This window comes from Parambassis ranga, chromosome 2 (genome assembly GCF_900634625.1).
Source record: "Parambassis ranga chromosome 2, fParRan2.1, whole genome shotgun sequence".
In the NCBI taxonomy this organism is placed as follows: Eukaryota; Metazoa; Chordata; class Actinopteri; family Ambassidae; genus Parambassis; species Parambassis ranga.
In genome coordinates this window covers 31,684,013-31,795,288 of record NC_041023.1, presented here as the reverse complement: position 1 = coordinate 31,795,288, position 111,276 = coordinate 31,684,013, and the positions used below count along the sequence as shown (strand labels likewise).

General features: G+C 40.7%; 10 protein-coding genes across 17 annotated transcripts; 3 read left to right on the top strand and 7 right to left on the bottom strand.

The window, feature by feature from the left end:
- Positions 1-2,782: 2,782 nt before the first annotated feature.
- On the bottom strand, positions 2,783-19,844 carry usp15 (ubiquitin specific peptidase 15). 3 transcript variants are annotated; one of them, XM_028396391.1, is made up of 22 exons: positions 19,732-19,844; positions 18,908-19,035; positions 18,489-18,619; positions 16,483-16,609; positions 16,163-16,308; positions 14,921-14,982; positions 14,239-14,328; positions 10,622-10,769; positions 10,203-10,376; positions 9,840-9,998; positions 9,535-9,759; positions 9,368-9,451; positions 8,670-8,764; positions 8,310-8,498; positions 8,080-8,195; positions 7,717-7,998; positions 7,545-7,615; positions 7,126-7,241; positions 6,900-7,049; positions 6,413-6,516; positions 5,931-6,019; positions 2,783-5,328 (listed from the first exon to the last, which is right to left on the bottom strand). In XM_028396391.1, the coding sequence occupies exons 1-22, from the start codon at positions 19,818-19,820 to the stop codon at positions 4,969-4,971; spliced, it is 3,135 nt and encodes a 1,044-aa protein (XP_028252192.1). In that variant the 5' UTR covers positions 19,821-19,844; the 3' UTR covers positions 2,783-4,968. The 3 variants fall into 3 exon arrangements, with proteins under 3 accessions (XP_028252192.1, XP_028252200.1, XP_028252207.1); XM_028396399.1 differs by lacking the exon at positions 14,239-14,328; XM_028396406.1 differs by lacking the exons at positions 18,489-18,619; positions 18,908-19,035; positions 19,732-19,844 and adding an exon at positions 17,706-17,768.
- An 806-nt stretch (positions 19,845-20,650) lies between these two features.
- On the top strand, positions 20,651-24,191 carry depdc4 (DEP domain containing 4). The gene is made up of 8 exons (XM_028399434.1): positions 20,651-20,747; positions 21,459-21,882; positions 22,020-22,171; positions 22,258-22,453; positions 22,531-22,772; positions 22,857-23,125; positions 23,290-23,368; positions 23,583-24,191. Exons 1-8 carry the CDS (start codon positions 20,669-20,671, stop codon positions 23,780-23,782), a joined length of 1,641 nt encoding a protein of 546 aa, XP_028255235.1. The 5' UTR covers positions 20,651-20,668; the 3' UTR covers positions 23,783-24,191.
- A 694-nt stretch (positions 24,192-24,885) lies between these two features.
- On the top strand, positions 24,886-33,924 carry scyl2 (SCY1 like pseudokinase 2). Its single transcript, XM_028397219.1, has 18 exons — positions 24,886-25,010; positions 26,325-26,521; positions 26,606-26,763; positions 27,056-27,200; positions 27,312-27,461; positions 27,585-27,806; positions 28,079-28,195; positions 28,298-28,423; positions 28,576-28,752; positions 29,118-29,240; positions 29,659-29,772; positions 29,897-30,029; positions 30,123-30,241; positions 30,319-30,419; positions 30,551-30,620; positions 30,927-31,004; positions 31,083-31,205; positions 31,296-33,924. Exons 2-18 carry the CDS (start codon positions 26,345-26,347, stop codon positions 31,929-31,931), a joined length of 2,769 nt encoding a protein of 922 aa, XP_028253020.1. The 5' UTR covers positions 24,886-25,010; positions 26,325-26,344; the 3' UTR covers positions 31,932-33,924.
- Positions 33,925-34,028: 104 nt separating this feature from the next.
- On the bottom strand, positions 34,029-37,088 carry LOC114428641 (uncharacterized). Of its 3 annotated transcripts, none has more exons than XM_028397233.1 (12): positions 37,047-37,088; positions 36,580-36,784; positions 36,365-36,484; positions 36,143-36,260; positions 35,889-35,963; positions 35,716-35,794; positions 35,501-35,612; positions 35,253-35,358; positions 35,103-35,181; positions 34,963-35,023; positions 34,716-34,830; positions 34,029-34,631 (listed from the first exon to the last, which is right to left on the bottom strand). In XM_028397233.1, exons 6-12 carry the CDS (start codon positions 35,790-35,792, stop codon positions 34,519-34,521), a joined length of 663 nt encoding a protein of 220 aa, XP_028253034.1. In that variant the 5' UTR covers positions 35,793-35,794; positions 35,889-35,963; positions 36,143-36,260; positions 36,365-36,484; positions 36,580-36,784; positions 37,047-37,088; the 3' UTR covers positions 34,029-34,518. The 3 variants fall into 3 exon arrangements, with proteins under 3 accessions (XP_028253034.1, XP_028253051.1, XP_028253042.1); XM_028397250.1 differs by having other exon boundaries at positions 36,143-36,256; XM_028397241.1 differs by having other exon boundaries at positions 36,651-36,784.
- Positions 37,089-39,040: 1,952 nt separating this feature from the next.
- On the bottom strand, positions 39,041-43,117 carry LOC114432737 (zinc finger CCCH-type antiviral protein 1). Of its 3 annotated transcripts, none has more exons than XM_028400929.1 (10): positions 43,037-43,115; positions 42,330-42,397; positions 41,987-42,185; positions 41,152-41,296; positions 40,943-41,075; positions 40,730-40,850; positions 40,578-40,656; positions 40,284-40,377; positions 40,070-40,181; positions 39,041-39,774 (listed from the first exon to the last, which is right to left on the bottom strand). In XM_028400929.1, exons 1-10 carry the CDS (start codon positions 43,050-43,052, stop codon positions 39,713-39,715), a joined length of 1,029 nt encoding a protein of 342 aa, XP_028256730.1. In that variant the 5' UTR covers positions 43,053-43,115; the 3' UTR covers positions 39,041-39,712. The 3 variants fall into 3 exon arrangements, with proteins under 3 accessions (XP_028256730.1, XP_028256731.1, XP_028256733.1); XM_028400930.1 differs by having other exon boundaries at positions 40,284-40,374; XM_028400932.1 differs by having other exon boundaries at positions 41,152-41,264; positions 41,987-42,397; positions 43,037-43,117.
- Positions 43,118-43,488: 371 nt separating this feature from the next.
- LOC114431811 (microtubule-associated protein 1A) lies at positions 43,489-45,930 on the top strand. The gene is made up of 4 exons (XM_028399450.1): positions 43,489-43,656; positions 44,248-44,341; positions 44,570-44,657; positions 44,743-45,930. Exons 1-4 carry the CDS (start codon positions 43,584-43,586, stop codon positions 45,469-45,471), a joined length of 984 nt encoding a protein of 327 aa, XP_028255251.1. The 5' UTR covers positions 43,489-43,583; the 3' UTR covers positions 45,472-45,930.
- Positions 45,931-46,512: 582 nt separating this feature from the next.
- Positions 46,513-57,023, bottom strand: LOC114444502 (glycine-rich protein 1-like). The gene is made up of 9 exons (XM_028419119.1): positions 56,835-57,023; positions 51,718-51,883; positions 50,877-51,386; positions 50,409-50,618; positions 49,846-49,935; positions 49,452-49,625; positions 49,104-49,306; positions 47,198-47,293; positions 46,513-46,683 (listed from the first exon to the last, which is right to left on the bottom strand). The coding sequence occupies exons 1-9, from the start codon at positions 57,021-57,023 to the stop codon at positions 46,513-46,515; spliced, it is 1,809 nt and encodes a 602-aa protein (XP_028274920.1).
- Positions 57,024-61,322: 4,299 nt separating this feature from the next.
- On the bottom strand, positions 61,323-66,121 carry kera (keratocan). The gene is made up of 3 exons (XM_028399628.1): positions 65,953-66,121; positions 61,637-62,511; positions 61,323-61,552 (listed from the first exon to the last, which is right to left on the bottom strand). Exons 1-3 carry the CDS (start codon positions 66,117-66,119, stop codon positions 61,383-61,385), a joined length of 1,212 nt encoding a protein of 403 aa, XP_028255429.1. The 5' UTR covers positions 66,120-66,121; the 3' UTR covers positions 61,323-61,382.
- Positions 66,122-69,496: 3,375 nt separating this feature from the next.
- Positions 69,497-72,890, bottom strand: lum (lumican). The gene is made up of 3 exons (XM_028397040.1): positions 72,770-72,890; positions 71,170-72,048; positions 69,497-70,434 (listed from the first exon to the last, which is right to left on the bottom strand). Exons 2-3 carry the CDS (start codon positions 72,041-72,043, stop codon positions 70,280-70,282), a joined length of 1,029 nt encoding a protein of 342 aa, XP_028252841.1. The 5' UTR covers positions 72,044-72,048; positions 72,770-72,890; the 3' UTR covers positions 69,497-70,279.
- Positions 72,891-80,180: 7,290 nt separating this feature from the next.
- dcn (decorin) lies at positions 80,181-96,323 on the bottom strand. Of its 2 annotated transcripts, XM_028399300.1 has the most exons (8): positions 96,003-96,323; positions 88,490-88,705; positions 85,086-85,198; positions 84,069-84,282; positions 83,551-83,664; positions 83,155-83,248; positions 82,497-82,635; positions 81,403-81,603 (listed from the first exon to the last, which is right to left on the bottom strand). In XM_028399300.1, the coding sequence occupies exons 2-8, from the start codon at positions 88,683-88,685 to the stop codon at positions 81,403-81,405; spliced, it is 1,071 nt and encodes a 356-aa protein (XP_028255101.1). In that variant the 5' UTR covers positions 88,686-88,705; positions 96,003-96,323. The 2 variants fall into 2 exon arrangements, with proteins under 2 accessions (XP_028255102.1, XP_028255101.1); XM_028399301.1 differs by lacking the exon at positions 96,003-96,323 and having other exon boundaries at positions 80,181-81,603; positions 88,490-88,685.
- Positions 96,324-111,276: the final 14,953 nt, after the last annotated feature.

The window sequence follows — 111,276 nt, the reverse complement described above, 5'->3', positions numbered from 1 at the left end:
GGTCATTGAAGTGAATCATTCAGTTCTTGATGATGATGATGATGAGGAAATCCTTCATTATTATCCCCAAAGTGATTTCCTGTCCACATTAATCACAAGAAAGGAAACACGGACAGAAACAGATGAACGCTCTTATTTTAAACAGCGCCATCTAAGGGACGGTGTAAACATTACTGAGCCTAGAGAAAACGTGAACAAAAAACTCAACATTACCAAGATGACTAACAATATGGCCATTTGTACTGAAGAAATGTGCCCACCTGTTCCCCCCTGTAGTGAGTGAACGTTGTGTCTTTCCACATTTCTTGTGTAAAATACATGTTACTGCCACCTGCTGGTATGGAGGTCTTTATCTCTACTGCAGGTCATAAATACAGTAAATAACATTAGTCGTGATAATACCCGGCTCTGCTTACTTATCTTGTACTCAGGTAAGTAAAATATATATCTAGTTTGTTAATTAAATAGAATTAACTAGAGTGTTAATTCACTCTAGTAATTTTCACACAGTCCCTAAATCTATCACGACTCCACAAGTGAATACAGTACAATCAATAACATTTACAGTTTAGTTCTTGGTCTAATTTTCAATGTAAGGGTAAGCTTGTGAATTGTGCAGGTGGAAATCTTATTTCAGCCTCTTAAAAACCACATCCTGACTCAGATTTAGGCTTGCACAGAAGAAATCCACATGATAAATGCAAATAAATTCATTTTATTTAGGTGAATTCTATTATGAGTTCCGGCTTTTCATGCTGTCCAAAAGTTCTTTCTATCAGTGAGCACCTGATTTGCGGATCTTTATGGCACTGGTGCTGTTTACAAACACTGAGGTCCTGCCCTTCGTCATGTCGGTCCTGATCCCGTTCCTCCGCTGCAAGTCAACCAGCGCCGGCAAGGCAGTAGATTGCGCAGTCATCTCCACAAGGGGGTAATATGACAACCCGACCAACAGCACAAACTACTACCTCAACCAGCGCTTGGTCCCGGTGCTACTTTCGGTGCCGCTCCAGTCAAATTCTCCCTTATCTCTGTGCCTCCGTGCGCTTTTACGCACGGTAGGGGAGGAAATGGCTTGCGCCCAAATCGAAGCCGCAATAATAGCGAGACAAAAACCCCACCCAAAGCACGGAAAGGAGGGGGGAGAATAAAAAAACACCTCCTGTACCTTTGCCATGCTTCCTGCACCCGCCGCTCTCCTCAGATGACCTAAAGGGAAAACGGCATATGGCAGGTATGGACGGCGCGGCGTGGCTCTCTGTGGAGAGGGCGGGACGCGTGCTTTACCAGAGCACACAAAATACCCCATTTTTGAAAATATTGTTTTTAAATAATAACAAAAAATTAATAAGTTAAACGACTAAAAGAAATCATCATTAGGTACTAATATATAGGCTACATAAAAATTCTCTTTTACGCAGAAATCAACATTACAAACCTACATTATTTATCATTTCTACTGCAATATAAACAATATATGTCTTAATGTACAAGAAAATGAATATTGTAGCCTTACGGTACACACGATTTAAAGCACACTACATACAGGTGTATTTCCATACATATGTAACCAGGGTTCTGTTGGATCTGAGAGAAAAAACAAAAAAATCCCACACCAGGCTCTTCAAGCTTGCAGCCCATCCGCAGCAAGCAGTCTGTTTTATAATCTATTGTTGTCTGCTTCTGTCTCCGCGTCGCGAAAGAAAGTTGTCCTGGTATCAAATCCGCTCGATTCAAAAGCACAGAAATGCGTAAAAACCCATCAGGACGTGACAGGATGCGTGCGTGCGTGTGTGAGTGAGTATCTTCGCCTTTCTTCTCTTCTGCAGACGCCGTGTGTCAGGCAGTGTGGATGGAAAATGAGTGGATGTGGCTGAGCTGCGTGGATAAAATTCGCGGGGAACGCCAGGACGGGTGTAGGCACGGACAGAGACTGGGAAAAAATGCAGATGTCCTGCTCCGGTTGATTTTCCAGACACCGGTATGAGAGTGAGACGCTGTGAGAGAGCGCCCTCTGCTGGGGACAGACAGGTTGTAAATGAGGACATTTCTATGCTTAAAGTTAAAATACGTAAAAAGTCCGTTTCAAAATTCAAAATCTACTTTAAGAAATCTTAAATAAAATAAGCTCAAATACTTATATTTCAGTAGACATGCTTAAAATGAAATTAAAAGAAATCCTAAAAATCTAAAATAAACATAATAACTTATCTCATGTATAACGTAATATTTGTAGGTATATTTAGTGATGTCGCACATATTAAGTAATTACATAAAATACATTTTGAATTTTAAATGGTGGTTTCCGTTTTTTCTATGCGAGTGGTGCGCTCTCTACACACAGCTGCTGCTCCTCCTCCTCCCTCTTATTGGCCAGGGGGACAAGGAGGACCCTGCTCAAGGGGGGGGGGGGGCTCCCAGCTGTGAGCGGTCTGAGAACCCTTAAGAACCCGGAGAGAACACCGTGTTCCTCCTCCCTCCTCGTGGATCATGCTGGAATACATAGAGTGGGGAGGGGGATTAAAATGGAGGGCATGCTGCAATCCTCATTGAAATTCCTGAGACAAACGTGTGTCTGCGCATGCCCCACATGACATTCAATTTGAACAGCTGGGTTATAAGATCTGCTGTTTTTATACAAACGTGTGTTTTGGTTATGAGAGAGTCGCATTCATTTCTTGGAGACTTCCTCTAAAATGGAGTCGGAGCCACAGGAAGCTTTACACAACTTTATTGAAGATTGTGTATAAATACACATGCACATTTCAAATGTAAACCCAAGTGAACTCAAGTGCAGCCAAACCTGTAAACCCCCAATACGTCATCATGCAAGGATGTCTGGATTCATTTTACAAAAAAAGTCCCAAAACAACAGAATCCTCCTTTTTCTTTAAAAATATTCCCTCCCTGACAAGAACACAGGCAAGACCTCTGCAAACTAGTGTGTACGTGTCACGGGCCACGTTAACCCCCCCCCCCCCACCACCACCCCACCCCACCCCCAGACGCCTTAGGTCTTGCCATGGTTTTAAATATATTGTCTGTTTATTATTAAATGCTTACATATAAATAAATAAACTTTTATCAAATGTGCACTCACAGAGTGAACTCTTATGTACAGTATTGTATAACCCTATAGTAGCAGTCACATCTCACGCAGTCAGGATGGGGGTGAGTCGCCCAAAAAGCAAGGCAGCGCCAAGGTGAGGGGGGAGGGGGGGCGCCAAGCCCACTGAAGTCAAAGCACAGAGATGCTCATGAAGGCATGGTACGCATCTAATATTCTGAGGCAACAACAGGTACGCTGATGCTGTTTACAATGGAAAGAGCAGGTAGAAAAAGAAGCATAACACTCCACCATGGAGAATAGAGTTTCATCATGAGTTAGCATCCATGGAGGAACTTCCTGCCACAAAATATTTTTCACTGTATCATGATCCCAAAAGCTGAAAGGCCTTTTAGGCAGACTCACCCCACAGTTTTCAGTTTTGTCTCTCCCTCCTCTCCCCTCCCTTCACCCTTCTCAAAGCTCAGGACCACAGAGAAGCTTTTTCTCCCCCCTCTGGGAGAAAAAAAAAAAAAAAACAAGGGACGCATTCAGCCCATGAACTCATACAGCCAGTATCATAGAACCATCACATTCAACCACACCAAGTAAGGAAAAACAGAATCGATCACATACATGGGGTCGTTTCGGTTAGCATACATTCCGGCCCTCTTGTGGGTGAGATGATGTGGCTGTGAGATAACGAGCAAATAATATGAACAATCGTACACGTGTGTTTGAGATAAGGGGCTGAGCAAAAAAAAAAAAAAAAAACAGTGACAGTGATGTGCAAAGAAAAGGCGGCTGGGCTTGAGATTAAGAGTTAAGGCAGAGGTGACTCAAACAAGAGACGATGCATCTGATGTCAGCGAAATCACCCATGTTCCTAATCTCACTGCAGCGCCTCCAATATGAAGAAAAAGAAGGAGCCCACATACAGCTTTAAACACACCACCTATAAGCGGAAGATATGCCATGTCAGATCTCAGAGTCTGTCAGCTAATCTTTAAACAGAATATATTGAGTTAAGACAGAGTGCTTCTGCGTTTCTAAAAACATTTTTTTGCATCTTAAATATGACTACAATCTGATTATTCTGCAAGGTTAACTGGCTACCATGTTAATCCTGCTTCACTTTAAGAAATATAAATTAGAGGAGAGGACAGCAAAAGCAGGACCTTAAAACATTAAAGCACACTGATAATCTGTCTAAACATTGCATGATCGCAGCAGCAGCAGCAGCACAAAGCTAGGACAGTTTGGCTGTTTGACACAGTATAAAACCACACAGCTACAGGCATCACTTCTCTTCACTATGTTTAGATTGTAGACGCATCTCAGCACTGGCTTACTAAAGGCAGCACACCCTCTGAGAGACAAAAGTCATCAAACAACTGCAGTATGTCTGGCATTAAAACATAAAAAAAAAGTAAATGTGGATGGTTGGTGATTGTGCAAGTTCAAAATGTTTCAGCGCATCATGAAAACTTAATATGGTTCAGTGTTCTTAAAATATTTACAAAATTTAAAGGATACTAAAATGATATGCATTGCTCTCAAAAATATATATGTATTTAAAAAAAAAAAAAAAAAAAAAAAAAAAAAAAAGGGAGATTCAGAGCCTCAAAAATCCATCCCAGTTACTCCTTTTAGAGAGCTAACTAAACAAATGGACGTGGCGACACACTCAAACACTTTACACACACACAGTGATCCAACCACAGAAGAGGGCCCTGATTTCTTAGAGTTGCGTACCCCGGCAGCTCCCTGACCTAACAACCCAGCAGTGGCTCCGCCTGTCGAGCGGCTGAGTCCGAGCCGCTGTGTGGGGCTGCTGGCACTGGCTGCCATGCTGTGTGTCCATATGGCTTTGGATGGAAAGATCCCGTTCTCTCTCCATTTAATCTTGTCCCCGTTTTACCTCAGTTGGTTTTCATGGCGACATCTCGATTGGGTGCCTGTTCCTCCTCCTCTTCTTCCTCCTCTTCCTCCTCCTCCTCCTCCTCCTCCTGCTGCTGCTGCTCCTCGTTGTCGTTCTTCCTGCACCGGTTTTCGTTCAGGTCCTCCTCGTCGCTCTGAGCGGTGGCGCCGGCGGCGGATGAGGCCCCCTGTGCCGACGAAGAGGTCTTTCTCTCCAGCCCCTCTTCGCCCTCGTTCTCCTCCTCTACCTCCTCCTCGTCCTCCTCTTCATCCTCTTCCTCTTCCTCGCGGTCGAGAGCAAAGTAGCCCGTGCCTTTCACTGTGTCTTGGCGCTGATAGAACAATACGTAGCCTGCTTTGGACTAAAGACACAGAAACAGGAAAATTACACAACAGCACTCAACGGTTTCCATGCAGAGCTCCATTTTTAATTTGCAACACATTTTCTGTTCTGGGAAGGTGAAACTTTTAGTAGGCAGTCGGTTCAATGACCACTTGACCATAACATTTATTTAAATAAAAATATTTTGGATAGGAAGCCCTACAGAGTAAGTTAAAGCCAAGTGTACCATCACTATTCATGCTGAATCAGACAATCAATTTAGCGAGAAGTTAAGTATCTCAAATAGAATCATGTGGACATGAGTTGTAAAAAGCCTTCACAGACTTTCTCTACGCTCTCCACTGTCGCACACTCTAATGAGGTTTCATCTCTTTGGCTTCAGTCAACACTGACAAAGATCTGAGTACTTCATCAGAGCTTTTGGGGGGATGTCTCTGCACAGTTGGACGTCTTTGATAAAATCAGATTGTATGGCTGATTCCAATTAGTCACAACATTAGATGTACATTAACTCTGATCAAATCAACCAGGCAATTTAATTTGTGTCCAGCAAAACTACCCTTTGATGAACAAACAGTCGGATTGCTGCCTGTGGCTTTTCAGAAAAATGAGGACACTCACCACTATCTGATCTTCATTGGCAGGAGAAACACTGCTGTCATCAAAGTTGTACCACTTCCCATCATCTTTGTTCTTAGCATAAGCAGTGTCTGGAGATTCAAAGATATTACAATAATAAACACTTTTATTAATTAATTAATTAAAAGACATACTATCAACTCTCTTAATTAATACTCTGCTTTTACACTCCACAATTCTTACATTTTAGAGTCCTATATTTACAATCCATTGATTGCAGGCTAAGAATGCCGGCCCAGATCCTGGATCCAGTTTGTTTCTTGTTCTGGGCCGTGTAGTTATATTAGTTTACAGATTCATGCTTGTCTTGGTGTACTATAGATGTTAGGGGAAGATGTTTTATTCATGTTCCCTTTGAAACACAGCTAATCCAAATTAAATTCGAAACTCGACACTTAGGTGCTATATAACGTATGCAAGTAATCATATAAAAAAAAATGAATGTCAATGTTTCTGAGTCTTACAGTGGCCTCCTCCCATCCCGCCATAGTGATTGGACACAGCAATGAGGTCGTAGCGACAGGGCCCAGCGTTAGGGTTGATCAGGAACTCAGACATGTCCAGATCTCTGAAAGGAAAAAAAACCCAAATGTGCACATATGCGTGAGAGAGATGAGAGCACGGAGCTAGTGAGAGAATACTGCAACAATACAAAATGTTAATCTTGTACAGTAACCAATCAGCTAATACAGAAACAACTACAATATACAAATGTTAGCATCGTTTAATTTTAGCAACAATGAAAACACTAAATATGATCAGAAGTAGTGACCGTTACCGCTTTGATATAGAAAAGTCACTTTATCACACTTACTCACTTTATTGTGAGTCCACATTTCCCATAACAGATGATGTATTGTGGAAAACAAACAATGGATTCACAGCTGAAGGCCCTTTGTTCTGCTGCTATGATGAATAGCTTCTTCTCTGTATGTATGTGTGTGTGTGTACCTGAGTGGGAAGTCAACCAGTGAGTCCAGTTTATCTCTCATGTAGCGACTGTAGGAAAAGCGTTTAAGATGGACCACCAGCACCGGTGGCAGAGACCACAGGTCCAGCTTTTTTGTGGCCTGCTGGTGCTGCTTACAGTTCGGACAGTACCTGAAAGACATGCGTGTTCATGTTAAGAACCAGGTGTGGCCACAAATACACCAAAACATGATTCGTGGTTTCTCACCAAGGGTCCTCTGCTCCCAGTTTCTCCTTTGTGGTGAACAGTTCGATGCAGTCCTTTAGCTTGAAGAAAGCCTTCTTCTGAGGCTTATATTCCATGCTCTCATGCTTGTCAAAGTCCTGCGTGCACACAGTTAGATCAAATTATTCTCATAACATTGCTATGTTTACACATTAAATCATGGTCTATTTTGGCAGCAACCAGGAACATGCTATAAGAGAAAATTTTGCAGAAACAACTTCAGTTCATTCGTTGCATTTTGTAAAAAAAAAAAAAAAAAAAGACTGCAGAGTCTGCTGCAGACATGACCTTTAGGTTACAAAATAACTAAGCTTGTCTACTGGGCTCCCTGCTGCTCCTATCTGGGTTACATTGCAAGACTGTTATCTCCTACATTCACAATATCTTAACATTAATTTTACCTCAACAACAGTGTCATCAAAGTACTTCTTCTTGATCTCTGGTTCCCAGTCCAAGGAGAGGTAAGAGCGGTCTGTGAAAAGGTGAGCAGAATCTAAATACACCAATCAGCTGAAATGTTATCTACGATAAATTTAAAACAAAATCTAAATCTGGAACACTCCCACGTCATACCACTGAGTCGGAGGTGTCCCTCGTCAAATCGTATCTGCCTGGTGTCCTCCTTGATGAGGGAGAAGTCCGTTTTTCCCATGTTATTGAACTGGAATGTAAAAAGTCTCTTCCTGCTGTGCCCGGGTGTCTGCTGGCCTTTGGTGGAGTTCTGTGGACCGACCACACCGTTCTCCAGTTCATTGTCTCCCCCCACAGAGTCCTCCGACTGGCTGTTGTCGTTCTCGGAGGGTAGTTCCTGATCCTGGCTGGACTCGTCGTCCTGCTCGTCAGTCTCCATCTCACCTGAAGGAAAAAAATATACTTCTAAAGAAGACATTTTAAAGAGGCTAAGACTTTACACCAAAAAAGCGTTGGTGCACTCACTTGGCGATCCCTCCTCCAGTAGTCCATTAGTGGCGTTACCATTAACAGTGTGTTGTTTGGACGGCGTCTCTTCACAGTCCTCCTCATCTTCTTCTACAGAAGACCGCACAAATCGGCTGCAAATACAAAAAAAAAAAAAGCAATTAGCTCCCGCAGATGGAATAAGGATAGTTTTTAACACTAAATGATGCTTCCCACAATCATGATTTGACATAAATAGCTGAAAGTACCAGAGGCGCAGCAGCAGCATGTTGTAGAGTTTGTCTTCACTGAGAGTTCTGGGGACAGCAATGAGGAAGGGCTGCCCAAAGAGTGGCGTGCTGGTGTGGTTATAGCCTGACTGTTTGTACTTTTCCCGCAAGTGCACCGGAATAACTACGTGGTCTGTGTCCTCTACTCGGTTCACTGCCACCTCAAAGCTGCAAAGAGAAGTGCGGTGAGAGGTTTAAAGTCAAATGGTGTGTAGCTGTGCAGCAGTCAGTGTTCTTGACAAATACAGTGAACGCATCATTTCTGAAATCCATTCCTGAATATGATTGCAATATGGTTGTCATGAGTGGTAATCTGAATCAGCTAAGCTCAACACTTACACATAGATATCATCTCTCTCCATGATGCTGCTTAGGTTTTCGTTGGTGGCAAAGATCCGGTGGAAACGGTGGTTGTAGATGTCAGTTACAATCATCTGAAGGAAGAGACAGAGACACAGTCAGCAGACAGAAATACAAGAACTCTCTTGGTGATAGTTCCTTAAAAGGTAGGGTAGGAGATTTCATTCTGATGCACTTTTGTTAAATTAGTGTAACTTCTCTTTACAATCCGATAGCAACCAATTAGTTCGGCAAGTTTCACAATAAAACGAAGAATATTAATCATCTGTGGAAGCTATAAAACGCTATAAACATCAGCCAATTCTCCGGGTGGACCCTGCGTGGAGTATTGGCTGGCTGTCACTCTCTTCCTGCTCTGCGCGCACCAGAGAGGTACGTGCATGATGGCCGAAGTCACAGACCGCAGCTTGTCTTCAGGTAATGCGCGTCCATGTGATTGGGCGTGTGTTTACTTTTAAAATCTGGCTGACTCTCACTGAGTTTTCAAAATCTCCTACCCTACCTTTAAAACACCAGTTTAGTAATAAAGCATGGTAATCTCAAGACAGTATAACTGTTGTATTTCTGATATAAACATATGCAACACGTTCCTCTTGTGGCTGCTGTAGTTAGAGATGTCAGCATTTTAGTGTAATGGCTAATAACAGGCAAAGGAGGGCTGACTGCGACGTTTATACCTTCTCAGCAGGGACCCCAGACAGGCTGGAGAGTGAAGTACACAGGTCAGAGATGTAGCCCACCTTTGGCACAGTCAGCTTGTACTGAAAAAGAAAGTAATAAGGATTATTATCTGCTCTCCTCACAAGAATTCATTTTGTCATTATCCTATGCTGCTTAATGTTACCTGTGTGGGTTTGGCCAGAGGGTCTAGTCTGACGAGATAAACTTCCAGTGTCCGTTCCTTTTTCATAGGGAGTGGAAGGGTCAAGTAGCAGAAAGGATCAAAGGTCACAGAGACCTTAGAGCACACAGGACACACCAAAGTAGACTTGAAAAGTCCGTGAAAGATGTCCACAATGATGGAGTCATTCCTCTTTATGTGGTTCTCCCACGCCTCCTCTGCCACAACCTGAGATGGAACAAAATAGAAGATCACAATGGGCCGTATAAAAAGTGAACAATTCAAAATAGCACCTTTGCTGGTCTCACCTTATCAGGCCTTCCATTAGCGTCCTTCAGCTGGATGTAGGGCTTCTTCCTGATGCGGTTCAAGTCTTCATGAAGGCCATCAAGGAGGAAGGCTAGAAGCTCATGAGAGTCCTGCTGTTGGTAGCCTGAGAACTGGGGGGCAAAGCGGCCCACCTGGGTCTGGACAATGGAAATATGCACATATATTGAAAAAAACAGCGCATGCAAAAGAGAGAACTGTACATTATAAATAAATGGTGAATGAAACATGGTGGTTCCTTGTTATGCGGATTGTTGTTCCTTGTTATGCAGATTGCTTGCCAAAGATAACTTCTAAAAATATATAATCTGACTATAAAGTGAACATTTTTTCCAGGTAGTTACCTTGAAAGGCCTTGGGGTGACATAGCTGTATTTGCCTGACCACAGCTGCTTAATAAGCTCAGCATAGGCTCTTGCAATCTCCCCCTTCATGCCCAGTGGGTTGTCCTCATTCAGCTCGTCTGTGTACTTGTCTTTGAGGAAGTACTCCGTCAGGGGAGGGATATTGCTTAAACACTAGGTTGCAAAAGAAAGAACAAAAATCAGCCAGATTTGGACTTACCGACCTCCATGTAATCTCCATCCCCCTTTTTTAAATACTTCTGATAATATGTAAATAGATTGATGATCAATAAAAAACGCTGCAGTCTATACAGATGCTGCGGTAGTGCCTTTAGACCAGGAACAAACATTTAAATACTTAGAACTTTTTTCCCATACTTCCGTCGACTATGTATGCCTCCAGCTCTCATGCATGTTACCTGCACAGCAGAGTTCATGAAGCAGGTGTTGCCCAGGTTGGAAAGCCCACAGAGCCCTGAGCGCTCACTCTGCCTGCTCTGGTCTGAGTAGTCATAGCTGTTGCTGTAGGGGTGGTAGGACGGCAGACTATAGCTCGAATTCTTCACACTGTGAACATATAGATATGCAAAGAGGGAGGTTATATAAAGTTGGTTAGCAGTATGTCAAGCTGTTACAAGCAAACAAAATCCACGATTCATGTACATCTGATGTATTATTGATGCTTCTACATTAACTAACCTATGTTAGTTACATTTACACGTTCTATTCCACTTTGACGCTACAGTCCAAACCTATGAAGCCCCCCCTCACACACACACACACACACACAAACACATCACAAAGATACTTTCTAGAGAATTATTAAAATCTTTAAAATAGGCTTCCACATCTGCAGCATTCAGCAGACCTCTGAGTGGCAGGTAAAGAATTATCTGTTGTTTCTGGCTCCCACTGGTCAAGAGAAACTGCTGTGATGGCTGTGGAGGCAGTGGCCTCGCAGGTCAGCGCACGGTGGTCCACCCTCCTGCTGTCCAGCTCCACCGCCTCAGGCCTCAGGCACCACCAGCAACACAGGAGCATGACATCTCAGCTCCGCCCCGGCCCACGCCGGCCCACATGTCCACACAAAACCAAACAACCTGCAGCCTAGATGGGGTTTCTGGTCCAGTCAGGGGCATGCACGAATCAGGTTTATAGAGGCCTGGGAAGGAAAGCCCAGCTTCAGTCTCCACTGTTGAGTCCTCAGTTTAACCCAAAGCAGCCCCAATAGCAGTGTGAATACAGTCCAGAAGAAGTTTAGGCCTAAATTTGACTTTCAAGTCCAGCGAAGGCCAACAAAGAGTCCATGGAATTCATAAAAGCACAACAGCACACACACTTGTCCTTCCTAGAGCTCCCCTCTCCTCTTCTGTCCCCTTCGTCTTTTTCGGGCTCGACTGCCTGTCATCTTGTTGTCCTTTGCCTTAGATCCCTTCCCCCTGTCCTGTCCTGTACTGTCCTGTACTGTCCTCTGCTCCTCCCTCTGGCCTGCCTGCTGCTCTCTGCAGCTCTACAGCTACCCGCAGATATTTATAGCAGCAGCAGCAGCAAGGATGCTCAAGACTTCTGCTACCGAAAGCTAGAGGTGCACAGAGAGAGAAAGAGGGAGGGAGAGGCAGAGAGAATAGGGGGGAGGGGCGGACAGTATGGGTGGGGGGGCTGACAGAAGAGAAATGAGATGGGGATGGAGGGAGCAGCTGATCCACTGCATCCAGCTGAGGCTGCAGTATTCGCAGGCCCGACTTGCTCTTCTCTCTACTCTTCTCTAACACATATATACACATATATTAACACATTCATGCTGACACATCATTTATCCTTCTTTTCTTGTACAGGCCGTGTGTTCCCCCTCAATTCGACACACTAACACACAAATTCATGCTCTGATTTTGCCCCTCTTGCTCTTAAGACGCACCCTATGACACTTTCAGGACACCCAAGTAAAACTTTACTCTCCCTTTCATCCTTTTTAATATGCTTATGGCTGTCTGCATGAGAGCTTTAAAAAGAAGGCTCTCAATAAATAAACTAAAACCCAGAGAAAGGCTAGGTTTTATCACCAGGGCCAGTATGTGTGAGAGAGGCAGGTGATGAGGAGTGGGAGCAGATGAAATGTATTCTGAAGGTCACATAGACTGCAGAACGTGTGCATCCCAATGAGCTCTGGGAAGAGAGAAGTCAAGCGACCAGGAGACACAAAGAGAGAGAGGAAGAGACCCACCTGCCAGAATCAGGGGATGAAACTTCGTATAATACTTTAGAAAGCATCACTGCTAAGGCTAAACAGACAAGGCCAAAACCACAAAATCTAAAAGACAAGTGTTATGTAATGTGGGAACACTTCATATAAAAAAAAGAGAGGGCCTCATGCATAATTCAGAGCAAACGACAGCACTGGCACTACAGGGAATCAGGAGCTGCTGGGAGTGAAGATCCAATTTCCCCAAGTCACCCATTCTGTGCATTCCACTAAACACAATGCAGAATAGAATGTGACTGCTATGACAAAAATATAGTGCAGAGCTGTTAGAAGACCATACTAAATACTGAGTTTAATGTAGAGCAAACTAGAATGTGAGTGTAAGATTGACACACACTGTCTCTATCTACAATGCAGGCACACGTACACACTCCAGCATGCAGTAAATCACACACATGAGGTGGAAGGAGGGAACAGAAAAGTCCACTGGACAGCAAAAGGTAGAAAGCTCCACCCACAGTGGATCAGTGCCCTGTAACAAATGGCTGACAGAGCCTCTAGGGTCCCAATTAGCAAAAAAAACATTTAGACTACAGTCAAATATTCAGAAGGTAGAAAACAAAAACAACTTGGGCTGTGGTTAAGCTTCAAGAAAATTGAATATATTTGATGAAATGTTCAGATATTCACTCGTGTAATCTCCGTATTCTGATTAATCTGGTAGAGCTACGGGATGAAGCATATACTGTCAGTTTATTAACCTGAAAATATATACATGTTATTTGGAAAGGTGTTGAATTTAAAACAAGCTACTGCAAAATGTATGTGCCAAGTCTCAATACTCAATGCTGAGGACCTGGATAAGAGGACATTTTTTAAACTTTTGTTTAGAATTAATCACAAAATTTTAATGAAACACCACAATGGGCACAATATTTCTTTATGTGTAAAGGCCACTTTAGCAGAAGCTGTCCTTCATTACAATTTTTGCTTCTCATACGGTTTTTTTCCTGAAGCCCATTGAGTGAACATCCACAATTTTTCAGCAGCCATCATCAGGGTTCTGCAGCTTTTCTACCAACCATGACTCATTCTGGATGCTGTCAATGAAGGAAATGTACTTTCCATGGATCACACTGAAAAATATAGTATAATAATCTACCCCACTAACTGTATATTCATTGCATATTACTTTGGTGTCACAACAAAGAAGTGCAAAACGTTCTTTAACATGTAGCCCATAATATACCATGCTGATTTTCTATATATTGTGATGTATTCAGGATGTAATTTATTTCTACTTATCGGTAAAGGTGAAAGTAAGCTAGTAAAGTAAGTAAATAATCCCATCAGGCCTAATCATGCAGCCCTACACCGCCAGAGTGATCAATACCCGATTTAAAATTAGATGAAAACTATTAGCGAACATAATTAAACGCTGACTAAGACACCCAAGGGCTCCTGTGGGCCATTTTTAGAGAGCACTGCTGTCGTTGAAAGAAATTTCAAGACATCAATCCCAGATAAGCCCCTACCCTTCCCTAGTGTCAGCTCGTTACAGCTGAAACTGCATCATCAGGAGGTTGCTTTTACACCCAAATCACAGCCAGAGATAGAACTGCACAAAACAAACATGAATAAATTTTGCATCGGGATGCTTAGTTGAGCGCAAAAAAAAAGTTTAGAATCTACATTTCCACCTCCCACTAAGCCAATTCACCACAACTTTAAGCCAGGTTAACATGAAGGTGTACTGAGCTATACCACAGGCTCCATCTCTGGCTGTTGCCATCCCAGCCCACCCCTCCAGCTATTCAACCCGCAACTATGCCTTACTTCCTGCTGTTGAAGCTGCTGTTATGATTGTTTGTGAGAGATGAAGGCGAGATCTTTGGCAAAGCAGAGAGATTGGAAGCACCAGATGACCTTCAAAAGATAAAGAATAGATCATGAGTTAGAGTAGAAAATAAGGAGCTGTTCCAGAAAGGTGTGGAGCGTCTATCAGATTTATTTAAGAACTTGAAGCAGGGCAACTCGACTTGTTTTTTTCAAAATCTAGTTGCCCTGCCTCAAGCTCTTGAATGAAAAATGACCTGGATGACTGACAATCTTTATCAACATATGTCCATCAAATCAAACTGGATGAAGCTAAAATAAATAAAGTGGTATGCCAGCAACAGAAGGTTGAGCAAAAGAGGTTGACAGGGCAAACTCATAAAAAAAGAAATTTTCTGAAGATGGTGCGGTGTTGTAGTGACATGGCAGGAAACTTTAAAATGATTACATGTTTAATTTTCCATGAGGAACAAAAGCCAGAGCAGCTCCAAATGATAGGCTTTATTCTATTACTTCTACTCCAAGTGACTGAATATAATTCAAAAATATATACCTATGTGTAAGCTTCTGGTAAATCAACAGCAGTGTTTGGAAACTGTATTCCATATTACTAAAGTATAACCTTAGAGTCCTTAGAGTCAACAAACAAAAAGGTAAGTCAGGCGATGTGGCATTCACTCACTTGGGTGCCGTGGAGCCTCGAGGCCATGTGCCATCTTCGTTCTTCTGCTCTATTACGAGAACCTGTGGAAGACAGCACAAAGAAAAATGGCTCCATATGCTTCTGCTACTTAAAAGACACCAAAGTGCTTCAGGTCCCACGCTACTTTGTTCACTGAATGTGAAGTCGTCTTTATTGATCTGCAAATAAGCTGTATATACTTACATTTATCAAATGTTTTGGATGATTTCTAAGATATGATTTCAGAAACAAAAAAACAAATGATGAATCAAATTTACCAAAGCACTACACAACATGTAATTTCCTCTATAGAGTAAAGCTGTCACTGACTGTAGGCTGTAGGCACCTCTAATGCAGAAAGACAGAGAGCTGGCAGCTATCCAGTGTTTCACTTAGTGAGGATTTGCCTGATGCTTACCTATCCGCTGAACAGCTGTTGCTGAATAAGACAACCCCGTGATCTGAAGCCTGCTGGCTCATTATGGCCAGTTGTCTCAATAACTTTGTGTAGAGTTGACTGTTGAGTGGATGCTAGGACATATGTCCACATTTAAAGTAGCTTATATGGAAGCAGTTGAGCCTCCTGTGCTGCTACACCATAACTCCAGCTTCACTTGAAAGTCTTTTAAGTCATTCATATCATATTATTATACTTTTACCTTTACTGTAGTTTTCTTGCACTAAACTTGTTGCTGAGGTTTATTATTCTCTCATTTGAGAGATATATAGAAAAATGATAAAGAGAAAAAGAAAATACAATAGATATCTTAAAATGTCCAGATGCCTTGCTTCAACCTTCTGAATGAAAATGACCTGGACAACTGAGAATCTTCAGAAGAGATTTCACTCAGCTCAGGAATGAGTGTCCACACAGCAAGCCCCATTTGGACATGCTGTCAGTTCAATCAGTTTCAACAATATGTTGTCCAAAGGATAAGGAACATTCTCTGCTCTAACACCTTATTAATCAAGCAAAGAGTCTAAGCAACTAATACACGTTGGGCTTCTATTTGATTATTTGGCTATGGATGCACCCGTAAACCTTTAGTTTACTTTCCAGGCTCCTGTGCTTGCTTGTGAGTGCAAAACTGTGGTCCAGCCCCTTTAGATTTTGTTGTGACTAATGTTGTGTTAATATTGTAAGGACAGCGATTGAGTGAGGCCAAGGATGTGTAGTATTTATTGTGAAGACATTTGGACAAGCAGCTGTAGGGCACAGATAAAATTACCAAAAGGTCCTACCTGTCCTTGATAGAGGCCAGCATCTTGGATGGTGCTGTCAGGTTTATTGAGAGGCTCAAAGGTGTTGCTCATGTATCTGTTCCACAGCCTGGTCTCTTTCTCATCAGCAATGCTGAACAGCTTTCGCATTTCCTTCTCAATCATGTCTGCAGGGATATTATTATAAAAACCATCAGTGGGAGTTAATACATGGATCTCTTGAAATAAAATGTACTTTAAAAGACTAAGAAACAAGTAGTGGCAAAAAAAAGATATTTCATTGTGTCATGTATGCTGTGATGTGGCTCCTGACGAAGAGGAAGGGAATCCAGAGGGCCCACCTATTGTGTCAGCTTTACTGAAGCGTCTTGTGATCACATTGTCCATGTTGCTGTCTTCACAGAGCTTCAGCTCTGTCAGGTACACCTCCACCTTGCAGTGCTTCACGAACATACCCTGTTCCACCACCTGCAAAACATATGATTAAATATTTACATTACCTGCAGCAACTTGATGGCACTAAAAAGAGCAACAGACATAATACATGAGTAAACCTGTGGTTAAATTAAATGCAAAAGTTGGCTGCTCGAAACCTGAAAACTGAACAGAACAATAGGCACCAAAATCAGGGTGGGGTCAAACCAAAAGGCAAATCTGTGATCCCATTCTGTCTTATTTGTATTGCAGATAACACTGTATTGCTCTGTTAGTCATGCTGCTAAAAATGGCTCGTCAGCTTTGACAGCAAGTCAACTAAAACAGCTTATCTACAGCCAAGCTCAGCAGCACCAGAAAGACAACTCTTACAGTATATGAGTCTTATCTAGCCGATTTAACAATGAAACAAACAGGTAAGGTGGGGTTGTACTTGTTACTGTTTTAGTAGACAACATAGTAGAGTGAGCTGCTCTAGTTGCCACTCAACTGGTGTTCTGATAGGAGCAGAGTCAGACTGAAGTGCCTAAATTAGCAGCACCTCGTGGAAACAGCTGAGGGGTCCCGGCCTATTTATTTCACCGCTCAGCCCCTCCGACACACGCACTGACACACACACACAGTACCAACTTCACAAATGTTCCTGAGAACTGCAATAGTCATACACACACATGGCTTAGATTCTCCCCTCACCCCCTCCCCAAACCCCCAATTTCCTAGTGGGCCAATCCTACCCCTCAGCACAACACCCATGTGTTTGTACACTCAAAGAAAAAGTCCATCACCAAACTGTAACAGAATTTCTCAAATCAGAGCTGAGCCAAAACCCATTTACCCCACCCTCCCTCCTCCCTGACTGGTTATGCCTCTTGCACTCCTCTGAAAAGCTTTCACGCTGCTTCTCTCAGTGTGACCTCAGCTGGCATTCCTCCACTTCAAAAAGCAAGGACGCAGGAGCACTCCACCAGTGTTGACAATTAAACCAGAAAAGGACAGCGGAAGGAACCACAGCACGAAACCTGGGACAACAATCCTCCCAAATCCTTTTTATCGCTTGGGTTCCACCCACACCCCATGATGACAAAAAGTAATGAAGAGTTTTGAAAAAGAGGAAAAACTAATAATGAACCTCCTGCATGTTGTGTCTCGCAGATCGCTCCATGTAGCTTTTCAGTCATCCAGAACGTTGGACCTGAAAATAGAAACCCTACGGCCACCCGATACGTCCCATGACATACATGGCAAAAGGGGAGGGTCAATGAAAGGGGGCGAAAGAACGGGAGAGAATGGCAGAGAAGGAGGGGGGGAAGAGGAATCTTATCCAGCAGCCATAATGCCATGACTAGTGAGATTTGAAGTGCAGAGGTTCTGTTAAGTTGTAGCTGCCATCACCATGTATTCCACTGACAACTCTAACCATTTATATAGCCATTCATTTTTCCCCCTCACTCTAGTATTTAATTCCAAAAATGCAGTTCATGACTTAATGAATGAAAACACAATGGAAATGAATGAAATGCACCATCTTAGGTACTTCCTGTTGATGCAAAAGGAAACTACAACATGCCAGCAAATAAATCACCCAATTAATAGGTACGGTAGTAGTATAACTTTTCACAAGGCTAAGAAACACAGACCTACATATTTCGACACATGACTATTTATTAAACCACTCTTTTGCAATCACTTTGAACAATAAAGCTAATGGAAACATGAGTCATTATACAGAACTATTATGATAGCCTGTTTATTATAGTGTAGGTTTGGTGGCTGTCATTTCTTCCTCCTAGCTGAACACAGCATGCCACAAACATTAAGCTGCATCATGGTATTGAACCTTACAGGTTCAATTAATAATGCAGTGCACCATGCATGTGCCATCATATTCTTATACCAATGACCGAACCCCTACCTTGCGAGCAATTGGCTCCTGACCCTCTGTCAGTCCATACCAGCTGACAAGCTTATTCCAGCCTTCTGTGGGGACCAAGATGTAGTCAAGCTCATCAATGAGGTGTTCCTTGATGGCGAGCACATCCCCATCTAGCAGAAGGGAGGAAAAGAATTAGAAAAAAGCAGGTAGGGTAGGGTAGCACATTCAGTGAGTCTCACACGACACAACACATACAAAGAAAAAGGTATGCTGGAGAGCTTTCTATAAACCCCTCTCCCCCAAAAGGGCTCCTCTTTACAGTGAGTAGACAATGTTGTTTTGTGTCATTTTCCCTGATCTCTTTGTTTTGTCTTCCAGAAGGACAACACTATATTACTACAGTGCTTATAATACACATTTATGATTGTTTATGATCAATGGTGCATTACTTGTCTTACCTCTGAGAAGACCAGAATTATCAACTGGTCCTGGGTAGACATTCTGGTCACCCATTTGGTATTTGTCCCAACTATCATAGCCCACATATTTCTTCCACTGTTTAAACCAGTGACTGTCCACTAGGTACCTGCAGAGAGAGTAACCAGGATGATACCAGGTGTAATAAAGCAATGTGTTACACAGTTAGTCAGCCTTGATTGCTCAACAGTTATGTACAGTTTTCTGGAAACAGCTTTCAGGGCTACCTTGCCGTCAGTACCCTAAACAAATCTGACTTATGGAAGCACACGTTATACTAACATACTGACATTGGTAACTGTAGCTTTCTTGAATCCGAGTTGAGTTCAGGTTGCTGCATGCCTAGCCAGCTGGCTCTGTGATTTTGACAGGTGGTTCTTTCCCGACTCCGCCCTGCTGAAGTCGACGGATAAACCCACCGACTGGCAAAAACCTCTTGGAGCGTCGGTATTCTAGCCAATTAGCTCTTAGCCTGCTAACTAGCTAAGTCATACAAACGACATGTAGCTGCGTCAAGCAGATATTAATCTTTAAGCGGTGACCATAGCCACTTCAGTACAGCATTATAATGACATGCGTGGTCTGTCGTTCTTGAATGAAGTGAAACATTTAGCGTTAGCTTATCCGCCGCTAGCCTGCCAAGCTGACACACATGAAGCCGACAGGCTCCCGTTAGCTAGCTCTGGGCTCACTGTCAACACGGCCCGTCCGCTCGGCTTTCCTATCCTTCATGGCGTTGACAGCCTTGGCAGAGCAAGCCGACAAACACGCAGTACCCTTAAAAAGATTTCAGCTTAAGTCTTACCAGGTGTCTCCCTTTCTTAACTGTGTTTTCAACAGTGCCGCGACCTCTCCTCTCTGAGTATCCAGATCAGCCGCTCCTCCTTCCGCCATCTTTCTTCAGACATCACCCACTGCATGCTGGGAAAGTGTGGGGCGTCAACAAGGCACGTAGAGAGCGACTGCAATGAATTAGCCAATCAGCAGCTTACCAGCAGTACGGGGAAAAGCATGACACCCAGTGGTAAAATTCTAGAAAATTGTCCAAAAAGTGCTCTATCATTGTGGCTGCACCGTATACTGGTGTATGTTCAATAATATTATGTGGACAAAATGTACACAAAAAAAGCAAAAAGTATATCTATACGTAATGAACTATTGAGTTATATTCAATCATTTAGTATCCAGTTGCTTAAAATACCACTACTGCTACACTATTATTAGTACTACTACAACAAAGATATGTTAAGTTAAACTTTGTATTTTAAGTGTCAGTACACAACCTATAATATAGTTGCTGATAATATTTCTGAGGGTTTTTCTGATTTCTGAGAATAAGAGAACAAAATCTTTCAGATAAGTTGCAAAAACATAGGTGGCCGTTACTTCTCAGTATTCCGTTTAGTCTGTTAAAACAAAAGAAAAATTAACTAGGTCACTGTAAATAAATATCACGAATAAACATCCAGATGGAGGCAGATGGAAACTCTGCAGCATACTTTACTGCAGGAAATAAATGTAGCCTCTAATGTACTTTGCTGTATTTTTTGTTTCTTTAAAACACTGCAGTAGCATTATTATTGTTATTATTATATTATTTGTAATAGTCGTTCTGATCATCTTTTTTGTAAAAATAAATAAATACGTGAGAGACGCAGTGCGCGTCTCGGTCAGCTGAGGGCAGCAGTGAGGCGTTACGACTGCAAGAAGTAGTAGAAGAAGAGAACGTCATCAGAGGGTTTATGATGGCGGTCGATTTGACTCCTCGATTTAGAAGGTTGAACAGCCAAACGAGAAGTTTTCGTGAAAATATACAGCATGGTAAGATCCTAGTAGTAATTTTAATTGTACTTATATCGAATAGACGTTATACCCTATAAAAAACAGAGCTATGTTTTACCAATGCTAGCTTACACGTATTGACAATTATGAATACCTTAACCACCACCCCCTTGTTGTTAGCTTAAAAAATAAAAACAAGAAATGTATAGACCAAAGTTTAAATTACGTGGACATTTGGAGAGTTTGTTTTTTATTATTTCGAGGTATGGATTTATGTAATAACAGTCCCTAAGTTAAGTACAGCGTTAAACGATAGTTATAAGTTACACACGGTATGTTTATGTACTAAAAAACGTACGTTCCCGAAATATGCACCTGTAATAAAAAAAACAGACTACAGTAGACGTAAAAAACTGTAGTTAAGGTCCAACATGTTATCTATGAAATAGTTGTAAATTATTTAACTGAGAAGCACAAGATACTCATTGTTCTTTCTAGTTATTAACAAACACTTGATACTCAAAATATATATTATGCTTGAGCAAATGAAATGCCAATTAAATGATCAAGTATTGTTATTACTGACTTTTACCATTACAAACTGTTAGGAAACGTATTTTCTTCCTCATAGTATTTGCATGATCCATGATGAACATTTTTAAGATGAATGTCCAGGTGATTTTACTTCTGGGATTCAGTCCAGTCCAGATTCAGTGTTTTGATTAATCTAACCCTTTTATCTTTAAATAGGTTTCTCGGGTCCCTTTGGTGCGACCCAGCTGTGGCACAACATCATTCAAGCGCTACATACTCAGGTAGAGGTTCGTCGATGCAGGAGGCACCTTCGTTTCCATGCTGAATGCTTCACAGGCTTAGACGCAGTGGACACAGTCCTCAGTTATTTGATGCAGAATGTGGTGTTTTGCACAAGTGAAGTGTCTCGTCTCAAAGCTGCTCGGCTCTGCCAGGCTCTGATGGAGGCCAAGGTGTTTGAACCAGTGGGCACAAAACTTTTTCGTCGAGACAAGGAAATGACCTTTGAGGACAGCAGCTGCAGCCTTTACCGTTTTCTGGAATACAAAGTGTTGTCCAGTTTTGGCATGAGGGAGAGCAGTAGTGACACAGAAAACACACCAACAACAGAACAGAAGCTGAAGAGGAAGAAGAGTTCAAGGTTGGTTTTAAGATTAAGAAACCTTTATTAGTCCCACAATGGGGAAATTGCAATTGCAATTGCAATTTACAATGATCATTTAGAGATTTAATTTAATGTGTTTATTAATCCCCAAATTCTTCTTTTTGTTTTTGGAGATTAAATGAACCGAGGACAATATCCAATCCTCTTGCTGTTGGACCATTAGATCGGAGGGTCGAAAGACTGCTAAGAACCATCAACCTGCAACCATCCTTGTCTCCGTCTCTAAAAACACTTTCAACAACATCTGCCTTTCTGTCCAGAGCTGGTGAAGAACTTATCTATCTGTATTTACCTATATGATGGATGCCCAAATGTCCATAACAGATTATTTTCTATACCCTTGTTCCCTAGTGGTAGATGAGGTTTGGAAGCAGCAGACCCTGTTGCAGCTGCTGCAGATGGTCGAGTTACCGATGCTGGATTGCATCTTGACCACTCCTGAAAGAGTTCGCCCCCAGGTCTGCAGACTTCCGTTGGCTAACCAGGACCTGGTCATCTCTAACACATGCCTGGAAAGAGAGATGCCTGACACACTGAACCTACCACAGTCAGTGCTCTAAATTTGAAGCTGAAATTGGTGTGTCAATATTTAATTCTACACAGAGTAAAGATGTTTCTTTTCAGGTTGGATGGGTGGCTGTCGGCAGCTGCAGACTGCCTGGAACTCCTTCCTGACCAACTGATAGTGGTTGCAGGCGAACAGCTCAGCCAGCAAGATAGTGAGTCCTCTTTAGAGGACGAGCAAATGGCAAGCCAAAAGAGGCTGCTCTTTGACACAATTGCCAAGTACTACAGTGGACAGGAAAAAGCTCCACTTCTTTGTGGACGTTACCTGGATATACATGTTGCAATTCTGAATTTGCTGGGTGAGGAAAAAAACTTTTCTCTCATACTCGTGTTAGTCGCATCACATAGTCTCCTTCTCATATAGACATTTTGTGCATTTCCAGATGAAGCCAAGGTGCAGGATGCCATTAGAGCGTCCCAGTTGTGTTTGCGGCTGCTGGAGACAAGTATGAGAGATGAACTGCGGAGACTGTTGACGTTCATGGCCACGGCAGCTCACTCAGACAGCTGCCGTCTGCAGAAACAGACTGACAACAGGGCTTTGGTCTGTCGCACTTTTCAGAAAGCACTTGTTCAAAATCAAGACCTGACTCGATCACAGAGTGAAACCCTTGTGCTCTTCCTCATGGACAATCACACCGAGCTCTTCAAGGTACTTTGCTGTCCTCACAGAATTTTTGTTATTTGTATTTTCAAATTTCTTTAAAATCATTCTGACCCTTTCAGAGGGATATTGCAGAGAGTTATTGTACATTGTAGACCTATAGGCATTTTCTTTTTTCACATTTTCTTTTTCTCTGTTCCTGAATTGATCAGACTCCTGCAGCACTTGTTGAAGCTGTGAGGAAAACACTGGGGATGATGCAGCAGGGCAAAGACCCAGACTGCATTGCCAGTAAGTTATATACAGTTTCAATTAATCATTAACCCTCCAAACATCACACAGTGCAGTGCACTATCACATAAAATAATAACTCAGAAGGTAAAACTTTGTGTCCTTTGAACTTTGTGTGTATCAAGTAAATACACTCAGAAACAACCATTTTCCAGCTCAACACTGCATCACTGCTGTAATTTAAAAGAGCCCTCTCTCCTCCTCTGTGTTGCAGCGTTCACCTTTTGCCAGCAGGTGACGTCACAGGAGTACGAAGACCAGCGTGAAGCTACAACGCTGGAGAGCCTCAAACAGCTTCTTCATGACATTTCCTCCAGTAAAACAATGCCTGTCAAAGAGAAGAGAAGGCTGCTCAAAGAGTTTGAAAAACATCACCCTGTGGTCTTTCTCCAGCATTTTTCCAGCACTTTCTGACCACCAACTGGTACTGGTTAACAGCATAATCTATGATGCATCTTGTAGTCCACTATCTGTAGTACGTAAAAAGAGAAATTGTGTTCTTGTTGATGGTCGCTAATTGAAATTTAAAAGAAATTCTGTGAGTTTAGGTTTTTGGTAAAATTGTGATAGCTTTATAGCTTTTAGTGCCACAACCATAGATGCCTTTTTAAACTGATTAACACTGTAATTTGATGAAACAGTTGTCATCAACTCAGATGTAACAGCTTTTGCACTAGTTTAAAAACTGTAATTTTGCTCTGGATGACTCCCTAATATGGGCAGTATGGCAGCTTCATCAGTTGGTGGGACACTAAAATAACCCTAATTTCATCTTTTTAATTCTATTGACTTCATGTTTTGTAGATCAGTAATGTTCAAACAACACCCTAATTCTTATAGCATTACATTACTATAACATAAAACATTATAAAAAAGGGATTTTTCAAATTTACATATTGTAGTTTTTTAAAATGTTTTAACAAGAAAGGAAGAGTACAAGTGTGTTTGGTGAACTATAACTCAGGTTAATATGTTAGTTTATGTTTTTGCATGTTAAATGCATTTAGTACCAGTAACTTTCTTTAATTTCTAACTTTATTTTTTGTTATACTTGAAAAGTAGATGATTCTTTTTAAGGAATTAGGTGTAATTTAGGTGATATTTTAAACTTCTAATTTAATCTTTGGTTGATTTTTCTGAAGCCATGTTCATTCAAATGCAGTAGAATCAAATTTTTGTCAGCATCTTTTGTTTTTTGCAAGTACTGAAATCATGTTAGAATGCACTTTATGATGCTGAAACAAGCTTTATGTTCTGTTGAATTAACTCATTCTCTAATAAAGGTTTTTTCCTTTATGCATGTGTTAATTACATCATTATATAATGGATGAGTTTCAGATGACGTTTGTTAGTGTGACATTAATAAAATACTTTATTATAGTATACTATTATTATTATTATTATTATGTGTTTTACTGTGAATGGGTGAGAGGTTGTGAAACAGGAAAAAAGGAGTAACCAAATGACGTTGATGCACCTGACTCGGACCCGGAAGTAGGGTGCTTCGCTCGCTAGCCTGCTAAGCTAGCTTATTTCGTATGCCACTGGAAGACATGGGGGCTGTGTGCCACAGCCATTACTGACAGCGGTATTGCTGAGAGTCCACTAATAATACAATACTGTGAGCCATTTTCATATCAAGGTAAGCAGCTGGAGTGTTTTCGAATATAGACTTTTGATTTAAAAACCATCGGTCTTTGACAGAAACGTCACTGTCTACTTGCGCATTGTTGGCTAGTTAGCTTCGTTAGACTATCGTGGTCTTAAAGGAGTAACTCCCTTTCACAGTAGCAAAAACATCGCAACAATGATGTCAGCTACAGGGGGAGATGGATTAAAATAGGGTTTGGAAATATGGATAAATGCCAACAGCATTGTCACTGCTGTGCTAGAATTGCTTTGTGCGTACAAGGCTAAACTTGGCTAACATCAAGGTATTTCACGATTAGACCCGACGACAAATACAACGTATCATGTTTCCACCCAGCGACAATAGGTGGGCTGACTTTATGGCATTAATAACTTGTACATCATATTAAAGTTAATAACCTGTTATTAATTAGCGGTCCGGACTATAACCGCTTGTGTGCTAACGACTGTGCTAGGCTAAATAGGGTCTGTGCAGGTGGTTTTCTTGAGCCGAATGTCTAAAGTCTTGAATTAAGTGTTTGTCTTTCTACTATTTGATAAATGTTTTTATATGTTATAAAACTGTCATTGGCCTTACAGTTTAGCATATAAAACCTGTTGCCTGTGAATCACGGGTGTTACATTTGAAATGATTAATAATCATTAATGTTACGTTTGTGTTCGCCTGCTCTGATAAATGTTGCTTTAGTTACAGATTATTAAGTAAATTATGATTAATGGTCTGGTAAACCATGTCATGATGTTGAGTGTTTTTGGCCAGAACATCTTCAAAAAAGGCTTATGTTTTTGAAATAGAATATCCTGTTTTTTTTATTTCTTTATGTAGGATTGTGCAAAGAATGAATTATTAAAAGGCTACAGTATGCATAGCAATGTGTAAGAGCAAGATTTGCCATTAGCTTATTCAGCTCAGACATCAAACGACTAGAAAAGCTCTTTCAAAACAGTAAAAAACCTTAAGGAACTGTTCACATAGAAATAATCTTTCTGTATTAACATTAGCCTAGTTCTTTTATATGCCTAACTTGCTTTCAAGTGCTTTGAAAGAGACTCTTAATGTGGTGTGGCTGAGTCTGCTCTGAGTCATTGCATGTTTCTGGTGACAGCTCAGGCTCCTGGACGTTGGTGGGCACTTTGATGTGTAAATTTTCCAGCAGGTGCATTTGAGTGCATGTCTAATGAATTGTTAAAGGCTTTTGCCTTGCTGGAACCCTACATCTGTCTCTGTTTCTGCATCTGACTGACTGTGGGTCACATCTGCAAATTCTCTGGACTGCTGCCCTCACCACCATTGTCTTTCCTTCAGGTGCCAGGTTGAGCCTGAATATGGAGTCCATGCTGAACAAACTAAAAAGCACCGTCACTAAGGTGACTGCAGATGTCACCAGTGCTGTTATGGGTAACCCAGTGACGCGAGAGTTCGAGGTTGGACGACACATTGCGAGCGGAGGTCCTGGCTTGTGCTGGAGGATCTATAATGGCACCAAAAAGTCTACCAAACAGGTGTGTTAATATCCTCCTTCTGACTGCCTTTGGCTCAGGATTAAGCTGAATTCAGCCCCTTTACATCTCTCTTTGACTCTCCAGGAAGTGGCAGTGTTTGTGTTTGATAAGAAGGTGGTTGACAAATATCAGAAATTTGACAAGGACCAAATCGTTGATTCCCTGAAAAGAGGGGTGCAACAGCTGACCAGACTGCGTCACCCGCGCCTCCTGACTGTGCAGCATCCTTTGGAAGAGTCCCGGTGATTAACACACAACAATCCTCACATGCATTTGCACAAGTATATATATGTCAGGGACAAATTGCATGAGTCATAGCTTTAAGAGGGTTTTGACATTTTAGGGTAAAAGATTGCGTAACAAATCTTTGTATGCATGTCTGCACAGCAAAAGCTTGTCATGATCGGAAAAAGGAGAAATTAAGGTTGAGGCTGTGTTGTGTTTTCTTGACACTCACTCTCTTCATGTTTAAGATTAAATGTAGACCTTTTATTCAATTAGTACTAATTCCATTTGTCCATTGTTTTCCTTCAGAGACTGCTTGGCATTCTGTACAGAGCCAGTGTTTGCCAGTCTGTCCAATGTGCTGGGCCAGTGGGATAACCTTCCCAGCCCTGTGCCCAATGACATCAAAGAGTACAAACTGTACGATGTGGAGACCAAATATGGATTGCTACAGGTCTGTGTGCAGACAGAGGCTTGTTGTATAGCTTCAACAAATATATTGATCCTTAAAGCATATATTTTATTGTTTAATGGTTTGACATTTCCTCAATTTCCATCTCTCCAGATTTCGGAGGGATTGTCCTTTCTCCACAGTGGGGTGAAAATGGTCCATGGCAACCTGTGTCCAGAGAACATCATCCTCAACAAGAGTGGATCATGGAAGATTATGGGTTTTGACTTTAGCATCTCTTCTAACAACCCCTCAGATGCTGAGGTATTTACAGAGCTTTTATTCCCTCAGTTTAGCTTCAAGGTGTGGCTTCAAATCTTAAGAGGCTCCACTAAGAATTTATTTTTACTCTATGTTAAAAATCCTATGCTCTTTCTTTTCATTTAGCCCAAGTACACATGTAAAGAGTGGGAGCCCAACCTCCCTCCGCTTTGTCTCCCTAACCCGGAGTACCTGGCCCCTGAGTACATACTGTCCGTCAGCTGTGACTCTGCCTCTGACATGTACTCTCTGGGCGTGGTCGTGCATGCCGTCTTCAATGATGGCAAGCCTGTTTTCCAAGTCAACAAGCATGACATTTTTAAGAGTTTCAGCAGGCAGTTGGACCAGGTGAGTGGAGGTGTGCTATACAAAGGAAACAGTGAGTCAGTGGATTGTCATTCCTTCACATTAGTACTAGACTGTGATTTGATAAACTCCAAAATCAGCTGTTCCAATAATTTCTTAATATGAAGAGCGTAGATCAGTTATAGTTAAAGAATAGAATAGAATATACTTTATTAATCCCTTTGGATTCAGGGAAATTTGAAAAGTATATATATATAAAGTATATATTCTCCTTCTGTGGTTTATTCCTTTCTTTTATTTCTGTTCTGTCATAGCTGAGCAGCATGAGTCCAGCAGTACTGAACAAGATCCCTGAGGAAGTGCGGGAGCACGTCAAAATGCTGCTCAGTGTCACGCCGGCTGTCCGGCCTGATGCCGATCAAATGACTAAGGTTTGCATTTACTTTCATATTATGGGTGATGTTAATGTCTGGCTCACATTCCAACAAATTGTTATGTGCTGTGTGTTCTTTCTTTTCTTTTGTGGCACCCAGATCCCGTTTTTTGATGATGTTGGTGCAGTGACCCTGCAGTACTTTGATTCGCTCTTCCAGAGGGACAATCTACAGAAGTCCCAATTCTACAAAGGCCTCCCCAAAGTGCTGCCTAAACTACCAAAGGTAAAGCTTGGTTAGGACGAAGGGTGAGCTAATAGTCAAAGAAATCGCATGTGTCTGGTTTCCAGATTTGTTGGTACTTGTGCCTGCCAGAGTCTAATTTGTCCCACTCTAATTTTCATAATGAACCCAGGTTCTTTTGTCTTTCTTTACAGAGAGTGGTAGTGTATCGCATCTTACCGGCATTGACCTCAGAGTTTGTCAACCCAGACATGGTTCCCTTTGTGCTCCCTAATGTGCTGCTAATCGCAGAGGAGTGCACCAAGGACGAATATGTACGCCTCATCTTGCCGGACCTCACGCCGGTTTTCAAGCAGCAAGAGCCTGTCCAGGTAGATAAACAAGAAGAGACTGAACTATTGTAATCTATGCATGTTTTGCTGTGCTAGGCTGAGATAATGTGGTGTGTATGAGTTTTGACTCAGAGACTGGACAGTTAAACATGAAATCCTTAAAGAGCATGCTGTCACTTTATCAAAACTCTTGTCTGTATTCTTCTTTTCATGCTTCTTCAGGCTAGTAATATGGTGAGTGGTCTCTCCGTTCAGCTAGTTTATATGTTGTGTTGTTAGTAGGACTAAAAGCTTTACTAAAGTCACTCAAATCACAGTCTCCACTCATAACCACCATATTCATAAGTTGAAGAAAAGCTAGTGGTATCTGTCCTCTTTTGTAACTGGTTTTCTGTGGTGCACAGATCCTGCTGATATTCCTGCAAAAGATGGACCTGCTGCTGACCAAAACACCAGATGAGGACATCAAGAACTGCGTGCTGCCCATGGTCTACAGAGCTCTGGAGGCCCCCTCAGTACAGATTCAGGTATGGAGGGATAAAACTGGGCTGCACATGCAGATGTAAACCTTGGTAACCAGATTAGACACTACCAGCAGCCACTGTCTGTGGATGCTCTCAATAATCCAGGGCATAGTCATTTGTTTTTTGTTTTTTTTTTTGTTTTTTGAAGAAAATAATCCTGGAGTCCAGCTGCCTCAATTTAAACTCTTGGGGAAAAAAATAACTGTTCAATGACTTGTAAAAACTACCCAGATATTTTTAGGCCTCTTTGATATCATGTTGACATCATGTCATTATTTTCATTGGTTTATATTTTTAGCCATTCTCAGAAATCTTGGAACATTGTTAGTTCTCCTACTAGTGTTATCTTTTAAGCACAGTAAGATAGAATGCCGTCATAAAAATTGTCACATTTCATGACATCTTATCTGTGGTTGAGCAGGAGCTGTGCCTGAACATCATTCCAACGTTCGCCAACCTGATTGATTACCCGTCCATGAAGAATTCTCTCATCCCCCGAATCAAATCTGCCTGTCTACAAACCTCTTCACTCGCTGTGAGTCCTCTTATTTTCTGATCTCAGCTGGTGACTTTCAGGCTGCGTTCTTATTTTAGTAGTGTGAATTTGTTTCTCAAAATGTTACCTGCATTGTACTCTAATTTGCTGTGTCACTTTGTAGGTGCGAGTGAACTCACTGGTGTGTCTGGGGAAGATTTTGGAGTATATGGACAAGTGGTTCGTCATTGATGAAATCCTGCCCTTCCTGCAACAGATCCCCTCCAGAGAGCCAGCAGTACTCATGGGCATTTTAGGTAAACAAACCAGCCTCTCTATCCACTCCTCTAATTGGCACAGTGGACATCTGGATTTACTTAAGGCTTGGTCTATTTGACTTCTTACATCAGGGATCTATAAGTGTACGTTCAGCCACAAGAAGCTGGGCATCCCCAAAGAGCACCTCGCCACCAAGAGTTTGCCCCACCTCGTCTCTCTAAGTATAGATAATAACCTCAATCTGAACCAGGTACAGCCAACGGTTTTTTTATTTACAGCTTTTGCTCTTGGAGTATTTTGTGTAACATGTCTAATTTAATTTTGCAGTTTAACTCTTTCATGATGGTGATCCGGGATATGCTGAACCGCATGGAGAATGAACACAAGACCAAGCTGGAGCAGCTGCACGTCATGCAAGAACAGCAGAGGTGTCTGTGTATATAATTCAACCTGACATATTCTATTCATCTGATTTATTAATCAAATACTCACAAATATGAATCTTTTGTACAAATTTACCAAGATGTCTTTGCTAATTCTGGTCTTGTGATTTTAACAGGAGTTTAAACATCTCAAATCCAGGGAGCCAATCAGAGGAGATCAAGAGCCCAGCTAGTTCCAGCAATCAGGTGAGAGGTTGTTTCCACTAATATCTGAGCTATAAAAGCTCATACAAAGGCTTTGATGGGGTTAAATGTGTTTTTTTCTGAGCAGGAGACAATAGACTTTGGTTTTAGAGCAGGCTACATCTTGCATGCATGTTCCTACTGTGCTAGGGCAGGTTCCACTTAAAGAACACACCACAGAGCAAAACAAGAAGGGCGAAGCAAAGTAAGAAATGGCAGATTAAGAGTAATTTTTGTAAACAGGTCCTGCAGTGGAAAAACACTTCATGTAAGCACTCTCGCTGCAATAAATTCTTTTTGTGTTTTCAGATTGATGATATCTTTGGCAACGCAGGGGTTAATGGGAAAGAGAATGGGTCGGCAGCAACAACCTCACAACCTAATAGAGTATGCACATGCCACATCTATTGTCGTTTGCTTATTCAGACTTTAGTCCAGTTTGTTCATAGTATCTCGTCATTTTAGGTGTCTCTGACTTTAGAGGAGAAGCAACGACTAGCAAAGGAGCAGGAACAAGCAGCTAAACTGAGGAACCAGCAGCCATTAGCACCCCAGACGGTCAAACCAGCCGCCACCTCCAACACACAGGTACAGCCTGGAAACATCTCTGTACACCAGCTGAAATACATGACAATTATCAAATTTAATGTGATGATCAACCTGCTTTTTGTGTTTCAGACTAAGGATCTGACCAGCAGCCTTCTCAACAACATGACATCTCTAAACAGCATGTCCCTGGCTAACACATCGCGACCAGCCGCAGCACAGGGCACCACCATGTCTGCCTTCCCCTCCTCTACTCCCATGGTCGGATCCATGGGTGCCCCAATTTCTAACGGCTTTAACCAGCCCATGGGCTTCCAAGCAGGAGGCATGGGAATGGGCATGCATCCTACAGGTCCCGGCCTCTATGGAGGAATGGCCACCACCACCAGCACCCCAAACTTTGGAACACTCACGCAGAATCAAGGATCAACTCCACAGGCAAATAAAGCTCCTAACATGTCAGCCTTGGACAATCTTTTCACTCCCAGCAAGCCTAAAGTCACCCTCAACCAAATGGGTCCTATTCCGGCACCTGGAAACAACACCCCTTGGCTCAGTCAGTTTGGTTCAGCCCAGAACACACAGACTCAAATGCAGGGTGTGGCAGTCAGTATGGGAGGGGTGCCCAGCGGGTTTGGAATGCAAGCAAATCCATTTTTCAGTCCACAGAACTTTCCTCAACCTGCTGCTGCTGCTCCCACCATGAACCCGAGTGGGATTAAACATAGCACATCTGTCAACAATGATTTGAAAGACTTGTTTGGCTGAACTGGAAAAGAGACCCCAAGTGAGTATATTCTTTTATTAACTATGGACAGAAGGAGCCTTGGATTCTCACATAAGAAGATGGAATATGAAGATTGAATGCCTCTCAAGGGCCTGTTTGTATTTTTAATCTGACCTAGTTTAAATTATGACGTCTGCTCATATTCTGCTGGCAAATTAACCTGCATCTGAATTCCATTTCTACTTGACCAGAGGGACAGAAGGTTGGGGTGGGAACCACATCTTCTTCTTCTTCTTTTAATGCTGTGGTCTTCTTCTAATGCTGGGGGTTTCCTACTGTTTTGTACTCAGCAGTCTTGGGGACTTAAAATGTCAGAGTGGGTTGTGATGAATTCCATCTCAGGAAGGTTTTGTGTCCATATCATGAATGAATGAGTCGATGGAGTGTATTTCACTTCCACAACAAGTCACAATAATTCCAAAAATTTGACTTCTATGCTTCATATCAGCTCTGTTTTGGGCTTCCGTACCTTTTGACACATTTTTTCCTTGACTATTTTAGGACTTGCTGCATGTCTAAAAGAGATAAAAGGGTTGGCTTAGTAGCTTGAAGTGTAGCTCCAACAAGCCTGCAGCCACTGATCTGTATCCAGGAGGAGGCTCCTCTGTGAAAAAGCCCCAGCGGTTTAAATGGGGGCAAACCAAATAGCCCTTTCTGTGGTCTCCATGGCAACTGTTTCTCTGCAGCAACCTCCATTTTGCAAATTGGAGTTATGATATAGTATTCATTTTTCTCGTTTTTTATCATCTGGCACAGCTTTTATGAATTCTTCATTTAATATCCAAGGCAAGTGTGTTAAAGAGACAGTTCATCCAAAAAATTGAATTTTTAAGTTTTCCTCTGGTTTGTAGTACTATTTATCCATCTGGAAGAGAGCTTAGCTTTTGTAAGTGGGTCATAATTCCTAGATAGAGGCATCACTTTGCATTCAAAGGCAGAAATGTCCTGTCAGTGTCACTATAACTCTGAAGCTCACACCAAAATAATCTCAATAGAAATTATTTTATTTTTATTTTTGGGGTGCACTGTGAAGATTCTACCTGTTAATCTCCCTTGCTAACAAAAAACGTTTCTGGACATGCAGTATGACAGACTTGTTAACAAGATGCTTATTCTAAACAAAGACACGAACATAATGCACTGCTTTCGCTTTTGTGCCTTACAATGGGTACATTTGTAAAACTAGATGCCACTCATCTGTTAGTGGACTATTCGTATTTTCACTCCGTCTGCTTTGCATGCTTTTGAACTGACCACTGACTGGCATCTTTTCTCACTATGATTCCTCTTAATTCCTGTGACCAAATTAATTTCACACTCGAGATGTTTGGGAATCCTGCAGTAGTGGATCAGTTTATACGGTGAAGACGATCATTCTATATTTTGATCTCAGCACTTTTCAGCAGTCAGAAGACCTGTGCTGGCAACATATTACTATGAAGTGTAAATATATAGCTATTTAAAAGTGGATCGCTCTGTGAGGCATTTTGAAGTTCTTGTGATAATGGTTAAGAGGCCTTAGATGAGTCGTGTGCAATAATCCTTATTGGTAGTTAAGGGTGCATTCTGAATGGCTCAAACCGCTCTTGATGTGTCCTTAATGGAAACTTTTCTGACCTACAGTAACACAGGTCTGTTAAGATTTTCTAAACATGTATGTGTACTCGTTTCAGATCTCACCTTTTTCTCACCATTTTATGGTTTTAGATGCACCTTGATCACACTGTGTCTCTGCTGATGATGATTGTTGTTACCGTGCAGAATTGTCTTTTACTGCATTTCAGTTTTGTATAAAAAAACTCACCATTACAAAGTGAGTTTTCTCTCTGACCACATGGAAGTGTTACTAGCTCCTTCTTCCATTTTTTTTTTTTTTTTTTTACATACAACTAGAATTGTGTCTGCGATTGGATGTGGTCCTTCAAGTGTGTGTGTGTATGTGTATTGCATATCCTGGCAGTACCCCAAAGCAGAAAACTTAAAGCTTATTCTTCTATGAAATCATTTGTATACTACTACTGCTGTCACTCTATATGTGTAGTGTGGGCTTTGTTTTATGTGTCAAGGTGCTGGTCTCTGAGGTGGTTCAATGAAAATCTGTACATATAAAGGAAAGTACACAATCCTATATTATCAATGTGTGGATTTTTTTTTGCCACGTTATACATGTTAATACAATAACAGCTATAAATTAGAAAGGTTTACATGGCAATAATGACAAATGTGTACAGGCAGTATTACATGGAAGGAAGAGATATTTCCCCTAATAGGTAAACATATAAAAAGTGAGGATTTAGACACATTCCATAAAGCTGAAAGTAATGGAGGGCTCTATGAAACACATCATACATATTGGTAAACATATCTGTACTTTTAAGGATAAGGAATTGTGTTGGATTAGATAAGGTAGCATCAAAAGAATTAAACAGTATTAACCCAAAGATCTATAAACGAATGAGGTAACAAAATAGTGACTGCGCCTGTGACCTAATGATTTAAATGTGGATCTGGATCTCCGTGGAGAGACTTAGCCAATCACATTTCTGAGGCAGTGTATCGGTCAATAATCTAATAACAGAGGAGGCAGTGCTGAATCAACATAGGCGGCAGGCAGTGGCGTTTACTGGTCTTTTCATTGGTTAGGTTGATGGTGTTGGTGGAGAGGTTCCTCTGAGTCATTGCTTCAAAAGACAAAAGGACATCAGTCTGGACTATATGTGCAGAACAGGGGTTTAACATCGTAGATGTCCATGTTTGCAGCTCACCTGAGAAGTTAAGCTCATAGCTGAAGTTCTTGGTGGTAAACACCATGGTACCTGATGGGTTCTGTTGGTACTGGAGATCAATGTCCTGACTTGAAATGTTGCTCTGATTGTGTTCCTGCATAAAACAAAAACAAAACACTATAGCTATTGCCAATGTAAAGTTAAGACTGAATATAAGTAGGTTACTGATGTGGAGAGATTTCTACAGCACCATTTACATATGATTGTTAGAAAATCTGTCTCTTACGTTGGTATAATCCTTCCATATTCCATCCATATCTTTGAACTGCCATTGTGGTGAAGCTGAACTGAAAACAATATCAGATATGTAGACTTAGCATGGTGTTGAAGTGAAATAGCACAGTCAAAAAGACAATATCTACTCACCTGCTGCTATGTTGAACTCCAGCGTTAACAGTCCACCTGACGGGCTTTTTTGTCCCAATGTTATTGATTTGACTTTTTCCTGTGGTAAACGAAACATATGTTAAAACCACTGAAGCATTCTTTGAATGTTTTTGCGATTGTGTGCTTTACGTGAGAAATCCACTTTGTTAGAGTATCTCTTGACGGTGAAGTGTAGCTGACCCTGTGGGTTCTGCTGGTACAGTCTTTCAATAGCAGCACTGTCAAGGGAGCATATCTGGAAGCAAGTACACATACATCACCCATAAAGATGAATGTACTGGTCTCCCTGCACCTCACCAACATCATTAAGGTGTTTGACCACTAGATGCCACTGCTGGAGTTAAACACAATACTTTTGCTTGAACTGGATGACCTACTTGTGCTTGGTATTCTGCCCGGCCTCTGTTATCTCCCTTGATCTCCCTCTTGCAGCCTGGACCAGCTGCAGGTTGGGATGAAGAAGCCAGCAGGGGCAGAGAGGAGGGAAGGCTGCAAACACATGAATCAACTTTCATACATTGTCTGAAAATCTGGTCAAATACTTTTACAGTGAAACAAATTCTGATCTATTCCATGAACTGACGAGCCGCACCCTGCAGTGTTGGAAGTAAACTTTGGACACCTGCGTACATTCCTCTGTGAGCCTGTGAGGAGGTTTGTTTGGGTCATGTCTACAACAGCAGAATATACAACCAACAGTTAACTGCATAAAAAATCATTGTATTGAAATGAACACACAAGTAAATAAATATAAATATCACATACTAGAGAAGTCAAGTGAGTATGAGATTTTTTTTAACTTCAACTTCTGCTGGTTGATCAGGACGCTGTACTGGAGCCCTGAAATAGAAAAGGTGCTTTTAAAAACAGCTGTCTAATGACCACAAAAACTAGTGGAAGATTTACACTTAGAGGATGGAGGAGTTTATAAGAGATGGAAAAACACCTTCCAGGGTTTATGCTAAAAGACAGAAACTGGTTGTTTGCTTGTTGCTATGATGATTTTCATGTTTCCTCACCTGTGATCCATATTCACACCACAGCTCTGAAGTACCAGCCTATGTCCTCTGTCTGACCTGGAGGCAGACCCCCGTGGCTGCATTAGGAGTCTGTAGACATAACTCTATGAACACCTGTCTGTAGAAACACATAAAGGAGTCATCAGGCAAAACATTAGTTACATATGTAATAACATTAATGCTTGTTAATACTGAGCCCAGATAGAATCGAGCCACACTGACCCACGCTTTGTGTGCAGGGTGATTCCTTTGGCTCCAGGCTGGCAGTGGGCCTCAATCACTTGGTCGTTTTCAATTGGCAGCCACCGACATACAACAGCCACTCATAATGCTTCACAACTCCTGTGTCAAACATAATGGGTGATATTATTATTATTTTCCCCTGAGATAAGGCAAATAACTTTATACAATAGATACAGTTGACCCAACAGACTTACCATTTCCTCAGGATAATTCACTGAAACTTAAACACAAAAGTCTGATTTTAATGAGAACGTTTCCCTTTTACTTGTGCTCTGGCGGTTGAGTTGGCCTTTAACTTAGAGAGTTGAAGGGCAACTTACAAGGACACTTTCACTTTCTATTCGGGCCTACAGCACAGTCGGGTGGGGACGTACCAAATGTCAGCTGCAGAGTTTCAGTCTGAAATAAATATAAGTTGCTGTTGTAAAAAGATAACTGGAAGGTATTTTCCCTGTGGGTGACAATAGATAGATCTAAATTAATACATTCAGGGCAAGGCATGACATAAAAATTAGAAATAAAATATATATAGTACACTCCCCCTAGTGCAGGAATAGTCATCCTATTTTTTTTTTTTTGTCAGATTTTGTCTCTTTAACATTCATTTTGTCATGTTTGTCCTGTAATGTATGATGTGTGCTGGATGTTGTTGCTGCCTTACTCTCTCCTTCATCCTCTCTGTCCTGTCTCCCTCTTCTTCTCCTCCTCTACCCGGCCGACCGTCAACAGGAAGGTTCTCCTTATGAGCCGGATCCTGCTCAAGGTTTCTTCCTGTTAAAGGGTCTCTGTGAAGCGCTTTGAGACCATTCTGATTGTAAAATGAAGTATATAAATATTTTTTAACATTATTGTTACAATGTTGAATTATAAAGACAAAGATGATTTAACCCTCATGCACTGTTCGGGACATTTTTGTCCTCTGAGAGACATTTTTCTGTTTATTTTGGCCATAACTTTGTCAATATGTGAGCAGATTGAATCATTTTTGCTCAACAAGCTTAATTTTACATAAATTTTGTTAATATGATTTTAAAATTTTTCATAGGTCAACATTGCACTGGGCAAATTTTACCCCCTTATGTGTTGTTCGGGACAAAAACGTCCCCTAACTTTAACGGTTTTGAAAATATATCAGATAAATATTTTTTGGATTTTTTTTTGCCTTTTAATTAACTTCAGTTCTAATCAACAGTAGTGAAAAAATAATTTCCCCCCAGGATTTTAAAATCCTGGGGGAAAATGATTTTTTCACTACTGTTGATTAGAACTGAAGTTAATTAAAAGGTCTATGCAAAAAAATTTCCAAAAAATATTTATCTGATATATTTTTAAAACCGTTAAAGTTAGGGGATGTTTTTGTCCCGAACAACACATTAGGGAGAAAAAATGAAAATCTAGTGCTGTGCAAAAACTAATAATGCAATAAAGTCAATTTTTTTTTACTGATGTTTGACATGACCAAGACTGTAATAAAGGTTAAAAAAATCCAGTCCACATTCACCTTTTCATTTAAAAATGAGCCATTTTGTGTTTTTTTCCAATTTTCAGCACCACCCCTTATAAAATTGGTGATTAAAGGGTTAACCCTTTAGATCATTGTGGTCTCAACTTTACTTCACTGCTCAAATTGAGCCAGATCATCTCCCATAATTCATCTGTTTGACTTCTTCAGTGGTGGGTTGACTTAGGAGGCAAATGGTGCAAAGAACGAAGCTACAGCCCCCAACCCGTCCTGGGGTGCATTTGATGACTGTGCACAATTCTATTATTAAATGCCTTTCAGGTTGCTTAAATATTATGAGGCATCAACAACAAAATTTTGTGTTGACAAAATGTAATTGTCATCTTGGTAGAAGTTCTGAGAACTTCTACCACGATGACAATTACATTATTTGTTGCATTCCTACGTTCTTTGTTTTTGTTTACTCTATGAAAACTGTGGTTGTGTGTACTCACAGACAACAAGATCAGTGTGCAAATGGCTCTCTTCCTCTCTAACATACACAGTTATGTGCTAAAATACTCCCTATTATTCCATATACAAGCCAGAAACTACACTACATGAGCACAGGCCTGCATGTATTAATATGGTCATTAAGTTGTTAACTGTAAAAATCACACATTTTACCTCCTACCAACAGGGTAAACCACCAACAATCAAGAATGCATGATTATGTAGTGCCATGGCTGTGCAGTCAAAAAAAATGTGGTTATAATGTAAGTCTATGGGACAAAATGGGAGAAAAAATGAAAATCCAGTGCTGTGCAAAAACTAATAATGCAATAAAGTCAATTTTTTTACTGATGTTTGACATGACCAAGACTGTAATAAAGGTTAAAAAAATCCAGTCCACATTCACCTTTTCTATTAAAAATGAGCCATTTTGTGTGTTTTTTCCAATTTTCAGCACCACCCCTTATAAAATTGGTGATTAAAGGTTTAAAATCCTGGGGGAAAATTACTTTTTCACTACTGTTGATTAGAACTGAAGTTAATTAAAAGGTCTATGCAAAGAAAATTCAAAAAAATATTTATCTGATATATTTTTAAAACCATTAAAGTTAGGGGACGTTTTTGTCCCGAACAACACATAAGGGTAGTGTTTGCGAACAGTCCATGAGGGTTAAGATACTTATCTAAGTGCTCTTACTGCCACTGAATAACAAAGAAAATACTGTGGACAAACAGTACATGCATATTTTGTATTTTTTTTTAAATTTTATTTCCAGAATACTGACGTTAAATAGATTACCATGTAAAATAAACATATGTAGAGCACCTTGATCACCTGTGTGTAGATATATAACAACATAAACATAATACCTAATACTGTATTAACCCGTTTAAAATGTTAGGAGCTCTTTATCAGATTTAACCCCAAATTACAATTGCTATGCCTCCACCAACCAGTAAACATAAAAACATTCACTTTACCTGAAGGCTTACAGAGGTATCGTGAGATCATCTGCCTGAAATCCATTAGCTTACTGACATAAGGCACATCTGACACATAAAGGCATGGACACTCTCTCCCTGGTACAGCAGTGTAAACTAACAGCAAGTGAAAATATCACAGGATAAGACATTAAAACAAAAGGCAGTACTGAGTATATGATTGTCATCAGCATTTAGCATATATAATTCATATCCTTTAGGAAGTAAACACAATTGTAAACCCTGTAATGAGGCCAATGAAGAGTAGAGAGAGAACAACAATAAAAAGGATGCATCAGACACATGTAATTATTATTCCATAGTAGCTTAGAATGATACTATAGGACAAGTCTTCTGTCTTCTTTGTTAATCCATTACATAATCTGTAATCTTCACACCATTTTACGCCTGACGTTGCGCTGTCCCTGGTTGTGGAGGTTGATCTGCATCATGGCTACAAAGAAGCAGAAGTTTTGCGTTACATTGTTTAATACTCATATGCTCATATGATCATTGTGATTTCATCTGGATTACTGATCAGATGATCAAAATGCTGTTGAGCATGTGTGAAATCTAGGAGATAGCAGCATGTCAGTAGATATTTTTTGCTAAAACACACCAGGAAATATCATTATTTGCTTGTTAGCTCTGCATAAGATTAGCACACACCCACCAGCAACTGCCTGAGTGTTCTCAGAAAACGTGTAATAAAGCAATACAGGTTTTCTCAGCATAGTATTTAAAGCAACCTTGAAAGTCCAGCTTGTACATGTTTGTCCCCACTGTGAAGTCCATGTCCCCGCTGGGTGTTTGCATGTAGCTCCTCTCAATGTCGTCACTGGAGACAGAGCAACCGCCAGGCTGCAGAGACAAGTCCATTCAAAGTGTTATGGCTTCATTGTAATAATAAAAAAAGACAGAACTCAAGTCTCAGAGATTCACTCGATGACATCTTGTACGTACCCCACGTTTGTATTCGTGCCATTTTCCCTTATCCCCTTCATATTGCCATTGTGGTCTTTGGTTTAAGCTAAGATTCTGCACAGCCAGCAGGCTACTGAAACAACAACAACACATTTTTAGAGGGAAAATTTTGGACACACAGCAAATATCCAGTCATTCTAGTCTCAAGCTAAGCTATGAGCTAACTGGCCTCTGGCAGCCATATTGTTTTTATCTTGTAAAGATGCAAGATCTAAAAGTGATGATAAAAATAATATTATTTTTATTTTAGCATTGAACAAAAGCCGAACTCACAAAGCCCCTTGATGCTTTTGATAGTACGTTGGTCGACGTGTGACTTTCCTCTCCTTCCTCTGACCCACCTGTTGCATTTCTAACAGAGGACAACAGAGGGGGTTAAAGCAGCAGCTGCAGATGCACTGTGTGGCTGTGTGAGTATACTTCACCTTTAAAATGGATCTCATAGAAATTAGAGCCGATTTGGAAAGTCATAGAGCCTGTTGGGTTGCTCTGGTACATCCTCTCAATTTCATAACTTTGCACAGGAGCAGGGTTGCCCTTGGAATCCTGTCCCAAACAGTTACAATGATTTAAGTATTGACAAAGAATGCTGAGATCATTAAATCAATAAAACAGACAAAGATGCAATTGCAACCTACCTTGACTCCGTACTTGACCCATTTACGGCTTAATGAGCAGTACCAGTTCCACACGGTGTTACCATCGTCTAAACGTCTCACTCTCATGTTCTTTTCATACACTCTCATCCTGTTGAAATCAATGCTTACTCCCCTGATGAAGAGATGGAGAGATCAATCAGGTCTGTAATCTTTCTGGAAAGATCTCTATAAATATTTTTAGCATTTACCCATATTTTGTGTTGTAGAGTTTGATGCTCTTGTTGTTGGGCAGTGTATACTGAGCCTCAAGGATGTGATCATTATCAATGTCCTTCCAGCCTTTTCCATCATTAAGTTGCCACTGGTAGTGTCGACCATCAGTAAGCTTTGGGACTTATATATATATATATATATATATATATATATATATATATATATATATATATATATATATATTAAAGACAGATTATAATGTTGTCTATATGTAATGTAATGTAATGTATATGTACTAAATAATTGCTGATGCTATAACGTTGCTCTTTCCTCAAGAGACAAAAGACAGAGTGATAACACAGTGATAATTCACATCTCCTGACATTTATCAGCATTTTACTGCTCATATCAACATACATGATGAAGATAATGCAGTTTTGTTGATGACGTAACAAGCTTCACTTTGCAGTCAGGATGGCCGAGCGGTCTAAGGAGGCGTGGGTTCAAATCCCACTTCTGACAGCTATTTTAAGAATCCCCCTCTCCAGGATAAATAAAGGCTTCTAATAGATTGTGACGTTTCATAAGCCGTCATGTACATAGCTAAGTGTTAGAATAATGACAGCTAGCCGGCTAACTGCTCTTGGCTAGTAGAAAACAATCATTAGTTTAATACACTTTTCATTTATTTTTAGCTAAAGTAGACAACATAATACAAAAGTTTGTAATAAGGTAAGTTGTTAACTATTAAAGCAATTTACAAATGTGAAGCTAGATAATTTATGAGCCAATGCAATCTCTACATTTAAAAAGTAATTAATAGCCTACATGTCATTTTTGTTAAAGAGGAATGTACATTTTCCTTCTTACCACCAGGTTTCCACCTGTTCCCATGTTTGCCATCTGCACCAGGGTTCAAACTTCCATTGATATTGTGGTTTAGCTTACAGTTGATCCCGTAGCGACAGTTACTTTGCAGGGCGTACTTGCACACATGCCAGTATTCACATTTGCCTCCTCGTTTACAACCAGCTTTGTTATAATATCTGCAGGGTTCCTTCTTAGGGACCTGGAAATATACACGTAACCATTAAAGGTGTTTGCTGCATCAGTTAATAAAAAGAATAATAATAAAAAAAGATCCCTCTGTGTGTGAAGATGTGCACAGTGTGAGCGTGGGTGGGTTCACATGGGATTACACCAGGAAACAAACCTGGGCAGCATCTTGTGTGTCTGAATATTTGTCACTGTCTGAATCTTCACTGACATCAGACACATGTGCTGAAAAGAAAAAAACACACACATATTAAATTAGTGTACACATACATGACATTATCATCATTGTCACAATGTCCAGCCACTCAGCTTCCTCGATAACATTTCCTTGTCACCTTAAACCTTTGGCGAACAGGTATTAACAGTCTGCAATAAATGATTAACTTTTCAATACAATCCTATATGGTTTGTCTGAAACACACATTAAAAGACAGCCCCCTGCTGGCTGATATCTATATTCGCTGTATACAGTCATATATAGTTATACAGATAAAAAAAATATAATAACAGAGCGACATAAGCCAGCTTGCACATTATTGTGTAAATGAAAAACGAAAGGAGTGCTTTGCTTTTGTTTTTCTAAAGTGCAGATTATAATATGAGTATGTAATTATTACAAAGGAACTCCACAGAAAACGAAAGTAAAGTAAAGTAAAACTTTGGCGTTTTTTTCACTTTGCAGGAACCCGTGGCAGAGATTGGCTAAAGTAATTTTCCCTTTGTTTTTTTAAGTTTAATTAATACTATAACCCCGAAATGTATTATTAGAAAGTTATTAAAACTAAATAAAGTAATAAAACATGAGTAATATAGGAAATATTAATATAAATAAATGAATAAAAAACTATAATAAGGTCTACTTACACTTTGCAGTCGCCATTACGCAGTTTGCAATGCACTTTCGTTTCTATAATACTCCTCCTGATATTCAGACTAATCCGTCCCATTTTCGTTCCAGGGTGTTCCCATTGGATGAGATAAAGTGAGATAAAGAGCCCTGCCCTTATGTCCATTTACAATATGACGGTAAACGACCAGCAAGAATTTTATTGATCATATTAATGATTATATCATATCATATATAATCTTTGTACAATATTGTATAATATTGTACAGTATGTCACTGTACTGTACATACAGTGTTGTTTATTTATAATATACACAGTATAGTTATATGTATATATATTTTTTAAAATATATAATACTTTAATACTTACTAATACTACCGATTATTAGTACCGATTTAATAAAGCAATAATAAAAACAAAGTTTAGTAGTACTCTGGCCTCCTGCTCGGCAGGTGGCGATGAAGCGCTCTCTATTATTGAAGAGGCGAAAAAGAATATAGGGTCCCTCTAAAGGAGAGAAGAATCAACCAGTCAGTCATCTAAAGAAGTGGGAAACAGAAAAAATGCAGCTTGAAGACCACGCATACATCAACAGCACTTCTGATAAAATGATCCCCCCGGGATACACATACAAACGTGAGTACAGAGCGAACGGCACACTTATGCTAACGACAGTTAGCATAGGCGCCTAGCAAGTGAGCTCTGTTAGCCTAGCCCTAGCCGCCTAGCAAGCTGAGTACGCAGCCTTAATTTAGCTTTAAAAGCTGGTTAACTGACAATTTCAGTCAGCTTGTGGTAATAGAGTTAGTATTCGTTAAGGGTTGTACGCTTTAGATGTCACAGACACGCAGCGTAATAAGCAGCATTTAAACAACCAATGTGCAACAGGCAAGTCACGTAACTCGGCAGCCCCCTAAGTAACGCCCCTTCGTACCAAAAACAGACCCGAAGTAAACGAGCAAAGAGAAATTTTAATACCTGTGTACACTTGCTATTCATATCTGACAGTAATCGCTGCAAATGCTTAGTGATTCTGACATGAGAATACGTTTAAAAAGTATTTTCCACCCTACAGGGTTTACTTCAACAAGGCTTCACGACAATGACACTCATTTACGACCAGTGTCGTGACGCCACCTGCCTCACTGGCTCCTCTAACCTAATGTCAGTGAAAACTGCATTTTCAGAAGTTGTCATTCAGTATTTTTGTTTCTCTCTCTTTTTTAGCGAGTAACAAAGAAATTGTGGAGTTGGTGAAGCTGAGGATTTCAAATAATCACCTCTTCTCTGGAAAGAGACATAGTTCCATTCGGTCATGGAGGTATGTAGATGTAAATTTAGACGTTGTTAATTTTATATAGTTCCTTGTAGTTGGTAATATGTTTCTGTGATTTCTGATCAGAAGACAAGAAAAATGTTTATTGTACCTGTGTTAATACCACTATAATAAGATAAGATAAAACTTTAATAATCCTGAAGGAAATTCTATAGTTTTGATATCTGCATTTTTGTCTTTAAAATTTTTTACACTTAATGGTGTGTTTTTCAGAGCCATCCTTAAACATATGGGCTTGCATCATAAAATGACCCACAGTCAAGTTTCTAAAAAATGGGAAAACATGAAGAAGAGATACAAGGTATGCTTGTTTCACTTAATACATAATAGTGTTATGTTTGACAAAGCATTTCCATCACTCTTTGTCCTCTGTCTTCTCTCTTCAGGAACTCAAGAATCTTTCAGGAGGGGCACAGATGTTTCCAAGTACATGGCCTTTTTTCTCCCTTATGGATGACGCCTTGGCGGGTCGGCTGGAAGGCAGTGCCCCCATCCTCCAGGCCTTCTCCGGTGCTAAAGACGATCCCGATTTCCTGCCCACCTTCAAGTCCAAAAAGAGGAAGGGATCCACGGTGACCCCACCTGCTGTGGTTGCAGTAGCTGATGGGCCTGAGATTGAGGTCTTACTAAGTGGAGATGAAACCAGGGAGGCGGAGGAGGAGGAAGAAGCGGAAGAGGGAAGTGAGAAGATAGACTGCATTGTGCAAGAGGTGGAGAATGAGAGGTGCTTGACGGACAGTGAACAGTTCCTAGAAAGGGAGAAAGAGGTGATTGAAAGGGAGCGGTTGGTTCTGCAGAGAGAACGAGCAGTGCTTGATAGGGAGATTGCAGTTCTGGACCGAGACAGAGCCTTGCTGGAAAGAGAAAGGGCAATGATGGAGAGAGAAAAAACGGTAATGGAGAGGGAGAGGGCGATGGTGGAGAAGGACAGAGATTCTGTGTGCAGGGAACGCCTGGCTCTGGAGCGAGAGAAAGCAAAATTGGAGAAACTTTTTACAGCTAAAGAAAGAACTAAGGAGGTCACAGAAAATGGCAACATGGCAGATGTCTCAGATGCCATGGACAAGAAAGAGCGTTTCCTGGACTTATTTGAAAAACTTATTGAACATTTTTAGGAATCTTTGCACCTTTAATATTATAGAACTTTAAATCCTTCACCCATGAAGAGATTTCTCTGCTGAACCTTTTTTTTTAAGGCCGTCTTCACCTTAAATGCATATTTATGAAAAAAAAATCCACAATAAGCTCCGCCTGTAAATGATCAATGAAAACGTTGAGCCACTCCTAGTTTGGAGAGGTCTTCAAAAATGACTTTATTCACTTGTGGTTATTCCATACAGAGCACACAATAGCAAGCTGTTAGCATTATTCTTAACCCCATCCACAGTTAAAATCAATAACCCCTCCCTCCCAAACAATAGACTTTTATTTGATTGACTCTAGACATTCTTTGTTGAAGGCTATTGTGCACGGTTAAAACATCACTTTTTGAATTGTAATATACCAAATATTGCAGTTCATGTAAAAAAAAGAAATCTTTCAGAATATATATTTTTATATTACATTACACACTTTACAACCAATGATTGTGTTTAAATGCGTCTTTTATTGCATTAGATACTCAGTTTTCCTTTTTAGTAAGTTCCAACTTCAATAACTTTATGCTAGTATACATTTCCAAAAAGTGTTAGATTTGTCATTAATATTATTATTTTTACAAAACATATTTAAACAATATATTACTGGCTGTGTCGTGAAAAGACTCCTAACAGAAACATACATGTCATTTAAGGGGTTTTAATAAACTCATTTCTCACCTATTGTTTCCTTTTAATCAAGTTGCAGAATAGTTTGGCTTCTGAAAAAGTTCTTGTGTGTGTAATTGTTTGTTTGTGTGTGTGTGTGTATTTTGTTTTTGGCTTAACAATCTGAACAACAGTAGAACATTGGATATGTGCTTCATCATCAAAATCTCACTCATAATGTATATATTTTTCCACACAGAGTTTTAGTGATGGGTCAGCAGCATGTATGACGGTTTATTGATGTAATATTGGAACTGAAGCAATGTTTGAGTAGTGGATGCATTGTTTGTGTATGTGTCAATATGTACAAATATGTATTGCGCAAGAGTGTAGGTGTGCATGTGTGTGTGGTTAAATGAGATCCCCGATGGGTATGCGGGGCAGGCAGACGTAAGCCTGCGGGGTCCTGCTGAGGTTGATGGGGTTGCCGTCCAGGCGGATGTCCTCCAGTGCGTTCCTGATGTAGTTGAAATCTTTCAGGTTGCAAAAGGTGTCCTCGTGCATCATTTGAATATTGTTACGCTGCAACAGATGACGGAGAAGGATGGTGGATGAGATGATGGAAATCAAGACAGAGAACTTTGTGATGAAAGTAATTCAAGGTGTACCATTAGTTTTAGCCCTTATATTTTAGTTACAGTAGTTTATGACTTTTTACGTGTGTTCAATAATAATACATCAAACGTATATAGCCATTCCATTCACACCCCATTCACACAGTGGTAAACTACAGATGTAGCCAAAGCTCCCCAGGGGGAGAGTGACACCAGTGAGTGCACTAGGAGCTGGGGTTGAACCACCAACCTTCTGGTTATTGGACAAACCCTGCTCTACCACTGAGCCACTGCTGTTCTCCAACACTTAAAAATTTACAGGAGACAAAAACAGTTTGCTTAATTTTATTTTAAGGTTTGTTTTTAAAGCAGCAAAGAGAAACGTGTATATATATATATATATATATATATACACATATAAGTATATATATAGGTATCAACACGTAAATGTTGTCATGTGGTGAGTGAAGAGACCGCAGTACCTGTAGGTGTAGAGATCGCAGGCTGTCTGGTAGAGGCACTGGGATGTAGTCAATGTGGTTGTCTGTTAGGTACAGGTACAGCAGGGCAGTCATATCCTGTCAGAGAAGATACAAAACATTATCTTACCATAAAGACACTCTCTCACCTTTTCCAAGATGTGACGGGGTTCTCCCAAATACTCAGGTGCAGTCCTAGGGCTGATGGTGATTTTCTAATTTATTACAATAAATTCCAATAATAATAATAATAATGATAAACATAAATCCCGTGGACAGAAAGTGATACCAACATTTACAAGAAGTTCAGTCACAGTGCTACCTTCACTGGATCAAATTAAATCAGAAAATAAATACTTTGCATTCTCTCACAACAGTTACCCACTAACTAACTAAGAATCCTTGCCGAGGATATATTCAACGGCTCATAATAACACAACCCACATATTTCACACATAATGTCATTTTTAGGACCAGTTTGCCTAGAAATTTATAAATATAATATTTTTTCCTGGTGGAGGAAGCCGTCACCTGTGTGACGTAACTTCCATCCTCCAGGTAGACGCTATTTAATCGCCTTCTATTGGCTGTGGCTTCCATTTGAAAGTGAGACCAAGCGTCATGACGGTAAGTTTTATGAATGCACAGGATGAGTGATTGTGTATGTAAGTGGGTGACGTGAGTGTGTCACGTGATTGAGTGACGCATGAATGGAAGTGGACTGAGAGAGCGTTACCGATGTGTTGCAATTAATAGCTTGCTTAGCGGCTCATTGGTGATGGCTAAATGTGTGTGTGTGTGTGTACATTGCTCTGTCTTTTCCTGAGAGTTTTGTGCCTGTTTTTGTCTCATTGTGGAGCTGGGTTTAAAGTGTACTGGATTCTGATGTGTAATGAAAATCCTGAGTTTCTCAGAAACTCCTGATATATATGGGATGACAATGTTTTTCCGGCGTGACTGGTCCTGTTCTGGTTGGGCTGTCTGCTGTTCTTTCTTTTTGCCAGCTTTCACCAGGGCCCAGTTTGGGTAGCCACATGTTCTGGGAGCTGTGTTTATTTGTTTTTCCTTCTGTCTTTGTGGGTATTGTTCCTGCCTGGTGTTGTAGGGTCCTGATGACACCCAGCTTATGGTCCAGTGGGTGGTGTGAATAGATACTGGTCTATATGAGTTGGTTTCCTGTAAACAAGAATAATTCAATGCTTAAACTTCTAGCTGGTTCAGTATATACAAGGCAGTCAAAAAATGCCAGACTGTTGTCTCTGACATTCTCCTGGGTGAATTGGATGTTTTTGTCCCCTACATTTATGTGTTTGGTGAAGCACTCCACTTCACTTGTTCTGATCTTCACCCATGTGTCATCCACATATGAACCCGTCCGGTGGAGCTGTTCCTGAGAAGGAAGCTAGGGCTCTAGCCTCCACTAATTCCATGTAAAGGTTGACCACAATTGGGGATACAGCTGACTCCATGGCACAGCCATGTTTTTGTCTGTAGAATTTGCCTTTATATTTGAAGTAGGTAGTGGTTAGGCAGGTGTCCAGCAGATCACATATGTGGATCACCTTCTAGTTAATGCATTCGTCCTTTCACAACACTGTGACCTAACTTCAGACTAACTGTGAATAGTCCTCGTAGTGCTAGTAACCCTGCAGGACACTAACCACTAAATTAGTGTTGTTTGGACCCAAGCATGTAGCCTGAAACCTGGCAAGACAAAATTATTGTGTCATCCTATTATCACCAAAGGAGCAATTACCAACCAAGTCTATTTTTTAATTGCTTTGAGCCAGGCATTTAGCCATCGCAGTTTGGTGCAAGTCTCTCAGATCACTGTTGCAGCTGATTTGCATGAGCTTACTATATAAGGCTCTACTTCAGTTGTAATTGTAAGTAACAGAGGTGTGCCTACCTTGAATGCCTCTTTATGAATACCCTTTGTGCCAATGTTGTTGTGGCTGGCATCAATCAGGCTCATGGTCTCTGGCAGTGCTGGCAGCTGTGAGATGTGGTTTTCTCGGATCACCAGCTCCTCCAACTGCGGTAAACCCAAAAAGGCTTTTTCGTCAATAGATGTTAACTCGTTGGCAGTCAAGTCGATCCTCTTCAGCTTGTCTAGAAGGATGAGAGAGAAAACACACACACATTCAAATAATGTGTACTGGCAGCCCATTTCCAACACCATATTAACAGACATTCACCCTTTTGACTTGTTTCTGATGTAACGTTCATACTTTTTTAATTCAAATGGGAAACATACTCATGGAGGCAAAGTCAGACTTGTTGATCTTGGTAATTTTGTTGTAGCGGGCGTAGAAGTGAGTGGTGTCTTTTGGGAGAGGTGGTACACTATTCAGCTTCAAGTCATCACAGTAGACCGAACCACCAAGGCACGTGCACAGCAAGCATGTGGGCATACCTGAAGTGTATAGATGAGAAAGAGATTAATAAGAGTTGGAAAAGTTCTACGATAATTCTCACACCACTCACAGACAGTGGTTTCAGTCCAAAGGGGCAAAGCCAACCCAAGTCAGGGTCCAGGATATTGTAAATTCCCTATGAAGTGAGATTTTACATCAGGCTCTGTGCTGTTCTTTACTGACCTGGTCTTACAACCACAGGCTCAATGGGCTCCTCTGGCTCATCGGGCTCATCGGGCTCTGGCAATCCAGAGCTCACTGACCCTTCTACAGCACCTGTACTCTCCTGGGTGCTCTCTGTTGTAGTCGGAAGCAGCCCCTCCTCTTGTTAGAGACAAGATTAGGTGTTAGAGAAACAGGTTAGATCAACATGGACATGGGACAGGAAGTCTGGCAATCAGTAGCCCACTGTTTGCCGCAGTAAGTTACATGGTGTATTTTAGCAGTGTTAATCAAGTGCTGATGGCATTTAACCAGTAAACTGATGTTAAATGAAAATGACATGAGATGGAACTTTCTTAGCAGGTACAAACAACATGATGGTTAGTGAAGACACACAAAATGGCTTGCTTATAGACTGTACTTTACAGGGTTTTTTGTTTAAGTTTTTCCCCCTTTTCTTGTCACTCTGTCATCAGAAGTGGTTGAACTTTTGGCCAATACATCTGTAACTATGTAGCAATGCTTCTTCCTTTGGTCATGTAATTAAATGTATAGAAAATCTCAGTCAAGAAATTGGATTCTTCTTAGCATGTGGCATATGGACCAAGATCACTTACAGAAGTCCAAATACTGACCTTTTTCAGTGTCAGGGACCAGAGTTACCCCTGGAAACTCAATGTCTCCAGAGCCAGAGACATCAGAAGCCCCAGATTCTCCAGAGACCTCTAATTTTCCAGAGGCCTCAATATCCCCTGAGGCCCCAGAGATTCCTGAAGCTCCCGAGAGCTCCCCAGAAGCACCAGATGCCTCTTGGGGGATTTCGGGAATGAGAGGCAGCTCCTCCTCTTGTTAGAGCCAAGGGTCAGGGTTAGGAGACATGAGGTTAGGAAGTGAAGGGTTAGAGGCAATCAATCAACCCATTAATAAATCAATCATACTAACATTTTAGATGAGACAAGATATTAGAAAGAAATGATTAGAAGTAAAATGAATACAATCAACATTTAACTACAATTAAAAAGTAAGCAGTTAAATGGACAATTAGGATAATTAACATAAATCACAAAGATCGGCAGTTCAACAGCTCTAATAAAGGTACTAACCTCCAGATATTAACGTTATCCCTGAGACCCCGGACTCTTCCCCAGAAACCCCAGAGATTCCAGAAGCCCCTGAGATCAAAAGATCCCCAGAGAACCCAGAACCAGATAGGTCCCCAGACTCTCCAGAGCCCAGGGGAAGTTCAATGGAAATCCCAGAGCCCCCAGAGACAAAGTCCCCTGAGGCTCCAGAAAAAGCAGACCCCGAGGTATCTCCGGATCCTGAAAGGTCCCCAGATATCAATATATCCCCAGAGACTAAGAACTCCCCAGATCCATCAGAGCTCAGAATCTCCTCTGAGGCTCCTGAGATCAGGACAATGTCACCAGAGCCTCCAGAAGCACTGGAGACCACTATGTCACCTGAGCCCCCAGACCCAGAAGCCCCAGAAGCTCCTGAGGCCCCAGAAGCTCCTGAGGCCCCTGATGCTCCTGAGACCCCAGGCCCTCCGGAGCCTCCAAAATCACCGGAGACATGAAGAATATCAATGGGCGTCAGACGCAGCTCCACCTCTTGTTAAAGACAAGATTAGGTATTAGTAAACAGACAGATGACACTGACATGGATCATGGATCATAAATCAGATTCACAATGAGGATTAGGTTAAAAAGTAGATGACAAATGACACATTTAACCATTTACTGATAGTTAAATGGATGGCATGCACATAAAAAAGATGATTATAGGTGATGCAGGAGAGGAGTTTAGAGGACAGGTGTGTGTTTGTTGGTATTATGGGTAACACTGCTTTCACAACTTTACTGGCTCTTGTAGGACCAAACCCTTCTCTCAAACTGAATGAACTGATTTATCAAATTATGTTTTGTGTGATCTTTTTCAGACCTTTCTGTGTGTCTGGGCCCATGAGAACTCCAGATCCACCTGAACCCTGAGGGACATGCTGAGATGTTAGAAGAGACTCTTCCTCCTCCTCTTCCTTTTCCACTTCTTTCTCCACTTCAAGTGAGTCCTCGGGTACAGGGTAGCTATAATCAGGTGGGGCCTCTGTCTGAGAAAAAGACAGCAGCAGTGAGTCACTTAGGCAGTTTTAAGCTTAATCATCTGAATCATGAGTGAAAACTAAATTGACAGCTCGCAATGGGACATAAAACATTCAAAGAATGGTCCAATAGTTGAACTAAACCTTAGCCTCCCTTGAGAAAATCACAATCTTTACCACTTCTGTTTCTGGCCCTCACCCGATGTGTTGTTTGTTATGTGTGAGGATGTGTTGTACTATCATTATGGAGCTTAAAGCCTTTTGGCCCCGTTCCTATAGAGAAAGTCATTCCAGCTAGAGTAGGATTGTATCTGGATAGTCTTTAAGCTGGATACGTTCAGACCTATTTTAAAATCACACATAAGCGCGTCCGCACTCAATCTGGCTTAATCCGGCTTGTTTGCGGTCCTCCAAACCACTAGGTGGCGCCTCGTAATATACAGAGTCTGTTCAGGCTGCGGTAAGACCGCGTGTGTGCATGCGTTGTGTGGTTTTTTTGTCCCGTGTCGCTCCCCATGAACCGGAAGTAGCACATCGCTAACCGGAAGTATCACATCGCTAGCTGGATTCGCTATCTGCATTTGCATTCAGACCTGAGCCACATTTGAGCCAATCCGGCTAGATCCACCTCCATGAGGTGGATTGAAATCAAGCTGGATATAGCCGGATTTGCAGTGTTCACACTCTATCCGGATATATATCCCGCACTAGCTGGATTGATTTTCCCAGTGTGAACAGGTTTTTTGTGCTGTATTCTTAAAATGAAACAAACCATTAACAATACTAATACTTTAATGGTGTAGAGACAGAAATATAATTAAAATATTTTTTAAACTTATTATTCCCTTATTAAAAACTTTGTATGTTTTTACAACATAATGAGGATATGAATTATCCTCATTAGGAAGTGAAAATAGGAATGTTCATTAGTGTAAAACCTGCAAAACTCAGTTTAACTTTTGGTCAGCAACATAGGTATCAAACATTCATTCAGCTTATAACATGTATATATAGCTACTACTAAAAAGCATGCATGCATCTAGTCACAGAAAACAGTGTTTACTATTGAAATAAATTCTATTATTGACTAGCAGTAGAACTCACAACTCTTGCCAAAAAAGTGACCTAGCAATCTTCAGAATTGTTGTATAGTTGATCGTGACATGGCAGTACACCTTCATATTTGTACCACTAGATGGCAGCAAACTGCTCAGATTGAAGCCCTGGATTAGTTTAAATGGCATGCAGCAGATACCAGCTGATCATGAGATTCTCTCTCACTTGTATATTCTGTATATGAAAATTGTATATATTCCAAAGTCAACATATATCTTGCATAATGCAAAGTACCAGATATTACATTTTGTAGAAGACTAAATTCACTTTATGAAGAATCCATTATATTACATGTTAACTTCCACACACTGGGCATCGTGCGGTATGTTCAGTTATAGTAAGTCCGGGAAAGCTTTTAGTAAAATATAGAGCTTATATCAAAAAATCAAACCCATGAAAGTGTCTCAGCTGGTTTCAAAATATCAAATTTCTTTATAAACAAAGAGTTAGCACCTTGGGTTTATCAAACAGAGCTGCATTATCAGAGGTTTCATGTTGAGAAATAAATAAAACCGACAAAGCTTCATGAACTATGTTGCTCTTTGGTTCCTTCTTTACAAGCTTCAAGTATATCCATCTGGTATTATAATTGAGTGTACAGTCATTGCATTTGCACTTATGATATTCTGAGATACCTGCAGTTTGACAGTTCTCCAGACGAGGGCACACTGCCACAGGTAGTACCTGACACTGTACTGTCCAGCAAGCCTACAAATAGGGAATGGTCCTTGTGGAACCAAGACACACATGGTAGCTGCAAGAACCCATATCTGAGTCTTTTTAGCTGACTTCAACCAAAGTCATAGAATGTTGATGAGCTATGAGGTGTCAAAGTCCAGAGAATGAAGGCATACTAAGCAGGTAAACAGAAATGCAACTGAAAAAAGACTTTAAATGCAGCAATGAAGAGATATTCTGCGCTGAATGTCACATTTTAAAGCTTCAGACACAGCTTGGGATACAACAAGGTAAGCCTTTGAAAGGTTAGCTCACTGCTGCTCTCCCCTTCATTTCCCCCTTTCTCCAAAGCAAACATATACACCCGAGGGGGAAAGAAGAGGCGAGAGGCTGGCAACTGAAAACATTGAAAAAAAAAAAAACACTTGTGGAAACAACATGGGAATACGGAATGCACAGAGAGAGATGCTGAATGTGAGCATCAAGCCAAAATGTTATGTTGCTGCTGCCGAGTATACGTTGTATTCGCCAGTCCATGCATTCAGGTGAAGTAGACTAAATCTGTCCACCAAAATCTCATCTTTATCGTTTAACACCACACCAGCTTGTTGCATATTAAACTTTTCATGTGTCAGGCTTGATCCAAAAAGGCACAATCAATAAAACAAACAATATATATGTGCTGTCACAGGTGGGTGGGTTTGTTTTAATTTTGGACAGTGCTCGGCCAGCAGTTTTGTCCCACTAAGGCCCCGTTCACACTGGAGAAAGTCAATCCAGCGAGAGTTGGATTGTATCTTTATATTTTCAAATCTGGCTAATCCAACTTAACCCGACTTGTTTACATACGGATTTTGTGACCCGGACATTGTCCCATCAACCAGAAGTATGATTTTGGGATTTTCTAGCCGCATTTGCGTTCAGACCTGAGCCACATTTGAGCCAATCCGGCTAGATCCACCTCCAAGAGGTGGATTGAAATGAATCTGGTTATATCCGGATTCGCATTGTTCAGACTCAGAAAGAAACTATCCGGATATATCCAGATACGATCCGAATCCCGCTCTAGCCGGATTGATTTCCCCAGTGTGAATGGGGTCTAAGCTAGGCTAGGCTGTCTCTGGACATAGCAGCAATCAAAACATCTTATCACACTTTCCACATCTGTGAGGCTGTGTATGATGTGAATTTTACAATAGGGAGGCTAAATGTGTAGGTCTCTTCTAAAATAGTCTGTTTACTTACTTGTGGTTTATGACACTAAATTGTAAAAATAAATGGTAATGTCTGTCTTTGAAGAATATTTGAACAACTACAAGAGCAGGGAAAACGCACAGAATTTGAGAAAGGATGTTCTAACACATGTTAGCATCACTAGATAGCCATTACATAAATGGCTATTGGACATTAGGATTGTATAATCCTAGTCCAGCAATGTACAAAACTAGCTGGAGACTTGAGGTCAAAATTCCTAGTGAAAGGAATTGGTTGTGATAAAAAATGGCTTGTGGTTTACTATTTGGATGTGGTTTTGATGTACAAATGAAGCTACAGAAACTTTAACTATATCGTTATAAAGACCAGCACAAACAATGCCCATAGAAATGACCTTAGAGAAAAAGGTTCTTCTCAATGCAGCAGAATGACGCTATGTGCTTAGATGAGTTTGAGATGAGTTTTCTTTTACTTCTCAAAAGAGTGGAGTCCCTGAGGACAAGGAGAAAAAATGAGAGCTGGATGTGGAAAGTGAGGAGTCAGCATTCCAGAGGCATGAAGCTCATCATCGCTTCATTTCCCCCCAAGGATTTAATGTGTGTGAGAAAACGCTTACTCCATGTGAAGATCCACCTTCTCACCTTTACCTTATCAAAACTAAGTGATCTTATTTCTCTAAACTGTAATTATGAGTCAGAACCATGTGTTTATCCTGTACTCCCACAGACTCCCACAAAATCTTATGCAATGTGTTGTGTCACATCCATTCTGTTAAACAGACTTTATCAAAGCCATTCCCCTGCAACACATAACAGCTTTCTCACAGTTGTAACAATAAGCTTAAAGTTTGCACACTAAACACTCCACTTTTCAGTGGAGATGAATGGCAAAATAATTCTACTACATCCTGTCTCATCTGCTAAATCCACAAAGGATTGTGGGATAGGTCTTAGATAACAGCAGGAGTGTGAGTGCAATCCACATGAGGTTTAACTTAAGTTGCTGGCTAACTGTGAGCCACATGAAAATACTGCGTGGATGATTCACGTCGTGCAGTCCTGACTTTGCCTTGGCCTAATTTCTGTTACAAAGAAATCCAAACAGGAACATGAAATTTGGCTAAAGCTCAACATCTCTGTATGACCAGCAGGTTAGCCACATCACCCTTAAATGTTTAACCCTTTCAGCCATTCTTTAAAAGCTGCTGAATCTACTAGAACCAGAAAATACTTCCCAGAAAAATCATGACTGAAGCAGGTCATGACTGAGCAGTTTACACAAACAAAGCAGGAACCTCACTTCCACTTCATTGACAGGCACTTTCTACAATCTTATTAAAAGAACAGTGGTAGAGTGGTGGCACAGAAACTGTGATTTTCTGAGTGGGTAATATTTTTGGTCAGTCATTCATTCGTCTGTCATTAAATGTCCCATTTGTGCTCATAGAATCTGGGTGACTGTGCAGAGGTAGATGTGTAAACTGCTTGCACTGAGACACATTTATGGCTGAGATGCAGCGATGAAGAAGCAAAAGTCATGAGTGCTGCAGTTATTTGACAATGGAAGGAATACCAATTGTATCTTTTCCCATTGTAGACAAACAGCGGATATTAGTGGGTTGTGGTGAGGTGTAAACCTTGATTGCTAAAGCTCTTAAATAAATACCTGGTAGTTGCTGGAATTGTATGAATAAATGCATAACCTCGAACAAGCCTCACTATAATGCTGCTCTAGGCAGAAGCTACAGGTATTAATAATGAAGTTTTTAATTCAGTGGGTGGGGCCAGATTAAAAAATGTATCACCGAGGTGTAACTATTAGCTTTCTACAGTTAAAACCTTTCCAGAATTCTGGAAAGGTTTTAACTGTCATGGATGCTGCTACTCGGTGAACCTGGTGACCTCAGATAAAAATCAGACTGGTTGTCAAGATAGACCAAAAAGTTTCTTACCGGAGTGTCCTCAGTTGTCAGTTCGTCTTCATAGTCTTCATAGTTATCTTGATTTTCCAAATCGTTATCGTCTAGATCCACCTCATAGTGATTAGTGTCGTACGAGTCCAAGTCCACTTGTCGGGAAAATCTGGGGCTGGCCACTGCGGCTTTGAGGACGAAGAGTCCGAACACAAGTCGCACAAGCATCCTCATAGTCCAGCCTTGATGAGGACAGAGAATGTCAAAGTCAGAAGATGTAGATGTCTTGCAGTACATACAGGGGAAATATCTCTATACACCATTTTATTGGTGCAACAGTGCATCTTTCATGTTGCTGCATTATTACTATACATGTAATATTGGCAGGTAAAACACGTCTGTAATGCTGCAGGTTTAACTTTGAATCCCATCACTAAGGTCAATGAATTCATTACCAAGGCGCAGACAGCTGAAGGGCACAAGATAAGGGAGCCTCTAGCTTTACTGTAGCTAAAGGCTCACGTTTGTTCCAGGTAGCAGCCATCTTGGCTCAAGTGTATGTCTGTGGCGTGTCAAAAGTCAAAAATAATCTTAATAACTAGCTAAGAAAGTCTAATTAAGGCTAACAGTAAATTCTATGGATTATAATGCATCATCAATTTTGGTGTTACAAAATAGGCTTTTGCAGAAACATTTGTGGCCACAAATCCAAAATGAGGGCACTTGAATCTAAAATCAGCATGTGTAATTTTCACTGTGTACAGATCTTCAATGCTTTGCCCTGACCCACATAACTGCTGTTCATAGTCTTGTTCATTTTCTCCCCACAACTGATCTGCTGAGCTAAGCTAGCTTGATTAAGTTCATATAAGATATTGCAAAGTGGGAAGCACTAATAAGATTTGCCTTTGTTAATTACTGCTTAATTAGCTGGCATCACTGACATTAAGGCTCAAGATTAATCATCTGACAGTCTAACAGCAGGTGTAGCCACATTGACGCAGGCAAAAGAGAGTCCTCTAGGCCAGTGCAGAGAAATGGAGAGCAAGGGAAGTAAAGAAGAGTGTGATAGAGAGGGAGAGAGGGAGAGAGGGAGAAAGACGTAGACAAGATGTTGGCCCTCAGGGTTAGATGGAGAGAGCGAGAGCAGAAAGAGAGAGACAGGTTTCTAAGCTAGCTCGACCCTTCGCCCTTTACAGAGGACCTTTATGAGGCCCGGTCGCTGCCTGTCTCAGCACTCAAACTCCAAATTCCACCGAGGTTTGTGGACAGGATGGCAGTGAGTTACGGCTGCAAGGAAAAGCTTCATTCAGCAACAGCAGTGACAGTGCTCAAACACACACAAACACACACACATATATACACACATACTTGGACAGACGCAATCCCCTCACAGATGCATGCTTTGTCTTAACACACCTATCTTTCAGAGAGAGAAAACTGAGACAACCCCTACTGCTATTTTTGGGAGCAGGACAGATAGAAAACACAAAACACCTTCCCAGGTTATTTAAATCATGAATCTAACCTTGTCAGAGTTATTATGCAGCTCCCTCATTGTCTCCATCATGAACTTAGTGCACTCTGTTGAGGAAAACTTACTGGTTAGCGCTGCTACTAAAATAGACTTTCTGTCAGGAGGCTATGAAATCCGACATGGCTAGTCTGAAAGAAGGACTATACTAAAGACAGAGGTGCACTTTTATACAGGCCATCACTGTGTACAGTGTGTGGAAGTTGTGTATGTGTGTATAGCCTCCAGACTACCTCTCTGTGTTATGTTTGGCTTTGCATAGAGCATTCCTGATATTCAGTGATTCTACTTTTCTCACCCCTTGAAAGCCACAAGCAAACTTCATGATGTCCCTTAGCTGCAGGTACAATCGTACCACAATCTTACCATGGTGGAGGTTTAAAATTCACTCGTCAAAGTACATAACACAAAAAGTCATTTTTCCACCTAATTAGGCTTGTTACAAATTCTTGGTTATCATCTCAGTTTCTGACATGTTTGTTGCAAAAGTTCAGAGTACCGGTAGTTATATATTGAGAGGCACAATTTACATTGTATCATGTGAAATTGGGTTAAAATTTTAAAACAAGTCACCCATTTAACAAAAAACACCTGTCTGACACACCTGAATTACACCTTACTTACAGCCAATAAATCACATTTAGGGAAAGACAGACACCTGCAAAACTCCAAGAAAATGAAGCAGCTGCACAGCCAACCATTTAGTGCACCAGATTCTATTAATAATAATCCCTAATTACAGTGTTAGTGCTAGTCAGGTAGTCTTGCCTGCCTAAACCCCTCCACCAGAAGATTAGCCAACATTAAGATAGCACCAACGAATGCTTACCTCTGTCTCCTGCTTTCCCGAATGGTCCCTTCAGCCGTGATGGAGATGCTGAGGGTTCCGGGACTTGGCCAATGGTGAGAGGTCGCGCAGGGTGCCTTGAAGAGGGGAGGGTGTGTGTGAAATGTGTGTGTATATGTATGTGTGTGACAATTGTGTAGGTGTGTGTGCATGTAGGTGTAGGTCTGTGTGCTCTGACCGACCTGAGTGCCCTGCTGCTTATGTGTGAAGGTAGGCACTGAGACTGATTGGACCAGAGCACATTGCTTTTGGTCACTCGGAGTGCACCCACCCCACACGGTTCACCCACATGCACAAACCTCACACACACACACGAGACACAAAGAGAATCTGAGAGCAAGGCAAGCCCCCCAAATAGTTAAATAGCTTTTTATCCTTTACAAGAGTATCCTTTATTTTTCTAAGAGTGTGGCTTAATCAGACTGAAATATTTGTCTGCCTTTTCCTGAGGTGAAACTCTGGCATGTGTTGCTTTCATGTATGGGGGAATCTACGGGGCCCTTGTACACAATGGGACCTCTGTGAGAAGCCCCTGTTAGCATGGTGCTGAGAGGAAGTCCCCGCTTGGAGGAAGGCAGTTGCCCTCCCTTTTGGTTTGAAGCAGCTTTTCTCTTTGCACCGTCACTTACTCAGTGGTCTCCTGTAGTTAGAGATCACTTGTAGGAAAAATTATCTGGGTTTCGGAGCCAAAGACAGACAGGGCTAAACCGTGGGTCTGCTGTCAAATGGATGCTAGAGATCTTTAGTGTCAAACCAATAAAAAATAGGACGCACACACAGGAAGACACCCCACATTATTTGGCCTTGGTTTTGTCTGAACCTGCCCACCTTTCTCTTTCACTGCCATGGTAACTCTATATCTTTTGATGAGTGAGAGGAAAAGGACGGGGTGGGATAGCCAGAAATCAGTCTGCACCTACCCTATAAGCTGGGATTTATACTCAGAGTAATGAAGAGTATTTCTTCTTTTACAAATAACTGAATGAAATATTTCCTTAAATATCTTGAGACAACGATTGATGAAACACAATATATATGAGAGGATTGTATAGTACCTGAGAACTCCTGAAGAGTTTCCCCCCTCTGTGTAAGAGAGAAGGAAGTACTGTCATACCAGACATGCACAAGCTGACCTTGGCTACATGACTCCTTTACACATTACTGATAAAGTAAAGGTAAACTGAAAAAACAGCACACTGTGTCTAACCTGAATTGCATTAAAAAATCTGATACTCAAAGACATTTTCAATGTCCTATCTAGCTTGGAAGTTGGAGGTCGGAGCTGTGAATGATTTGACTTCCAAGTTGTAAACATACAGCACAATATAAACATCAGAAAATCAATAATTTGTAGTTAATACAAGCTTTGCTATTCTAAACAGGGATAGGCATTCAGTTGGTTGCAATTTGCTTTCTCACCACTAGATGGTGCTAAATGTTGTACACTGGTCCTTTAAAGCTTATTGCATTCATTCATCATTCAACTTGTGACAAACTAGGACACATGTTAATTCTTAAAATTTTTATTCAAATTATTGACAGTGGTAATCTCTTGTTGCATTTATTCAGAAAAATAATGACCAGAATTAAAAAGTGTGTTGGCATTTTTTTCTTTAAACAGTTATTTCATTTTGGACACAAAACATTAAGGAATATTGGCCATGAAAATTCAAAGATTCAACTTTTCTCTCAATATTAAATTAAAAAAAAATAAATTACCTACAGTAAGTATGCTTATTTCTAGAAAAGATAAGTAGTATAAGACCACAAACCTAAAACACAAAACCATTTTATGGCTTCAAGCCTGTAAATAGTAATAAAAGTTAAAAAGTTGACAGTGATTCCTCAACATGCCACACATACAGTTTAACAAGCTATTCATATACTGTCATGCTTTTTATTTAATTTTGTTTAAACTATTACATGCAGATGTTTACACCCACATAAGGCACAACTAGAGGTCAAAATATGAGTGTAGTTAAAGCTTCCAACCCATCAATTCCCACACATTTGTATTATTTTGCTTTTCATTCAATTTCCACTAAAAGTGCAAGAAAAAAACAATAACAAAATCAGTTGATGCCAAATAGTGACAAACCGTTCACAAACATGCAAATTTGTATAGTGTCTTTTACCAGATCCGTATTCAAGTCAACTCATCTGTTGTAGGAAATTAGCCGACAACACATTTTGTTGATTGTTGTGTTCAGATGACAATAGACCTCAGCTGACGGAAGCACAGGATTACATCCCTGGGAATTGGTGGCTTGATCTCGTTGCCATCCAATCGGAGGTAACGCAATCGAGGAGCACTTTCATTGAGTGTTTCTACTGTATCATCAACAGCAACAGGGCAGACACTGGAGCCACTTACACCTGTAAAGAAAACCAGAAGTAAAAAGGCTGTTCTATATGTGTGTAAAAGACAGGTTCCAGTCAGCAATCTACACTAAGACTTACTTTTGATCTTGTTGTGGTCAAGGTAAAGGTGCTCAAGGCCTGAGGGAATAAGGGGCACCTCTGTCAGCTGGTTGTGGGACAGTTGCAAGTCCAAAATGCTGGAGACATTAAACACATCGTTGGGAACCCCACTGCTGCCAAGTTTGTTGTGGTTGAGCCTCAGAAAGGCTACTCTGGGCAGGCCTTTGAAGTAGCCAGCTGGAATCTTCTCGATGTTATTGCCATCAAGGAAAAGCTGGGTGGTGGTGGGTGGCAGGCCGAGAGGCATGCTGCTCAGCTGGTTCTTGGCTAGATTTATCTGTACCAGGTTGTTTAGACCCTTCAGACTCACTTCAGTCACAGCGTCATCCATCAGCTTATTCCCCTGGAGGTCCAGGAGGTTGAGCTTATCCAGACCAATAAAGACACCAGCAGGGATCTTAGAAATTCTATTACGGGATAGACGTAGATGCTCCAGGGTGGGTGGAAGGGTAGATGGCACAGATGACAAGAGATTGTCATCCATGTACAAGTGTGCAAGGTGACTCAGTGCGCTCAAGGCACCTTGTTCCACTCCTTCGCTTGTGATTTTGTTGCGGTTTAAGTTGATCCAGCGCAGTTGGGTGGCATTCTGCAGGGCATCTGCTGTCAGCACCTCGATCAGATTGTTCTGCAAATAGAGGTACCATGTGTATGGAGGGACTTTGGGAATGCTCTTCAGACTTTTGTTGTCACAGTAGACTGCACGAGGAAAGTTGGGTGGGCAGCGACACACTGCGGGGCAGGCTTGGATCTGGGCCATGTATTCCTCATAAGGCATGTCCTGGCTGAGGACGAGCCCAGCCAGGCAAAAGATGAAAAGAAGTTTCAGGAGAAGAGGCATGTCAGTGATTGACCTGTGAGGGAAAAAGGAAAAAAGGGTCAACTCCTGTAATGTACATTGCACAGTCCCTAAGACAAAATGGTGTGAATTTAGGTCCACAGTGTAACTGATGACCCATGCAGTTGTTTGCACATGCTAACCCAGGTTTGATCTAAGTGTAGCGAGATTCTTGGTGAGGTTTTTGATGCTGTAGAACTCCAAACACTTACTGACTGTGTTCTAAGACTGCCTGTAGATGTCACCTACTCCACCACTAATGTCATTAACATTCATTTCCAGTGGCAGCTGCCAACAGAACAGGTATAGTCTGCTATTCCAGGATCATGACTTTGCCTTGTCAGGTAAAGCTCAAAGACAGGATGTAGCAGTAGGTCACAGTAAATTGCATTAGAACAACCTGAAAGCTCAAACGCTTTTAAGTATTAGACGCTACGCACACTGTTCATCAGGTTTGTTTACTACACATATAACCAAGATTTTAGTACATAAGTGCTCAAGAAAGGACAACAAAAATACTTGCTTTTAAGGACAGGCTATTGTTTCCCTTAAAATACACCCTTTCACAACATTTTGAGGTCAGAAATTTCATCCCGATGTCAGCAACAAAAATCAGGTATTTTACATTTTTGATGTATTACATTTTGCATTATGGACTAGATGTAGCTATTCCACATGTTTCCAAGATTGTGCTTTTAAAGGAGGAAAAGTGAGATGGATGCAGAAGGAGCAACTATGTGACGGAAAAGGTTCCAAGTTCCAAAGTCAGCTCTGCCATCTTCTATCTAGCCATTTTTTAAAGCCTTGACTTGATTCTTGTCAGCTGCCATCTGTTGCTTGTTTAAATTCTTGATGTGCTCCATGTTTGTCTGGAATTCATTTCGGGTCAGCCATGCTTTTCCATAGATGAGCACACTTCAAAGACAAAGCTGGAGCACCTCTTTTCAGAGATGCACGCTTGGTCAAAGCTTTGTGAACCGCCTTAGAGTACAAGATGCGATGCAAATGGTTGAAATGAGGCTCGCTCTTAGCTGCACAACAAACTAACTACCTTTCTGCAGTCTTACCTTTCAGCTGTGTACGTGTTGAGTCCTTGCTCAGGAAGCGTGGTTCAAAATGATGAGGATGTCCGTCTCACATCCCTGTATTTGTACTACAAGTTTTTTCATTCAATGCGTGCCAGGTTGTCACTCAGGATGACACCAAAGCTTCTCCTGGCCAATCAGATCCTCACTGAATCAAAGGTCATTATCCTAGGGAGGTGTGTAGTGTGTTAAGCCTTGTTAGTGCTTGAGACGTGGCCCACTTAGAAGCAGGGTAAGTCTACCTGTTCTTCGTTTGTGGGCTTCCACATGTACAACCCTTCCTCCCCTGGTGATTGATCTCTTTTTATCTCCCCTCACAAATCCCTACAAGTCCTTCGCCAACCTTTGTGCTAATTTTGCGCTTCAGTCTGATAAGGATTAATTAATCTGCCAGAAGGCTTACAGTGTTTGCAGTCAATAGGGAATGTGGGATAAACGAACAAGTACACAAACACTGCTCAGAATAATTGTGATGTATATATGATTGTTTCCAAACACAGTCACTGGAGTTTGAAGTCAAACCAATGAGATGCCTGTCTATCAAGTGCCTGATTACCATGGAAGAGTGCTTGCTTTGGACTAATGACAATTGAATTTTAATATGAGTAGTTCCAGCAGTACTAGGTTAGAAGTCGCAGGTATGTGTGCAGTAAGCAGCTGAAACCTGCATAGGCGAGACCATGTAGGTTATTTGTTGAGTAGATACCTTATTTATGTCTGTTTTATAGTAGCTTGTTTTTATGAGTACTTCAGAGCTGAAGATCTTTGCCCAAACCCAACGAGACCCGACAGGACCTGACAGGACCTGACGGGTTGGGCCGGGCTTGGGCTTGTGCTCTGGCCTCTGCGGTAAAAGAGCGGTCGCAATGAGTTTCGATTATTATTATTATTACTATGTTTCAGAGGACGGGTTCGGGCTTTTGAAAAGCTGACAATCAAAATTGTCGGCCGAATTCTGTCAGGCTCGGGCTGGGTCGGACCTAACTTTTAGGGCCTGATCACAGCTCTAGTTCAGGCTACATTATTAGGATGGAAGGCACGTTGTTCAGCGTTACTCCTTAGGCATGAGGTACAATCATGACGTACTGTATTTAAGTAAAGAAAAACACTCCCTGCAGACATAGAAGATAATGAAGTTATGGCAGGGAGGTTAGACTTAAGCAGAGGAGATTTTGCTGCAGGACAGCCACGCAAATGGCTTAAAGAGGACCAGCAAGTATCAGGGATTGGTGACCTCTCACTGTGCAAGCATAAGGCCATGCTACGTTTAAGCGATGACGGCAAAGGGCTGAATGCAACAGGATAATCCTGGATCTCTTGTGAGGATAGGAGCCACACTTATCCATGATCAGCTCCTCAAGCCCGTACAGCTCCTCCGGTGTTTGCCAAGATATACAGCAGTCATTGATCCACACATGTTTGTAATCTTGTATGGTTAAATAAATATCTGGATGAAACTCTTGAGCAGGAAATAGCAGGAACTGTACCTCAGTACTAAATTACTGTCTAGATTAACAGACACATCATGTTTAATATCACTTCATTGGCAGCTTAGGTTAGCCTACCGAAACCACTGTTTGATGGCAGCTGCATCTAGTTATTTGCAGTGTGTAGATGTTTCCCTTTGTTTACCTTTCTGATCTATAGACCCTGAGGAGGAAATCATGTGAATCTGAAAAGCACCTGAAAGAAGTTAGTCATCAAACAGATGGTATACTCTTCCATCCTCATTTCAGAGATTTATTAAAAACCCTGGCTGCTAAAGAAATAGTAAGTCCCAGATCTCCGCAAAATGGAACATATATTTACTGAAAACAAATGTTTGGTCAAATTTGCTTGACAGGCTAAGCAGAAACACATGCAAAGGAGGAATATGATAATACTAATTTCCTGCCAGGAGCTTTGTGTCTGAGCCAGCTATGTTAATTACACAACATCTTGTATTTGCAGTGCATGGGCTTTGGACTTTTTCCATTTGACAGCTTTGCTGAAATCCACTTCATGACTTTTGGAGGAGTTAGCCTTTCTGAGTAATTATTATGTGAAAAAAAACAGGTATGGCAGTGAAAGTGACTTTCCCAGATGTGAGTTGTGAGGAACACTTTCCTTTGCAGGTGTGAGCCTGTTGTAAAATGTAATTTGATTATAAAAGTGTTCTTCTTTCTTGATGCTGTTCATAAATTTAAAACATACATATTGTACCTCTGTATCTCTATACACCTGATGTAAATTTGCCACTTTTATGCCTGGTAGAGCGAAACAACATCAAAAGGTATATCAATCCAATCTGATGCAAACCATCTGTCCAAGCCTTTGACAGAGGAGTGATCCTCTGTCAAACAGATTAATTACAAAAAAAGGACAATCTGTACCTGCTTCTCCAGCCGGTGTGAGATGTCTGCATGCAGCCAGGTGAGGTCTGATTTCCTCTCCAGTGATGATTGTCCTTAGTGAGAGCTGCAGCCCCACAAGACTTGTATTGTTGTTGGTTTGATTTCCCCCTGCACCTTGGACACCGGTTGAACCGAGAATAGAGCATGTGTTGTTGGTGGGAGGACGATTGTGAGCAAGTTGGGATGTCCTTTTAGATTTTGTGTTGCCTACTTTTCTTACCAGCCCAGCAGTTTTTTTTTGTGTTGTCTCTCTTTTTTTCAGTCATCAGATGGGGTTAAACTGCTGTCACCCCACCCAACTTAACCATTTGGTCTGCGCTTAAGGGGGAAGGGTGCATGACCAGTTTATTGCTCACATCAGCTCACAGGCCTTGGGGTATGTTCACTGTCAGGTGAAGGGATCAGTCAGACATCCGCACCCCTTTTTACAGGAAAACTCCCTCTTTTTACAATCCAGGACCCATGTTTGTAGTTTTTTTTACCCTGTCATGTCTATCAGTGATAATATATCACTCACTGATTTTGTTGTTTTTTGTTTTTTAAATCCAGAGTCATTGCTGGAAACAACTTCTTTCTGTTGTGGTTCAGCAGGAAACTCAGACCACAATTTAAGTTAACCACTTATTTGGAAGAAAACATATGGGAAACTTTAATTTGAACGAAGTTGCCATAATGAACAACTATTAAACTAGCTGGTATATTCACTTTTATTTAGATTGCAGTCAATATTTATCCAAATCCAAAGACAAACAGTAGACATCTGTTTATTGCTTTTAGCAATGCTAGCTGTGTTTTGAGATTGATACAGTGTCAGTCTGTCAGTGAGCCAGTCCATCTCTTTTGATCCAGACTTTAAAATGTGTATTGCCATTAAGGCTTGGCATATGGTTATGGTTTCAAGATGATGAATCCAGATGACTTATATTTGATATTTAATATATTTATATTAATGTGTGATATTTGGGTCAGTCTTTTTTTTAAATTATCACCACAAATGATTTAAAGGGCACTGCAATATTTACACAACTCTATTGGATTTGTGCCATCAGACAGTTGTGAGAAGCTAGCTATAGTTGCTATGTTTTTTTAGCGTCTATAGCGCCTATAGCGTCACCATGAGGACAGCTTTTGAGGGGAAGCTGGAAAAGAAGGCAGGGAAATGTCCAAGAAGTCTTGGCAAAGAATTACAAAGTGTAGAATTGTTGGAAATCAGTAGGGAAACCCGATCAAACGTAGCGACACAGGATATAAATAAAAACAGAGATAAAGGGATAGAACAGCTGGAGACAGGCTGGACTGCTGAAGGATGATCTCTGCGGTCAGGCCGCCGGGCTTCAACAGCTGATTATACTTTCACTTACCGTCTCAGGCGGGAAGATGTGAGGCTTAAGGCTTTATGAAGGCCTTTATTGTCTAGACACGGGCAGCAGGAGCTCTGCTCAGGATTTAAATAAGAGCAACAGGAGGAAGGAGGAAATTGTCCTAGATTTGGAATGGGTACAAATGACGCTATAAAAACATGTTAAATGGGGAAAAAAGCTGTTAGAACAAACATGTTATATACGGTAATGGTCGTGACCATGAGTCGACTGTTAATTATTTTACCTCCTGACTGTATCGGGTATACCTGCGCAGAAAGAGCTAAAACATACCTTTAAATGAGCCTAGTATAAAATAAGTAGTATAATATAGCTGACGGAAGCGGTTGCTGTAACTCAAGACTGACAGACACCCACTATGTGGGTCAAATTTTAAGTTGTCTTTTACAGCTGGATTGAACTACGAACACCTAGTAGGAACATCTGGAGCCAGTTATACCACTTGTAATCAGCTAACCAACTGTCTTTATATAGTGTCTGATCTAATAAAAAGTAAGGCTGAGAAACAAGTGGTTCCAGCACATGGAAAATATCACCCAGGATTAGAGGTGTTGTTCAAGTTCAAGCTTTGTAAAGGCACCATTGACAATAGAAAAAAAATTGCATACATTTATTCACACAGGAAAGATCGATGGTCATAATGATCATCACCGCCTAGGTCTACTAATCTATCTAGTAGTAAACTGTGTCAGATAAAATCATAAGCTGTGCATTTTGACACTTCAGCTCTGCTGTTTCCAGCATTTAATGGACTTTACTGTTTGGAAAACATGAACAGATAATGAAAACCAGACATTTTAGGCTCTGAAAGTGTCCAAGGTTTTTTTCTGCTGATGTAGGCACACTTTAGTCCAGTTAAGAGGCTGTTGTGAGCCAGTGGATGACTGCATAAGCAGCCTATTCTAAGCTGCAGTTGAACCTTTAATGTCTCTAAACACAATTAAGTAATTAAGTGGTTGTTAATGACACATACAGCACCTTCTTTATACCACAAATGTGAATCGTGTCTTTTCTTCTGAACAAAAAAATATGACTCATATTAAGAGTTATTCAACATTCTTGGGATCATTTTGCAAAGGAATGTGCTGGTTTTCTTCTTCTCTGGCAAACGTTAAACACATTTTTCTGTCCTATCCAATCATTACACAACAAACCCAAAACCTGAACAGTGATCCATAGATTTCAGTAATTATCATGTGACCTGCTGCGATGCAAAAAAGTAGAAGGAAAATAATAATAACAATAATAATAGTGTATTACACTTTTGACCACACAATGGTCATGGACAGGACATGTAAGCCTAGTGAGTCTGCTCCTACATTTTGTTTTGAATCTCCAGAGGGGAATCTTTATTGAAAAAACAGAGTACATTTGTGGTTTCTATCAGACAGTTAGATGGATACATTTACACCAAAAAATCTTCTATGCTAGCTGCAGTATTAAGTAAAACCCTGCAACCCTTGCATGCCTCTAGGACCATCACAATTCTATTTGCCTGCACAGCTGTTGTACATGAAGTGTAGATGATAGGACTACAGGGAAGAGTGCTGTGACACCATGGCTGGGCCATGAAACAAGCAAATAAATGTAGCCTGAGTTTATGGTGCTGTATGGCTCTGATCTTGCATGTAGTGGAGAGAATGGCAGCAAATTGCTCCCATGTACAAAACAGAGCAGGCATCAGTGACAACAGTGAGTAAGTCAGCATAGCAAGGAGAGGCTGAGGTGGATGTGAGTTGATGACAATGCTGTGAGATTGGCTGCTGAACTGGTATTATAGGCTGAGTCAATGGCCATACCACATAATCTGGCGTTTTGCATATTTTTATCAAGTGTAATTACTTTATGTGGCTTGTGTTAAAAAAGTCGTACAAAACTTGTTTCTTTAAAAATATTTTCAATTCTGTGCTACTCGATTTTATCCAGGTTTAATCAGTATATTTCCATCAGTGTCAGGAACTGAACATAAAAAGTGATGTCATACAAGCATGTTGGAGACATAGTTTATTCAGCTGTGTTTGGTTTTTCTCACAATAAATCCAAGCCAAAGGCCTCAAAGAAAGAAATTCGATCTACAAACAAGATGTGATGATCTAATAAGACAAAATGCTCATGGCAAACAACAGCGTGACAATAAAAGCACCTTAACTGCAAAAGCTTGTAGTTTATTATCAAACCATCGGCTGCATGCTTGTATACAAATGGCAACAAGGAAAAAAAAACATCCTCAGACTGAACACAGAAATGTATCTTAAGCATAACAGTGATGTCCTTTTGGATTCAAAGCTTTCAAGAAAAAAGAAAACAGACATTTTTTTTATAGTTTATTAAATCGAAAAAGTCAGTCATTGTGACATCATGCAGTTTGCGTCGAGGCACTGTTGGCTTTTAAAGTAGGCAGAGTTCACAACACCGGTATTCTCTTTAAACCACTGATTCATTCAAGAGCCACTTTTACATTTGTTCATTATCTCTCACGTTACACACTGAAGTACGCAGTCCTTACTTACTGCTCCTTTGCACAGCAATGGATTAATAACTGTATCCTTATTACATATCATACATGCTAAACACAGGAACAAACAAGACAGACAAAACAACACTATGACTCAGTTGTGGGGAATTAATTAATTACCTCACTGTGTCTGTGTTCAATTTACACATTTGGAATGTTCAGAGTGTGTGTTTCAATCAAAGTGTATGAATTCCCTTTTATTCATAGAACTTTTGATGATAAACATTTTTGTGTTTTCAACAGTTGATAGTACGATTTGCAAAACAGTTTCAAGCTTTAGCTTTTTTTAAACCAATCAACATGTTTTGCTTAATACCACTGTCAGTATAACCAAAGGCATTTTTATTATGTCATTTCAATCCAGAAGGGCTGAGCTGTAGAGAAAAATAGGGCAAAGATTTGACGAAGGTCCTTATTCAAACATGATATCTGTAGCTTGGCGCAGGCAGTTGGGGGAATCAGGGGGCATGCTGCTGTGTGTGATGTTGTTGGCGTCCAAGCGCAGATGCTTCAGCCGGGAGTAGTTAAGGGGTCCAATGAACTTGCAGAAACTTGTCAGGTCAAACTCTGCAGGTGGAAAAGAGGGGAATATCATCAACACAAATATCTCAAATTGTGTTATACAGATTTTAACCCTGTTATGCCAGGTTTAAAGGTACCCAGGGAAGGTCAAGACAAGTAAAAAAAACCTCATGGCTGACTTGAATACAGTGTGTAATAGTTAGGTGGAATTCAAAAAAAGAGATCACCATATTAGCTTGGACTGCATGTAAAGATGGAAGAACAGCGCCTTGGCAATTTTCATGTAGTTTATGGTTTGCGCCACCCATCAAGTAAAACCACAGGTGACCTTAGAGTAGGGGGTGTGGTTTCAGATTTCAGCTGGAAAGAATGTTGTTTACATTGTGACTAAGCCTAGTTTACATTTCGTAGCTGGTCCTCGGCAAAAAAATTGAAGTAGTGGTCGATTTTTCGAACAGTGTTTACATTTCTGTGCATTCTCCTATGGTCAATTGAAGATTTATGCATTTATATCTAATTTATCTTAGTTACAAAGATGCTTGTTGCATGTGTGAGAATTTTAAGGTTTTTGAAAACCAAACCAAGTAGTTTTTCTAGTTAAAGATTTACCCTACTAGTTTGGAAGCTCAGAGTACTGCAGTATGGGACTCAAGTGAAGTAAATTCAAGTGATCCAATCACATTTAGTTTGAAGCTAAGGATGCCCCTTATTCCAGTCAATACAACTCCAAGAAAACCTACTAGAAAAAGTCAATGACCAACATCTGGAAATGCCACTCACTGTTGATCTCGTTGGCCTGCAGGTACAGTTGCTCTAGCTGCTCATTGATCTCAGGGATGGACTGCAGCTTGTTGAAGGAGAGGTCCAGCTCTACCAGTGATGTCACATTGAACACTCCTGCAGGGAGCCCGGAGTCCACCAGCTTGTTGTGTGAGATCCTCAGGTACTGCAGGGAGGGCAGCTTGTTCAGGTATCCTGTCCCAACGCCGTCAATGTCATTGTAGTCGGCATAGAGGATTTCCAGTGAACTAGGGACTCCAGCTGGCAGCTTCTTCAGCTTGTTGTGGCTCACGTCCAGAGACAGTAGCTTCTTCGGGCCTTTGAATGCACCCGCAATAGCATCAGAAGTCAGCTCATTGTGCTGAAGGTTGATGGAGGTCAGGTTCTCCTTGTCGGTCAAGAGTCCAGAGGGAAACTTGGACAGCTTGTTGTGCATCATCTTAAGCTCCTCCAGGGCTTTTGAGGGAGGGATGACTGGCTCTGTGATCTCATTCTGGCTGAAGAAGAGCTTCTCAAGGGCTGTGAGTTTATCAATTGTGCCCTTTGCTACCTTGGCATTGGTGATCTGGTTGTTGTCAAGCACTAGCCAACGCAGGGTGTCAGTGACATTGTCAAACACTCCTGCCTTGATCTCATCGATCTGGTTATTCTGGAGGTACAGGTACTTGATCCCTGTTGGGACAAAAGGGACGGCCTTGAGCTTGCGGTTGTCACAATACATGGCACTGGGGAAGTTGATGGGGCAGTCGCACTCTTGATTACAGTTTGGCCCCGATGGCCCCAGCATGGACGCAGGCTGGTAGTCGTAGTCATAATACTGGCACAGGGCCATGCTGATCAATACAGCCAGGAGGGGCACACGGAGAGGAAACATGGCTACTGTGGATCAAACAGAAAGGAATGAAAAGGAAGAAAAAAGTGAGTTCAGGCTTCTATTATTGGAAGCCTTAGTTGATCAAACTGAAATCAAACTCTTAAACTTTGGTAGTAAAAATATGTCAAAAGTAGCACACACAATCAACCACAGCCACACCCTCCCCCCAATGATTGTATAATCATTTAGGGTTCTTGTTAGCCAATTGGGGACCAGTAAGTTGTCATTATATCTGCAGCTTCAGCCAATGCAATTGTTCCAAGAATTAATTTAGAAAAACATTAAAAGCATTTACAATGAATCAAACACACATTAAAGGCACTAAATTTTGATCTAATATTAGTTCTCACGATGAAGAAAAGTCTGCACACAATGCAAAACCAGAGTGATTAGTTCCAGACCCATGAAAAATGCAGACAGGCACTGGATCCAGAAGCAACATGTTATTCTTATTAACTCTAAAGTCACCAAAAATCTGTGCAACAGTCATGAAAAGACACTCTAGATCCACACAAACATGTAAGACTTATGGCTAATACACCAAAATGCAAATCATCAAACTTCTAACACTCTTGTTTTTTTGTTCCATGCACTGGTTTTATTTTATGCAGCAGCATCAGCTCATGCCCTAAAACAGCCCAACTGGTAATCCCACCAGGAAAGCAGAAATAAAGAGGAATATTCAAACAGGAAATCACAAAACCAAACCTCTAAATGCAAGCTTACCTGTGCTTCTCTCTCTTGGAGTGTTTATGGGGTGGAGGGCCAGTAGGTAAGAACAGTGTGGTGTTCAAAAACTGGAAGTCTCTGGAGAAAAACACAGAGAAAGAAGGAGAGAGGGGGAGGAGAGAGAGACAGAGAAAGAAAGAGGGGAGAGAGAGAGACAGAAAGGGGAGGGGAGGCTTCTTCAACAAACTGGAGTCAGGAAGTTTTAGAAATCGAAGGTGTCATCAATAAGAATGTCTGCAGCAGCATCATGCAAAAAAAAAATTCTCATAACTAAATACAAGCAGGTGCATCATTGCATACACTGCACAGCAACATGAATGCATATTTCTCTTCATCTTTCCAATTATCACAATGGTGATTATGCAAGCAGAACCTGAGCTTGAAGTTTGGTAGACTGTGCAAGGAAAAATTGAAAAAGCGGTGGAAAAATGTGAAATAATCTCTGGCACCAATTTGACCCAGACGCCGGTCATGAGGAGGAATAAATTCAGCTGTACTTCTTGTCAAGCTTTGGAAAATCTGACAGAAAGCATTTAAAACAGCCAAAGAGTAGACTTGCAGAACACTTGATGCAAACATTTCTCCTCTTGTTTTTGTGCAGAAGTAACAGGGATCTAATTGATCCCATATGTTTTCTGCCTCACATACAGTAACGACAAACAGTATTATGTTCCTTTATACACAAAGAGTGAGACACATGAAGGTGGACTCTAATGGTCTGAAGGAGGCTGAGCGGGGGAGAAAGTGGCCAAATGTTTCTCCCATTTGTTGGTGGATGTCCACCATGAGCGCATACTGGGAATTGACACCTGGATCCGATTGGTCGCAGTGAGGTCTGCTACTCCACTCACATAACATTCTTGAACACACTTCTCATGCGTGGAAATCTCACTATCATATTAAACATATTAGAGGGTTGGGTTGCAAATTAAAATGGTTTAAATTACAATTCCAGATTTTTACTGTATTGACACACAACATTAATTTCTGAGCATAATTGGAGGTCCCCTGCTCCCTTTTCAGTCTCTGCCGTATCTTTAAAAAGCCCTTTGGTATTGCACTAAGCCTTTGCAAAGCTGGCATACAGGCTGATAATCCAGGGCAGCCCCATGGGGAGTTTCTTTTTTTGCCTCCAACATTATCTGTCTGTTGTAAATAAACAGGCACCATGCATCTCCAAAAACTGCTGTGAAATGTTAAGTAAAAAGGTTAAAGACCCTTTAATACAGACCCCCTTAGACTAAGCAATGTGGCTTGAACTGCATATAACAAAGTAATTCAGCATTCATGTAAACAAATCATCTGAAAATCCCTGTACTTGTCTTTCTGAATCATTTCTCTCTGTCATGAGAATGAATATGAATATGAGACAGTTCTCTCCTTGTGTGCGTCTCACATTCAGTGATGTAAATAAGTGCACAGCACTTATTTGAGGAAGGATCACAGACTCGACTTTTATTGGGTAGTAATTTGTAGTAGACAGGGCTGCAGTGATAGCTGACTGCAAAATCATCTGTAAACGCCCCGCAGGCCATGTGGGCAAGTCATTAGTCCTGCTGTGTCAGTAGGAGAGTTAAGGTGACTGAACACATGCACAATCAACTGAGGAATGATTAAGGTGTTTAACAAGTACAAAAATCTCTTAGCACCCAGTACAGTTTTTCGCTTTTTTTTTTAAACCAGAATGTATCAAATTTCATTTTAAATACTGCAAACTATGCACACTTTATTGTGTCTGGTTACAGCTAATTATAAAACATAAAAATCAAACCAAATATTTAAATCTTAAAAAAAACTGTTCTATTTGTATGTCGTGTATCACACAGCACTTTAAGGCAGCCATCACTCTGATTGAAAAAAATCCATGAAACAGCAGCAGAGCCCCCTTAGACATGAACTTATCCCCATAGAATAGAATAGATTAGATGTCATGACGGGGGTTGCACAACTGAAATGCTTGACAAACTCTTTATAAAGATTAATAGAGAAAGTGTGGATGGTATTTTTCATATTTTGTAGGCCTTTGTGTGCAGTTATTTTACAAGCTTTAGTTTGAGCAATATGTCCCCTTTAAGAACTTCCAACGATCCCAACTGACTATGTGATCAGTCAAATTTTTCTTATACACAACCCTTGATTCCAACACTTGGCTGGATCATCAGCCACACTTGTTGTCACACAGGCCCACATAGTACAGGTGGCATCAATAAAGTTCTTAATTAAACAACTCCAGACTGTTTTAGCCATCTTAACAATAGATCTGTTAAATAACAGCCAAACCCTTCATAAACGGAATAAAAACAGATTTCCGGGAACAGATGACATGTGTGCCACTTCATCAGCATTGTGCGCAAAATGTTTATTTCTTTGAGGCCGCTGTGTTTTCACTGCTTGTTACTGGTGACATATGCTGTTCCACTCTGGTCCATCAGTGCAGACTGAAAAACAGACATTCTGTCACTTTGCTTAGTCACAACGCTTCTTCTTGAATGTGTTGATGTCTGCCTCCATGTCCTTTCCATTAGAACAGATGGTGGACACTGGCTTTTTGACTTTGTTTTCATAATATTTTCCTTAAATGTAACTTTCCCCAACAGTACAAATTATTTTTAACACATAATGAAACGCATTCATGAGTATCACACAGTGCAAAGTGTGTTCAACTTTTATTAAGAATAAAGCAAGAAAAGATGTGCTTTTACTCATTTTATTACAGGTTTTCTTTAATTATGTAGATTACAGTAATTTCTTTGACTTTGTTATAACATTGCCAAGTGATGGATGACATATTTTCAAGTTAAGTAAACTTGCCAACTAGCATATTCATTGTAATGTGAGTAACTCTGTTATTGTTTTTACTAAAGCTCAGCAGGCAATGTTGCACATGATAGTTTTACACTCGCCAAACTCAGTAATAGTCCTTACCCAAAGATCAAAGAACAAAACATACAAAGTTCCTGTCTACTAAGTGGTAAGAATATCGCCAGAAATACCAGTCCAAATGTATATGTATCCAAGTGTTTCTTCTGGTAAAATTAGATATTTATACAGCAAACATTTAGCATTTACATTTAGCAACACGAAAACATGAGTTCGCTGCCTTATCGATAAACGTGTCAGAAATTTAACCGATCATCCGATTGCCGTTCTTGCAGCCTTAATCGCCTCTAGTGAGCCCCTGTACACTGTGTGATTAAAGATGCATGATAAAGCCGAAATAAAAAAAAAACTCGAAATTGGGGTCAAAATCGGATCAAAAAAAACCAGTGTACGCCCGACGTAAAACCCAGACAAGTCTCTAAATATGCTCTTATTTTTCATCATCTTTGGCATTAGTTCAGTAGATCACCCAGCCTAATGGTGTTTTTTGTAGTTTCCATTAAGAGGACAACTTGTGTGTGATTCTTTCCATGCCCTTATGCAGATATGCAAACAATGAAAAGAGCCAAAAATGGTGCATTTCCATGTTGTGTTTATATTGCAGTGTAAACACAGAGCATAAAAGAGCCCATAGGAAGTCAATGCTTTGCCTGGAGCTCCTGCAATGGGAAAAATACCTGTTGTGTGATCCAGAAATGATGCACTGCTCCTGTCAGTCTGTATCTGAGATCAGGGGCATTTTTAAAGTGGTCACCTATGTAAACCTGCACAACTTATATTCAGTGCAGAAATAAAGCTGCACCTCTACCTCTGTGGATTAGGGCTTTGGCTGACATTCAGAGATATAAACTGATATAAATATGAGCACAGGAGCAGATAAAGGTACTTTAAACAAGCATGCACATGCTTTGACAGAGGTACACAGATGGAGATCCTACCAAGCATATTAGCAAATGGGGATATTCTTGGACGCCTTGGCACAGACACACAGAAGCTTCTAATAAAAATCTCAGACGGCACCCAGACACCACCTTCTGTTCCTACCACGTGGTTATGCGGTGCGCTTAAAACAGAGACTCATCCCTATACGTGGAGGCCAAGTGAATCTCTCACCTGGAAGCACATGTGCGGCAGGTAAATAAAATCAGACCTCTGCCTTTTAATGCTCAGTGGCACACAAACAACTTAAGTGTTCTAAATGATGGAATATAGTGTTTTGATTTTACATCAAATGTCTCACATGCAGTAATAACAGGGTTTAACACGTTGCAGTGTTGATAGGATGATGGAGGAGTTCAGCATTACATTTTCAGCTTTCAGGTTTGAGCCTGTGTGTTTATGTGTAAGCAACATTTGATTTATATTAAAAAAAAACATGCATAATCCGTCACACATCTGCTTTTCAGCCCCACTCTTCTCTTTGTGACATGCTAGAGACTCTCAGGTTAACAGTTACATAAGATATACAGGTCACACATGTAAAGTGTGTGTGCAAATTTGAAATAAGTAGTTGCGCACAAGCATTTTACACATGTTGGAACTAAAAGACACACATTTAGGCACACAGCCTGGCAACAAGCCTACAGCAACAAGTCTAAGTGCTTATGGTCTAGAAGATAGACGTCTGTTCAGGAGATCAGGTTGCACCATGTTCATGCCTGTGTGTGTACAGACAATCAAACGTGCTCTACCAATGACTGCCACATGGGGGCAACAGATTGAAGTACATTCATGTTGCTGAACTGAACTCGCTCTGAGGTGCTGGGATGAGCGCCAGAGCTCAAACACTGATCCTTTTCAGCCTATCCTTGTCTAAAGAAAATAGAAGTCCCATGTCATATCAGAGAGGGAGAATTCAGAGCTCCTCGTAAATATTCTTGTTTTGTTTTTGTAACATCTTTTTTTAGGTAGGCTGTTTGAATTATTTCTGATGTGATTCTACATATGTATCATTTCAACTAAAAGAAATAGAGGTATTAATGAATCTGGGAACACATAACAATATGTGTAATATCACGTCAGTGAAAATTACTTTTGTCCAATTATTTTCAATTATTAATCCTTTTTAATCCTAATGTACGTACCATACAATGATTTCATTATCTCAGGATTGCCAAAACTGCAGTACCTTTAATAGCCACTTGAGGCTATCTCTAAAAGTTCCTTATTTCCATGTTTAGGGTATGTATTTAGTTATTAAAATCATACTAAGGCTTAGAGTTATGGTTGGTTGCTAGCTAGGTTTTGCCCATATGCATCAAGCTCCACCTCGTTGCCTGTGTTTGCACTATCCATGAGTTAGCTGGACTCCAAGGCACAGATGCTTCGTCCATTTTTATGAACAGAGCAGACTGTCTGCACTGCATTCATACAATACTGTTTGGTTTAGCCAATAGGTGGCTCCTTGGTAAAGCATGCAAGAGGGATTCATCGCAAATGGCTGCTACAGATCAATACTATATGTATTTAATGTTTAATGTTCATATCACAGTATCAACAACCATGGAAAGCAATACACAGGCAAACATAAATGAGCATGAAGCTGCTAACGTCATCAGATTATATTGCTCTGTTTCTTACTGTTATCCAGAAAAATGTCAGGGCTGCACTGCATGTGTGAAAGAAGAATTAAAAACGTCTGCACAAAGAAGAGCTGACACAGTGTAGATGAGTTAAGTGCACAGCAGCAGAAAAAAAGAGAGGGGTGGGCTAATATTACATTAGTAGTAGTGCAGAAATATCACTGGATGCTGTACGACCTGATCCATAGTCAGGAGACTCAACCACTATGGGTCTCATGGGAGCTCAATTTCTTTTTTCTTTAACCTAAATATTCCCATTAAAGTCTCTTAAATGGCTGGAGGACCATAAATTTTTGGTGCCTCACAGGCCAGAAATGGTCCATGTGCAAATGTTTTTTTTACCCTAGTCCACAAAACCCATCAATATGAACTGGAGGCTGCTAGATGCAAAATATTCGACCATAAGTTGGATATTTTTTAAAATCCTTCTACCCATCGAGATTTTCACTCACCTTGGACCTGGATTTTGTCGCAGGATGGCTCAGTAGATGATCCACATTGTCGCCTCACAGATACAAGCAGTATTATCAAACCTGCTGGCCTGTGTGATGTGTGCATGTGTCTGTGTGATGTCCTCAGGGAGCTTTGGTTTCCTCCCACAAACCAAAGACACGGTGGACTAGAGACTCTCAACTGAATGTGTTGCCTGTCTTATTTGTATATATAGATGCATATAAGTTACTGTAAATATATACAGCAGATCTTGTATTGGACTGACAACCTGTCCAGAGTGGACCCGTTGTGTTGGCTGGTGCATGCTGGGATTGTTTCCAGCTTCCTGTCCCACTGCTGATGCATTTTTTTTCTCTGTCTAAATCAGAACACTGCTATTTTAATGCTGTTTAACATAAAAAAGTCACATATTTATAGATCAACCCAGAACTTGGCATCACACTGCCCGCCCATGAGTTCTATGCCTCTATGAGTTTTGAGGTTGAGTATTATTGCAGAAAATAACCTTTTATATCATAACTGACATCATCTTCATACTTGTATCACTTTTATGGACACTTCTTTTATGATCACATCTGGGTTCTAGGACTCAGTATTGCACAACCATTTATATGCAGAGCGTTATTGTTGTTGATGAATGGTCCCTATGCTATATTTTTTGTGTATGCAGAAGAAGAAGAAGACACATCCATATTTATTCTTTTGACAGGAGTACAGTTTCAGTGGTTTCGAAGTAACATCTGTAATGTGACTTATTGTTACCACATGGCACAACTCCTACCTTCGTGTTGGATAAAATGATTGAGTGAGGTTGTGTTATGTTTAACCTTTTTAAATCCCAAAACCTGCTGATGGGATTGAAATACAGTATGATTTAAAAGCCCTCATATTTAATCACAGCCACAATATTTTAAATACTCAGATAAACATTGTGCACTAAAAAACACAAACTTCTTGCACTATTCAATGTGTTAAGGAAGCCATGATTGGCTTGCCAAAAATTCAGCAAAGCTTTCTACAGTGATTTTCAGACAGCTGTGTGCAAATGCAACATGTTTTACATACAGATAGACATGATTGTGCTGTTGCTTATATGTTTCCATATATTGCACAGCAACTAAATATGTGACACGAGTGAAAACACCCTAATATATCTTAGAGTTCTTAAGGTTAAAGTCAAGCCATGTGACTTTTATTTTGAAAGGTGGACATCAGTTGGTCCCATCTAGATGCAGTTTTTCCAAATATGTGTGACTATCTCTTATAAACCAGGCAGTACATTTTGACTGAGCCAATCAAGGAAGTTTCATTGCACATTTCTAGTTCATTAAAATGTCTACTGTAGGCTGACATTTTGTCCACCTCACCTGTACCTGTCCCTCCTCTTGACCCTGTTCACCAGGAAACCTGCCACGCTCTGTCCATTTTTCCACTCTGCTCACACCCCTTTTGTAATAATGCAAGTTTTGGCCATTACAACCATCAAAAACTGCTACTTTTTCCATTAGTATTTTTATTTTGTTCAGGACACCATAGCTGGAGCCCCTTGCTCCGAAAAGGGGAGGGAAAAAAAAGAGGAACACCTTTTGTTGCTGATATATTAAGTCTGAGCTAAGTGCTTGTGCCTTTAAAGCAATGAAAGGTTTTTATACAGCATTTATATACAGCGTCTATACATACAACATTCACACCGACATTGGTGTTGTAGGCATGCCAGTCTACAAACACCCTCCAATTTTTCTTGACTGTTTAAAAAAGAAAAAAAAGAAATAAAGGGCAGAGAAAAATACATACAAGAGGATCCAGAAAGCAGCAGGTTCAAGTGGAAAGGAAAAAAGAGCATGCATATAAATCTTTGGGAATGTCATGTGTTTAAAACTTATATGGTTTATTCTACATTTTTAGAGGCTATTTTCACTGTTTTTTTTAAATGGAAAACACACTAAGAGAGGAGGATGATGGAATGTGATGAAGAAAATTGTAAAAACAACACAAGTAAGCACAAGAAATCACAAACTGATAGAAGTCACGGTTGCTTTTTATCTCTATCCATCTCTTGAATTGAGTACAATGCAAATAGAAACTCTGAGTTCTCTTCAAAAGGAGTGTAGTGCTTGGTAATCTTATAGTCTGAATGCTATTCCTAGTACACAGGCAATATCTAGTACATTCTAGGATACCAGTTGTTAAAGCTAAGGAAAACACAAGTTAACCCATTGCTGCCTGCTCTACAGGCCAGCTCTCATAGAAAGTGGTCAGGAAAGTAGGATTTTTTAGGATTATTTCTCCACCAAGTGAGATTTTGTAATGTTTTTGGTTTTGGGATTTCAACTTTCATATGATGCATGTTAATGTGTTACAGCATGTGTGTGAGAATTGAACTGGTCCCATGAGTGATATACGATGTGTGAGAATCACTATAGTGTTTGCTGTAAGCTGTGTTGCACCAACCTTGAAGCTAAATATTCAAAGCGATATGTTGCGTTTGAGGTCCATGTCCATGGTGCAGGTTAATGACATCATTTGCGAGTAGGGCGAGGAGGAGGAGGCAGTGTTGGTGACGGAGTGGAACTTTTTTTGGGGGGGGTTGGTTGGGGTGTGGTTGTGGGGCTTGTGGTCAAACACACACACGTACAAAACTTCCATGCGCTCATTTACAAACACGCACTTCCTTGCAGAGAAGGGGAGGAGGGAGTTGGCGAGGGTAGAGATGTTCTACTTCTTCCTGTAGTTACCGAGCTGGATGGCGGAGCGGTCGAAGACGCAGCGGAAGGTGACTGGTTGAACTTCCCAGTAAGCCACGGGGTTGCTGAACAGGCTGATGCCAGAGTACATGGCCTTCTTGGTGTTGAAGCCAGGAGGACAGAAGTCCTCTGTTCCCACAGCAGCAATCTTATTGGAATGGAGGTAGACCACCTAGAGGAAGGATTTAAATAATAACAATATTTGGTCACTGGATTGGACGTGCATGGCAACAATTTAGCTCAACAAAATAAAGCGGATAAAGATGATAATAATATGTTTCAACATGAATAATAACAGCTCAAGTAAGTCAAGCAGATTTCTGTTCAGGATGTTTAGCTAAAAACAGTGGATACGTGATCATGTTCCTTCAAAACCCTGCGTTTGGAGCCAGAGGGAACTGAGCTCATTTGGACAGACAATATAATGCTAATTACAAACTGTCAAGCCTCAAGATCCCCAACCACCACACTATACTGTTTGCAGAAACAGGTCATAATGGAATATGGACAATGGAATATGCAAAAGAGACCAGGTAGACAGAATTATAAAAATATATTAATTATATCATGTTGCAGTTTATAAGGAAAACAGAACATTTGTTTCATGTTTCTTGAGATAAGACTGATGTAGCTCTATAGTGAAATTAATGTGCATCTTGAAATTATATCTGTCTGCACGCTCCCTTTTGCCAATATATGTAACAACATCATGACACACTCCCAGTATACCCAATAAACAAACATAGTGAATCCATGTGACTTTTGTTATGGAAGCCTCGGTTGACTTGTAATCCGACAGCATAAACCTAAACAATCCAAATGCAAAAAAATCCATCAAAGAAACTGTTTTCAGTCTGGTTTAGATCAGAACAAAATGAGCTAAGTGTGATCACACCATAGGAAAATGAGTTATATAACCATCATGCTCAAGCAGAAGTAATTTGCTGGAACTGAATGGTAACATTCCCTGTGATCTTGTTGTGTATGCAAAACCCAGATTAACAACACTGTGATACACAAACAGCGCAATAGTTACATTGCTAATCAAACCAGTGTGTACAGTACCTGGATGTACTTGTGGTCAGGTAGGCCGGGAGGAACACTGGTCAGAGCATTGTTGTCGAGGTGCAGCTCTCGCAGGTGGGGGACATTACCTAGTGTGCCATTTTCCACAGAGCTGATCTCATTGTAACTCAGACCCAGCCTGCAAGAAAAAAAGAAAAAACACAGTCAATGAAATGTGCGGGGGGAACGAGAAATGTAAACACAAACTGAAGAAAAATTAAGCTAGTGACCTCAACATAGGTCTCCTGCTGCCAAAATAATCATTAGCAAATAAAAAAAAGTTAAATAAAGTCACTTTCCCACCGAGCAGTGATCTTATAAACACTCTGTGCTCAAGTTTTTATGAGAAAACCAGCTATTTTTATTATCTGGATCCTACTGCTTTGCTAGATGGAAAATGACTTTTATTCAAACATAGAGCTGGCATTCCAAGCTAACATATGCCAAAGAATTCAAACTTGAGATGGCATACAAATAGTAACAATATTATTATAAGACGAACAGCAATCTGTTATATTTACATAATGTTTTAAAGACTGATACAACTTTTTGTGCTTCTCAACGACTGCATGTAGTTTAAACCATCTGCATTGGAAGTCACTATGTTGTCGCTTTGAGATGTGAAATGAAAAAGAAATCACAGATGTAATTGAATTACTTAGCGAGGTTCTTCAGGCCTTTGAGGCTCTCAGATGTCAACTTGGTGATCTTGTTTCCATCCAGGTGAAGCTCAGAGAGAGAGCTGGGCAGACCTGCCAACCAACAAGAGGATTGTCATCAAAACCTAAGTGATGACTACCTTCTATAAAATTATGGAACCACTTTGAGCTTTATCAAAGATGCCAATACATGTGAAACACTCCCACTGTGGGAAGTTTCGGGTAGTTTTGTTTTCTATTTCTCATGCTGAGTGCATTGTTTCACTGTAGACATAAATCCAACATTCTTTTGACAAAAGATAGTTGTTTTAGGCAGAGCCTGACTGTACATGACCCAGGTTCCTCATTATTTGTGTGTGTGTGTGTGTGTGTGTGTGGGGGGGGGGTGGTTGTACCTTTGGGGATTTCTGTGATGTTAGTGTCTGCAATGCGAATATAAGAGGCCTTTTTCAGGTCAGCAAAAGCAGAGGCCTCAACTCCTGCACTCTTCAGAGGGTTGGAACCAAGCTCTGAAAAGGAGAAAGAATTTAGAAACAACTGGGGCCACAAAAAGAGAAAGAAGGGGAACAGCAATAATGGATCACATCTATGGAGCTAATTCCTTTCCTGGTGTGTTACTGGAACAAAGAGCTGACTTATGACTAAAATGTTGGGCAAGAAAATAGCTTGTGTTTGCAAAGTGGTCTTTCTCCATGGCATGATTTCCCAAATTGTCACAGAGGGATCATAACTTTTGTATCATTGCATTTTAGGTGATTGGATCCATATTTTGTGCTTTACTTAATCAATGAAGGACAGGGACAAGCTGGAAATGGGCTATCTAAGTGAAAGAGAAAACAATGTCAACGATGCCTGTCCAGATTCATGAGTTTACCTGAGATACTGCAAAAATTATGAGATAATACAGCCTTACCCATGACGATGATTTGGGACATGCCCTGGAAGGAGGCCTTTTTGATCTTGGTGATCTCGTTCTCGTGGATGCGAAGCTCCTGCAGGCTCTTGGGCATGTTGGCGGGCATGTCCTTTAGCAAGTTCTTTGACAGGTACAGGCGCTGCAGCTTGGTCAGAGGGCTGAAGGCCTTGGCGTGAATGACAGTGATCTTGTTGTTCACAAGGATCAGAGCCTAAAAGGAGGAATAACAGTGGAATGTGGAGTGTACTTATTTGTATTTGTGCTACAGGTGCTTTTAAGTCCAAAATACTTAACACAGCTGTGCTGTGGAGTTTGGTTTTCAACGCGTGTTCCTGTTTAAATTCACGTCACATTCTTTTATGATGCAATTGGAAATTTATTTGAAACTTTGCACCTTAGTGGCTTTGACTTTAGAAACATTTAGAGCTTTAGTTTCCACACAGGATTTTACCAGTTGTTAGACACTCCTGCTTATGCCATCAAAATGGAGGGCCAAGTTCAAGGCTACTATGCACTATCTCTGATGCATTTCAGAGAAAATCTCCCTCCTGCTGTTCCCCTCTCTTGGAAGCAGACATGAAGCGATGCAAGGTATGTGGACCATTCCCCTTCAGAGGCCAGTTATAACATTACATTACAGTGGAAACAGCTCTGGCCATCAGACTGAGGTATTTATTGCAAACAAGAAACTAAAGGAGTTCCGAAGTGTGATGGTGTCAGGCTGTGAGGCCTATGGGTGAATAGTTTCCATGCACCTGGAGTCTGAGGAAGAGATGGTGCTAATATGCATGGTTTCACAGTGACAACAATGGAGAGAGAGGAGTGTTACAGGTGGATATTTTGACATATTAGAATGTGATTTACTTCTTTACAGCCAGCCTTCTGGAACCCTTTGTGTTGGTACATCATCTACACTGACTATTAAATCCACAAAATGTGCTTACATAAGACTGCACGTTACATAGGTGTGGGAATAACATGCAGCTCTGTGTTTGGCAGTGAAACGTCTCTTACATGAAGTCCTTTGAGGTTCTTGAAGTCATTCTCCTTGATCTCACTGATCTTATTGTTCTGCAGATCCAGCAGTGTAGTGTCATCAGGAATGTCCTCAGGGACTGACTTCAGACCTGAAGGGGAATGTCATTGAGAAACTGATTATAATTAGTGATGTATGAAGGTTAGCAGTGCTGGAAAATCCAGGTGATGAAAGTCAGGTGCTGAGAGGTTAACCACAGCCTGACTGCAACAGGAAATGGATACAAAATGGTGACCTAGTTTTCTCCATGTGCACATTTACAACCTATAGTCTTGTAAATTTAGACTTGTTTTACATAAAGGACAGAGCATTTTGTTTCCAGGATAGGACTGTGGGACTCATTAGTATTTTAACCTAAAACGCTTTTTTTTCTAAACCTTACCAAGTACTTTTGTTGTCTTAAAATAACAAAGTATCTTTAACAAAAAAAACCTGAACTCAAGTCTCTCCAGTCATCCAAATGTAGATGTTTGTCAATCATAATAAAAAAGAAAAGGCAAAGACATTGTGGAGCCATTAATGTTTCTTACTACTTGAAGTGAAGGTCGGGACTTTTCTGGAAAAAGTGACTTCACATATTTTTCTGCACAAACCAGACTTCAGCACAATATGAATCCTTTTGTTTTCCTGATAAAACCACATACACGCAGTCCTGATTACATTTTTTCATGAATATTTAATGTCGCAGAGAACCTTTGAGCTCTTTAGAACTGGGGACATTCCACGGAGACCAAATAACTTTGCTGCTCCAAGGCACACATGGTGGAAATGGACCTTAAAACAAATTTCCTTTGAAAGGAAGTAAGCGACTGCATACCTGGACACTGAGGTCACGCTGAATTTTTTTACTTGGACATTGTGACACAGAGAATGGCCTTTGTGGTGAAGGACTGTTTGGTTAGAATGGACTGTTTTTTTTTTAAACTAATTGAGCAAAGGCACCAAGGAGATACATTTTATGCATCTGTGGTGACACAAAAAATATGCTGAGATTCATAATAGGTAGTTTACATCTGAGAGGAAGAGGCATGGTGTAAACTGTTTAACAAAGACGCTTAAACTTGGTGTCTTCCAGTCAGTCTGTCTGGACAGGTTGTATCCCAAAAAGTTGAGACGACTTCACCCAAACATTGATTCCAGCTAGGTTTGTTTTTCTCTCAGCTTTCCCAGCTTGGCAGTAAATGACCCACAAACCATCACAGCTGTTTGTGGTCACCTCCATCATTACAGCACCACTCTTCATACCTCTATTCTTGCGCACACACTTTGTTTTTCATTGTTCTTCTCCAAAATCAGACCCTGTCAGCCTTTGTTGCTGAATCCTGTGTTTTTACGGAGAAATGAAAAATATCCAGAATACCCCTTTAACGGAATCCAGCCATTGTTTATGATAATTACCATCCCAGATGATGTGGACGTATGGCAAACAGGACTCAGAGTCAGGTTTCATTGTTATTGATGCCGTTCAATGAAGTCACCTGACAATCAAAAATGGGGTACTGCAGGGATCTATACTTAGTCCATTTCTGTTTACATTATACATAATACAACTGCTTCCAATGAAATTTTTTACAGATGACATAATTTCATTAGATCCACCTCAACCTACATTCTACCTTAGACCTCTCTTGAAAAAAATCCCATTTTAATCCCAATGGGCTAAGTATTGACAAGTGTGAAAATGTGCAACCAAGAACAATCAAGACAAAGAGAAAGCAGGAAGTACCAATAACATAACGTAACATAACATAACATAACATAACATAACATAACATAACATAACATAACATAACATAACATAACATAACAGTTTCTCACATTCCAGCTGGTGGCCACTTGGCAGATCATGAACAACAGAAATTAGACTTTGTCCTCAGCAATTTGAGTCGCCATTAATCACTCTGTTTTAAATCGCAGTGATTGGGACATGAAGCGTGTGATTGCTTTGGACTGGAATGCACTTGTTTCCAAGTATTAATGGCAGCTTTTATGTAATTGTCTGGCACAGGCGAGTCTGAGAGGTCAGTCAGAAGTCTGTGATGATGTGATGAGTGAGGCTACACACTTTGTACGATCAGAGAAGAAAAGGCTGTAAAGTTTTCGCTGTAAATGTACATCTTGGGTGCCTTTGAATGGTGAGCAGAGGCTTAGATCCAAACACCCACGTTTGTTCCTGAGTATGTCTGATCGTTTGTTTGTGTGCATGCCAGCAGCAGGTCTGGGAGGCAGATGGGGGAACTGGTGCAGGAGTGGAGAATCCAGGCATGGAGCTGCAGCTTTTGGGGTCTGCAAGTTACAAAACTCGACTGGAGCGGTGATGTAATGGAATGGGGCTTTTACCCAGCATCACTTTATCCAACTGTTTGAGTCACCTGCTCAGCCGCCTGTCTGTCTGCTCTGCATACACTAAAGACTCTCCGAGACTGTTGTTTTAAATCTCGAACTATCCTTGTTTGGTTATTTCTGCAATATCTTCACATCTCAATAGTGTTTCTCCTTGTCTCTTTGAAGTTTGCGCCTCTCCCTTTCAAAATAAAAGCGCTGCCAAAAAGCATTCAACTGCATAGCAAAGCACTTTTATGTAATAGTCAGGGGACGTTTCTGTGACAGTGTTTGTGGGATGACTCAAACAGTTGTATATGCAATGCAAACATAGCTGATAAGCTCCAAACAATAAACATGACAATTGAGTAAATTGTTATGACTGTGCCAAGACAAAAAGCTGACTAAGTAACTGAAGTGATCTCTGCACTTTTTGGGTGAAATAAATCCAAACTAACCTTTAATCTTCACTCTGCTCTGCTGTTTAACAAAACAATATGCCCTGATAATAGTTCATTTGTTCCAGGAAGTGGATTGAGACACACAGCATCTGTGAACATTTAACCTATCAGCAGTGGTGTCATGTTCTCAGGAGGACTTCGCATTATGGCAATAATACACCCTTAGAATGACCCTGTGGGTTTAGGTGGAGGGAGACAAAGTTGGTGACTTCTTTGTCTCCTAAAAATCCAGTTAAGTCTCTTGAAGCAGTAAAAGTACAGTAATACTGTAGCCACCCGTCTGACCTTGGCATCTGATCCATCAGAGTGAGCTCAGTCATCTGGAATCCAGACCAGCACTCCAAATGGAGGACAAGATTCAGAAAATGGATGTGGACAACTTTTATATTTCAGGTTCAATCTCAAAGATTCAGTTTTTGGAATTAAATCCTAGATGTTTTCTACACTTTACGATCCTCTAATTTTGGCAAGGCAAGGTATCTTTTTATAGGTTTTGGTTATTAATTTATTAATGGGTTGTAATTTTAAGCTTGTGTAACCTGTCTGTTGATAGATGCATGCTGTAGCAGCCCTGGAAGAAGCATGAAATCTGGTCTTACCAAGGTCGGAGCACTGGACCACACGCAGGTGGCACTGGCATCTGAACGGGCACTTGGGTCCAACGGGCAATACGGGCTCATCAGGCAGGCCTGATCCCGCCTCATCCTCCATCATGAAGTCTAGGAAGCCGGATTGGCGGAAGGGCAGAGCCCAGCAAGCGGTGATCAGGAGCAGAGAGAGACAGGCTGACCTCATGGTTGCTGCTAGCAGGGAGCCTAGGAGGAGACAGATCAAAGGATTTGGGTAAATACACTTTGATTTTTCAGAGCTGTTGTGAAAAAACTCAGAGAGAAGGAGGCAGGCACAAAATGAGACAGTCCAAAGGGGCAGAGGGCAGAGGTGAGGAGCATCTTGGTCAAATGAGCTATTTAACCTGTCTGTCTTAGGCAGGAGGTTAAAGGTGGGAGAGGAGGGGTGGAGTACAAAGACACAATTACTCTATATTACTTTGCCAGAAGGGACAAGTTAAAAGTTTAACATGAAACACGAGAGAAAACAAAGACAGAATACTCCTACAGAGCAGTAGTATGTAGGTCTGAAAGTACTTTTGGCTATGAAATACCTATTTAAACTTTAAGATGTATTTAACCTGGATCTGTGTTGTTACAGTTAAATTATCAGGTCAGTTGTATGGACCTACTGATACCTGCTGAAGTGACAGAAAACAAAACGTTTCACATCTATTTTTTAACCATTCAAAGTGTACATTTTTGTTATTTTATTTTATTTATGCACTGCTTAATCATCTGAGCGATTTTCGAAGTTTAGCTTTAGCAGCATTTTTTCAACCTTACCTCTATGTTTATATATATATTTAATGCAATCAGTTGAACTACCCTCTATGCTGAGGCCACAAAAAATTATATTGTTGCTGGAAAATGTGCACAATACTGGAACTTTCTGGATCAATAGCTCACTTGAGAAATTGAGTTAAAATCAGTTTTGCAGTAACATCTTGGATTGACTCACCCTCGAGTGGCTGATTAAGGAACTGCAGGTGTTTGTGCATACATTTGCTGCGGCTACATCTCAGTTTTCACCAACCAACTTAAATATATATTTTGCAACCTACCAAATATTTTTAAGCTACTGATGTCAGAGGCCTAGAATATGTATCTAAGAAGCTTTATCTAAGGAGCAGTCTGCTGGCTTTCTGCACCTATATACTGCACAAATGACATAAAACAATGGGAACAAATCCATTTAAAATGTAGGAAGTAATTGTATTCATGTGCAGATGTAGCATTTCAAGCTCCTAATATAGTTAAATATGATGTCATTATATATTAATAATTGAAAGCTAACATCTGCATTAGCTTTTCATAGGGGGATGCATCATTAGAAGTGCCACCACTCTACATTTTTTTCTATTTAAACATAATGACTCTCAGTAATTGCGTTTTTAAAAAAATATAAAGCAGAATCTATTGTACATGGAGAATCTTACTTAAAACTCAAACCTCCTGACCTTTTACACTGTTGCACACACACACACAGTCCAAAGGACCCAGCAGTCTGCCTGTCATGCGTAAAGCCAAAAAGTTGCTTTTTCCCTCACGGTGCCACAATAATTGAAGGGCGGATTTGAACCGCAGCTGCTAACAAATGATTCGGGAGCAGCTGGACTGCAGCGGACCTTGAACCGAACATCATGCCTAGGATGATGAAACCAGAAGCAGTCAGTTGGACATGGCTGAAAGTGAGTCCTGGCTGGTTAGGTGCCCATGTGTACTAGTGAGAAAAAGGTCTATGAGACCGAGACAAAGAGATGTGCTGACGTAGTGTAAACCCAGCTTGGGGGTTACGTCAGGTCACGGGTCTCAAAGTGACTCTCAACACGGACAGTAATTACAGTCTTTGTCCACAAAACAGCCACCGCCGTGACACACTGTACAGCTTCAGTCCAGTGGTTACAGTGCTCACATACAGTATGACCAAGCCTGAAATCACTTCCATTCAGAGGTGCCCTGGTTTGTCTCTGCCTCTTAATGGTTCTTTTTATTCTGCTGCAATGAAACGTGTAAAGTAGGCTGATTTCACAGGTCTCGATGCAGTTTTCTGTGGAAACATTTAGTGTATAATGTACTGGGAGGTGTTGAAACAAAGGGACTGAATACACAGCAGATCCAGAGGACATGTTGTTCCAGTTTTAGACAGGCTGACTAATCTTGGCTGTGTTCGCCTCCTATATCTAAGCAATGCTGAAAGCTCACTCCAACAAAAACCTTGTCTGCAGACTTGGCAGCAGCAATTTGGATTTAGGGATCTGTTGTAGATGGGTTGTTTTATCCCGATTGGTTAGGGTTAGCGATTAGAGTAGTAGTGCTGACTTTTCACAAAGCTTTTGTGAGCATCTGGAACATCTCTGTGTCTGTTTAAAAGTCACAGCAATCACACAAAACAACAGAGGTTTCACAGCCGATTACTGAACCTTATCTCCTGGCTTTGACCTTGGGGCCATGGACACATAAACAGATATACATGAACATGTTCACTGGTGCATCATTTCGGACGGCCCCTCCATCAGTCTGTCAGCTTTTGTCCATAAACATTTTGGCATGTTTTAATGGAAGGCAGACAGACAAGAAGAAGAAGAAGAAGAAAAGAGCAATCCTAAAGTAATCCCTGTGAGTGTGTAATGGCTGCAGCTTTACTACAAAGACAAGACTTACTGCTCCTTTCTGAGTCCTAATCAGGCTCAGGAGTTGTTGATGATGGAAATAAAACCCATTTGAAACAAAACCAGGAAAAACAGATAGAGATTTGCGGGAGATCATCATTTGGGACCATAACTAAGAATCTGTGGCCGGAGCTGCTGAATAAACTTTAAGTAGTATTACTGTGGAAATCTGTGGCTTTATATCAAAAGAATTGGGGTGGAATAAAAAGTGAAAACTCAAGGCTTTTCCCAGCTGCGGACTCGATTCAACCTGCCATGCCTCAGGCGTGGCTTCTTTCATTTCCAGTCTGCTCAGATGTGTCTGCAAGCCTGGTTGTCCCACCACTGAATCTACTGAACATGCAAAGCTCATGTGTGTGCGCTCAGCCTGCAGGCCTGTCAAAAACAGCATGCTGGAACATGACTTGACCTTGCAAACTCTGCACCGATCAACAGTATCAGCGTTTCTAATCCCGTCAAAGAAGATACAGCCATCTGTTATGACATAAAAATCTCATCATGTTCACTTCAACACGGGACTCCTGTGGAGATCACACTTAGTTGGAAATCTGTGATGGCTCTGATTTTGTGCCCTGCAGCTTGCAGGAACATGATATCTGACTTTTTGTGCAGTTTGCTTCAAGTTGCTGCACTGCTGAGGTAGCAGTTTCACATAGATGTTTGTGGCCTTACTTCATTTTGTGCGAGTGCAAGTCTGCGTTTTTCATTCTTCATTGTAGTTCACTTGACAATGCTATAGACAGCTGCCTTAGCTGAGTTGCTAGTCCTGACTGTCCTGTTAGCATGATACACTGTAAAATGTAATTGTAACATTACTTAAAAATATCAAGTGCTCTTAACTCATATGTGTTTACTTTGTAGACTCTACTAAGTTACATTTAGTTAATAAAATGTTCTAATGTAGAAAGTATTAAACTCATCAGTCTTGAGTAACCTTAACTGAAAAACTGTGAGTGATGAAGACCGATCCACAAGACACATGTCATGATTTGCACCATCAGTGAGGAGGGCTGTTTATAGTGTATTTGCTAATAGTAAGGTAGGTAAGGTGGGTGAAGGCCTGGGTGGTTGAGCTAAGGCTCTCTCCCCACCTATGTGGCTATGCAGACTGAAGTGGACCTCTAACTGTTGCAGTCTTGCATCTTATGCTTCCAGTTTGGTGAAGTACCAACACACAGGTGTTGGTAAATTTCATAAAGACACTTTAAGCATGTTTAGTGACACTGTAAATGTGTGGTCATAAAGTAATTCATCTGTGTAGTGTTATGTTCAAGACAGTATTAATTAAGGTAAATAATTTGTCATTTTTTTTTCTGTAGACATATCTTTACTCTCTCAACCACCTTCACTCATGGTCCCTCCATTCAGGCATGTAGTGTCAGCCTATTACATTTTACAGTGCAGTTAATGTAATCTGAACTCATATTTTATAGAACACCAAACTAATTATTTTTACTTAACTATACTGAGGTTTACTGTCATGGCATGATTAGTCTAAATGCAGCTTTTTCAGCTTTACTGACTTAAAATTAATGACATACTTTACTTAGAAATCGGTTTCCAAACTTTTTTAAAGTCATGTCAACTTATTACACTTAACAGTGTAACATGTATTAGAAGTCTGTGATGAAATTCAAAATTAGTTGTAGCTTAGTCAAATATTTGTTGGTCAAACTTCTACCTAGGAAGTTATACTTAACTGAATTGCTAGCTGAGCACAGATTAGTCTGTGTAGGAGCAGCTTTTTAAAGTCTGTATTATTCAATCTAAAAACTTAAAAGCAGTTTTATTTATTTAACACATGCTGCTACCTAGCGAGCTAAGTCTGTTATCTACTGTGAAATTTAAAAAGCAGTTGTAGTTAAGTTGCTTGCTACTTAATGAGCTAATTAGTCCAGTATCATGTTGTATGCGAGCTTACAAGAGAAAAATGGGACAGGCTTTATTCACGAGAAGTAGACTGACACTAATCTGGAAAAACTGGTGGACAATCACTTTACTATTAATGGACAAAGAACCAAAGAGTCTCACTTTTAAGAGAGCATTAACCAAATGCATACCGTGACACAAATGGACAAGCAAATCAACACATTGATGAGGAGCTTCACTGTGCAGCTTTCAAATAATCCGTTTTAAACTCAAGTTAAGGCAAAATGACAAAAGTCATTAATACCTTTAGTCTGTATTTTCAAAAGATTTACAATCTGCCATATCCCAGAAAAGCGTGTGCTACACTAACAATCTTCTTTTCTCTATGAAACCTGCGATTCATCTTTCCACATCTGACTAGGAGGAAAAAAGAAGCGGGCGGAGGTTGACATTTCCTGTGGCGGCAGCGGCGGCATCCTTGTCAATTCTCCTGTCTTCCTCTTTTGTCTCATCTCTCTCTTCCCTCCCCTCCCTTTCCCCCCCGAAGTCTGCCCGAGCATTACTAATGATTCCCAGACAGGAAGCAGAGCTTGCATGAAGGAGTAAAGTAATTTTCCCTTTTTTTGCATTTGTCACTTTCTCCTCTTTTGTTGCTGCCTTTCATTGAAAACGTTCAGGCTTTGAAAATCAATGAGCAGAAAGATTACCATATCAACCAAACTACTGCAGCGTGAAAGAATTGATCGCGCCGAGCACTAGTGTTTTGTGTGAAAATCGAACCTAAAACAATACGAAGCAGACACGAACTCCTCCTCCTCCAACTCTCCACAGGCCTGCATCTGCCTCTACAGAGCTTCTGTCGGCAATGAATCACTGGTAGGTATTTACAAGGTCACAGGACATTTAAAACACGTGTGGCCCTTTTTAACCCATCAGCAAATGCATGTGAGCTCCCCTCCCACGTGGTTTCAAACACACATATGCACAGACACATCAGCGTGATTGATGACAATGCTAAAAAGTGACTTTCGTGTTTCATTTCTCTCAGGAATCAGTGGACTCATCTCTAATATATATTGAAGGATTTTGTGAGTAAGAACATGTGTATCTGAAAAATATGCAAACCCTCAGCCAACAAACAATTTCAGAGCCAAAGAGCTGTTGTAATATGAGGGAGGCCAGGGTTGTTTTCTGGCTCTGAGAATGCCCAATAGTCTCCCATTGACCACTACAATCAACAGTTACTGAAAGATCTTTTTTTTTTTGTAAAAAAAAATGCCTGCTGTTTGGTGTCATACTATGAGAAAACCAGCGCGGTGGTTAAACCACATTTCAGCTGTTCCATGAGAAGATCTGTCTGCCTGCCATCAACCTCAGCCCCATTATCAACAGTCTGTGCTGCACAGACGTGGACGACAAACTGCCTAACCTTCACTCCTTTTCTTCTCTTTCCATCCTCCTCCTTCCTTCCTTCCTTCTCCATAGCTTATGGTATTTTTTTCTCTGTCAGACCTTTAAAACTTTGGCCCTGAAACACTGGTATGTGGAACTTTCTGGTATATTCCAGTGAGCAAATACTTCATGGCTGATGTCCATTTAATTCCATTGTTCTTTTTGACCTAGAGAGCTAAAGTCCAGATGGAAAAACACAGCCCCTGTGTGCATATCTGGGCCTTCCTTGTCTCCTCCAACCTTCCGTTCACTCGCTTCTGCTCCAAATGTTCAACATCTGGTCATCTCAACTCAAAAGTATGAAGCATTTTTTTATTGCTCCAAGTGTCCGAGTTTTAGTGCAGCGTGTATGCCTCTTTTAGCTTATATTCTATTCTAAGTAGCATTTTTCATACTATTTTTTGTTTGTCTCAGTTTTTCCCTTGTTGAGCTTCACTCCATTCAGAGCAGCTGAGCCTTATTAAGGGTTTTTTTCTTTCCCCTGCTGGCAAAAAAGGATGTAATGAGTTAGCTGAGAGTTGTGTGGTGGCTTGCCGGGAAGTCTTCAGCCCTCTCTTTGATAGAGGAAGCTGTACCATTATGGGATTAATGGCACTGTGTGTGTTGCCAGGTACAGCCTTTTTCTTCTTCTTCTTCATCTCCTTTTCAAAGCCTCTCACTTTAAGTTGCCCCTAGCAATTTGGGTGCTGTTCTGCTTCTGTGAAAACACAAGCAGCAAATGCCACGGTGGTGGAGCAAAGAAGGTAGGAATTGAAAAGAAACAGAGGCCACTGTGCAGACAGATAAGAGATTGGGGTTAAAACTGTTGCTCTCAAATGAACTGCTGAAATGGAAAGTGTGAGTAGGTCCAGAGACAACTTTTTCTTTTCTTTTTTTTCCAATCAAAGTCTTGACAGTCAGTAATGGGCTGCAACAACACAAAGAAATCCTCAATGTTGTTTCAATTCTTTTACACAGCTAGGGAAAAGAAAGAAAGTTTTCCTTGCACTCATTTACAAAGTTTCCTAACACTTCAAGTTGTAACAAAAACTGCAGAAAACACAGCACTATTTCTTCAGAGACTGGGGTTGAAAGAATACATTTTTTTCTGGCAGTGGAATGAGGCACCAGCATCAACAGCAGTACCACACCCCCTTCCCTAGCTGCTTGCTCTTTTCACTGTATGCAGATTGGACTGGGAATGATTAAGGTCTCTCATCACAAAGCCAAGAGTTCTGTGGGAACAAGACCTGGCAACATATTTGGAATACACACACAGGCATATACACACAATGGCTGTATAATGAGGTGGCAGCAACGTAATGTATAAAAAAGCAACAATAAAATCTACATCTTCAGCAAATAATGTCACTTTCTTTGCTTCAGTTGATGTAAAAAAGCTTTAAATTATGCACAAATCTAGATGCATTATTTATCTATTTCACAATAAATCCACAGCACAGCCTTACTCTAAAACCCTGGATCACCTATCGGTACTTTTCAGCTCCCCCAGAGTCAAAGCATTGACCTACCTGTTCTCAGTAGAAGCGAGGCAAAGAGAGTAGAAGTCTATGAGATGAGTGTGACTCCCAAAATCCAGCCGAGTGGGGGGATGAGACTGTGAAGTGGCTGAGAAGGGCCTGTGGGGTAATTGGACTCGGAGCGCGTGCAGCCAAGATCAAGCAGGTGTGCTCTGTCACAACACAAGGGGAGGAGAGAGAGAGAGGGTGAGAGAGGGAGAGGATCATAGGAGAGAGAGGGGAGAGAGACAGATGGAGGGAGGGGTCCACCAGTCTAGGCTCCTCTCAGGACCGAAACAATTGGTGGAGAACTTCCCTCGTTCTCGCTGTGCGCTCCAAAAACAGCTGGAAACGGAGAAGGGAAGAAGAAAAAAAAAACAGAGAGAGAGAGAGAGAGAGAGAGAGAGAGAGAGAGAGAGAGAATGAGACTAAGCAAAGAGAGAAAGGAAGGAGGCAGAGAGTTTGAGGCAATGAGCAGTGATTCGCCTGGCAGCCACCCTTATGTGACATCTGGTAATGATAGGTCCTGTGTGGAGCTCAGCAGAGAACGCTGTACTCATTCTCCCTCTTTCACACTCTTTCATTCATTCTCTACGCAGGAAAAACACAAAGACACACACACACACACACTTTCGTCTAATGAGACTGATTAATCCTGCTTCTGCACTGAGGTGGCATCACGCCGGCTTCATTTGTAGTTCAGCAAATAAAGAGCAGCAAAGAAATCTCTGTGTGAAAGGGGGACTTCTGTGTCAATGTCCATGCTCCCACTATTTGTTGTGTTGGTGTGGAGTTGTTCATAGAACCCACAGCTCTTTAGAAACCTGTGGGTGACGTCACTCTATACAGTCTGTGGTTAAAATACACATTTTTGCAATGAGATTGTTGAAGTACTACACTATGAGTGGTGTTCGGATTCAAATTGATCCATCCTCTGGGAACCATGCATGAAGGTCCATACCAAATCTTGTGGAAGTTCAACCAGTAAATGTTGGGCTACTTCCCCAGATAAGTCAAATTTCAATAGTAAGAAGGAAATTTACTTCAAAGCTGACAAAGCAGTTGCACAAGCTATAGTATTTTAACCTCAAGTGAATTTTATCATCATAACATACTGTTGCAGGAAGGTCACATCAAGTTTAGCTTCTGCAGTGTCTCCATCACCAGCCATGTGTTCAGTTGGCCAGCAGTGCAGCCTTGATCTGCTTCCTCGTCGTGATTTACCCCAAGTCGTAAAACTAGCTATTGTAATGCTGAATGGAAATGATGAGACATGGATAAAGACTTTATATGGCTAATCCCAACTCTTATAAATTGAGTTGTGCTGATGTCAAAAGTTTCCACATAGTCAGCTACTGAAGGTGCACTCCAGAGATAAGATGATGCATTTAAGGGCATTTAAGGGGTTAGGGTTTGCAGCTAGTTACTGTGTTTGGGGCCATACTCACACAGTGTTGGTCATGTTTTCAAGGAGAACTCCAGGGAGCTTTACACAGGTGTGGTGTTGATGGAGTGCACCAGAACCCTGCTCATTTCCTGGTGGCTGTTTTGGAGCATTTATGACTGTGACCGTAGGTGTCACCTGTCTAAAGGGAAAAAGCACACATGACATTTGCTCTTAATCTGACAGTTGAGTTTTTGCTGTTGTGCTGTGTCAGCAAATATACTCACCTCTCTCTCTCATATGGATCCTGCTGCTGTCTGTTTCTGCATATATTTACACCTTTTTTTAATTATATTACAGCACAGTCATATTTACTGTTGATCAAGTTTTATCTATATAAATATAGGCCAAAAAGACTATCTCCATCAGTGAATCTCTCTTTCTCCTTTTTCTTTTCAAGACTAAAAAAAAAATCAGATAGCAGAAGAGCAGGTTCCATCCTGTCTGGCTTCTCCTCTCCCAGCTTAACTGTTTGTCCCTGCAGAAGGCAAAGGGCAGACCACACATAAGGCTTATGCTAGAACACGTTATGTCACCTGGGACCCATGCTGTAATTTTTTTGTTTATATTGAGTCCTGAAAAAAGGGAAGAAGGAGGCAAGCAAAGGATGGAAAGAGGTCAGAGGCTTGGAGGATTACAGAGTGATGATACAAATGCAGGTGTCCAGCACAAATGCTGAGATCAGACCTGTCACATTTTTTAATAATGGGATCAAGAGAGAGGAGAAAACCCCCTGTCTGCATCTGTAGATGTTTGGAAGGTGATGGAAAACAGGCCCTGTATACCGATAATTGCAACGACACGGTTTTGCCATGGCAGGTCATAGTAGTTGGGATGTGGACATGTTCTGGAGCTGTAACCTCTGACCCTTTGGTGACTGAGTGGCCTCTGCAGAAGACAACACACTGAACCTGACCTCCCTCAGAAAAGACACAAGCAGAATGTATTTACAGAGGACCAGAAGTCAAACATATTCATTATAGTCACCCTGGATTGAAGCAAACAATATGGTTAGGGCAGTTACAACAGAGTATATGAAGTCAGAAGAGAGCAGGGGGGATTTCAGTTTTATATATGTGTATCCAGAGGATAGATTGAAAGGCTCAAGGTTTCACAGAGAGGTCAAATGTTCTATATTAAGCTGTGACCTCATATTGTTTTGTTTTCACTCTAAGTCAAATGCAGTGATGCAGTGATATGGACGCTCACAGCTGTGACTGAAAATCCTCCTCAGTCTGCATGTGCATACTCCAAAACGCCACTTCAAGACTATTATTTTTTTTCATTTTTGTGGTAGTTTGTGTGCCTGCACTGACGTGTTCAGCAGTAAGACTGCTCCTCATTGTTCCATCACTCATCATGCAGTATTTTAAAGGGGCTACATACATGCTCTGTTACACCTCTATGGGCACTCTGCCCATAATTGACACAACCTCTTTTTCTTCCTCTTAGTCATATTTTTCAGCATCTCCCACAACCAGTGTCTCTCACACTCATATCTGAAGTAGTCTACAGCAAGTGATCAGGCAGAAACAGAAATCATTTTAGGGCCTCAAATGTCAGTCACTAACACCCTGAAGTAAAATGATCTACAAAAAATGTTAATGACAAAACATTAATGTTGATGTAAAAAGGTTTATTATAGGTTTTAGCTTTTAAATCAAGGCACGTTTGACAGATGGAAGCGAGACGGTGGGTGTGGTTCTAGTAAGAAATGTAGCCTTGGGGCATATCTAGATGAGCAACTTGCTTTTCTTTTTTAGCATAAGTATGTGTGCCATTTCCTAAGGATGGCCGTAGTTCTAATGATGGAAAGGAAAAGTTGTGGTTTTTATTAAATCTTTCAAAAATAATATTGTGTTTACTAAAGATACAACAGTGGAAGTAGGAGTCAGTCCCTATAGACCCTTTATGTTAAAACCCAACATGTTTACAGCCTGGTGGACAGTTTTTCCATGAAGAATTCATTCTTCACACCGACTTTAGAGGACATTTGTGAGTGACAGGTTGCTGACTGTCACCTAACTCCACCTTTAATTAGCCAATAATTCTTGTCAAACTGGAAGGTTCATCATCATCTTTTTTCAATTTTTAAAAGTCCTTAGTTTTTTTTAGTGCTCTACCACACAGACTTCCTGCCTCTAGCACACAGAGAAGGCTTGTTTTCAGTTGATGCACATATACTAGTAAGAAGAGGAGGACCATATTAGTAAGTAGTATGGGATGAAATTATAAAAAGTGATAACAGCTATTTAATGGCATGATAACACCTACTGAACCTGCTAGGTAAAGAAAGGCCCAATTAGCTATATATGGAAGTTATTGACAACACCCATTTAATGGTATGATAACATCTGAACACAGCAGTCCAGGAGCTTCTAGGTTTGACTTGTCTAAGATTTTATCGGCAGCTTGTGCACTTAGTTGAAGGATTCCCATCAAAACGTTCCATGTACAACCTGCGGAGTCACCAACTGTGGGAAAAGAAAATCTTTGTCATGTTCTCACATACCGGGAATGACCTGGCATGCCGTTTGTGGTTAGCTAGTCAGCTAACTCTGCTTCACCATAATGAACTAAAATTATGTTTCATTTAGGCACTCAGTGCACAGCAAGCCTTGAAGTGGCTTGATTTACAAGTGAGGGGGGGACTCTGGATCTCTGCATGTGTGAAACTGTGAAGCCTGATGGCGCATGATGGAATATCCATACCAAGTTAGATCCAACTGGTCGCATTTTTCAGGACAAAAATGCACTTAGTTTATTTCATTTCAAAATGCAGACAGTAACTGTTTTGTGCATTATATGTTTATAGCTAATGTGCACATTGATAGCATTCCTGTATAGAGAGAGGTTTTGTTTGTCTTGTCATACGCTTCACTCAACGGAAGCCTTTAAAGCAGTGACTAAACACACAAATCACAGCACAGATTCTCTAAGTAATTCACCAGCAGTGAGGTGGAGATCTGTCATTCCTATCTTTGAATGGAGTATCTCAGCTGTGATGGACAAAACAGACCCGGCACACACTCTCACACTCTTACACACACACAAATGCAGAGTGGAGGCACCAATGATGGCAGTGACAGGCCGACAATTGGGTTCTGGGCCAGCGGTACTGTGGGAAATGACCTTATTTGGACCAATCAAAGTGAGGCTGTGTGGTGATACTTATTCATATGATAATTGCTGTGGAGGAATCCCGTCAGTTTGGTTCACTGTTTACACCCTTTAAGTTACGCAGGGCCCCACACAGACACACACAAAGATTAGCTACCAGCTTCAGTGGGTATTTTTCATGTTTAGGTTGCCAGTGTATTAGTGGGGAAAATACTTAAAGCCAGAAAGTTCCCATTTGCAGCCACTAATCATCCAAATTTGACCACAAGTATCAGATTATGGACTAAAACTCTGCACCTAAAGCTGAGTTAGTCCAGTTTAATGAGTGAGAAGTATAGAGAAAAGCAGGATAGCACAGAACTGATCACCTATTGTCATATTAACATACACCCTTTTACTGTGGCATTCACCTATACTGCCTCAGCCCCACAGAATAAAAAAAAAGAAAAAAGCAGCACACAGGCGATGGAAACACGCTCAAGTAGTGTTTTGGTTTAAACGTGGCCATTCAGGAGCCTGCAAGAGTTTTTGTCTCCATGGTGACAGACTCCTGAAAGCGAAGTGAAAGAAGGAACGCTTCAGCACCGGCCAAGTTTACATCGCATCCTGTAATAAAAGCAGGGGGGATATGGTGAAACAGGCAAACACAGCTGCCAGGCTGGTTGGGCAGTGTACCATTAAAACATTGATTAATTGTGATTGCATGGTTTTAAAAGGATTTGAAGCATTAACTAACCCAGACTGAACAATAAAGGATGGAATAAGGATAAACATGACTGAATGTACTGTCCTGGGGCAGCTTTTGGATAATGACATCAGTGCTGATCTAACGTGACTGCACGGTCTTAGAATGGCAAACAACAACAAGAGCAGTTTTGGAAAAGAACGTAAATTTGATTATTTCTATGGAACTGCAGGATATACGTGTGTGTAGAGAAACGCTGTAAGGTTTGGCTGCAACTTCCACCACATCAGCACAAACAGAAGGGAATGCATGGCGAGTACTTCATCAGATCGCATCTTGTTAATTTCATGTGAATGACGCAGCAAAGCTTCACACAAAAGAAATTAGCACCAGTTTTTTCCACAGCAATGCACCTTCCTGTGGTTGTGTAAATAAAACCATGTAAAAGGATTACTACTCCAAAAAGGTTGGCGTATGATTCTTCTCCAAGATAGAAAATGGCAGAGAGACTTGTTGCAGATGAGAGAAGTCTGCTTTGTTACTTTCTTAACTCAAACTTATCGTGAAGTTATTTTTGTGGATAATTGACTAAAGGTGAAGAAGAAAGCGTAATGGTTTATGACTATAAATGTTGTTGGGATACAATATTACAGATTATGATATATACACTACTGTTCAAAAGTTTGGGGTCACTTGGAAATGTCTTTTATTTAAAAAAAAATTCAATGAAGATAACATTAAAGTAATCAGACATACAGTCTAGACATTGGTAATGGGATAAATGACTATTCTAGTTAGAAAAGGCTCATTTTTAATGGAATATATACAAAGGTATACAGAGGCCCTTTACCAGCAACCATCACTCCTGTGTTCTATTGTGTTAGCTAATCGTGTTAAAAAGGCTAATTGATGATTAGACTGTGAAATGATGTTAGCACAGCTGAACTGTTATGTTGATCAGAAAAGCTATAGAACTGGCCTGGTGACCCCAAACCTTTGGCGTTCAAAGGTTTGGGTATATGGGTATATGTGTTTAAGGATGCTTTAGATGAGAAGAATGTGTGGTTATAGACAGAATTTTTGTGCAAATTCTTAATTCAAATAACCTGCAGCATTTATACAGGTCCACATTATATATTGATATATGGGTGCCCCTTTTGTGCAAACATCCTAGTGTAGGTGGCCAGCTCAGAGCCAGGACTCGTGTCTATTCCTATGTTGAACCTTTACTCTTTTGTTGTCTTTTCAGAGTTTAAAGTTTCATCATTTGGTGCTTGGCTAGCTTTGAAAAAAGATAGTTAAGGTTAAAATTGATCCTTTCACCACATTAACCACGCTAGAAACCAACCGTGTCCCATTTACGAAACATTTCTTCTCCTTTTTTTCTTCCGTGAATGTGTTGCTTGTAAGAGAGCAACAAGAATGGCACTAGAGCTGTACAATTTTATGTCATGCAGGTCCACACTTTTTTGCTGTCCTTTAGGGTTATGGTTCATTTATGTTACATCACATGTCAAAAACAAAAGAATACCAACTAATACTACCAAAACGTTTAGTGTTTTCAAACAGACTATTGTAGCATAAAGGTCCACAAGTACTGAACAATTAAAGCTATTATTTCAGGCTGGTGGCTTGAGTTCTGCTTATTAGAGGACAATACACTCCGACATTGGCAGGTGTTATTGAGGAATAACACAAATTAACAATAAAAAACACAAGTCTCCATTCCAGCACTCTGAGGCTGCTGATGAATAGCTTTTATAACATTCCAACACCACAAGCGGTGGATATCAATGACATGCTACAATACATTGTGAAAGTGGTGGAGGGGCGGTTACACTGACCAGTTGTTTTTCTCTTTTAATACCATCATTAACTTTAATTCCACCCAATGTGGTTTCCATTTTTGATCTAGACCGAAGCCGCTTTAAGCACAACTGCCAGCAACCTTCTTCATGTGATGTACACATAAACATTTGGTGTGCTGCTGTTAGATAATCCCTTCACAGCAGAGGAGAACCATTTTCTCATTACTCATGTAATCTGCACTGGATCACCTCCTGCCCCATATGTTGCTGTAAGTACAACTGATCACTAGCCGGTTGAGAGACTTCATTAATCTCCAGCCTGGGCCTGGATACATTTGGTGGGCATTTTTTTCTTTTTTCGTTTGTTCCATTTCAGTCTGTTTCTGATTTGCTGGGCGGAGGTGAGCAGCCAAGCGGCTCTCTCTAACTGCCAACGAAAGTTAGCGTGACCCTTCCAGAGCCGAACAGATACATTCAGCTGCCAAGCTGTTCAGTGAAAGGAGATCGACATATCTGCACTTTTTCTAGGCCTTTAATTTTGATGTCATGGAAACAAAACAAAAGTGTTGTGTTAGCGCTGCGCTGCATTTACAGTCGCTGTTGAGCCACAAAACACTGTGTGTGCCAAATGTTGCATACAGTTTTATTAAACATACCATCATTAATATCATGCAAACATGGAAAATCAACACGTATAGAAGTTCATCAGAAACTTTATTACAGGAACAAAATAAAATTTCCTGCCAGAGTGGGTAAAGTAAATATTAGTTTGTGCTCCTCTGCTAACAATATCACAAATGAGAAGGTGGTTTCTTCTTCCCTCTTTTATGATGGCCTATAATAAAGTGAGGCTTAAAGCTGCTGGTCAGTGTTCTGAACATTTGTAAAGCACTTAATGTTAATAATACAATCGTTTATTACACCTGCATGTTCAAACATACACTTACATGGTCTAAATCCAGTGGTGCCTTTTCATTGGGAAGTTACATTAATCCAGCTTGACAGAGCATGTATGATAATCAAAGGCAGCACCTACACAGCATTCTGTTAAGGGTGGATGAACCACTTAAATGGAACGCATTCTGACAGCAGCACGTATGCCACATATCAAATAATGATGGTAAAGCAGGTTGTATCTTTTCCCAGAAAACTTTTATTTTCTGTGGATCATGAATAATATAAATGTTTGTCTGCTATCACTATACACTGCTACAGATATCAGCCAACAACCAACCAACCATAAGTATATATCTTTAACATCAACAAAAAAATTATATTTAGATAATTTCCAACTTGTTTTAAACACCTGATATTTATTTCCCGGCAGCCCATCTTGATGTCTGTCCAAGTCAAATTTAAAGGGAGAGTCCGGTTCTTCTGCACAATTTGTTGAAAATCGCCCTGCCTTTTTTTCCCCGGACCAGCTGAATCCGTCTCAACATTTCACTTCGTGTCTAAGAACTATTATTCTGATGTGATTGAAAGGAATGTTATGGCAGTAATGAATGGCATTTATAAAGCAACGCTTGGCTTGGGTCAAGGTTACATATCAGAAGACATTAAGTCTGGGATGAATTTGACTTTTCAGGCTGATTGATTTATGATCTTTTCCCCAGGTGAAGTGAAATTTTTCTGTGCCTCGGGAGTCAGAGATTCAAGTATCCAAAAAGCTCATTTTTAGATGTCAATGAATGAATTTAGTCAAATTGATTCATAGATGACTGTCTTGTGGTACAATTTTCTGACATGTACAAGGCTTATTTTGTAGTTATTAACACTAAACGTGGACTATTCTCTGTTGGAAAATAGTGAGAATAAGAGTCCCTTTCCTTAAAAAAAGGAAGCTGGCTGTAAAATGGGTGATGTCTTCAGCAGGCGATCCAAGGCTCTCGGGTGTTATTTGGCGAGAAAGTGTCCCACCTGGGAAAGACATTAGCATCCAAACCTGTACTGTGGCATTGTCAGCTCCTCATGGCAGAGCTGACTATCCCTCAACAAGGACTAGTTTGTGTCCGACCGCCACTGTGTACGTCTGAGAGAGTGTTTATGGACGTAAAGAGCGCTAATGTAGTGATGACATTAAGGAAAGAGAGACGGGAAGTGGTGAGAGTGAATGAAGTCACCAAGGAGTTTTTTTTTTTTTAAATATCCCCTCAGATAATAACAGAAAATATGAAATCACAGTTAAATGCAATTAGCTTGTGTCTATTTGGAATTAAGTAAGCCAACTGTGTTACTTTGGAGGAAAGGCAGCTGCCAGATAATGAGATAAACAGATGCTGATACACACTCATGGGCTAAGCAACAGAGATACGTCATGTCAGACCAGTGCAGGTGTTGATGTGAAAGGCCAGAAAGTTGTTTTTTAACATGTCAAATATTTTCAGTATTTCTTAGCATGGCACGAATATGGCAATATATTAAATAAGAGAACCTCCATGCCCGGAGAGAGCCGAGGATGTAAACAAGCTGTCGACGAGAAGAGAGCAAAATGTTCCTGAGTCTGAACAACAGAGTGGATTGTACCAAGCACAGCAGGGGGCTGTTTGTGCAAGAAATAAACAGGCTGTAAACAAAGAATTAAAATGAAAAAATAAAGCAGAATTCCCCTCAAGTCAGCTAAGCAAGCAATGATTGATACAATCATGGCTTTAGGTAGAGCGAGCGAGTTTAGAAAAGCCACTGTTGCTTACTCTAGTCTGGCAGATATGGAGCATATCTGGTTTTTGTAGAAATCGGCATAGTCAACCTCCAGGAAGTGTTCCATCTTGCCAATGATGACTCTTCAAAATGGCAACCACTAAGTTCCTACAGTGGTAGTTCCTACAGTGGTCAGAGGGTTTCAAATAAGGCAAATAGTGTTCCTATGCTAAGTTAAGGTAATTAGCAGCTGTACTTAAGCAGACTCTCAACATGGACGACAATATTTAACATTATTCAGTCTCTAGTATTGTTCTTTGTCCTATCCTAATGTTTTAGGAGTTAGCCATGTTAGCTTTTTAATATGATTTTTCTGCAGTTTAGATCCACAGCAGCTAACATATCTAGTGATACCTTCACTTCATTTGGTTTTGGTTTCAGTGGGAAATGTCAACTGTGTGTGTGTGTACAACAGCTTGAATGTTTCTGCCTGGTTAGTGCAAGCAGACCATTGTATGCCGTATTGATTTTATCACCGGCTTGGCTGAGTTTCTCCTACATTTGCGTAAATTTTAAGCAGAGCTGCTGGAAAATTTTCTTACCAAACATCTTGAATCATTACACCCCAGCATGGGAACTGCCGTTTTCTATTCATAGACCATAATAATCAAAGTCTGCTCTTGGAACATGGCATGATGACAAGCAGTGACAAGAACAAATCAGCTAATTATCAAATAGAAATAATAGAAAGATGATTCCCCTTTTTTCTGCCTCTTGTTGAAAACAAATCAGATGTGGTCTACAGAGACCCATCATGGTGTCCACGCCCTGCATTGGCAGCAGGGCTTTCAGTGGACATGAGGTCAGCCGTCTTTCTTCACCACTAGTTTTAACAGAGGAAGTGTTTTGCCTCTTTTTAACACTTCTTTTGTATACGTTGGAGGACCTGAATGACAGTCAGACAGACCGATCTGTTTGTTAAAGTGTGTATATAGTAGTTTAGGAATGAGGAATCTTCTGTTCCTGTGTTTTCTTATGTTGATGCAGTATGCTTACGTTTCACTCCCCGTTCCTCAGTGACTGCATAGCATAGCTATGAAGCCATATCTTATCTTACATTCTGCAATGCAGACGCATGTGTAGTGCAGTCATGTGTTATGGAATCTGTAATGATATCCACCGACTTCAGGTGGTAGGAACAGTTTGTACAACTGACACGAAGGAAGCGCTCACTGTGAGGTGGAAAATGCTTTCGAGTATTTGTCATGTGCGAGACACATGTTGAAGGTGAAACAATGATGGATATCGTTGCAGTTTATTAACTGCTTTTCAGAGGGAGAGAGAGAGGGTAGCAGAACAAGACGGGATAAGGAGGAGCAGACGGAATGAGAGTCGGTGGAGCCATTTAGGTGTTGGCCGCATGCGTTCTCCTGATAATTTATTTGTGGTTAATGGCAGACTGGCGTTGCATGGAACGGATGAGATGTGGTCAAAGTTTTCTCCAGCATTCTCATGAAGCTTTCCAAAGAACTCTCAAGACTTCAAAAACACTATTTCAGTGTAAGATGAAATTAAATACTCTTGGAGTGGCCATCTCAAACCAACTCGCTGGTGCTGCTGCAGCCATTCTATGGCAGGGAATCAGGGACTTCTTGGGCCGAACATTTTTTTGATCCAGACCCTCTGCCTGACTGGTTGGATCTGGATATTTTAGCTCTTTAAAGTGCAGCAGGCCAGATGATCGTTGGGTTTCTCTTGGATTAGCCTATGTTTACTCTACAGTCTGCCCCCATTCTTTCCACATACTTTACATTTTCACATCCAGGTCTGTGCGGCTTTGCAGTGTCTACAACTGATGGGAAAGATGACCACACAGACACAGTAGGTGAAGTCCGCTTCAAAACAGGCCGGTTCAAAGCATAAATGTTTTCCTCTTCCACCATTCTGCAGTCCGCATCTTGCGAGCACTTGACCTGAAAGAGTTCGAGGTAATGGGTGGCAGCGGAGCTGAGTCACAGAGCAGCATGTTTTGATTCAAAAAATCATGGAAATTTGGATTTGTTGCCTACAAGAGGTGGTCAGGGCAAAATCACACACAGATGTGAGGAGAATGAGAGCACACACACGTCGTAAATACTTCTGCCTGTAGCCTGACAAGATGTGTTTGTACAACAATATTGGAAACAATATTCATACATTTGTGATTCTGTAAGAGAGTGAAAAACAAAAACTCCAACCCCTAAAATGTGACTCAGCATCCATAGACACCTAGCACAATCCTGTGGTCATATCTATGTTTATTTTCAATAAATGGGATTGGATGACTTTTTAAACTAGCCTCAAGTGGCCAGTCAATTGCATACATAAATTTATACAACCCCACCCTCATTTATGGCTAAATCTCCCATCTGTGGATCATCCTATCACAGCTCTTGATCAAATGTCATGCTAATTCGCCAAGACAAAAGCAACACACTTCCTTGAAGTCTGTCTCCAACATGTTTGTCTGGATGTTTTTTGAGTTAACAACTGAGTTTTGTTTAAGGAGAATTAATTTACTATGATGCATAATGCTCCAGAAGAGCTCAGCATTTTGCTTTGTTTACTTTTGCTTGGTGAAGGCAGAACAGAGTCTGTGGAGCATGGGGTGTCAAAGATATGAATATTTTTGCAGTATTTGTTGCATTATGGGAAATGTAGATTTTAGTTTTTCAATGCTGTGGATTCCCACCAACTGGGAAGTAAGTCCCTATAAACACCAGCACACAGGCCTTTTCATGAGTTTAGTATGTAAGACATGCTCCAAACTGTAAATGTCTGGATCTGACCCACAGTTACATTCAAGAAAGTTCTCACTGGCGTTAGATGTAAGACATCCAGGTCACCCACTAGAGTGTTTTCACATAATCCCTCCGTAACATCCTTCTTTTCAGACACTTTGATGGCACTGGAGGAGAAAAATGGGCAGATGTTAAACTTGGCAATAACACTTTCATACAAAACATAGATGTACGTAGATGTACATGTGATGTCTGATTTAAATAACATCCAGTATCAACTTATGACAAACTTTGACCAATTAAGCAGGGGATCATAAGATTCATTCATCACAAAAGTTACTAGCTGTTTGGCATTCATGTGGTTTTTATTTTCTAAAAACAGGCTTGTGAGAAAGTACATGATGGTAACTTGTTAGAGTGTATAACCTTGTTCCAGACATCAAGTTTTGTGACCAAATGTCACATAATTTGATGCATGTGTTTTCTGTCTCCTACTTTCTGGAAACTATTTTCCCCAGAAGTGGAGTTAAGTGTGTTCTGTTGTTGCCCAGTGTTGTCTCAGTTCCTGCCGATGCAGCAAGACCAGTGAATCTTTTGAAAAAGGGGGATTGATGTCGTCGTAACCTGGGGTGAATGCGTGCAGTCAGAGTTAGCAGCTTGTATAGATATTTTAGAAAACTTTGGAAATCTATTATTATTTGCACAGTTTGGTGAATAAATATCAGATAAATTATCATGGCATTTGATACTGTTATATTACAGTTTCAGGATGAAAAAAGCCATGTAATTTAGATTAAAAAAAGACTTAAAATCAGTGCACTTTAAGCAAAATCAGACAACATTGGTAACACTAGGTGGAGTCACTTGAAGCTATAAATATTCATACAGGTGATGTTTCCTTCATTTCCTAATAATCACGCCACAGTCACTTGTTGTTCTCACATCAGTCGGTGCTGGAAATAAATTCACCATGACAATTTCTTGGACGGCTCCATTTTGTTTGGACTTGCCTCCCTTTCATCAAAGCTTGGGTCTCCCCTCTCTGCCTTCCTCATCCTGCATCACATCCCCTTCTGCTCACACTAAAGCTGTGTAAAACCTGCTGTGATCACAGAAAGAAATCACCTCTAATTTGCCATCTCGTTGTTGCCAGCACTACTAATTCACTTTATAGCTTTCAAATTAGAGGCAAAACAGAGCCAAGACCTCATGTCAGATGACTGAATGATTTGTGGTGTCAGGTGATTTGTTGACTACCATACGAAGCACTTGTAACATCTTTGGGTTGTGTAATGTAGTACTGGTTAGATCCAGCAAATGTACCTCTGAGTTATTACTAGTACTTTCCGCCTTCAGTGACTCAGCTGGCTTTGTCTGCCTAACTTTCTGCTCATTGACATTCAGCACAGACATCAGTAAAATGGAGTTGGGAAGTGATTGCTTAGGTAATGTCTGCTGCTTTGCATGGAAAACCCTCTGTTGTAGTAGCCGTCCTTAGGAACATGAGTGGTAAAATCCTTATTTATTTACACTAGCTGTCTGTCTTTCCTTCTGAACAATGTTTTAGATTTAGGGACCCGATTTCCCACTCCCGTCTAGACTCTGATTAAGAGGTGCTGCCATGGTAACAGCCAACACAGGAAGCTGGAGAAACAGGGGGAAGTGCTTCCTGAGGGTGACCTGGTTTATAGATTCTGTGCCTGTGGGGCAGACAGATGGTTTGGGGGGGGAATGTAAGCTATATCGGACCACCTGAATTGCCACTGGCTTGCAGAGTGATAAATGGGCACAAAATTAGACACTGCACATAGACACACTGATATTGTTTTATATAATTAAATCAAAAACTGAAAGTTGCTCCCTTAATGAACTCCATAAAATGTATTACAAGCACCAAGTGGAATGCCATTAAAGCCTGTCTGTGGTTTTAACTTGTTTTCATGTAGTTTGGTGGACACCTGAAGGCTTCAGGGGTTTTCAGTTTCACCAGGCTGCTGGTTTAAAGCCTGGAATTTTTCTGAGTCAACAGAGAGGTTTAACCTTTGACTCCAAAACCAAATGAAGACAAAGGCAAGGATGTCAGTTTAAACTGGACAGATGTGTAAAATCCAACCCAATCCTCCAAATTAAACTAAGGGACACAGACAAAGACACACAATGGCACAATGCGTACAGACTTGGTGTAAAAAAGAAAAGGCTCACTGAAGGAAAATAAACACAGCATGACTTGTTTTTTAGAAGGAAAAACATAATGTCCAAACAGCTAATTGAAGAAAATAAGCACCAAATTAAAGGACTGCATCTTCTGCATAGATGTTGATTAAATATTGCATAGTGTATTTCTATCTTTGTATCTTTACATCAACTAAAAAATAGGTTTTTAATTCATATTTATGAGGGCCCAATGATTATTAGTGTCCAAAGTAACCTTTCAAAAGGAAATAACGCTTCACAAGCGGAATTGACGTCTGATTGCAGTTTTTAAAAAGCATGACGACAGGAAACTGAAGTCTAACTTTGTGCTGAGAGACCATATGGAGCAATTTAATAAAAATAATGTAAATACTGTTGGTATGTGCAGGATTTATAACATGCTCAGAGAGAAAAGGTTTAAAGTAGCCCTCATTTTGAATGGACACTCCCAGGTGGCTCCAAGCTCATACAGTAATTACTATTTACTGGAGTTCCTGTTCAAACACCCTCAAACAAATATCTAGCAGTGTTGAACACTAAACAGATATTGACTTAATGGTAAACAACCATCATGATTTAATGCTAGGAGGTTGAGAGCTGGCTGCCGGCTTTTATT

Bases quoted from the DNA above. Each gene is read 5' to 3' on its own strand.
- depdc4 (XM_028399434.1), top strand. From the start codon at position 20,669: ATGATGGCGGTCGATTTGACTCCTCGATTTAGAAGGTTGAACAGCCAA. The intron at 21,883-22,019 runs GTTGGTTTTAAG...TTGTTTTTGGAG, and splicing joins AAGAGGAAGAAGAGTTCAAG to ATTAAATGAACCGAGGACAA. The intron at 22,172-22,257 runs GTGAAGAACTTA...CTTGTTCCCTAG, and splicing joins TGCCTTTCTGTCCAGAGCTG to TGGTAGATGAGGTTTGGAAG.
- lum (XM_028397040.1), bottom strand. From the start codon at position 72,043: ATGTTTCCTCTCCGTGTGCCCCTCCTGGCTGTATTGATCAGCATGGCC. The intron at 70,435-71,169 runs GTGAGTGGCATT...TTCCACCTGCAG, and splicing joins GCAGGCCAACGAGATCAACA to AGTTTGACCTGACAAGTTTC.
- LOC114431811 (XM_028399450.1), top strand. From the start codon at position 43,584: ATGCAGCTTGAAGACCACGCATACATCAACAGCACTTCTGATAAAATG. The intron at 44,342-44,569 runs GTATGTAGATGT...TGTGTTTTTCAG, and splicing joins AGTTCCATTCGGTCATGGAG to AGCCATCCTTAAACATATGG. The intron at 44,658-44,742 runs GTATGCTTGTTT...TTCTCTCTTCAG, and splicing joins ACATGAAGAAGAGATACAAG to GAACTCAAGAATCTTTCAGG.
- usp15 (XM_028396391.1), bottom strand. From the start codon at position 19,820: ATGGCGGAAGGAGGAGCGGCTGATCTGGATACTCAGAGAGGAGAGGTC. The intron at 16,309-16,482 runs GTGGGCCCTCTG...ATATCCCTGCAG, and splicing joins CAGTAAAGCTGACACAATAG to ACATGATTGAGAAGGAAATG. The intron at 10,377-10,621 runs GTAACATGCATG...TTTGCAACCTAG, and splicing joins TCATGAACTCTGCTGTGCAG to TGTTTAAGCAATATCCCTCC.
- dcn (XM_028399300.1), bottom strand. From the start codon at position 88,685: ATGAGGTCAGCCTGTCTCTCTCTGCTCCTGATCACCGCTTGCTGGGCT. The intron at 82,636-83,154 runs GTAATTCAATTA...TTTTTCTTGCAG, and splicing joins GGCCTGAAGAACCTCGCTAA to GCTGGGTCTGAGTTACAATG. The intron at 81,604-82,496 runs GTACTGTACACA...TCCTTCCTCTAG, and splicing joins CTGACCACAAGTACATCCAG to GTGGTCTACCTCCATTCCAA.
- LOC114444502 (XM_028419119.1), bottom strand. From the start codon at position 57,023: ATGCTTGTGCGACTTGTGTTCGGACTCTTCGTCCTCAAAGCCGCAGTG. The intron at 51,884-56,834 runs GTAAGAAACTTT...TCTTTTTCTCAG, and splicing joins TGACAACTGAGGACACTCCG to ACAGAGGCCCCACCTGATTA. The intron at 47,294-49,103 runs GTAGGCACACCT...CTTCTCTGACAG, and splicing joins TTCATAAAGAGGCATTCAAG to GATATGACTGCCCTGCTGTA.
- LOC114432737 (XM_028400929.1), bottom strand. The intron at 40,378-40,577 runs GTGAGTTCGGCT...TTGTTGTTTCAG, and splicing joins CAAAAGCATCAAGGGGCTTT to TAGCCTGCTGGCTGTGCAGA. The intron at 40,182-40,283 runs GTACGTACAAGA...TTGTCTCTGCAG, and splicing joins GGCACGAATACAAACGTGGG to CCTGGCGGTTGCTCTGTCTC.
- LOC114428641 (XM_028397233.1), bottom strand. From the start codon at position 35,792: ATGACCCAAACAAACCTCCTCACAGGCTCACAGAGGAATGTACGCAGG. The intron at 35,613-35,715 runs GTGCGGCTCGTC...ATGTGTTTGCAG, and splicing joins TTTACTTCCAACACTGCAGG to CCTTCCCTCCTCTCTGCCCC. The intron at 34,632-34,715 runs GTGAGCTGCAAA...TGTCTTTTGAAG, and splicing joins CTATGAGCTTAACTTCTCAG to CAATGACTCAGAGGAACCTC.
- scyl2 (XM_028397219.1), top strand. From the start codon at position 26,345: ATGGAGTCCATGCTGAACAAACTAAAAAGCACCGTCACTAAGGTGACT. The intron at 28,196-28,297 runs GTTTGCATTTAC...TGTGGCACCCAG, and splicing joins ATGCCGATCAAATGACTAAG to ATCCCGTTTTTTGATGATGT. The intron at 28,424-28,575 runs GTAAAGCTTGGT...CTTTCTTTACAG, and splicing joins TGCTGCCTAAACTACCAAAG to AGAGTGGTAGTGTATCGCAT.
- kera (XM_028399628.1), bottom strand. From the start codon at position 66,119: ATGCTCTATTCTCGGTTCAACCGGTGTCCAAGGTGCAGGGGGAAATCA. The intron at 62,512-65,952 runs GTACAGATTGTC...TTTCCCTCACAG, and splicing joins CACACCGGCTGGAGAAGCAG to GTCAATCACTGACATGCCTC. The intron at 61,553-61,636 runs GTAAGTCTTAGT...TTTTCTTTACAG, and splicing joins TGACCACAACAAGATCAAAA to GTGTAAGTGGCTCCAGTGTC.